At 49.1% G+C, this 132,977-nt stretch overlaps 4 protein-coding genes across 7 annotated transcripts in view; 1 reads left to right on the top strand and 3 right to left on the bottom strand.

The window, feature by feature from the left end:
- Positions 1-28,604: 28,604 nt before the first annotated feature.
- On the bottom strand, positions 28,605-38,235 carry LOC122929097 (transforming protein RhoA-like). Its single transcript, XM_044282556.1, has 5 exons — positions 38,146-38,235; positions 34,671-34,828; positions 34,322-34,442; positions 33,213-33,343; positions 28,605-29,736 (listed from the first exon to the last, which is right to left on the bottom strand). The coding sequence occupies exons 2-5, from the start codon at positions 34,824-34,826 to the stop codon at positions 29,563-29,565; spliced, it is 582 nt and encodes a 193-aa protein (XP_044138491.1). The 5' UTR covers positions 34,827-34,828; positions 38,146-38,235; the 3' UTR covers positions 28,605-29,562.
- Positions 38,236-40,404: 2,169 nt separating this feature from the next.
- On the bottom strand, positions 40,405-78,916 carry LOC122929084 (ubiquitin-like modifier-activating enzyme 1). The gene is given in 27 exon segments (XM_044282538.1): positions 40,405-41,300; positions 42,369-42,469; positions 42,670-42,771; positions 42,854-43,045; positions 43,405-43,497; positions 44,709-44,743; positions 44,746-44,796; positions 45,926-46,115; positions 46,198-46,272; positions 46,362-46,557; positions 50,417-50,481; positions 51,777-51,973; positions 52,897-53,062; positions 53,796-53,951; positions 54,084-54,164; positions 54,568-54,678; positions 54,756-54,932; positions 55,020-55,166; positions 55,252-55,349; positions 55,446-55,578; positions 55,851-55,941; positions 56,451-56,557; positions 57,659-57,793; positions 57,877-58,045; positions 58,974-59,032; positions 59,119-59,232; positions 78,809-78,916. Coding segments are annotated over 27 exon segments (3,267 nt in total). The 5' UTR covers positions 78,899-78,916; the 3' UTR covers positions 40,405-41,164.
- A 5,324-nt stretch (positions 78,917-84,240) lies between these two features.
- On the bottom strand, positions 84,241-102,761 carry LOC122929088 (coiled-coil domain-containing protein 120-like). Of its 4 annotated transcripts, none has more exons than XM_044282544.1 (11): positions 102,640-102,761; positions 97,763-97,811; positions 94,919-94,991; positions 93,680-93,813; positions 92,195-92,311; positions 90,811-91,051; positions 90,677-90,727; positions 90,432-90,594; positions 89,236-89,337; positions 88,065-88,943; positions 84,241-85,159 (listed from the first exon to the last, which is right to left on the bottom strand). In XM_044282544.1, exons 3-11 carry the CDS (start codon positions 94,953-94,955, stop codon positions 85,051-85,053), a joined length of 1,833 nt encoding a protein of 610 aa, XP_044138479.1. In that variant the 5' UTR covers positions 94,956-94,991; positions 97,763-97,811; positions 102,640-102,761; the 3' UTR covers positions 84,241-85,050. The 4 variants fall into 4 exon arrangements, with proteins under 4 accessions (XP_044138479.1, XP_044138480.1, XP_044138481.1 ...); XM_044282545.1 differs by lacking the exon at positions 102,640-102,761 and adding an exon at positions 102,523-102,542; XM_044282546.1 differs by lacking the exon at positions 102,640-102,761 and adding an exon at positions 99,824-99,842.
- A 16,915-nt stretch (positions 102,762-119,676) lies between these two features.
- Positions 119,677-132,977, top strand: part of LOC122929091 (transcription factor E3-like) — a 14,482-nt gene continuing 1,181 nt past the window's right edge. Inside the window, exons 1-10 of the mRNA XM_044282549.1 lie at positions 119,677-120,059; positions 124,213-124,326; positions 125,172-125,394; positions 125,797-126,051; positions 126,399-126,491; positions 126,618-126,735; positions 126,842-126,898; positions 128,891-128,966; positions 130,100-130,247; positions 130,325-132,977. The exon at positions 130,325-132,977 is cut by the window's right edge and continues 1,181 nt beyond it. Of these exons, the coding sequence (XP_044138484.1) occupies positions 119,956-120,059; positions 124,213-124,326; positions 125,172-125,394; positions 125,797-126,051; positions 126,399-126,491; positions 126,618-126,735; positions 126,842-126,898; positions 128,891-128,966; positions 130,100-130,247; positions 130,325-130,693 (1,557 nt within the window). The 5' untranslated portion in view covers positions 119,677-119,955 and the 3' untranslated portion in view covers positions 130,694-132,977. The remainder of the gene's footprint in view (positions 120,060-124,212; positions 124,327-125,171; positions 125,395-125,796; positions 126,052-126,398; positions 126,492-126,617; positions 126,736-126,841; positions 126,899-128,890; positions 128,967-130,099; positions 130,248-130,324) is intronic.

Here is a 132,977-nt window from a genome sequence, read left to right as displayed (position 1 = left end):
CATGTTCATATGTGCCCGCATTGCTGAGAAAAATGATGTTTTAATATATGCAAATGAGCAGCGCCCTCTACACTTTGATTGACAGGGCCAGACGTGATGATGTTTTCAATGCCTGGCCCAAAGTGCAGAGGATGCGGCGTGGTGATGCAGAGAGAACAGGGCCTCTTGGTCCCCCAGACACCATCGAGGTGTCACCACGTGCTGCCGCACTTTGGAAGGGATGGTGAGGCGTGGTGCACCCCAATGGGAAATAAATCCAGAGAATCAGGGTCTGCAGTTGCCAGGGTGCTTCTTTACTGGAGGAACTCAAGTGCAAAACAGTACAGGAAGTGCACTGGGCTGGCTTCTCCAGTCTCCTCCCGGGCAGAAGAAGGGTTTGATGCTTAGGAAAGGCTTGAGCTAGCTGTCCCTCTCTCTCTCAGAAGGCTGGTAGGCTGGTACCCTGGACAAAGGCTAGAGGCCTACTGTCTGTGGCTTAATAGTCCAGCTGGCTCCTTGGTGCTCTTATAAACACTGATCCCTAACTGTAAGACACTAAGGGCTCTGACCGCTCGCCTTATATACAGTTTCTAACTGAGCTAGAACCTTCTAGTGGGAGGGGTGGAGTGGAGAAATTCAGCCAAAACAAATACAATGTTACAACTCCCTGTCTGTCGTAGACTTGCATTAGAGCTTCAATGATATTCAATGGCAAAGACACAACAGTTTTTCCAGACAAAAACAGTTTTTTTTAGACATGATAACATTGCTAAAATCAGACATTCAAAAGATCAGTCTGTCTGGTTTTGGTGGTAATCAAGGTTATTTCCCTCTAAAACATGCTCTTTTTTAACCCTCATGGTAATTGTGGAAAATTACCAGCTTCTCATTATTACCTAGAAAGTCCCAAACATCTCTCAGTATCCATTAACCCTTTCCACGGTACCAAGCAAATACAATGAAAAAGAACAGGATATGTGTCACAACAAACATAAAATGCAGTTAACACAGTATTAAACAGTGCACGTTAACCCTTTAATGTAAAATGAAGTGAGGAGTTGATGACTCAGCATTGGGGAAATACGGGCAAATGTCCACAAATATCTAGACTTCAATGTACCCCTGCTCCAGGGCACTACATATAACAATCCTCCCCCAACATCGAAATATAAAAGTTCTGCTAATGCAGAATTGGTCCAAAAGACTGCCACTCATCTGATGGTCCAGAACTTCTGCCATGTAGCAGCCATTACACTGGCGGTAGAAGGGATGTCAGTTCTGGTAGGGCAATGCATGGGCTCGAAATCTACATCACAATCCTTACCTAACACATGGGGATTTTGATATCAATATGCTGTGAAATCCACCTGGTACTTCTATTAAAGGGGTTACCCAATTCTTGGGGTCTGTCTCTTGACACATTGCTGATCAGCTGTTTGTAGGGGCAGCGGGTATCCCTTTTATTGTTTACCGGGCACAGTGCCCTAGTCTTGGCAGTGGATGTGCCTGGTATTTATTTATTTTATGCACTTATATAGCGCTACTATATTCCGCATTAACTTCAATGTGTGAATTCCGTGGCCGTTCCGCAAAACAAATAGAACATATCCTATTATTGTCCGCGTTATGGACAAGGATAGGACTGTTCTATTAGGGGCCAGCAAAATGTGGAATGCAGACTGCCGTTATCTGTGTTTTGCAGATCCGCAATTTTCGGACCGCAAAATATCCGATGGTAGTGTGCATGAGCCCTTATGGCCTCTTTCACGAGGTCAGTATTTTTGCATCAGTATTTGTAAGCCAAAACCAGGAGTGGGTCCAAAACACAGAAAAGGCCCCAATATTTCTATGATACCTTTTCTCTGTAGGTTCCACTCCTGGTTTAGTCTTACAAATACTGACCAAATACTGACCGTGTGAAACAGGCCTTATTCTTTTTGTAAGTTTTCTATTCTTTGTGTTTACATACACGTGCCTGATTATCACCATTACCTCAATACAGGTACTTATATATGTTACTATTCCTATAGGCGTGTGTAGCCTCTCTTTAAAGAGTATTGAACCTGAAATGGTGCAGTTTATCAATACTCCTCCAGACTTTTGAAAGGCTCAAGGTGGGAACAAAATATGCAGTGCGTGTAACACACCGGGGCAATTACTTTTAACACTAAGCCATGTCTCTTAGGCTACATGCACACGACCGTATGTGTTTTGCGGTCCGCAAATTGCGGATCCGCAAAAGAAACGGATGATGTTACGTATGGCATCTGTTTTTTTGCGGATCCGTTTTTTTTGCGGATCCATTGTAATAATGCCTATCCTTGTCCGCAAACTAGAAAAAAATAGGACATGCACTATTTTTTTAGCGGAGCAACGGAACGGACATACTGATGCGGACAGCACACTGTGTGCTGTCCTTGTTTTTTGCGGACCCATTGAAATGAATGGGTCCGCATCCTATCCGCAAAAAAAACGGATCGGACACTGAAACAAAATACGGTCGTGTGCATGTAGCCTTACTCCGCACAATCTATGCCCAATCCTCTTTGCGCCCCCACACATCATTAGAATATCCTCTTATGTGCCAGCACTGTGAGAACGCTCATTTTGTGCTTCTGACACAGTATAATATACCCTTAGTACCTCCCACACAAGATCAAGGTCCCGTAAGTGTCCCCTATACAGAATGAGACCCCAAAAGTGCCCTCCACACAGTAAGAGGCCATTATAAGTTCCCTATACAGAGTGATGCCCCTAACTTTGAAATAAACCCATCCCATGTTCCCACAAGGAGCGGTGCAGAGCAGGACTGCTCTTCTCCGGTCTACGTCATGTGTGGCCCAGCACAGCAGGTTCGGTGACGTCACTGTATCGGCCCGCCTGCGCTGAACCACTGGCAGCAGCTAAATGGTGGAGCAGGAGGAAGCTGATGGTTCCTTTTTCACCGCTGCGTCCTGAGGATCCACATACAGATGAAGTCGGAATATGCGGCAGCTCTCAGGGACCGGCGGACAGAGAGCGAAATTAGGGACAGTCCTGCTGGATCTGGAATGGTTGGGAGGCATGGTTATACTGTTTATAGGACACTGTGCTGACACTAATGATGGGGGTCACTCTAAGGGCTCATGCACACGGCCATTGCTTGGGCAACATCCATGTGGATTTCTTGCACTCTGTAGTGCTTCCGTGGGGTTCCGTGCCTCCGTTCCGCACCGCACCTTTTGGATTGAAGACCCATTCAAGTGAATAGGTCCGCATCCGTGATGCGGTGAACACACAGCCAGAGCCTGCATATTGCATGCCTCAGTACGGGCACCGCTGGTAACAGCCATGTGCATGAGCCCTAACAGAGCTCTTAATGGAGGCACTATGGCTGTTATTAGGGTGTGGCTTTTACTCCTGGTTGGGGTCTCCTTGTACCATGTGCATAGACCTGAGCTATATAAATAAAAAGGAACCAAAGAACTTAGAAAAACCAGTAAGATTTTATTAACAGAGTTCATTAATAATATAGAAATGCTGGAGATGTTAGTGGTCCTCTGCATCATAGATATCTGGCAGGATGGTGGTCCTCTGCATCATGGATATCTGGCAGGATGGTGGTCCTCTGCATCATGGATATCTGGCAGGATGGTGGTCCTCTGCATCTGGATATCTGGCAGGATGGTGGTCCTCTGCATCATGGATATCTGGCAGGATGGTGGTCCTCTGCATCATGGATATCTGGCAGGATGGTGGTCCTCTGCATCATGGATATCTGGCAGGATGGTGGTCCTCTGCATCATGGATATCTGGCAGGATGGTGGTCCTCTGCATCATGGATATCTGGCAGGATGGTGGTCCTCTGCATCATGGATATCTGGCAGGATGGTGGTCCTCTGCATCAGGGATATCTGGCAGGATGGTGGTCCTCTGCATCATTGATATCTGGCAGGATGGTGGTCCTCTGAATCATGGATATCTGGCAGGATGGTGGTCCTCTGCATCATGGGTATCTGGCAGGATGGTGGTCCTCTGCATCATGGATATCTAGCAGGATGGTAATCCTCTGCATCATGGATATATGGCAGGATGGTGGTCCTCTGCTTCATGGATATCTAGCAGGATGGTGGTCCTCTGCATCATAGATATCTAGCAGGATGGTGGTCCTCTGCATCATAGATATCTAGCAGGATGGTGGTCCTCTGCATCATAGATATCTAGCAGGATGGTGGTCCTCGGCATCATGGATATCTGGCAGGATGGTGGTCCTCTGCATCATAGATATCTAGCAGGATGGTGGTCCTTTGCATCATAGATATCTAGCAGGATGGTGGTCCTCTGCATCATAGATATCAGGCAGGATGGTGGTCCTCTGCATCATGGATATCTGGCAGGATGGTGGTCCTCTGCATCATAGATATCTAGCAGGATGGTGGTCCTCGGCATCATGGATATCTGGCAGGATGGTGGTCCTCTGCATCATAGATATCTAGCAGGATGGTGGTCCTCTGCATCATGGATATCTAGCAGGATGGCGGTCCTCTGCATCATGGATATCTAGCAGGATGGTGGTCCTCTGCATCATAGATATCTAGCAGGATGGTGGTCCTCTGCATCATAGATATCTGGCAGGATGGCGGTCCTCTGCATCATAGATATCTAGCAGGATGGTGGTCCTCTGCATCATAGATATCTAGCAAGATGGTGGTCCTCTGCATCATAGATATCTAGCAGGATGGTGGTCCTCTGCATCATAGATATCTAGCAGGATGGTGGTCCTCTGCATCATGGATATCAGGCAGGATGGTGATCCTCTGCATCATGGATATCTGGCAGGATGGTGGTCCTCTGCATCATGGATATCTAGCAGGATGGTGGTCCTCTGCATCATGGATATCTAGCAGGATGGCGGTCCTCTGCATCATAGATATCTAGCATGATGGCGGTCCTCTGCATCATGGATATCTAGCAGGATGGTGGTCCTCTGCATCATAGATATCTAGCAGGATGGCGGTCCTCTGCATCATAGATATCTAGCAGGATGGCGGTCCTCTGCACCATGGATATCTAGCAGGATGGCGGTCCTCTGCATCCTAGATATATGGCAGGATGGTGGTCCTCTGCATCATGGATATCTAGCAGGATGGTAATCCTCTGCATCATAGATATCTAGCAGGATGGCGGTCCTCTGCATCATGGATATCTAGCAGGATGGTGGTCCTCTGCATCCTAGATATATGGCAGGATGGTGGTCCTCTGCATTATGGATATCAGGCAGGATGGTGGTCCTCTGCATCATGGATATCTGGCAGGATGGTGGTCCTCTGCATCATGGATATCAGGCTGGATGGTGATCCTCTGCATCATGGATATCTGGCAGGATGGTGGTCCTCTGCATCATGGATATCTAGCAGGATGGTGGTCCTCTGCATCATGGATATCTAGCAGGATGGCGGTCCTCTGCATCATAGATATCTAGCATGATGGCGGTCCTCTGCATCATGGATATCTAGCAGGATGGTGGTCCTCTGCATCATAGATATCTAGCAGGATGGTGGTCCTCTGCATCATAGATATCTAGCAGGATGGTGGTCCTCTGCATCATAGATATCTAGCATGATGGCGGTCCTCTGCACCATGGATATCTAGCAGGATGGCGGTCCTCTGCATCATGGATATCTAGCAGGATGGTGGTCCTCTGCATCATGGATATCTAGCAGGATGGCGGTCCTCTGCATTATGGATATCTGGCAGGATGGTGGTCCTCTGCATCATAGATATCAGGCAGGATGGTGGTCCTCTGCATCATGGATATCTGGCAGGATGGTGGTCCTCTGCATCATGGATATCAGGCTGGATGGTGATCCTCTGCATCATGGATATCTGGCAGGATGGTGGTCCTCTGCATCATGGATATCTAGCAGGATGGTGGTCCTCTGCATCATGGATATCTAGCAGGATGGCGGTCCTCTGCATCATAGATATCTAGCATGATGGCGGTCCTCTGCATCATGGATATCTAGCAGGATGGTGGTCCTCTGCATCATAGATATCTAGCAGGATGGTGGTCCTCTGCATCATAGATATCTAGCAGGATGGTGGTCCTCTGCATCATAGATATCTAGCATGATGGCGGTCCTCTGCACCATGGATATCTAGCAGGATGGCGGTCCTCTGCATCATGGATATCTAGCAGGATGGTGGTCCTCTGCATCATGGATATCTAGCAGGATGGCGGTCCTCTGCATCATAGATATCTAGCATGATGGCGGTCCTCTGCATCATGGATATCTAGCAGGATGGTGGTCCTCTGCATCATAGATATCTAGCAGGATGGTGGTCCTCTGCATCATAGATATCTAGCAGGATGGCGGTCCTCTGCATCATAGATATCTAGCAGGATGGCGGTCCTCTGCATCATAGATATCTAGCAGGATGGTGGTCCTCTGCATCATAGATATCTAGCATGATGGCGGTCCTCTGCACCATGGATATCTAGCAGGATGGCGGTCCTCTGCATCATGGATATCTAGCAGGATGGTGGTCCTCTGCATCATGGATATCTAGCAGGATGGCGGTCCTCTGCATCATAGATATCTAGCATGATGGCGGTCCTCTGCATCATGGATATCTAGCAGGATGGTGGTCCTCTGCATCATAGATATCTGGCAGGATGGTGGTCCTCTGCATCATAGATATCTGGCAGGATGGTGGTCCTCTGCATCATGGATATCAGGCAGGATGGTGGTCCTCTGCATCATAGATATCTAGCAGGATGGCGGTCCTCTGCGTCATAGATATCTAGTAGGATGGCGGTCCTCTGCGTCATGGATATCTGGCAGGATGGCGGTCCTCTGCATTATAGATATCTAGCAGGATGGTGGTCCTCTGCATCATAGATATCTAGCAGGATGGTGGTCCTCTGCATCATAGATATCTAGCAGGATGGCGGTCCTCTGCATCATAGATATCTAGCATGATGGCGGTCCTCTGCACCATGGATATCTAGCAGGATGGCGGTCCTCTGCATCATGGATATCTAGCAGGATGGTAATCCTCTGCATCATAGATATCTAGCATGATGGCGGTCCTCTGCATCATGGATATCTAGCAGGATGGTGGTCCTCTGCATCATAGATATCTGGCAGGATGGTGGTCCTCTGCATCATGGATATCAGGCAGGATGGCGGTCCTCTGCATCATAGATATCTAGCAGGATGGCGGTCCTCTGCATCATAGATATCTAGCAGGATGGTGGTCCTCTGCATCATAGATATCTAGCAGGATGGCGGTCCTCTGCGTCATAGATATCTAGCAGGATGGCGGTCCTCTGCGTCATGGATATCTAGCAGGATGGTGGTTCTCTGCATCATGGATATCTGGCAGTATGGTAGTCCTCTGCATCATGGATATCTAGCAGGATGGTGGTCCTCTGCATCATAGATATCTAGCAGGATGGCGGTCCTCTGCATCATAGATATCTGGCAGGATGGCGGTCCTCTGCATCATGGATATCTAGCAGGATGGTGGTCCTCTGCATTATGGATATCTGGCAGGATGGTGGTCCTCTGCATCATGGATATCAGGCAGGATGGTGATCCTCTGCATCATGGATATCTGGCAGGATGGCGGTCCTATGCATCATGGATATCTAGCAGGATGGTGGTCCTCTGCATCATGGATATCTAGCAGGATGGCGGTCCTCTGCATCATAGATATCTAGCATGATGGCGGTCCTCTGCATCATGGATATCTAGCAGGATGGTGGTCCTCTGCATCATGGATATATGGCAGGATGGTGGTCCTCTGCATCATAGATATCTAGCATGATGGCGGTCCTCTGCATCATGGATATCTAGCAGGATGGTGGTCCTCTGCATAGATATCAGGCAGGATGGTGGTCCTCTGCATCATAGATATCTGGCGGGATGGTGGTCCTCTGCACCATGGATATCTAGCAGGATGGCGGTCCTCTGCATCATGGATATCTAGCAGGATGGTAATCCTCTGCATCATAGATATCTAGCAGGATGGCGGTCCTCTGCATTATGGATATCTGGCAGGATGGTGGTCCTCTGCATCATAGATATCTGGCAGGATGGTGGTCATCTGCATCATAGATATCTAGCAGGATGGTGATCCTCTGCATCATAGATATCTAGCAGGATGGTGGTCCTCTGCATCATGGATATCTGGCAGGATGGTGGTCCTCTGCATCATGGATATCTGGCAGGGTGGTGGTCCTCTGCATCATGGATATCTGGCAGGATGGTGGTCTTCTGCATCATGGATATCAGGCAGGATGGTGGTCCTCTGCATCATAGATATCTAGCAGGATGGTGGTCCTCTGCATCATGGATATCTGGCAGGATGGTGGTCCTCTGCATCATGGATATCTGGCAGGGTGGTGGTCCTCTGCATCATGGATATCTGGCAGGATGGTGGTCCTCTGCATCATAGATATCTAGCAGGATGGCGGTCCTTTGCATCATAGATATCTAGCAGGATGGTGGTCCTCTGCATCATAGATATCTGGCAGGATGGTGATCCTCTGCATTATAGATATCTAGCAGGATGGCGGTCTTCTGCATCATGGATATCTAGCAAGATGGTGGTCCTCTGCATCATGGATATCTGGCAGGATGGTGGTCCTCTGCATCATGGATATCTAGCAGGATGGTGGTCCTCTGCATCATGGATATCTAGCAGGATGGTGGTCCTCTGCATCATGGATATCAGGCAGGATGGTGGTCCTCTGCATCATAGATATCTGGCAGTATGGTGGTCCTCTGCATGATAGATATCTGGCAGGATGGTGGTCCTGTGCATCATGGATATCTGGCAGGATGGTGGTCCTCTGCATCATGGATATCAGGCAGGATGGTGGTCCTCTGCATCATGGATATCTAGCAGGATGGCGGTCCTCTGCATCATGGATATCTAGCAGGATGGCGGTCCTCTGCATCATGGATATCTAGCAGGATGGTGGTCCTCTGCGTCATAGATATCTAGCAGGATGGCGGTCCTCTGCATCATGGATATCTAGCAGGATGGTGGTTCTCTGCATCATGGATATCTGGCAGTATGGTAATCTGTCAGGATGGTGGTCCTCTGCATCATGGATATCTGGCAGGATGGTGGTCCTCTGCATCATGGATATCTGGCAGGATGGTGGTCCTCTGCATCATGGATATCTGGCAGGATGGCGGTCCTCTGCATCATGGAAATCTAGAAGGACGGTGGTCCTCTGCATCATAGATATCTAGCAGGATGGCGGTCCTCTGCATCATGGATATCTAGCAGGATGGTGATCCTCTGCATCATAGATATCTAGCAGGATGGTGGTCCTCTTCATCATAGATATCTAGCAGGATGGTGGTCCTCTGCATCATAGATATCTAGCAGGATGGTGGTCCTCTGCATCATAGATATCTAGCAGGATGGTGGTCCTCTGCATCATAGATATCTAGCAGGATGGCGGTCCTCTGCATCATAGATATCTAGCATGATGGCGGTCCTCTGCATCATAGATATCTGGCAGGATGGTGGTCCTCTGCATTATAGATATCTGGCATGATGGTGGTCCTCTGCATCATAGATATCTAGCAGGATGGTGGTCCTCTGCATCATAGATATCTAGCAGGATGGCGGTCCTCTGCATCATAGATATCTAGCATGATGGCGGTCCTCTGCATCATAGATATCTGGCAGGATGGTGGTCCTCTGCATTATAGATATCTAGCAGGATGGCGGTCCTTTGCATCATGGATATCTAGCAGGATGGTGGTCCTCTGCATTATAGATATCTAGCAGGATGGCGGTCCTCTGCATTATAGATATCTAGCAGGATGGTGGTCCTCTGCATCATAGATATCAGGCAGGATGGTGGTCCACTGCATCATAGATATCAGGCAGGATGGTGGTCCTCTGCATCATGGATATCTGGCCGGATGGTGGTCCTCTGCATCATGGATATCTAGCAGGATGGTGATCCTCTGCATCATAGATATCTAGCAGGATGGTGGTCCTCTGCATCATAGATATCTAGCAGGATGGCGGTCCTCTGCATCATAGATATCTAGCATGATGGCGGTCCTTTGCATCATGGATATCTAGCAGGATGGCGGTCCTCTGCATCATAGATATCTAGCATGATGGCGGTCCTTTGCATCATGGATATCTAGCAGGATGGCGGTCCTCTGCATTATAGATATCTAGCAGGATGGCGGTCCTCTGCATCATGGATATCTAGCAAGATGGTGGTCCTCTGCATCATGGATATCAGGCAGGATGGTGGTCCACTGCATCAAAGATATCAGGCAGGATGGTGGTCCTCTGCATCATGGATATCTGGCCGGATGGTGGTCCTCTGCATCATGAATATCTGGCAGGATGGTGGTCCTCTGCATCATAGATATCTGTCAGGATGGTGGTCCTCTGCATCATGGATGTGTTCAGTAAAAAAGCTGCCCTTAAAAAACGGATTAGCCAACTAAGCGACAGTCTGAATTCGGCGTACACATTGTTTAAAAGTACCCCTTCTCAATCCCTACTGCGAAAATGGCAAGCAACCAAACGGGAATATGAAAATACTCTTAGAAGTTGGGAACGTATAGCTCCATCTGAATGGGAGGCGCATCTTTTTAGACACGGCAATAAAGCTGGCAAGTTGCTAGCTGCCTTGGCAAAAGGCCATAGATCAGTGACCAATATTACCACCCTTAAAGGTGACTCAGGGACTCTTTGCTCGGACCCCAAGGGAATCAACAACATATTAAAAGACTTTTATGCAACATTATATAAGAGCCCAGAACAACAAAGCTGTAAATTGGGAGACTGGCTGGACGGGGCTCAGCTCCTCGCGCTTTCAGATCTAGACAGGGAAGCACTTAATGCACCGGTTTCAGTGGAGGAAATCACAAATACTATCAAGAATTTGTCCTTAAGAAAAGCCCCAGGTCCTGACGGGTACACGGGGGAATTCTTCCGTGTCCTATCGCAAGATATTGCCCCGACACTACATGCAGGGGTCTGCTATCCCTCTACAAACAAATACAGCTCACATAAAGGTTCTACCGAAACCAGGAAAGGACCCACTTTTAGCGGCTTCCTACCGACCGATATCGTTAATTAATGTGGACTTAAAAATAATCTCAAAAATTTTAGCTGATAGATTGGCACGCATCATGCCTTCTTTATTTTCTCCGTCCCAAGTGGGCTTCGTGCAAGGGAGAGCGGCAGTGACTAACTTACGAAAAGTCTTAACGGTGCTGGATGAAGTGAAAATGCGCCCCCTAGCCCACCCTCCCGCGGCCATAGTCTCAATAGATGCTGAAAAAGCATTTGACGATGTAAACTGGGGGTGGCTAGGGGTCGTGCTAGATCATATGGGCTTTAGTGGACCTTTCCGTAAATACATCGCGGCTTTATATGCAGACCCACAAGCTAGGATATGCGCACCAGGTTTCCTCTCACCTTCTTTTAGTCTATATAAAGGGACTAGACAAGGCTGTCTACCTTTTCAACCTTGCAATAGAACCACTATCGCGTAAACTCAGCGCTAGTCGGAATATAGAAGGTATCAGAATAGGCAAAATCTCCATTAAACATGCGCTTTTTGCTGACGATCTGCTAGTTTTTCTAGAAAAACCTGAGAGAGATTTAACCAGAATATTTAAATTATTGGAGGACTTTGGGACAGTGTCCGGATATAAAGTAAACGTCACTAAATCTGAACAACCCTCACAGAAAGAACCTTCACAACCTTGGTGTCCCTATTCAGATAGCCCCATTCCCATTTCGTCCTCCGGCAGCACAGAATGGGTTAACCTTGTCGTCATCTTTTCCAGGACCGCCCACCTAGAACATATCAATTGACAATTAATCAATCAATTCACTCTCCTATAAGGTCTCCTCCTCCCCAATGCCTCCTTGTGTTTTTTTTTTGTCCTCATCTGAGGATGAAGCCCACCGATATTGTGCGGCCGTTATGCCTTGTTGTGACAAGGTGCAAGGCCTCAGAATGGGGATAGCCATGTGTGTCCTGGCTCCATGTCTGACCCGCTAAGCGCCTTTAGATCGGGGATTAAAACTAGCAGTTGCTGAACCTTCCTCAGTCCAGCGAGGGCCCATTCAAGCGCGACTACCTGGTGGATGCAGCCAAGCAGCTGCACGTGGCGCAGGAGAGAGATGCCAACGAGGAGTATGAAGCGGCCGTCAGCCATTAAAGAAGCCGCAGTACCTGCTTGGGAAGCGCCGGTGCCGATACTTCCGGTTTGGTGGAACGCATGTGGAACGCAGGCGCAGTGCGTCTGACGTCATCTAAAGCGGCCTCTGCCCCGATCTGGCGCCAAATTTGAATGTAAAAGAGCGGTGTTGCTGAGCTTCGGTGCCTGTTGTGCCTGGCAGCCGAGCTCCAGCGTTTTAAAGGTATAGGCCTGTCCTATTGTCAGGCAAACCTTTTGATAATATGGGAACCTGGATGTTTCTGAAGTCTGCAGCATATTCTGTTTTTAATGCTCTGTTTTCTTCATTCAGATGTCCAGCGCGTCCGGCAGAGGAGAAAAAAGTTCCCGCAAAAGCAGGCACAGGATGTGTCAGTCATGCGAGCAGCCACTCCCAGATGACTTCCCTCAGGATCTCTGCATAAGGTGCCATCGGGATACCCAGGAACCCTCGCCGCCAAGGAAAAAACGGAGGTCTAGCTCACCCCTCTGCATTTCCTGTCTCCAATCCCTACCGGATAATCACGCCACTAATATATGTGAGCAATGTTCTCACCCTGATGGTTCTTCGGATGACGAAACAAGCAAGATGGTCTCCCTCTTTAAAGCCTTCCTGAAAAAATCCAAGGCAAAGAAAAAGAGTACTAAAAGAAGACCGCGCTCCCCATCCTCATCTGAGAAATCGTCGCGCTCTGAAGGAGAAGTCTCATCCTTTTCGGATTCTCCCGTTATTGAAGATAATTTTTTATTTGACAAAGCAGATACAAATCAGCTTATTAAAGAGGTCAAGAATATTATGGAAGCCAATAAGGAAAAATGCAGTAAACATAATGAAGAGGATCTTTTTTATTTTCCTAAAAAGAAGGCGTCAGTGTTCCCTGGACACCCAGTCCTGGATGCCGTGATGTCTAAAGAATGGGAACGTCCGGTAGGAAGGATCAACCTAGGATCCAGGTTCAGAAGTGTATACAAAACAGATCCAGCAGAGTCATCCTCCTGGGCAACCCCGGCTAAAGTAGACCCGGCTGTAGCTAGATTAGCAAAAAGATCTTTTTTTCCCTCTGATGACTCAGCCCTGTTGAAGGATCCGATGGAGAAAAAGGCTGATGGTCTCCTCAAGAGACAACATACATACCTCGCCTCTCTTAATAAGGCTGCAATGGCGACTGTTCCTGTTGCTCGAGCACTTAGAGTGTGGCTCAGCCATCTGGGCAGGGACATTGAAGATGGAGTATCAAGAGAGGAACTCCTCAAGCAATTGCCTACACTCAAATCATCAGCGGAATTTCTCTGTGACTTCCCGGTTGATACGATACGATTGTGTGCCAAGAACATGGCATTGGCCAACTCGATCCGTAGATCTCTCTGGCTGAAGATCTGGTCTGGTGACGCCTCTTCGAAAAACAACCTATGCGCTCTTCCTTTTGAACCGGGGAAGTTGTTTGGATCACAGTTAGATAAACTGCTGGAAGGCTAACAAAGAAGATAAAGCTTTGAACTTTCCGCAACCCAGACGCAGGGACAAAACCAGATTTTTTCGCCCCTATAAGGGACAAGATTCAGGAAGATCAAACTTCAGAGGACGTTCTGGACGGGGGAGATCTGATCGGAAAGCCTGGACCTCCTCGGAGAAGTCTAAGAGGAAGGGAGAGGACAACAGACCCCCAAAATCCGAGTTTTGACGCCAGAAGACAGAGAGTAGGAGGTCGGTTATCTCTCTTCTACGAAAGCTGGTGTCACATCACGTCAGACATCTGGGTCCTAGGGATTATAAGAAGAGGTTATCGACTAGAACTCGATTACTTGCCAAGAAACAGATTCGTACTCAGCAAGGGGGAAGATCCACAAGTCTTCCTACTGCTAAAAGAGTTCCTAGACAAAGGGGTTCTGGAGGAAGTCCCAAATTCTCAGAAAAATTCAGGAGTATATTCCAGGATCTTCTGTATTCCAAAAAGAGATGGCAAAAGTCGGTTGATTATAGACCTCCGCTACCTGAATCGTTATATGAAGAAGATCCGCTTCAAAATGGAAACAATAAGATCCATCACAGCGGTTCTCAGGAGGAAGGTGTTTATGGCATCGTTAGACCTAAAGGACGCATACCTCCATGTCCCAATAAGTCAAGAGTCGAGAAAATTCTTAAGACTGGCCATCAGGAGAAATGGGGTGACACTCCACTACCAGTTCAAGGCCCTGCCATTTGGGCTATGTTCAGCCCCAAGAGTCTTTACGAAGATAGCTGTGGTACTTGCAGTAGCACTTCGCCTCCAAGGGGTCCAGATCTTCCCCTACCTGGACGACTGGCTAATTGCAGCCGAGTCGGAAGCCCTGCTACGTTTCCATTTAAAGAAAGCTATAGAACTCCTACAATCAGTGGGATTCCTAGTGAACTGGGAGAAGTCGGATATCATTCCAGCCACCTCCAAGACCTTTTTGGGCTTCACAATAGACACAAAGGCCATGAAGCTCTATCTCCCCCCTGGGAAGATAAGGACACTGAAGAGAGAAATAAAAATATTGATTTCTCTTCATTTCCCATCGGTCCGCAGAGTAATGAGGACACTCGGACATCTCACATCAGTCTCAGATGCTGTTCCCTGGGCGAATATTCACAGCAGAGATCTGCAACAAGATATGCTACAGGCTTGGCGTCGGAACGGGTTCAAGTTGGACGCAAGAATGAGGATAAGACCCTCTACTATCCAGAGTCTCAGATGGTGGTTGCGCACGAGTCATCTGACTATGGGAAAAAGATTTCAGTTCCTCACCCCAGTGATTATCACCACGGATGCTTCCGGTCAAGGATGGGGGGCTCACCTCCAGGACAAATGGGTGCAGGGCCTCTGGTCTTCCAAGGAGAAGATGGAGTCCTCAAACTACAAAGAGATGAAAGCAGTCCTGTTAGCCCTCTACCGGTTCGAAACCTACATATCAGGGAAGCCCGTGCTGATTCGGTCGGACAACCTGTCAACCGTATTTTATCTAAACAAACAAGGTGGGACAAGAAGCTCTCATCTTCTGAAGCTATGCAAGGAAATATTCAAGTGGGCGGAGTTACATCTGCTGGAATTAAAAGCGATGCATATCAGAGCTTGCTACAATACTCGAGCGGACCATCTGAGCAGGAAGACGATCAATCAAGCCGACTGGGAGCTCAACCCAATCATCTTTCACCAGATCATAGCCAGATGGGGGACACCGACCTGGGATCTGATGGCATCAGCAAGAAACAAGAAGCTGGACAGGTTCTGTTCTCTAAACAGTCACGACAACCCCACTGTAGTAGACGCATTTTCTATGAGCTGGAAACATCTGTCGGTCTACATCTTTCCGCCAGTCCCCCTTATCCCGAGAGTCCTGAGGAAAATAGTAGAGGAGAAACCTCAAGCTATAATAATCGCTCCTTTTTGGCCGAGGAGGTCGTGGTTCCCACTCCTATTCCAGCTGTCCAAAGGCCACTTCTGGAAACTTCCTCCGCGTCCGGATCTTCTGATTCAGAATGGATTGCATCACCAGAGTCTGGGCCATCTACACCTTACTGCTTGGAGGCTGAAAGAAGTAGATTAGAGGGGAAAGGCCTCTCACAGTCAGTTGTTAATACGCTGCTTTCTTCCAGAAAAGATTCTACGAATAGAAAATACGCTAAAATCTGGAGAAGATTTATGTCCTGGATGTCGGAGACTGGCCATAAAAACATTAGCGTTTCCTCCATCCTTCAGTTTCTCCAAGATGGATTCCAGAAAGGGCTAAAGCCCAATACCCTAAGGTCACATATGACCGCTATTAATTCCATGACTGAGAATAAATACCTCCATCATCCGTTGGTTCTCAGATTTTTTAAGGCGGTCAGAAGACTTAACCCTACGCATAGGAATCCGTTTCCGGTCTGGGATCTCTCCTTGGTTCTGAAGAGGCTGACCCTCTCTCCATTCGAACCATTGGAAGAAGCTGACCTCAAGTGGCTCTCGTACAAAGCACTTTTTCTTACGGCCATCACGTCTGCAAAAAGACTGGGGGAACTCCAAGCTTTATCCTCCAAGTTTCCATACTTACGTTTCCTTCCAGATGGAATATTGCTTCGCACCATGCCATTCTTCGTGCCCAAGGTTCCGTCTTCAGTAAACAGAAATAGAGAAGCGTTCCTTCCAGTATTCTGTCCCGAGCCTCTCAATGAAGAACAGAATCTTTGCCATACCTTGGATGTGAAAAGAGCTTTAGAAATTTATCTCCAAAGAACAGGAGAATTCAGAGGCAGTGAAAACCTGTTCGTCCTTTTCTCTGGTCCAAGGAAAGGACTCTCACCTTCCAAAGATACCCTGGCGAGATGGATAAAGTCCACTATTCTGGAAGCGTATTCACTTGAGGCCATACCTCCTCCATTTCCTGTCAGAGCTCACTCGACCAGAGCCACAGCCACTTCCTGGGCGGAGATGGCACAAGTTCCGATAGAAGAAATCTGCAATGCAGCATCTTGGTCTTCATCGCTCACCTTCGTGAAACACTACCGTCTGGACATCAACGCTAGAAGCTCAGCCTTTGGCACTGGAGTATTGTCGGCAGCTCTTTCTGAAACTCCCCCCCTTTGAGATCTATAAAAATCCCATTCTGTGCTGCCGGAGGACGAAATGGGAAAGGGAAAATTCTTACCGGGATTTTACTTTCCTTGAGTCCGAAGGCAGCACAAGTATACCCTCCCTAATAAATTCTCTTTTTTGGCATCCACTATTTGTCGGAGTCTATTATTTTTTAAAACACAAGGAGGCATTGGGGAGGAGGAGACCTTATAGGAGAGTGAATTGATTGATTAATTGTCAATTGATATGTTCTAGGTGGGCGGTCCTGGAAAAGATGACGACAAGGTTAACCCATTCTGTGCTGCCTTCGGACTCAAGGAAAGTAAAATCCCGGTAAGAATTTTCCCTATATCCATCAAATACTTGGGAATCCATATTGGTAAGCAGCCAGGGTCGCTTTATTGCCTGAATTATCCACCACTTTTTTTTTTTAATTCTCTCAGATATGGAGAGGTGGATAAACCTCCCCCTTTCCCTGGGAGGTAGATGCCAACTTCTGAAAATGATCGCCATCCCAAAACTCCTTTACCCCATGCAGACAATACCACTTCTCCTCCAACATTCTGACATCGAGATGCTGGAAAGAGCTTTTAATACATTCCTATGGGCAGGGAAAAGACCTAGAATTACAGCTACCCAAATTAAAGGGAGGCATGGCGTTCCCTAGTCTAAGACTGTACAATCTGGCGAGTCTCATGAGGCATTGTATTGACTGGATTTTTTAATACCAATTTCTATACCAATGGGTCGTTGGAATCCCAGCTTCTACATCCTTGGAGCGTAAAGACCCTACTACACACTAAATACTCGGCCCAGACCACCTTGATAAGATCGAGTCTACTAAGAAAGGACACTATTGCCACATGGAAAGAAATCCGCAAAATTTTTAAATTGCCCTTTTCCCTCAAGGAGTTTATTTTCACTTGTTATGAGCTAGAAGACTAGGTTTGGATGTCACAATTTGAATTGAATGATCATTATATCAGTATGCAAGTAACACCAGTTGCTATGCAGCTACACGCATGTCTAACTCTGTCTACCATACCCCAGATGTAATGTATCACACGTGTTAACACCTGTCAAATTATCCTACTATTGTGACGTGCTATCGGAATGAAAATGATAAAAGCTAATAAAGATTATATTTAAAGAGGCGCAAACTCTCTGGCGGCCGGAGCAGGACTGGCTGAGAGCGAGCACAGGTTCCTCACTTTAGATTTTTTTCTTACCCTGTCTGGGTTCTCCGGCGTCAAGTTGCTCGCTTGATCTTTTCCTCTTTGGCGGTGATGGACTGGACGGCGGTTTTCCATCTGGTGCTTCTTTTTCGGTCCCGATCCTGGGTCTCTTATGTGGAACTCGTTCTGAATCTTTCTCCTCCTCATTTTCGGCCGCAGCCTCCTCTTTCTTCCTCCCTCTACGTCTTTTCCTGGAGCTCATTGTCAACGAGTCCAAAAGACGTTAAAAAATAAAGTAAATTTACATCCAAACTCGCAAATAACACAGAAGTGTCGCGCCAGTTTGAAGTGTCTGGAAAGACTGAGCTTCAGGAGTCTCGGAACTGTAAAAAGGAACTCTATGATGTCATTGGTGATTGTGATGTCATAGTCTACAGGAGGTTGCCAAGTCCTGGTTTGTGATGTCATCTGATTTGCATATTCAGTTTTGCATATTCAGTGGATGAAGGAGGGCACTTGATTGTGATGTCATGGGATTTGCATATTCAGTGGACAGAGGTCAGCAGTGGATTGTGATGTCATGAACTCCATCTTGAAGGGAAGGGGAATGTACAAAGTCTGTGCGGATGAGGCAAACCAAGGCCCATCACTAACATATCTGATCCTATTACACTGGTTTCCAATGGGGGAAACATATAGTAACCACATGCCGGCTCACAAGACCCCGACCCCCTGAACTGAACAAAGATCACCAGTAGGTTCTATGACCATCTAGGTTCAGTTCAGTAGAGCGGTGCGACCATAATGCGGATGTCTGAATCCAGTCTCACGTTACCCCTGCAGTCATATCACTACAGAGATCAGGCATTGTATGTAATCACGTATATGGGGAAGTTACATGACACTGTACCAGGCGGCCAGGATGTGGTCATCATGAGGTCTGCGGAAGATGTGAAGGTTTATGCAGAAATCCATGGCCGAAATATAAAAACCAGCAATTTCTACTAAATGTGTACGGTCATAAAGCTGGCTTTTGGGACTTGCTCTCGCTTGCCACCTTCACGAACATTGCCAGGATATCTGCCTGTCTAGGATTCCCTGAGCACATCACATGGCGGCGCTGAATGGTTGCTTTGGGCAACTGCTCCACTTTACCTTATGTTCCTATACATACAAATGATTTGTGTGTCATGCATTTTCTTCCATGTAAAGGGTGGTCTGTAAGAGGTGCCAACCCCGAGGGGTCTCATCCTGCAAAACAGATGGCTGATTATAGGAGTTCACTGGCTCCACAGTACGCAGACATGGAAATGATCCAATCATGGACCTTATGGACATCCCAGAGGTACAGAACTCAGGGTGATTGGTTAGAACCCATGCACTTGGCAGACTCCAAACAGTAAGAGGCCCTCATAAGTTCCCTATACAGAGTGATGCCCCTAACTTTGAAACAAGCCCATCCCATGTTCCCACAAGGAGCGGTGCAGAGCAGGACTGCTCTTCTCCGGTCTGCGTCGTCTGTGGCTCAGCACAGCAGGTTCGGTGACGTCACTGTATCGGGCCCGCCTGCGCTGAACCACTAGCAGCAGCTAAATGGTGGAGCAGGAGGAAGCTAATGGTTCCTTTTTCACCGCTGTGTCCTGAGGATTCACATACAGATGAAGTCGGAATATGCGACAGCTCTCAGGGACCGGGGGACAGAGAGCGAAATTAGGGACAGTCCTCCTGGATCTGGGAGGCATGGTTATACTGTTTATAGGGACACTGTGCTGACACTAATGATGGGGGTCACTCTAAGGGCTCATGCACACGGCCATTGCTTGGGCAACATCCATGTGGATTTCTTGCACTCTGTAGTGCTTCCGTGGGGTTCCGTGCCTCCGTTCCGCACCGCACCTTTTGGATTGAAGACCCATTCAAGTGAATAGGTCCACATCTGTGATGTGGTGAACACACAGCCAGTGCCTGCATATTGCATGCCTCAGTACGGGCACCGCTGGTAACAGCCATGTGCATGAGCCCTAACAGTGCTCTAAATGGAGGCACTATGGCTGTTATTAGGGTGTGGCTGTTACTCCTGGTTGGGGTCTCCTTGTACCATGTGCATAGACCTGAGCTATATAAATAAAAAGGAACCAAAGAATTTAGAAAACCAGAAAGATTTTATTAACCGAGTTCATTAATAATATAGAAATGCTGGAGATGTTAGTGGTCCTCTGCATCATGGATATCTGGCAGGATGGTGGTCCTCTGCATCATAGATATCTGGCAGGATGGTGGTCCTCTGCATCATGGATATCTGGCAGGATGGTGGTCCTCTGCATCATGGATATCTGGCAGGATGATGGTCCTCTGCATCATGGATATCTGGCAGGATGGTGATCATCTGCATCATGGATATCTGGCAGGATGGTGGTCCTCTGCATCATGGATATTAGGCAGGATGGTGGTCCTCTGCATCATGGAAATCAGGCAGGATGGTGGTCCTCTTGACTCCTCTGCATCATGGATATCTGGCAGGATGGTGATCCTCTGCATCATGGATATCTGGCAGGATGGTGATCCTCTGCATCATGGAAATCAGGCAGGATGGTGGTCCTCTGCATCATGGATATCTGGCAGGATGGTGGTCCTCTGCATCATGGATATCTGGCAGGATGGTGGTCCTCTGCATCATGGATATCTAGCAGGATGGCGGTCCTCTGCATCATAGATATCTAGCCGGATGGCGGTCCTCTGCATCATGGATATCTGGCAGGATGGTGATCCTCTGCATCATGGAAATCAGGCAGGATGGTGGTCCTCTGCATCATGGATATCTGGCAGGATGGTGGTCCTCTGCATCATGGATATCTGGCAGGATGGTGATCCTCTGCATTATGGAAATCAGGCAGGATGGTGGTCCTCTGCATCATGGATATCTGGCAGGATGGTGGTCCTCTGCATCATGGAAATCAGGCAGGATGGTGGTCCTCTGCATCATGGATATCTGGCAGGATGGTGGTCCTCTGCATCATGGATATCTAGCAGGATGGTGGTCCTCTGCATCATAGATATCTAGCAGGATGTCGGTCCTCTGCATCATAGATATCTAGCAAGATGGCGGTCCTCTGCATCATGGATATCTAGCAGTATGGCGGTCCTCTGCATCATAGATATCTGGCAGGATGGTGGTCCTCTGCATCTTAGATATCTAGCAGGATGGCGGTCCTCTGCATCATGGATATCTGGCAGGATGTTGGTCCTCTGCATCATGGGTATCTGGCAGGATGGTGGTCCTCTGCATCATGGATATCTGGCAGGATGGTGGTCCTCTGCATCATAGATATCTGGCAGGATGGTGGTCCTCTGCATCATAGATATCTGGCAGGATGGTGGTCCTCTGCATCATAGATATCTGGCAGGATGGTGGTCCTCTGCATCAGATATCTGGCAGGATGGTGGTCCTCTGCATCATAGATATCAGCAGGATGGTGGTCCTCTGCATCATAGATATCTAGCAGGATGGTGGTCCTCTGCATCATGATATCAGGTCCTCTGCATCATGGATATCTGGCAGGATGGTGGTCCTCTGCATCATAGATATCTCAGGATGGTGGTCCTCTGCATCATGATATCTGGCAGGATGGTGGTCCTCTGCATCATAGATATCAGCAGGATGGTGGTCCTCTGCATCATGGATATCTAGCAGGATGGTGGTCCTCTGCATCATAGATATCTAGCAGGATGGTGGTCCTCTGCATCATGATATCTAGCAGGATGGTGGTCCTCTGCATCATAGATATTAGCAGGATGGTGGTCCTCTGCATCATAGATATCTAGCAGGATGGTGGTCCTCTGCATCATGAATATCTAGGCAGGATGGTGGTCCTCTGCATCATAGATATCTAGCAGGATGGTGGTCCTCTGCATCATAGATATCTAGCAGGATGGTGGTCCTCTGCATCATAGATATCTAGCAGGATGGTGGTCCTCTGCATCATAGATATCTAGCAGGATGGTGGTCTCTGCATCATAGATATCTAGCAGGATGGTGGTCCTCTGCATCATAGATATCTGGCAGGATGGTGGTCCTCTGCATCATAGATATCTAGCAGGATGGTGGTCCTCTGCATCATAGATATCTAGCAGGATGGTGGTCCTCTGCATCATAGATATCTAGGCAGGATGGTGGTCCTCTGCATCATAGATATCTAGCAGGATGGGGTCCTCTGCATCATAGATATCTGGCAGGATGGCGGTCCTCTGCATCATAGATATCTAGCAGGATGGCGGTCCTCTGCATCATGGATATCTAGCAGGATGGTGGTCCTCTGCATCATGGATATCTAGGCAGGATGGGGTGTTCCTCTGCATCATGGATATCTGGCAGGATGGTGGTCCTCTGCATCATAGATATCTGGCAGGATGGTGGTCCTCTGCATCATAGATATCTGGCAGGATGGTGGTCCTCTGCATCATAGATATCTGGCAGGATGGTGGTCCTCTGCATCATGGATATCTGGCAGGATGGTGATCCTCTGCATCATGGATATCTGGCAGGATGGTGGTCCTCTGCATCATCGATATCTGGCAGGATGGTGGTCCTCTGCATCATGGATATCTGGCAGGATGGTGGTCCTCTGCATCATGGATATCTAGCAGGATGGTGGTCATCTGCATCATAGATATCTAGCAGAATGTTGGTCCTCTGCATCATAGATATCTAGCAGGATGGCGGTCCTCTGCATCATGGATATCTAGCAGGATGGTGGTCCTCTGCATCATAGATATCTAGCAGGATGGTGGTCCTCTGCGTCATAGATATCTAGCAGGATGGCGGTCCTCTGCATCATGGATATCTAGCAGGATGGTGGTCCTCTGCATCATGGATATCTGGCAGGATGGTGGTCCTCTGCATCATAGATATCTGGCAGAATGGTGGTCCACTGCATTATAGATATCTGTCAGGATGATGGTCCTCTGCATCATGGATATCTAGCAGGATGGTGGTCCTCTGCATCATGGATATCTAGCAGGATGGTGGTCCTCTGCATTATAGATATCTGGCAGGATGGTGGTCCACTGCATCATAGTTATCTGTCAGGATGGTGGTCCTCTGCATCATGGATATCTAGCAGGATGGTGGTCCTCTGCATCATAGATATCTAGCAGGATGGTGGTTCTCTGCATCATAGATATCTGGCAGGATGGTGGTCCTCTGCATCATGGATATCTGGCAGGATGGTGGTTCTCTGCATCATGGATATCTAGCAGGATGGTGGTCCTCTGCATCATGGATATCTGGCAGGATGGTGGTCCTCTGCATCATGGATATCTGGCAGGATGGTGGTCCTCTGAATGATGGTGTTTCTCGGGTATGATTAGGTAATTGAATCAGATCTGTGATCCTGTGCTGTATCCGGTGGTAACACATCTGAATGGACGGTGGTATTTGTGTAATCTTCAGCCCATTCAGGAACCACAAAACAGATGTTCTTAAAGAGATTTTGGTTTATTTCTTCGATGTCGTTTTTGTAGACTTTACTATAAGGCAAAGAAATCAAACAAAAGATAGTCCACATCAGAGAAAGCTTTACTACACAGTCCCCACAGATCCTCTACACAACTGCTCGGTCCTCTTCCCCCAAAACCCGCTTCTCCACCATTACAGAAGAAAAACTCTCCACTCTACTCTCCAAATCTCATCTGACCAACTGTGCACTTGACCCAATCCCATCCCACCTCATCCCTAACCTCAACGCAGTGTTTATGCCAGCCCTAACTCATCTCTTCAACCTATCACTAAACTCTGGTGTTTTCCCCTCTGCTTTTAAACATGCTACCATTACACCCATCCTCAAAAAGCCTTCACTTGACCCATCTTCCTCGTCCAGTTATCGCCCATTATCACTTCTTCCGTATGCCTCAAAGCTACTTGAACAAAATGTCCATTCAGAACTGTACTCCCACCTCTCCTCCTGCTCCCTCTTTAACCGCCTACAATCTGACAGCCAAAACCAAGAAACAATACTCTGTCCTCCTTCTCCTTGACCTGTCCTCTGCCTTCGACACTGTTGACCACTCCCTTCTGCTGCAAACTCTCTCATCTCTTGGCATCACTGACCTGGCCCTCTCCTGGATCACATCATACCTCATAGACCGGATGTTTAACGTCTCCCACTCTCACACCACCTCCTCGTCTCATTCCCTCTCTGTTGGTGTCCCGCAAAGCTCTGTCCTAGGACCCCTGCTCTTCTCTATCTACATCAAATCGACATCGACATCAAAATACCTGGACAGAGTGAGTCACCCCGGTCCTCTGCATCATGGATAAAAGTGTCACACATGTGGTATCGCCGTACTCAGGAGAAGTAGGGCAATGTGTTTTGGGGTGTATTTTTATATATACCCATGCTGGGTGAGAGAAATATCTCTGTAAAAGACAACTTTTCCCATTTTGTTTATACAAAGTTGTCATTTTACAGAGATATTTCTCTCACCCAGCATGGGTATATGTAAAATGACACCCCAAAACACACTTCCCTACTTCTTCTGAGTACGGCGATACCACATGTGTGACACTTTTTTGCAGCCTAGGTGCGTAAAGGGGCCCAAATTCCAATGAGTATCTTTAGGATTTCACTGGGCATTTTTCACATTAAATTCGGAAACTTGGACGGGTTCCCACCGGAAAGACTGGGCATAAAAGCTTCCCGGGTTGGCGGCTATAAATTGTGTGGCATACCGGTTTGTTTCTGCCACGACTAAGTCCAAGAGCTCCGCAGTCAAGAACAGCTCAAAAAAAAACAGGGCCAAACCGATCTGAGCTGTCTCAACCCGAACTCCAGACTGGGCGGTGAAAGGGAGAACTACAGGTGCGGCTGAAGTTGGGGACTGCCAATCAGGGTTTGCCAGCACCTCAGGGGCTCTACGGGCACGTCTTTGCGGTGGCTGCGACGGGGTAACTACTGCACGTACCACCGTACCAGCTTCAACTGCCCTTCTGGTGCTCGCCACTTCACCATGTTGTACGGCAGTGCTGGTACTAGGTCCAGGAAGGGCTGCGCTGCTGGAGTATGCCTCACCACGTAATCCGACAGCGCCAGCCCCACTCTGCTGCCCTTGAAGCGGATCCTGTTCAACCTGTGGTCTAGCGACACGGGGCCGGGTACGCCTGGTGCTATCAGGGACCTCAGCCTCCTCGTCCGAACTTTGTGTCTGCCACTGCTTTCTACAGGTTCGTATTCTGACCCGCTGGATTCATCAGATGAGGGTTCCCATTCCTCATCCGACTGGGTCAGAAGCCTGTAGGCCTCTTCAGAAGAATACCTCTTACTTGCCATTTGGGCAACTAAATTTAGGGGGTACTAAGAACTATCACGTGCACTAGTTCCCCCGTCGCAGCCACCGCACAGACAGGCCCGTAGAGCCCCTAGAGTCCCTGATGTGCTGGCAAACCCTGACTGTTCTTCACTGCGGAGCTCTTTGACTTAGTCGTGGCAGAAACAAACCGGTATGCCACTCAATATATTCCCTGAGACTACCAAAGAAAAAAAGCAAGCCTGTCTGACAAATGGGAGGCTAGCGAAGTACCGGAAGCCGATGCGATTGATCAAAAATATCAAAACTGATTTTTTTTATCGCCGCAGCGCTTGTAAAGTGATTGTGCAGTGTCACTGCGGCGGGGCGGGCGTGGGTGAACGCACGTGTGGGCGACCGATCAGGCCTGATCGGGCAAACACTGCGTTTTGGGTGGAGGGCGAGCTAAGGCGACACTAATACTATTATAGATCTGACTGTGATCAGTTTTGATCACTTACAGATACTATAAAAGTACAAAAGCTGATTAGCGATACGCTAATCAGCGAATAACGGACTGCGGTGCGGTGGGCTGGGCGCTAACCGATCGCTAAACTACCTAACCAAGGGGCCTAAACTATACCTAAAACCTAACGGTCAATACCAGTGAAAAAAAAATGTGACAGTTTACACTGATCACTTTTTTCCCTTTCACTAGTGATTGACAGGGACAAGAAGGGGTGATCAAGGGGTTAATAGGGGTGATCTGGGGCTAAATGTGTAGTGTTTGGTGTACTCACTGTGATCTGTGCTCCTCTGCTGGGACCAACCGACGAAAAGGACCAGCAGAGGAGCAGGGAAGCCATTTAACACATTACATTTATAAATATAAGGTGTTAAATGGCTTGTGATTCGACCAACGGTGATCATTGGCTGGCAGGCTGGTGACAAACTTCTGCTGCGACTTTTCCCGGCCCGCACTGCGCATGTGCGGGCCAGCTATGCGCGTAATCTCGCGTCTCCCGAGATGACGCGTATATGCGTCTACGAGGAATAAATCGACCGTCCGGGAGGCGGTTAATGACTTGGATTTTGACTGGATCTTAATTGCCACCTGCTCTCTACGGACGACATCCGTCGCCGAGATGACTTTGCCGAACCCACCCTCTCCGAGTATGTGATGGTAGCAAAACTAATCCGCACTTAAAGAGGCGCAAACTCTCTGGCGGCCGGAGCAGGACTGGCTGAGAGCGAGCACAGGTTCCTCACTTTAGATTTCTTTCTTACCCGGTCTGGGTTCTCCGGCGTCAAGTTGCTCGCTTGATCTTTTCCTCTTTGGCGGTGATGGACTGGACGGCGTTTTTCCATCTGGTGCTTCTTTTTCGGTCCCGATCCTGGGTCTCTTATGTGGAACTCGTTCTGAATCTTTCTTCTCCTCATTTTCGGCCGCGGCCTCCTCTTTCTTCCTCCCTCTACGTCTTTTCCTGGAGCTCATTGTCAACGAGTCCAAAAGACGTTAAAAAATAAAGTAAATTTACATCCAAACTCGCAAATAACACAGAAGTGTCGCGCCAGTTTGAAGTGTCTGGAAAGACTGAGCTTCAGGAGTCTCGGAACTGTAAAAAGGAACTCTATGATGTCATTGGTGATTGTGATGTCATAGTCTACAGGAGGTTGCCAAGTCCTGGTTTGTGATGTCATCTGATTTGCATATTCAGTGGATGAAGGAGGGCACTTGATTATGATGTCATGGGATTTGCATATTCAGTGGACAGAGGTCAGCAGTGGATTGTGATGTCATGAACTCCATCTTGAAGGGAAGGGGAATGTACAAAGTCTGTGCGGATGAGGCAAACCAAGGCCCATCACTAACATATCTGATCCTATTACACTGGTTTCCAATGGGGGCAACATATAGTAACCACATGCCGGCTCACAAGACCCGACCCCCTGAACTGAACAAAGATCACCAGTAGGTTCTATGACCATCTAGGTTCAGTTCAGTAGAGCGGTGCGACCACTAATGCGGATGTCTGAATCCAGTCTCACGTTACCCCTGCAGTCATATCACTACAGAGATCAGGCATTGTATGTAATCACGTATATGGGGAAGTTACATGACACTGTACCAGGCGGCCAGGATGTGGTCACCATGAGGTCTGCGGAAGATGTGAAGGTTTATGCAGAAATCCATGGCCGAAATATAAAAACCAGCAATTTCTACTAAATGTGTACGGTCATAAAGCTGGCTTTTGGGACTTGCTCTTACTTGCCACCTTCACGGACATTGCCAGGATATCTGCCTGTCTAGGATTCCCTGAGCACATCACATGGCGGCGCTGAATGGTTGCTTTGGGCAACTGCTCCACTTTACCTTATGTTCCTATACATACAAATGATTTGTGTGTCATGCATTTTCTTCCATGTAAAGGGTGGTCTGTAAGAGGTGCCAACCCCGAGGGGTCTCATCCTGCAAAACAGATGGCTGATTATAGGAGTTCACTGGGTCCACGGTACGCAGACATGGAAATGATCCAATCATGGACCTTATGGACATCCCAGAGGTACAGAACTCAGGGTGATTGGTTAGAACCCATGCACTTGGCAGACTTCACCTGTCTTAAAGAGAAAGTGCACTTTTAATAGGGCGATAGTCATCAATCACAAGACCAGGAGGTCTGCGTCTATAATATATGGTTAGGGGCTTGCAGCAAAGCTCTCAGGCACATGCTCAGTACAGCACGCAGACCCCTAGTAGGAGTAAGGGAGGGTCCCCCTACCAATACATACCAGAAGACAGAAAACAACACATATACCCATTAAAAGGGGTTGTCCAGATTTAGAAAATAAAACATTGCTGCTTTCTTCCAGAAACATCAACCTACCTGTCCACAGGTTGTGCCTGGTGCTGCAGCTCAGTCCTATTCACGTCAATGGAGCTGAGTTGCAATACCAGACCCAACCTAAGTCCAGGGATGGCAGTGTTTCGACAAGAAAGTAGCTCCCCCCCCTCCCGCAAATTCTGGACTACCTCTCTGATCTATCTCCTCTGCATGTGTCACCTTGTTTAATACATGTGAAGGTATTCAGGAACACAACTTTGTGTGGTGCCTCGCACCTCTTCTTCCTGGACCATACCCTTTAAAGGGGTTGTCTGGGCTACACCAGGATAGGTCCCCAGTATCAGACCGATGGCTGCCCGAAACAGATGATAAGGTGGCAGGACCCCGTGTACTCTGATCCATACACGGTGTAGTGGCCGTGCTGGGGTGCAGTATGCCGGCGCGTGCTACCCGAGGATAGCGCATCAATACTTGTAGCCCAGACAAACCCCTTAGCCCTTCTTTCGTTTGCCTGCCCGCCATAATCAGTAAATCCCAGAGGCGAGGTACTAAACATGACTACACAGCTTTATTGTGAAATTCTGCTTGCTGAGAAAGGGTGGATTCAGTAAATCTTTATGAAAACGTATCAACATTAAAAGAGGAATAAAATTAGACATCTTTAAAACGCACAAAAACAAAAAAAAAATAATAAGCGATGGCTAGGCCCAAACAACGGGGAGAGGCGATATGGCACAGAGACGCTGCGAGCTCCGCACTTCTGCAAAACCACTTCCTTTTTCTGTTTCTTAACCCAATCCTGACATCGGAAGCACAGGGGCTTGGCCGGCTGAACGGTGCCCTCTGTGAGGCAGTGAGGAGCTTCCCAGAGCTCTTGAGGTGTTGTGGAACTACAGATCCCAGCAGGGCTTGCAGTAGCACAAAAGCTGAAGAGCAAGTTGCCCGTCTCTGCTTTCGATGAGTAGGCCCGGCTCGCTCACGTACAAACATCTGAAACATATATATATTTGTATATATATAGAAAGGGAAGATCAGTTTTTTTTTTGTGAAGCAGAATAAAAATCCCCCAAAATTCTGCTACCGCGGACCCAGAAAACCAGCGGAGGGGGTCAAGGAAAAACATGGCACTGGCACGTCGCCCCAGAACTTGCAAAAGATGTCCCCAACTCCTTAAAAAAAAAAAAAAGTCCTAAAAAGTATGGCACCTGAGCTCGACAACGTGGTCCCCGTAGGTGGAACCTGCAGAGCATGGCACCGACCACGTCTCATGGTGCGGGAAGGGGCGGCAGATGTTGGCGTCGCCTCCCCTCGCTGACCTCTTGGAGGGTCCTTTGCAGTAAGGCAAGTGTGGCTGACATAGAAGGAGTGGTACACCGCTTCATCACCGGCCCCCTCGTCAGCCCAAGGTACAGACCAGGGCTGGATGGGCAGAGAGCGGAGAGAGGGCGTGAGGAAGGGGGGCGATGGGGGGGAGGTGGTCTTTCTTTTGCAGTTTGGCCGCACTTTACAGGAGATTGCACGTGGTCTTCTTGCGACCTCTCTTGGCTTGTAAGGCAGCTCTTGTCGCCATCTCAAACACTTCTCGCACACCGTCCTTTGTTTTAGCAGAGCATTCCAGGTAGCCAAAGGCACTGATCCTATTCGCCATATCCCTGCCTTCTTCTGGCTTCACCGGCTCCTGTACAGAGAAACAAGGTCAGCAACGTGCATAGTCCTACAGGATCCACCCTTCTCCCAGCACCGACCATTCCCCGGCAGCCCCCCCGAGGCTAGCATCGGAGCTAAAGCCCGCCCAGCAGTGCCGGTGACATCACCGGGCTTCCTGGCAGCCCCGTGGAGAGCCCGGTATGTCACTGTATTGCCCAAAAATGCCTTTGCCCTCCGATGCTCAAGTCAGGGGGGCTGCCGGGGTGAAAATGGAGGCATGTTCAGCTCTGAACCCGGACAACCCCTTTAAAGAGAACCAGTCACGCTGCCTGAACCATGGGCAGCATGAAATCCCGACAGCCTCCCTGGTTACAAGCAGCCATGTAGTACTGCGGCGTTTCGGGGAAAAGAGCTGGGAACAGGGAGACGAGTCAGGGGGGTGGCTCCCCACCCAGTATGACTGACAGGTCTCACCCTAACATACGAAAAGACAGACCTGAAAATCTAACCGAGCTAGGCCCTGAAGTCGCCGCGTTAGTAATAGGGAGTCGGTGGTTCAGACAGCTTGAAGCTCCTGACCGCTTCCGTTTAAAGGGGAACTCAGCAGACCTTCAAATTCCCTACAGAATAAACTCTGCAACAGACGTCCCCATCAGAAGTGACCATGCTGGACCCTTCTGCTGCAGGGCTCCTTATGTCCTACATGACAACCGAATACTCTGGACTCCAGTGCTACGTCTCTTAAAGGGCACCGTTTCCACTACTGACCACAGCGACGTCAATCTTGGCCCCAGATCTCCCATAGCAAACTGGAAATGATGCAGATATTTCTACAGGCATCCAACCATGTAGTCAGTACTTTGTCTGCATAGGAGGGGACCCCAAACCGCTCACAGCAGGCGTGCTCAACCTGCGGCCCTCCAGCTGTTGTAGTTTTACCAAAGCTGGAGGGCCGCAGGTTGAGCATCCCTGGCTTACAGCAGGGTGAGTAATGTGCTGGTCGTATGCACAGACACTGCATTAGTGCCCTAGTGTAGCCCCCTTAAAGGGGTTGTCTAGGCTAGGAGCAGGCAACCCCTATGACCCTAATATGTGTGGTCCATTTACAAAAAAATACACTCACCCGTCTGCAGTCCCACGCTGGTGCGCCAAGGAAGTGGCTTGGTTCAGTGACCGCTGCAGTCAATCACAGGCCTCAGCAGTCACTGCTACGTTACAGAGGTTCAAGCAGATGTGACCCCTGAACCAAGCCACTTCCTGTACCTGCGGGGACCAGATGCAGTGGCAATGGGGTTGGGGAGGGGGGGATTTTGTATGGGCCACACGTTAGAACAATAGGGGTTATTGGCTCCTAGGCTGGACAACCCCTTTAACCAAGCGCCCGACCTCCATAGGCTGCACTAGGTGAGAGGCAGACACTTCTTAGATCTCTGTGCTGTTCCTCTGTCATTCCTCCTGGAAATGTATAACTGTATAAATTGACAACTGGGTGTACAGTCATGTGAAAAAATTAGGACACCCTTTGAAAGCATGTGGTTTTTTGTAACATTTTTAATAAAAGGTTATTTCATCTCCGTTTCAACAATACAGAGAGATTAAAGTAATCCGACTAAACAAAGAAAACTGAAGAAAAGTCTTTTCAAGATCTTCTGTAAATGTCATTCTACAAAAATGCCTATTCTAACTGAGGAAAAAGATAGGACACCCTTGCCCCTAATAGCGAGTGTTACCTCCTTTGGCTGAAATAACTGCAGTGAGACGGTTCTTGTAGCCATCTACCAGTCTTCGACATCGGTCTGAGGAAATTTTACCCCACTCCTCAATGCAGAACTTTTTCAGCTGTGAGATGTTTGAGGGGTTTCTTGCACGTACAGCCCTTTTCAAGTCACCCCACAGCATCTCAATGGGATTCAAATCTGGACTTTGACTTGGCCATTCCAGGACTCTCCATTTCTTCTTTTTCAGCCAATCTTTGGTTGATTTACTAGTATGTTTTGGGTCATTGTCATGTTGCATGGTCCAGTTCCGCTTCAGCTTTAATTTTCTAACTGATGGTCTCACATGTTCTTCAAGCACCTTCTGATACACAGTAGAATTCATCGTGGATTCTATGATGGTGAGCTGACCAGGTCCTGCTGCAGCAAAGCAGCCCCAAACCATGACACTTCCACCTTCATGCTTCACAGTTGGTATGAGGTTCTTTTCTTGGAATGCTGTGTTTGGTTTACGCCAAACATGTCCTCTGCTGTTGTGTCCAAATAATTCAATTTTGGACTCATCTGTCCAAAGAACATTATTCCAGAAGTCCTGGTCTTTGTCAACTTTATCTCTGGCAAATGTCAGTCTGGCCTCGATGTTTCTCTTGGAAAGCAAAGGTTTCCTCCTTGCACACCTCCCATGCAAGTTAAACTTGTACAGTCTCTTTCTGATTGTAGAGGCATGTACTTCTACATCAACAGTAGCCAGAGCCTGCTGTAGTTCTCGAGATGACACTTTAGGGTTTTTGGAGACCTCTTTTAGCATCTTGCGGTCTGCTCTTGGGGTGAACTTGCTGGGGCGACCAGCCCTGGGCATGTTGGCAGTTGTTTTGAAAGCCCTCCACTTGTAGACTATCTTCCGGACAGTGGAATGGCTGATTTCAAAATCTTTTGAGATCTTTTTAAATCCCTTCCCAGACTCATAGGCTGCTACAATCTTTTTTCTGAAGTCCTCTGACAGCTCTTTTGCTCTCACCATGGTGCTCACTCTCACTTCAACAGTCAGGAGCACACCAAACTAAATGTCTGAGGTTTAAATAGGGCAAGCCTCATTCAACATGCAGAGTAACGATCTACTAATTATGTGCACCTGGTGTGATATACCTGTGTGAGATCTGAGCCAATTTAAGAGGGAATACATGTGAGGGTGTCCTATCTTTTTCCTCAGTTAGAATAGGCATTTTTGTAGAATGACATTTACAGAAGATCTTGAAAAGACTTTTCTTCAGTTTTCTTTGTTTAGTTGGATTACTTTAATCTCTCTGTATTGTTGAAACGGAGATGAAATAACCTTTTATTAAAAATGTTACAAAAAACCACATGCTTTCAAAGGGTGTCCTAATTTTTTCACATGACTGTATGTCCATATACGGTCTGACAAGGTATAGGGTAATCACCCAGTTGGCAATTTGAGCAAAGATCTCCCGGAGGAATAACAGAGGAACGGCACAAGGCAGAAAAAAAAAAAGATGCTCCAGAAATGTCCTTACATGGGGGATGCAAGTAGTCACTAAAACAGACATGTTAAGAGAGGGGACGGGTCCTCTTTAAAGGGCTTCTCCAGGTTTCCAGTGTCTAGAAGAGACTGAAAAGCCCTCCCCCTGCAGATGCCCCCGGTGACTACCTCCCATTTATTTATCAGAGCACAGACATCCCCTTTAATGTACTGAAAGGCTTTCCTTTAGACCCGACTACACATCCCGCTCTTCCTCCCACTACGACCCCTCCGTGCCGCCGTCGCCGCTCCCACCTGCTTCATCTTGGCCAGCTCACGCCGGGTGTGCTCGTCATTCCTCAGATCCTTCTTGTTTCCTACCAATATTATGGGCACGTTGGGGCAGAAATGCTTCACCTCCGGAGTCCACTTCTCAGGGATGTTCTCTGGAAACAAAGTATCGTTATTTCTTTAGTACAGAAACTCAAGGTCCCAAATGACCTCTGTCTATAGGTGCGAAGGGGGCACAACCAGACGTCGTACAAGATTCAGCATACGGGACACTGGCTGACCTGTTACATGTGCGCTCGGCAGCTGAAGGCATCCGTGTTGGTCCTGTGTTCATATGTGCCCGCAGTGCTGAGAAAGATTATGTTTTAATATATGCAAATGAGCCTCTAGGAGCAACGGGGGCGTTACCATTACACCTAGAGGCTCTGCTCTCTCTGCAACTGCCATGCCCTCTGCAGTTTAGAAGTCAGGGCCAGGCAGTGAAAATGTGATCACCATCAGCCCTGTCAATAAAACTGCAGTTGCAGAGAGAGCGGAGCCTCTAGGTGTAACGGCAACGCCCCCATTGCTCCTAGAGGCTAATTTGCATTTTAAAAAATGCGGGCACATAGGAACATGGGGCCAACACAGATGTCTTCAGCTGCCAAGTGCACATGTTACAGGTCAGCCAGTGTCACAGACCACAGCAGTAAAGCAGCACTCCGGCCCCTTCAATCTCAGAATCGGAAGAGGTCCGTCCCCACCGATGGCCTATCCTATTTATTTCCTATGATGGGACCACCCCTTTAATGTATGGCAAATTTACAGTCTGCAAAATACAGATACTGTGCGTGTTGCATCTGCACTTTTTGCGGATCCATTGATTTTAAAGGGTCCGTATTTTGCAGCCCGGCATAGGACATGTTCTATCTTTTTGCGGAAAAGACATGGATGCGGAAAGCACAGAGGTGATCCGTGTGCTTTCCGCCTCTGTACGTCCGTTCCGCAAAAAATAAAAAAAACACAGAACATCTGCAAAAAATGCAGACCACGGATCCATTGAAATCAATTGGTCCGCAAAAAAAAATATTTAAAATGGAGGCGGCACACGGACCGCAGAATGGATATGGTCGTGTGCATGAGGCCTTACTCACCCAAACTGTCAGGGCTGTCAATGGAGAAACACATGAGGATGACATCAGTATCCGGATAGGACAGGGGTCTGAGACGATCGTAGTCCTCCTGGCCGGCGGTATCCCACAGAGCCAGCTCCACCTGCAAAAAACCATCATATGACCACAGTTCTTAAAGACATATTGATAGCATATTGGTGGGGTCTCTACTCCCCACGCATGCGAACTTCTAAAAGGTGCTATGTCCTGCAGGAGCGGATCCTGGTACTGAACTCGCAGAGAATAGGTGGGTCACCTATAAGCGGGCGGAGGTTCCTTTGCATCGCACCCCAGACCCCTCCTGTGATGAAGCCCCCTCTCTTATTCTCACCTGTTTGGAGTCGACCTCGATGTCAGCCACATAATTCTCAAAGACGGTGGGCACGTAGACCTCAGGGAACTGGTCCTTGCTGAATACGATGAGCAGACAGGTCTTACCGCAGGCGCCATCACCCACAATGACAAGCTTTTTACGTATGGCAGCCATATCTGAGGAGAGAAGGGTAGGGCATGTTACAAACAGCATAGACATCCTCCATGTGTCCATACTAATGCTGATCCAAATATACTCCAGAGCTGCACTCGCTATTCTGCTGCTGAAGTCACTGTGTACATACAGTACAGACCAAAAGTTTGGACACACCTTCTCATTCAAAGAGTTTTCTTTATTTTCACGACTATGAAAATTGTAGATTCACACTGAAGGCATCAAAACTATGAATTAGCACATGTGGAATTATATACATAACCAAAAAGTGTAAAACAACTGAAAATATGTCATATTCTAGGTTCTTCAAAGTAGCCACCTTTTGCTTTGATTGCTGCTTTGCACACTCTTGGCATTCTCTTGATGAGCTTCAAGGGGGAGTCACCTGAAATGGTCTTCACTTCACAGGTGTGCCCTGTCAGGTTTAATAAGTGGGATTTCTTGCCTTATAAATGGGGTTGGGACCATCAGTTGCGTTGTGGAGAAGTCAGGTGGATACACAGCTGATAGTCCTACTGAATAGACTGTTAGAATTTGTATTATGGCAAGAAAAAAGCAGCTAAGTAAAGAAAAACGAGTGGCCATCATTACTTTAAGAAATGAAGGTCAGTCAGTCCGAAAAATTGGGAAAACTTTGAAAGTGTCCCCAAGTGCAGTCACAAAAACCATCAAGCGCTACAAAGAAACTGGCTCACATGCGGACCGCCCCAGGAAAGGAAGACCAAGAGTCACCTCTGCTGCGGAGGATAAGTTCATCCGAGTCACCAGCCTCAGAAATCGCAGGTTAACAGCAGCTCAGATTAGAGACCAGGTCAATGCCACACAGAGTTCTAGCAGCAGACACATCTCTAGAACAACTGTTAAGAGGAGACTGTGTGAATCAGGCCTTCATGGTAGAATATCTGCTAGGAAACCACTGCTAAGGACAGGCAACAAGCAGAAGAGACTTGTTTGGGCTAAAGAACACAAGGAATGGACATTAGACCAGTGGAAATCTGTGCTTTGGTCTGATGAGTCCAAATTTGAGATCTTTGGTTCCAACCACCGTGTCTTTGTGCGACGCAGAAAAGGTGAACGGATGGACTCTACATGCCTGGTTCCCACCGTGAAGCATGGAGGAGGAGGTGTGATGGTGTGGGGGGGCTTTGCTGGTGACACTGTTGGGGATTTATTCAAAATTGAAGGCATACTGAACCAGCATGGCTACCACAGCATCTTGCAGCGGCATGCTATTCCATCCGGTTTGCGTTTAGTTGGACCATCATTTATTTTTCAACAGGACAATGACCCCAAACACACCTCCAGGCTGTGTAAGGGCTATTTGACCATGAAGGAGAGTGATGGGGTGCTGCGCCAGATGACCTGGCCTCCACAGTCACCGGACCTGAACCCAATCGAGATGGTTTGGGGTGAGCTGGACCGCAGAGTGAAGGCAAAAGGGCCAACAAGTGCTAAGCATCTCTGGGAACTCCTTCAAGACTGTTGGAAGACCATTTCAGGTGACTACCTCTTGAAGCTCATCAAGAGAATGCCAAGAGTGTGCAAAGCAGTAATCAAAGCAAAAGGTGGCTACTTTGAAGAACCTAGAATATGACATATTTTCAGTTGTTTCACACTTTTTTGTTATGTATATAATTCCACATGTGTTAATTCATAGTTTTGATGCCTTCAGTGTGAATCTACAATTTTCATAGTCATGAAAATAAAGAAAACTCTTTAAATGAGAAGCTGTGTCCAAACTTTTGGTCTGTACTGTACATACATAACTTATCCTGTACTGATCCTGAGTTACATCCTGTATTATACTCCAGAGCTGCACTCACTATTCTGCTGGTGCAGTCACTGTGTACATACATTACATTACTTATCCTGTACTGATCCTGAGCTAATTCCTGTATTATACTCCAGAGCTGTACTCACTATTCTGCTGGTGCAGTCACTGTGTACATACATTACTTATCCTGTACTGATCCTGAGTTACATCCTGTATTATACTCCAGAGCTGCACTCACTATTCTGCTGGTGCAGTCACTGTGTACATACATTACTTATCCTGTACTGATCCTGAGTTACATCCTGTATTATACTCCAGAGCTGCACTCACTATTCTGCTGGTGTAGTCACTGTGTACATTACTTATCCTGTACTGATCCTGAGTTACATCCTGTATTATACTCCAGAGCTGCACTCGCTATTCTGCTGGTGCAGTCACTGTGTACATACATTACTTATCCTGTACTGATCCTGAGTTACATCCTGCATTATACTCCAGAGCTGCACTCACTATTCTGCTGGTGCAGTCACTGTGTACATGCATTACTTATCCTGTACTGATCCTGTATTACACTACAGAGCTGCACTCACTATTCTGCTGGTGCAGTCACTGTGTACATACATTACTTATCTGTACTGATCCTGTATTACACTACAGAGCTGCACTCACTATTCTGCTGGTGCAGTCACTGTGTACATACATTACTTATCCTGTACTGATCCTGAGTTACATCCTGTATTATACTCCAGAGCTGCACTCGCTATTCTGCTGGTGCAGTCACTGTGTACATACATTACTTATCCTGTACTGACCCTGAGTTACATCCTGTATTATACCCCAGAGCTGCACTCACTATTCTGCTGGTGCAGTCACTGTGTACACACATTACATTACTTATCCTGTACTGATCCTGAGTTACATCCTGTATTATACTCCAGAGCTGCACTCGCTTTAATTCTCTCAATGTGCACAATTCCCACAAAAGTCAATGACACAGCCTCCATTCAGATGACATCATGCATAGGCATGGCCATATACAATGGAGGACAGCACCAGCACAGCAGACAAGTGTTCAGCCTGAGTTTGGGGATTGACTTGGTTTCTTAACTCCACCTGCTGGGGTGGAGCTGGGAGTTAAAGGGCAGGTCAATGGTGGACAACCCCTTTAAGCCCAGGGTGATAGCAGCCTTCCAGCTCATAGGTGTCCTGGGCCTGACATCAGAATTGTGTATTTCCTACTCCCTAGCCCCGCCCACACGTCATGACGTCATTCACACCTCACGACGTCAGCATTCCATTACTTCCTACTAAACAGTGCTCCCTTTCACAATCAGCCCCTGAAGCCGATACATGACTTCCCCCACACCCTCCCGTGACGTAATGCACCTTTCTGCCGACGTCATCTGACACACACACATATACAGGCGGGAAACACCCTAAAACCCGAATCCGCTTCGAAACAAAGAGCCTAATACTCCTCGGCGACTGCTCGGTGCCAAACTAGGGCCCCGGTTCAAACCCCGTCCCCGTTAAGAGCCCACTTACCTTCCGCTCTGTCCCGCTGCTTCCACCCGTCCGATCAGCTGTGACGTGTCAAGCATCCGTTCTCTCTGCCAATCAGAACGAGCACCGCCCAAGACTGACAGCTCGGGGAGCCAATAGAGAACAGGCGCGGAGGAACGCCCGAGTGACAGGAAGAGGATGTGATTGACGCCTAAAACCATCCAATCAGAAGCCTGACAGGCCCGCCAGTGCATGGTGACGTACAAGAAGTGCGCGGGTCACATGACCTAAGGGATAAAGTCGCCATTTTTATTTAGGCCAAAAGGAAAAGCTGGCTGTAGATATCCCTTACACTACCGTCACATCACTGCGGTTCTGGAACTGTAGCCCGGCCATATTCACGGCGCATGCGTGAGCCGCTACTTACATTGCGTTTTATGTAATATGCTCCCAACCATATGAACGGTTAACCTTTCACCTACTTTCTGGGCGGCATTCACACATCCTCATCACTGCCGTTCACTTTTCCCCATGTATGCGATATTAACCTCAGACGACTTCTAATCATTGCTGCAAAAGAAATCTGTTCTGTCTGTGGTGCCTCAACATGTCAAAGTGTAGCAACCAGCAGAACAGTGAGTGCAGCTCTGGAGTACAATACAGGATAAGTAATGTATGTACACAGTGACTGCAGCAGCAGAATAGTGAGTGCAGCTCTGGAGTATAATGCAGGATGTAACAGGATCAGTACAGGATAAGTAATGTATGTACACAGTGACTGCACCAGCAGAATAGTGAGTGCAGCTCTGGAGTATAATACAGGATGTAACTCAGGATCAGTACAGGATAAGTAATGTATGTACACAGTGACTGCACCAGCAGAATAGTGAGTGCAGCTCTGGAGTATAATACAGGATGTAACTGAGGATCAGTACAGGATAAGTAATTTATGTACACAGTGACTGCACCAGCAGAATAGTGAGTGCAGCTCTGGAGTATAATGCAGGGTGTAACTCAGGATCAGTACAGGATAAGTAATGTATGTACACAGTGACTGCACCAGCAGAATAGTGAGTGCAGCTCTGGAGTATAATACAGGATGTAACTGAGGATCAGTACAGGATAAGTAATGTATGTACACAGTGACTGCACCAGCAGAATAGTGAGTGCAGCTCTGGAGTACAATACAGGATAAGACTACTTTCACACTCGTTTGGTGCGGATCCTTCATGGATCTGCACAGACTGATCCGTTCAGATAATACAACCGTCTGCATCCGTTCAGAACGGATCAGTTTGTATTATCTGTAACATAGCCAAGACGGATCAGTCATGAACACCACTGAAAGTCAATGGAGGACGGATCAGTTTTCTATTGTGCCAGAGAAAACAGATCCGTCCCCACTGACTTATATTGTGTGCCAGGACGGATCCGTTTGGCTCCACTTTTTCAGGCGGACTGCAAAAACGCTGCAAGAGCGGACTGAAGACTGAACGGAGGCAAACTGATACATTCTGAGTGGATCCTTTTCCATTCAGAACGCATTAGAGCAAAACTGATGCATTTTGGACTCTTGTGAGAGCCCTGAACCGATATCTCAAACGGAAACATAATGTATGTACACAGTGACTGCACCAGCAGAATAGTGAATGCAGCTCTGGAGTATAATACAGGATGTAACGCCGGATCAGTACAGGATAAGTAATGTATGTACACAGTGACTGCTACCAGCAGAATAGCGAGTGCAGCTCTGGAGTATAATACAGGATGTAACTCAGGATCAGTACATGATAAGTAATGTATGTGCACAGTGACTGCATCCAGCAGAATAGTGAGTGCAGCTCTGGAGTATAATACAGGATGTAACTCAGGATCAGTACAGGATAAGTATGTATGTACACAGTGACTGCCAGCAGCAGAATAGTGAGTGCAGCTCTGGAGTATAATACAGGATGTACCTCAGGATCAGTACAGGATAAGTAATGTAATGTATGTACACAGTGACTGCACCAGCAGAATAGTGAGTGCAGCTCTGGAGTATAATACAGGATGTAACTCAGGATCAGTACATGATAAGTAATGTATGTGCACAGTGACTCCACCAGCAGAATAGTGAGTGCAGCTCTGGAGTATAATACAGGATGTAACTCAGGATCAGTACAGGATAAGTAATGTATGCACACAGTGACCCCAGCAGCAGAATAGTGAGTGCAGCTCTGGAGTATGATCTAGGACTGGTAGACGATGTAAGGCATTTATATATGGTGCTGATATATAAAGAAGAGATCGATGTGTCAGAAATTAATTCCTTTCTTTTTTTTATTATTTTTTTCAGATTTCAAACACAGTATAAAGAGACATTTCTACAAGAACAGCAGTACTGTATTTCTCATTACACTAAAGCTCTATCTCACTGCTCTTCAGCCCTCAGGTCACCGGCGTGGTCTGGATGTTGTGGGCAAGGCAAAAAGAAAAGAAAAATTTATGGTATGCTCCCCATGCAGCTGGTCTTACACGTGAGGGCACAGACGTCTCCAGCTTAATTCCCAACAACCAATAACCCTCCTTCCAGCAGATGGCGCCACATGCGGCAGGTGCACTAAACGACTAGCGGTACAAATACATGGAGCAGGAAATGTCATCGGCGGCTGGAGCCTCTCGGAAAGAATGGCTGAGGAGACTGGACAGGTTTGGGAGGGGGAGTTTGGGAGTAAGCACCTCTAAAGGGGTGTTGGAGTGCAGGCGAGAGGACAGGGTGCTGGTTAGTTGGATCTAAGTGTTAAAAATGGTCATGTACAGAAAATGATCACAAACATCACATGATACCAGACAGGTGATAGGATTACATTAAGATGAGTCGTGCACCCCCCCTTAGTCATGTTCCCTTCACCACACTGAAGGGTTAATAGCAGTAGAAGAGTCAAACTCCCAAAACTTTTTTTTTTTCCTTTTTTAATTCCTTAAAATTCACCCCCCGCCCCCCCAAAATCCTGTGCCCATTTCCGATCTGCTCCAGCTATCCCTTCCCCAACGTGCACTGCAGCTGGAGATCTGGTGGCCCTCAACGGATAGTGTAGCGGACATAGGGGACCTCCACATCCCCTCCGTCGTCGTCATTGCAGCAGAGCTCGAACACTAGAGCTTTCACGTGTCTCCCGATCTTCTTCCTGGAAACCTTTGTGACAATTTCGGTCATCCTGCAAGAGAAGAGATACCACAGAGTCACATACAAGTCAGGAAAGCCCTCACCCAGCAATCGGCCGATTCTCGGGACCCCGCCCCCAGCATTCGGCCGATTCTCGGGACCCCGCCCCCAGCATTCGGCCGATTCTCGGGACCCCGCCCCCAGCATTCGGCCGATTCTCGGGACCCCGCCCCCAGCATTCGGCCGATTCTCGGGACCCCGCCCCCAGCATTCGGCCGATTCTCGGGACCCCGCCCCCAGCATTCGGCCGATTCTCGGGACCCCGCCCCCAGCATTCGGCCGATTCTCGGGATCGACTTGTTGAAGCTACCAGCCACCCCTAGAAGCTGCTTTCAACATGAACTTGAGTTATACGGATGCACCAAGTCTAATAGGGAGGAATTCGAAGACGACCTTGTCGCCTCCGTTTAAGCAGGACCAGGCACATGTCTGTTTTATCAACTACTTGCATCCTCTATGTAACAATTCCGGAGCATTTATTCCTCTAGTCTGTGTTGTGCCATGCCTGCTAGAAGTAATGAATGAATTGCTAGCAGTAAGGTCCAAATAGGTGTTACCTGTTGGGGAAGGGGGGAGTCCCTGCACAGTCTGACAGACTGTGCAGGGACACATCCCCAACTGGTAACTCCCATCTAGACCAAAGTACTAGAAATGCACTCCTAACTTCTAGCAGAAAATGTATTCAAAGACCTGTGCCTCCTCTATATGGCGGCTTATGAAACCTCTTAAACCCCCCCCCCCCCAATCTCTGATTTACGTCAGAAAAGCTTTGCAAAGTAGATCATGGTTTGTCCGGTCCAAGGTCCCCGAGCGGTCAGCTGTACGGGAAGTTGTGTTCCCTTCCCCTGAAGCGCCACCACAGGGGAAATTAAACATTACATGGTGCCCAGTGTCACGCACTGACGCTGCGGCGTCCTCCAGAGAGACGGACGCTGTTCGTAGTTGCTCTAAGCTCTGGCCAACAGAGGAGAGCGTGTTGTATAAACTCCGACTGCTCTAGCTCAGGCCCCCCCCCACCAGCTAAAATCATGAAGAAGAAGAAATGGTGGAGGATACTAACGGGAGTTCGAGACGTTCCTTCAGCTTGGCGGCTTGCATGAAGAAGGAGTAGAGCATGGATACTCCCTGCGACAACATTGTGATCTCCAGTTTATGTTCATCCTGCAAACAATAAAACATACCAGGTTTATACATCACCAGCTAGTTAATCAGTGACAGCTAGTCACCCAAGCAGATGACATGGGCAAACTCATGTCTCCCTCACCGCGGGTAACAAAATCGGGAGGCCAAACAAATGACCGCAGCGCTAGGGGACCGTCTGTGGCACCTCGAAATGTCACTTCTACTCCAGGGAGGCTTACCTTAAAATAGTCCAAAAACTGTTTCAGCGTCATCTCCTCACCGTTGTCCTGGATGCCCTTGACTTCAAACCGGTCCCAGAGAGTCCATTCATGATCGTAGTACTGGAAAAAGATCACACCGGTGCTTAGTGAAGCTCAACGAGAAAGGAAAACGCAGAGTTAATGACGTCGGGCGGCAACTCACCTTGTGCTTCGGTGCTGCGATGGGCTCGGAGAAGCCAAAGAAGGGCAGGGCCAAGTTCATGAAGCCGTTCTTGAAGGACTCGATCTTCTTGTGTCCTTGAACAATCTTGTAGAGCTCCAAACACACGAGGCCGACCACTGCCGCTGTGGTGGTGGCGATTGCGGGAATGATCTTGCCTGCTATCAGCTTGCTCTGCAAAAGGCAGGAGAGGGCTGCAATCAAGGGCAGAACGTAACCCAACCCCGCAGCTCATGCTTTGCCGTTGCAGCTTCATCTTCAAACTGTCCTACTACTAGTCTACAAGCTATAGGGGCCCCAACAGTGTTACTAGACCAGATGCACCAGAAATCACCTTCATGTCGAATGTGACCACGCAGAGCACCTCTGATGGTGGATGTTTGGCGCACGCACTTGGAAAGCTCTTGGCATATCCTTCAAACTGTATCCGGTTTACCTCCAGTCGATGCCATGCGAGTGCGCTCCTCACTGATATTAGGAAAGGACACTAGACCCATGACAGAAGTGAAGCGCCTTCACACGAGAGCACCTACCTTGTGACGGTCCGCAGGTGGGATGTCATAATTTTCGGCTCGCAAGTTAGAAGCTGCCACAATGAAGTCCATATGAAAGTTTGTGTCATCATCCTATAAGACAGACATTAATTATGAAGGAGCCGGTACTAAGAGGGCGGAATGTGACAGCACCATAAGGCTTCACGCTCACGATGCATCCGTTTTTGCTGTCTGCAAATTGCAGTTCCACAAAACACGAATATAGTCCATGTGCACCCTGCATTTATCCTCCTGCGTGTTCTGCCCCATGTTAGAAATGCCAATGTGCGCTTTTTTTTTGCGGGGCTGTGAAACAGGCATACACTGCACAAAAACGTAGACCGGATGCAGACCAAAAATATGGTCGTCTACATGAGGCCTAATCCTAATTATTTGTGGTGTAGGGGGATCGGCCCTTGCCCTTTACCTTGTCCAGAGATGTCATTTAAAGCAGTTTTCCTCATCTCAGACAATGAGGGCATATGGCTAGGATAAGCCCCCATTGTCTGAGAGGTGCGAGTCCCAGAGGTGAAGGAGGGTTTCGTAAATGCAGTCGGCAAAGTGAAGGAGGGTGCACCGCGTATGCGCAACTGCCCTACATTCATTTCTATGGTGGCTGCTCCCAAAATAGCCGAGCACTGGCTTGGCTATTTCCGTTGGGCCCATAGAAGTGAATGGAAGCTGTGGTCGTGCATTTGGGGATTCTGAAAAATAGCCAAGCAGCACGCTTAGCTATTTTCGGCAGGCCAATAGGAATGCGTGGTGGTGGCCGGACACGGCACTGCCTGCCACCACTTTGCCGGCTGCGTTACAAGAAGTGGGACCCCCACCGATCAGCAATATGCCCCCAATGTGTGAGATGGGAATACCCCTTTAAAAAGGTAGAAAACAGCTTCAAAAGTTCTGTCTCCCTATGGAGGACCTCGGGAATCCATGCCTTCCAGACAGGCCATCAATTAGGTGGCTTGATTATACATGCAGGAGGGGGCCAGCGATTTGTAAAATCTCAGCGCCATGCTTGGGGTAAACTGTCAGATCGGCGGCATGCTCACTTGGCAGCAAGATCCCTACACCACACAGGTTTTGTGCTGGATTCATCCACAGGGGAAATACTCAGATGCATCTGGACAAACCCGAATGTCTTTTCCGCCTGTGGCTGCGAGAGCGCTCAGCACTTGCTAAGTGAGCGGGGTCCCAGTAGCGGGATAGCCCATCATCAGCTGATTGTTACGAGACCCTTCTAATAAAACAGGATTGTCCAAACTGAACAGCCCCTTTAAAGCCAACGTCTGGGATTACTTTACCTTTTCAAAATCGATGGGATACATTTTGAAACCAGAAGACACTCTGGCGTAGGGAGACTCTGCTTCAGCTCCTCTAGGCGGCTGTCGTCTACGAAACAAATCACCCAGTTAGGTCACCAGTTGCGTTGTTCATCTCTCTAAGGTTTCTCATAATGAAGCCATTAACCTCTTGATGGCATCTCTTTATAGACTGCACCTGCTCCGGTGCTGCACTCCCGGAGCCTGAACGGCTTCCCTGTGCCGAGATCAGGGAAGCCATTGGCTTGTGTTAATAGCAGGGGTCTATGAAGAGTTCTATGCTGTTACAGCTGTAGTTCTTATGGAGGCCTGCAGGTGGCAGGGCCATACACTACAATGCTAATTCACTGCAGTGCAAGGGAGAAGCGATCTGAAAATTGCATATTTAAGCCCCCCAGGGGGCTTAAAAAATATATATAATAATTCTAATAACCCACCTTTCCCCATATATATATATAAAAAAAAAATAATAAAAAAAATTGCAGCAATGCCCCAAAACGCATTAAAGGGGTTCTGCACTCATTTAACTGATGATCTATCCTCTGGATAGATCATCAGCTTCTGATCGGCGGGGGTCCGACACCCAGGACCCCCGCCGATCAGCTGTTTGAGAAGGCAGCAGCGCCGTGGCCTTCTCACTGTTTACCGCCGGCCCACTGCCGTCACGACTAGTATCAACTAGAGTGGGCGCGGCTAAGCTCCATTCAAGGGAACAGAGTTTAGCCGCGCCTACGCTAGTTGATACTAGTCGTGACGTCAGTGGGCCGGCGGTAAACAGTGAGAAGGCCGCGGCGCTGCTGGAGCGCCGCTGCCTTCTCAAACAGCTGATCGGCGGGGGTCCCGGGTGTCGGACCCCCGCCGATCATCAGTTAAATGAAAGTGCAGAACCCCTTTAACTATCACACTATAATCGTATTGAAATGAAAAACTATATAAAATGTGGTTATTGTAATTGTAAAAGCAAAACCCATAAAACTGTCACATTTGTTTCTTTCCTATTCCCCTCCATTTGGAATTATTTTCCAGCTTCCCACCATCCTGCATGCGATATTAAACGGTGCCACTAGAAAAGTACAAGTTGTCCCTCAAAAAAACAAGCCCTCAAGTGGCTATGAGAACGAACACGGAATATCGGCATGTCCTCAAAAGGGTTAATACACCCCCCCCCCCCCCCCTTGCATAAAAATAAAACCTCATACCCAGGGAGGCGTGTGCATTCTGCATCTCTTGGTCAGATACGTGGATTTTTACTCCGGATTTGGGGGTGAACTCTATCACTTTGATAGATTTGAGGAGGTCCAAGACGGCAGCTCTGTCTGTGGATCCAGCAATACCATAGGATTGTGCAAAGAGGTTAGCAGCTGCGAGGACATAATCCAAGTGCAAGGGCTGTGAAGGTAACACGGAGAGCATAAGTCACCCTTATACACCCCACCGCAGAAACATCCAGACGGAAGACGGAAGCACTTACCACGTTCCCATCGTAGGTCAGGGGGTGAGGACATCTTTTGGGGCCAGACCAGAAGGGTGTACCAGTAGAGGTCAGCTAAAAAACAAAAACAAAACCCAGGTGTCGCTACCGATTTTCCAGCGTCCAGTATTTTGATAAGGAGCGCATGGTCAACGTCTGCTCACCTGTTCCGGAGGGAAGTTGTGCAGCAGCTGTCGGATGTTGTTGGAGTACTGGGTATGCCAGTGATTACAGGCCCAGGTCAAGCATTCTGTCCAGCTCTTGGGCCGGTCGGTTATTAGGCTTTTGTGCACAGCTTCAATCACCTCTAAGGGCTGAGAGCCGGGCAGCTTCAAAGTCCTCTCCATGAATTTTGGGTCCCTGAGGACCAATACGAACAGTCATTAAAAACAAGCAGTAAAATCAAAATGAGAAAAAAAAACCTAGTGCAGGGTCTGAAGGGGTGGAGCGCGACAACGATGCAATAAGCATTTGGGGTACCATTTCTCACTGTGGAGTTGGGGTATGGTGCCCACCAGACCCCCATCAATGGCCTCTCACCTACCAAACCCTGCTCCGTACTGACAAGGGGCAAAAAGCCTGCAGTTGGTTATCTTTTCCTTTTTGAGACGGCTCACGATTTTGCTAATTTCCTAAGACTACTTTCACACTCTCGTTTGGTGCGGATCCGTCATGGATCTGCACAGACGGATCCGTTCAGACAATACAACCGTCTGCATCCGTTCAGAACGGATCCGTTTGTATTATCTTTAACATAGCCAAGTCGGATCAGTCTTGAACACCATTGAAAGTCAGTGGAGGACGGATCCGTTTTCTATTGTGCCAGATTGTGTCATAGAAAATGGATCCGTCCCCATTGACTTAGTTGTGTTCAAAATAATAGCAGTGTGTTTAATAAAGCTCCAAATCCTTCTAATAGCTTCTATTTCCATCCACACAGATGCATTGGGAACACTACACATTCTGTTCCAAATCAAAACATGAAGAAAAATGTATCAAATTTGTGTTGTTCCTCTAAAAAAAAAAAAAAAAATTAAGAAAAGTGAATATTAGGGTACTTTCACACTAGCGTTTTTCTTTTCCGGCATACAGTTCCGTCACAGGGGCTCTATACCGGAAAAGAACTGATCAGGCATATCCCCATGCATTCTGAATAGAGAGTAATCCGTTCAGGATGCATCAAGATGTCTTCAGTTCAGTCATTTTGACTGATCAGGCAAAAGAAAACCGTAGCATGCTACGGTTTTATCTCCGGCGAAAAAAAACTGAAGACTTGCCTGAATGCCGGATCCGGCATTTTTTTCCCATAGGAATGTATTAGTGCCGGATCCGGCATTCAAAATACCGGATTGCCGGATCCGTCCTTCCGGTCTGCGCATGCGCAGACCTTTAAAAGTGAGGGAAAAAAAAAAAAAAACGGATCCGTTTTGCCTGATGACACCGTAAAAACGGATCCGGTATTGCAATGCATTGCAATGCATTTTTCTGACTGATCAGGCATTTTTCAGACTGATCAGGATCCTGATCAGTCTGAAAAATGCCTGATCAGTCAGAAAAAATGACATCCGTTTGCATACAGTTTGCCTGATCAGGCAGTCAGTTCAGGCAACGGAACTGCCTGCCGGAATCAAACAACGCAAGTGTGAAAGTACCCTTAGACTGTTCAAAATAATAGCAGTGCTGGTCTTCTTTACAAACAGACATTCATTATATAAACGGAGAAATGTCTGAGGATTTCCTTTCCTCTGAATCCCGTCACTAATACTCAGTTGTATACCCGCCGTCTCTGAGACCTGCTGGACGTCTGTGCCGCTCGGAGTCACCACCTTCTGCCCCTGTGACCAGGTTCTCCAGCCCCGGAGGATCGGACTACTTTCCACAGTTCTTCTCCATTTCTTGGTTTTGCCTCAGAAACGTCATTTTTGATGTCGCCCCAGAAGTTTTCTATTGGATTAAGATCCGGGGATCGGGCCGGCCGCTCCATGACGTCAGTCTTGTTGGTCTGGAACCGAGATGTTGCCCGTTTACTGGTGTGTTGGGGTCGTTGTCTTGTTGGAACACCCATGTCAAGGGCATTTCCTCTTCAGCATAAGGCAGCAGGACCTCTTCCAGTATTCTGATGGATTCAGACTGATCCATGATCCCTGGTCTGCGATAAATAGGCCCAACACCGTAGTCTGAGACACATCCCCATATCATGATGCTGGTCCACCATGCTTTACTGTCTTCACCGTGTACTGGGGCTGAATTCAGTGTTTGGGGGTCGTCTGACAAACTGTCTCCGGCCACTAGACCCAAAAAGAACAATCTCACTTCCATCAGTCCACACAATGTCTCTTCAGGCCGTCAATGTGCTCTTTGGCAGATTGTAAGCTCTTCAGCACATGTCTTGTTTCCAGCAGTGGGACTTTGCGGGGGCTTCCTGCAGATCGCTCGGCCTCACATCGGCGTCTGCTCAGTGTAACAGGACTCACAGGGAACTTTACACCTTCTTTCATCTTCCTGGAGCCGATTGCTGGCCGAGTCCTTGCCATTTTGGCTATTCTTCTATCCATTCGAATGACAGTTTTTCCCTTTCTTCCACGTCTTTCAGGATTTGGTCGCCATTTTAGCTGAGCAGCCGATCATTTTCGGCACTTTATATGTTTTCCCCTCTCCAATCAACTTTTTAAAGGGTTTCTCCCACCAGAAATACAGTTATGTAGCTGACTGACATTAGCGATGCGCTCATGTCAGCACTACATAACTGTATGTTTCTGACATTCTTCCCTGCAGCTGTTTTTGTAAAATAAGCACTTTTATTATATGCTAATGAGCCTCTAGGTGCTATGTGGGCGTAAAATCAGCACCTAGAGGCTCCGTCCACTCACGCTTTATCCCGCCCAGGTCCCCTGTTCTGCCCGCCCCTCTTGATTGATGTCACTGTTCCCTGCATCGCAGACGAAATCCCGCGCCGTTTACTATTGTATTTGGCGCATGCGCAGTAAATGAATGATGCGCTCCTGGTGCCGGATTCCTCACTGCGCCTACTACGTCACAGTGAGAAAGTCAGCATCAGGAGAGTGGCCTTTACTCACTGCGCCTGCGCCGAATACAGAAGTGAACGGCACAGGCGCGGGATTTAGTCTGCGATGCAGGGAACAGTGACATCAATCAAGAGGAGCGGGGCGGGCAGAACAGGCGACCTGGGCGGGATAAAGCGTGAGTGGACGGAGCCTCTAGGTGCTGATTTTACGCCCACATAGCACCTAGAGGCTCATTAGCATATTATAAAAGTGCTTATTTTACAAAAAACAGCTGCAGGGCAGAAACATACTGTAATGTAGTGCCGACATTAGCGCATCGCTAATGTCAGTCAGCTACATGACTTTTTCTGGTGGGAGAAACCCTTTAATCAAGGTACGCTGTTCTTCTGAACAATGTCTGGAACGACCCATTTTCCTCAGAATTTCAGAGAGAAATGCACTGTAACCAGCATGTACAGCATTTGCTGCCTTCCTTCCTGAAATAAGGGCAATAATTGCAACCCGTTCTTCAAAGAATAAATGACCTCACTCATTGAAGTCCACCATGCTATTATTTTGAACAAGTGATTAATTTACACAGAATCAGCAGCATGCATGTCATGCCTTTCTATTACTCTACTACAACTGCTAGTAAATTATTTGCCATGTAGACAAAGCATTTCTACCAAAAACAGAGATTGATCAGGTTAGTGATGTCTGACTGCTATTATTTTCAACACAACTGTACATTATGTGTCAGAATGGATCCGTTTGGCTCAGTTTCGCCGGACGGACACCAAAACGCTGCAAGCGGAACGGAGCCAAACTGATGCATTCTGAGCGGATCCTTTTCCATTCAGAATGCATTAGGGCAAAACTGATCCGTTTTGGACCGCTTGTGAGAGCCCTGAACGGATCTCATAAACAGAAAGCCAAAATGCGAGTGTGAAAGTAGCCCAAGTCATGTTGCAGGGTCTTGGCCATTGGTTGGCTACTCCCACTAGGTGGCACTAGAGTTTTTTTCCTAGGCGAGAGCCAATATGAAAAGCAGTAGGCACAACACTACAGATTAGTCATGCCTTTAGAACAAAAAAAAACAAAAACACATCAAACGACAGGCAGAGAATAAATCTGGCTTCAGCAGGAAAATGGCAGTCACTCACCGCACCCTTACCAAGGAGAGAAGAAAAAAAAAGAAGAAGATTGCAACTCACGTTAAATACTGATTGACATTTTCTGCTGGTTGCTTGAAGAGTCCCTCAAATTCATCCCGAGCCCACTGAAAACCAAACACAGAAGACATGGTCAATTCCAAGTACTAATCCACCTCCATTCACCTCACACAATCGCACCATGTGGTCGCACCCTTACAATAATTTCTCTAATGGGAGATTTCTCTAATGGCGGGCATTGAGCATTTTGAGTGGATCCAGCAGGAAGGAGAAGTATCTTAAAGGGGATGTCCTACTGGTCAAACAGGTCATCAATATCAGACTGGAGGGGGGTCTGACACCTGGGATCCCCGCCGATCAGCTGTTTGACGAGTAGATGGCGCGCTCTATGTATGGAGCGCTGCTTTCTCTTGTTACTCCATGCGTTGTCTCCTGTGGAGCGGCAGCGCAGTGCAATTACAAATACTCGCCCCATTCAAGTGAAAGGAGCGAGTGCTCGTCATTACACTGCACTTCCGAGACATCACCTAGTGTAATGACCAGGAAGAAGCATTCCTCATCAAACAGATCTGCAGGGGGTCCTGGGAGTCAGATATTGATGATCTATCCTGAGGACAGGTCATCAATATAAAATCACTGCACATACCCTTTAAGTCCTTTTTATTTTAAAGTCCTTTTGAATCTACCTCTGGCTAAAATGCATGAAAATTCACTGTCTTTTTACCAAAAAAGCTGTGTATGAACCCAGCCCTACTAAGAATTAGGCAGACACATCTATACACTTTATTTCACCTCTGCCGTCACATTTCCTAAGGGGGTCCAAATGTGGCCTGTGATGAAGCAGTCACATAGCTACTGCTCGTGTGTACTTAGAGGAGTTGTCCTCCGATTCAAAGACAAAGGTTTGATAATTGGGGTCCTACCTACCAGGAAAACAGGGACCCCAGAGGTCCCGAAGTAGAATGGAGACAGGTGTAGATTCGTGACCATCTTTTCATTCAACTTCTGTCTGGATGCACAGGCCGCCTAATCAGGTAGACTGAGGAGGGGCAGGACGAGTCCTAATAGCTGCAAGTCTCTGAGGCAGTTTTTTGGGACAGACTGGGGTCCACTTCCCAGCAGCCCTGCCGATCAGCTGCGGCTTCTTTGTGATGTCACGTTTAACCCTTCTCATGTCCTTTATGCAGCCCAGTCCCATTCAAGTGAAGGGAACTGACCAGCAATACCAAGTACAACCACCATATACTGCATGGCGCTGTGCTTGGTACATGATGCAGAGGCCGTAGGCTGATCGTCCTGGGTGCTGGGAATCGTACCCCAACAATGATGTATTTTCCCAAAGAGCAGACCAGGGCCATTACATATAAAACAGTTTCCCGCAGCCACGCCTCTATCGAATTACCTGTAAGGTATGTTCAATGGCATTGGGGAAGTTTTTCAGGGTACATATAGGTATGGACTTTTCTGGGGGGTCCTGGCTTGAGCTGTAGGACTCTGTGAGGAAAGGTATCACAACTTGGACATTCCCTTTGGTTCCTAAAGTTCCAGATTCCAGAAGTGGCTTACGGTAGTACACACAACGGCGGTCCATGTACATCCCTACAGACACAAAATACAGAGAAGTTAGTCATGCCGTCGGTTTGAGGACTGAACTAAATGGTTTAACGCAACTTCTAGTCGCTCCAGCCCCAGAAATACTAGCCCCTATTCAGAGGTAATTCTTTACTAGGATACAGGCATTGCCAAAATAACCAATTAATTTTGCGCCAGAGCAGGCGGGTCTAACCGTGCACTGCCCCCGCCTCTTGTATGTAAAGTGACATTTAGTCATTAGTGGTCTAAACCAATATTCATGACAGATCTTTAAAAGGGGGTTTTCTGAGACTTATATACTGATGATCTATACTCTGGATAGGTCATCAGTATCTGATCGGTGGGGGCCCGACACCTAGAAGCCCGCAGTGGCGCTCCTGTGAGTGCCGTTCATCGGTCACATGTATTAGGAGCCGCTCAGCCTCATAGAAGTGAATGGGGCTGAGCTACGATACCAAGCGTGGCCACTACACAATGTAGGACACTGTGCTTGGTGAGCACGGACAAGGCAGCAGCGTCGGTGCCTTCTCAAACGGCTGATCGGCAGAGATCCCGGGTGTCGGACCCCCACCAATCAGGTACTGATGACCTACCCAGAGGACAGGTTATAAGTTATACAATCCTGGAAAACGTATCGATCCAGAGAGGCAACAAAACTGCCGTATACTAGTAACTGTGTTGGCCCTGCAACTGTAAGGGTCATTCAAATAAAGGCAGAGATACAAGTCTGTCACAAAGAAAGATCCCTTTAAGTGACATCACCTCTCATGCACTACTGCCTACCATAGAAAGGCATCCTAATCTCAAGGTTGTCTATTCAAAACACATGCGTCCTAATTCAATACTGCAGCCTCTCTGCCTACCAGTTGCATCCACGACTCATCTAGAAAATAGGTGCGCTGCCTCTGTATTCCCTGCTGTCTACTTACTGGCATCCACGTTGTCAAGTGCATTGGTCACACCATCAAGCGCTTCAAAGAAATCGTCATCGTAAACCTTCTCGGTGTCTGTGCCCACACGATTCTGGTGTCCTATGACATTCAAGTTTGGGTTCATCTGTTTCACTGCTGCAGCTGCAGTTTCGGATTTCATTTTCTGCAACATGACAGGAAATAACAAGAAGTCAGCCGACTGGAAACCAAATGAGATTCTATGCACTCCACTAGCCCCCTCCCGTACACACGAATGCTCGCCTCAGCCAAGGGTGCATGTGTCTGCAGTGGGAAAAAGGGGGAGAAGCAGCAGGCAGACTCCTCTGGTGGTAGCCCGTCCCTATGAGGACAAGGGATTCGGCAAATTGAAACCCAACAAGCCCGACACTTCTGCCCCCTCAGACATCTGCCAAAATGGACAGGTTTTTTGTTTTTTTTAAAGGAGGTTTTGCCCCTTTTGAGAGATATTGGTGGGATATCGTTAGGATATGCCACCAAAGTGTGCAGGATCTACACCCATCACCAGAACAGGACCCCCAAAGTGAGTGGAGAGCAGCCGTGTATGTGCATCGCCCTAACATTAATTTCTATGACATGGCCACAAATAGCCGAGAGCTGGTTTGGCCATCTCCAGCAGTCCTATAGAAGTGAATGGAGTGGTGCCCCCCTCCATTCAGTTCCATGTGACTTCTGAAAATAGCTGAGCACGCTCCCGTTGAAATTTATGGAGAGCATGCCGCTCATGAATGGTACATGCTCCTTCAATTAGGCGGCACGTTCTTGAGATAGGCGCGGGTCCCAGAGGTAGGACCTGCATCTGACATTGGTGGCATATCCTAGCGACATAGGAATACCCCCTTTAACCCTCTGACAAGCATCAGTAATGCAGCACTCACCGTAACATCCCAGGATCTGAAGAGGAACTGTCTGTTCAGATTGGATTTTTCTATGGTGTCCATGTCTGTCACAATGACCTCACCGCCTTGTCCAGCCCCCAGGCCTATCATGGCAAAGTTTTTCAGCAGCTCACAGCCAATGGCGCCAGCACCAACCTGCATAGGAAGAACCAACACCAATATCACTTCCATTTATGTCCCGCAGCAATAAAATAATACACTAATCAGCCCAGTGGGCCATCTGTGTCCTCCGTAACTGAGGGGAGAAAAAGAAGGCATGGCACCTACCAAAAAGTACTTCTGTTTGCCAATTTTCTCCTGAAAGTCGGATCCAAAAACGGCAATCTGCCCATCATACCGAGATTTTTTCTGTCGGGGGGAGTGAAATCAGAATGTGTATTAGTAGGCTGAAGGCATAAGGCGCCTTTCACACAAGCGGGTCCCAACGCATTGGACTCACAGCGCGTGCCACGGAGAGCACCCGTCCTGAACTCCGGAGCACTATAATTATATAGATTTATGATGCTAAGCAACCCTTACAGTTCTGGAAGGTATTGGATAACACTGACAGCATTATGTCAGTGTTATACAATACATTCCAGAACTCTAAGTGTTACATACCATCATAAATCAATAAAATGCTATGGGACCCCTGCAGTGCCGGAAGGGCAGGACGGGTGATGTTGCATACTCACAGCTGTGAGTCTGGAGCGCGACACTCGTCTTGAAGGGGCTTAATAAAATAAAAATAAAAAATGAGGAGAGCACTTACCGGACTGCAGATCTCCTCGTTCAGTAGCGAATCTTCATTTTCTTCAGGCAAGCATTCTAGGGCATCAAAGTACAACCACTGCATGACTGGCATGAACTTCCCTGACAAAGCCTGCAGAGAGAAAGACCATCAGTACAACCAACCAGAGCATAACGACACGCAGGCAGCCTGCTGGATGTGTGCAGTACCTTCATGGCTTCCTGTGCCACCAAACCTCCAATGAAGGCATTCACAGGGGCAAGATTTCCGGTGGCCTGGAAAGACAGCTTCTTCAGAAGGCTTTCCTTCAGCTCCTCCTGCTTTGCAGATCCGGATGATTTCTCGTTGATCTCTTTGGTTAGGGTCAGAAACTCTTTAGCATCAGTCTGTCACCAATACAAAGATCATTATAAAATAAAATAAAAATGGGGTCATTACAAAACTCCCCAACCTTGAATGTAAAAGACCCTGACCTCACTGCGTGGCTTTGGAAGGCGACCATTCTTCTTCTGGAAGGCGTGCAGACCCTGGAAGCCCAGGTGCAACTGGGATGGATGATCAAACTTGGCGAAGTCTGTAATAAGAAATTCGGGTTCCTGGAGGGACTCCTTTAAGGGTTTCTAGACAAAAGACGACAATAAAACACGTAGGATATATTTACTGAAGCAGGAAGAGAATATGTCCGACTACAGGTCTGACACTTACAAAGCTGATTTTTTTCGGCATCTTTACTTGGCTGACAATGCCCCCACGGACGTAGTCTGTGAACTTGGTTGTGTCGCAGATGCTGAAGGTGTATGGTCCTGCAGGGAAAGAACAGGGATGATGCAACTCGCAGACACACAAGCATTTAGGGACACGTTACTGCGATACAGGAGACGTATGAAGGACGATCATACCTAGCACTTTGATTTCCACAGGATTATGGTTGTTGAGCTCCGTCATGCCTTGTAATTCAGTGAAGGTTACATGATCGCCGGTTTCAAAGCCGTGCCGAGCCTCATCCAGACAGGTGACCACGCCGGGGTTATCCTAAGAAAACACACCCCATCGTATCAAACTTTAATGATCACTAAACACACAAACGTGGCTCTAATGGCCGCCTCCTCTCCGTGTGTAAAGCAATTCTCTAAAGTACGCCTCCGTAAAGCAATACAGTCATATGCACCGGGATCTGTTCATGGCACATATGCCATGTGAATTCAGGCTGTTATTCTGTGCAGCACTGAGGACGGGTCTTTCGGTAGATTTGGGGGAATACAAATTCTAATTTACAACAACCAGAACCCCCAAGGTTTTCATACCTTTGTAATCATAGAAATCATGGCACTTAAGGGCTGCTCTCCATTGGGGTCCAGGACGACCATATCATCACCAAAGTCACAGAACAGCTGCCTGCAATGGGGAAAACCCAGAAATATTCAGTACAGAAAATGACAGTAAACTCTGCAGAGTCCTGCTACAGTAAAACTCCTTTAGAGCAGGCCGCAGACATGCTATCCTCTGGATAGGTCATCAGTATCTGGGGTCCGAGAACCAGGCCGCCACCGATCAGATGTTTGAGAAGGCACTCTGGCGCTCACAGCCTTCTCAGCTCACCAAGCACAGCACTGTCCATAGTATAGAGGCCGTGCTTGGTATCGCAGTTCAGCCCCGTTCACTTCTATGAGGCTGAGCTGCGCCTAGGCCATGTGACTAATGAACGTGATGTGCCTAGGGTGTAGGACCCCCCACCGATCAGATAGTGATGGCCTATCTAGAGGGTAGGTTAGTTTAAAAATTCCCCCCCCCCCCCCCCCAAAAAAAAACTTTAAAAGGGTATTTCCCAGCCAAAGGCTGGAATGCGTTTGGCTAGAATACAGAAAATACATTCACTGGCTGCAGCATAAGCAATAAGCGCTCACCCGAACAAACCCCTGGTGTCGGCCACAATGAACTTAATGCTGTGTCCATGGCAGTAGTCGCCTACTCGTAGCTGCTCGTCTAGTGTGGAATCAGTGAGAATCACAAGCTGAAGGAAAGACAGAAAAATAATGAGGCAAAGCACAAAATGGGAAAAGCAGGTTACAGAGGAAATCCTGACTGGACGTTCCGGAGCAACGTCTTAGCAGGATCCTGCCTGTCAGATCCACAGGGAAGTTACCATAAGCTCCAGCAGGTCCGAGTGGTTGGCACATGCCCCATGCCTGGGCACTGACAAGCTGTTTAGTGGGTGCAAATAAACCCCCAAAATCAGCATTGTTACTTCATGTGAAAGAAGCCCAAAATGTTAAGGCTATGGACACCCTCAGGGGTCCTTTTTGGGCTAAAAACATATTTTTAAAACCGGTCTTTATTAAAAATGTTCAGCCGTTTGTGAGATACAAGGGTTAACAAAAATAAATAAATCTGTCTATTTCCAGACTGTTGCTCCTGGGTTCCATCAGCTGACAGCTCATGTGCAGCTCTTATCTCTGATCCTCTGAAAATATCCTCAAATACTTATTTAAGCCATATTCTTATCTGAATGTTTGAGGTCAGGAGTTCAGAGACAATTACTAAACATGAGCCGTCAGCTAACGGAACTCGGGACTGATTTTTTTTTTTTAACCCTTGTATCTAAAAAAACGGCTAAACATTTTTAATGAAGACCAACTGAAATTATTTTTTAGCCCAAAATGAGTACAACGCAATCATGAAAAACTGCCCCAAATACGTCCATAGCCTTTAAAGGGTTATCCAGAGGGGCAAAGTATTTTTTTTATTTTAAAGGGCTCAAAATGGTTAAAAAAAAGTTTGCAAGACTGTATGTTCTCGCTCGATGCTCCCATTCCAGTGCTTACTGGGTCATGACAATCAGGAAATGGCAGTAAAGGCCGCTCAGGCACTTACTGGTGGAGGTGGACCAGTGACTGGATGAACCGGCCTTTCCTGCCTCAACATCAAGCCGGGAAGGAGACACCAGCGGCGAACTGGTAAGCGGCAGGAGATTGGCGAGGGTATCAATTATCTTAAATCACTCAGAGCACTCTGCCATGCTGGACAAGCCCTTTAAAAAGGTCCCCGTCCCATTCCCTTTTAACACCAGATATAAAACCCTTGAAGACCCACGTCGGCCCCTGGGCTACTCTACCTGGAAGTTGGAGAGGAATTCTTCAGTCAGGGGGCTGGTAGAGGCATGTATAGGCACATAGGTGTTCAGCTCGGCCAGTCTGGGGTGGGCTACTTCGGCTCGATTTTTGCCAACGTCTTCCTCACGGAGGTAAAACTGTAACATGAGAACACGATCAGTGATTGTGCGCGAGGAGGCCAATGTCCAGGAGCCGGGGGCGTCCACAGCAGTCTGCTGACCTGAGAAGAGAGGTCTCCCCACTTTGTGTCTGCCTGGTCATGGATGGTGACGGATTTGACTCCTCCCAGGATAACGTTCTTTGCAATCTCCACGCCGAGACCACCCATCCCTGAGATGAGAACATTGGCGTTCTGCATCCGCTTCATTGCCTCGTGGCCCAAGACATAGCTGAAAGATGCAAAAGATGTCAAATGGGGGGCCACACACGAAAAGAACAATCCTACATTTTTGCACTTACAGTTCTTACACCATAAGAACTCATCACTTATCTATAGGATAGACAGGGGCGGACTTTACCACCATGCGAACCAAAGAAAGAAAAACGTTTGGGGGGGGCCCCAGAGGTGAAGAGGTTGGCTGATAAAACAGACTTAAAGGGGTTGTGTCATTTGGGACTTTGACGGCATATTGCTAGGACATTCCATCAAGGTCAGATAGGTGCGGGTCCCATCTCTGAGACCCTCTCCTATCTCCAGAGGGGCCCCAAAAAGTGAAGGAAAGCACACTGGGGAGTTCTGAAAATAGCTGAGCAAACACTGTTTTCGGCAGTCCCACAGAAACTAATGGAGGGCGGCCGTACATGAGCGGTTGTTCACTTCGGGGTCCGGTTCTGGAGACAGCGATATGTCACCACCAATGTCTTAGATGAAACAACCCCTTTAAGGGCTGGTCGTACCGCCTGCCCATCTGATTCAGCGGCACAGGAGCCCAAGGGGGCCTTGATAGCTGTAGAGCAGTAGAAGAAGTGCCAAGGCTGCATTGCGGAGCAGAAGGTGAGGATCAGCGGTGCAAGGGGGGCTCCAAAAATGCCAAGTCGGCCCTTGAAAATAAGTGATAAGTATCTGACTGCTGGGACTCCCACCTCCATTGATCACTGTAATGGGGTCCAGGAGTGATCGCCATGAATGGTGGGTAAAAAGTTCTAATGATGGGACAACCCCTTTAGGTTAACCCTGTTTGACGTCCCTCCTCATACACTTGTGCCCCCCAGAACTACGAGCCTATACTATACCCCTGAGAAGATCGGCCTCCATGCACACAGCTCTACAACCACCCTACATGGTGACCGACCAGGCCCTGGTCGGCTCATACTCACAGCTGACGAGAGTAGAGCCCCTCATCGATCTCGGCTTCATTCCCGTTCCGAGCCATGCCCTGAAAGAAACGCATAAGGTTAGTACCGGGGGGGGGGGGGGGGAAGACTCGCTCCTGACCTTTAACCCCATCCTCCGGATGCTTACGTTGGCTGGCGCCGTCTGCTCTGTGCTCACAGAATTGGAGGAGGCGCAGTTTGAACCCGTCTTTGTATCAGATATGGCCACGCGACGCTTCTTAGACACCGGCGAGCTGGACATCTGTACGGAAAGCAGAGGAATCTGATTACAGGACAGCCGGGCGGACAGCAAACAATAACCCCCCCCCTCCTCCACGCAACAGCTGTGACCCCCCCCCCAAAAGATCAGTCATACGATAGTAACAGCGAAGGGGAAAGCGTCTTCCTCTTATTCAGAAGAAGCTCAGACATCACAAGTACCCTCATCATCAACTGACCATCGGGGGGAAAACATAGCTAGCCGCACATCTCCCCCGCGGCTAGATACGGGTGAGAAGCCGGGCATCTCTCTGCCACAGCCGATAGAAGGGGCTCATTCACCCCCTACCCCATAGTGTACGGACGCGGTCACACCAGTGCTAACGACCATGCAGACCTGAGGATGACGGGAGTATTCACAGGTAAATGCCTGATCTTTACCTGTCCGCAGTAAATCTCTAAGTCACTGCGCCCCCCTGGGGTCTGTTCAGACTTCGTTTGGTAGAAGGTAAAAATCTAGCATCTGTGATGTCACACGAGACACTTCGGGGGAGATTGGGGCCTTGAAAAAGGCTCAAGTGTAGAGCCGAAACGTTGCACCACCTGGGTGAATAAAGGTTTGCTTATTTTTATCCATTGGAGTGCCGCCTGTTTTTATGGATTTATACATTGGGGTAAGAAGCCTATTCCCCCTGGGACGGGCACCCTAACTTCGTCTTTGTTTTAAAGGATGAGGCAGCACTCCAAATGAAATGAAAAAAGTGGATCCTTTATTCCCCTCTGTGCAACGTCTCAATGCGGTCTTTTTTTCATTTCATTTGGAGTGCTGCTCATCCTTTGGATACTATACTCATCTATAGCCGTTTGAGCCTGCGGCTGAGAGGACTTGCACCCGTATCTCTGGTCTTGTGCTGCTGGGGCCCCCCCTTTTTTTATGCGCATGGACTGCCGGAGGACGTGCCTATTCATAAATTCAGCGCATCCTCAGACAGCGCAGGAGACTGCAAGACCGGCGCAGAAAGCAGTGGTCTTGATAAATCTAGATTCACACGACCGTTAAAAGGGGTTCTCCAGGACTACAAAGAAATGGCTGCTTTCTTCCAAAAACAGCACCGCACCTGTCCACAGGTTGTGACTGGCATTGCAGCTCAGTTACCAATCCTAAATGACCCAGGGCTAATTGTGTGGGGCTGTTCACACTATTCATCTACAATTAGCCTCCAACTTGTCACATTTGCCTCTACCTGTATCTAAAACTTCACTTATGTCGCTCCTAAAATCAATAGGGAGTAACTTAGGCTAGTTTCACACTAGCGTTCGTCGGTCCGCTTGTGAGCTCCGTTTGAAGGAGCTCACGAGCGGACCCGAACGCCTCCGTCCAGCCCTGATGCAGTCTGAATGGAGCGGATCCGCTCAGACTGCATCAGTCTGGCGGCGTTCAGCCTCCGCTCCGCTCGCCTCCGCACGGACAGGCGGACAGCTGAACGCTGCTTGCAGAGGCGAGCGGATCCGTTCAGACTTACAATGTAAGTCAATGGGAACGGATCCGCTTGAAGAGGTCACCATATGGCTCAATCTTCAAGCGGATCCGTCCCCCATTGACTTTACATTGAAAGTCTGAACGGATCCGCTCAGGCATCTTGCGCACTTAGAAAATTTTCTAAGTTATTAATGCAGGCGGATCCGTACTGAACGGAGCCTCCGTCTGCATTAATATGATCGGATCCGTTCAGAACGGATCCGATCAAGCGCTAGTGTGAAAGTAGCCTCAAAAGGGACCATTCATGTGCTTTGTTTCTTTTTAGTTCCCATACCGCAGAAACAATGTTGCAACTTGTTAAAGGGGGTTTTCAAGATATTAATACTGATGCCCGCTGCTCACAGGAGTGCTGGTGCGCGGATTGGCAGGGGTCGGACCCCCACTTGACCTATCTTGAGGATAGGCCATCAGCGTAAAATTTTTGGAAAACCCTTTTAAGTAATTACAATAATACATTTCAGAAATAAGTCCCCTAGCTCTCCGAGTCCGACGTAACACGTAGATAAAAAGTGCGGTGGAAGACGAAGTCCTTGAGCAGGAACAGAAGCCGAGACTAAAGCCTGTATTACACCTTCCGATTTTTTGGCGCTTGAACACTCGATAACGATCATCTGGCAGTGTAATGCTGACGCCGATTACTCAATGATCGATCACTGGGCAATCCAAATCAGATCACGGTGTCTAATAACGATCTGCCGGCGAGCGAGGGCATACTGAGGAGGAGATCGCTGCAGGCGATTGCCGGGAGGGAACGCTTCGCTCTCAACAATAATCTGTCTAATACACCCTTAAGTCTGGATACAAGCGCAGGGCTGCAGGTGGCGAGGCGCGAATTCTACCTGGGGGAACAAGCGAAGGGAGACTCAGTCCCCAGACGAGCGCGCCATCACCGGGAGCAGCCCTGACGGGTGGTGATCAGGGCGGCTAGATTCACCACTGACGGCAGGTAGAAGTAAGCCGGGTAAGCGAGACTGAGGAAAGGAACTCTACTGAGCGCGGCCACAAAACGAAGGCAATAAGACGCAGAAATGGCTGCCCCGACCCCTGAAGACGCCAGGTTATTGAGCGGCATTGGTTTTAGTGTAGCTAGAGGAGGGAAATAACCAGGAGAGAGAGATCTGTAGAGGAGCTGGAGGCAGGTAACAAGTGGCCGCAGGCTAGATCGGGATGTTAGGGCCGGCGCTTGCGCAATAAACGATTGGATGCTGAATGCTGTGCGCGGCGATTCGGGTGCACGGCGCAGGATTTCACACTTGAGAGGAGGTAATCAGAAGAACCTAGGGCGGGCCAGAGTGGCGAAAGGGGAGGGGTTTCAGATGTACAGCGGCGAGGGGACTGGGCACCCGCCGCTTGAACGCCGCCCCTGGGCACCTACCTAATTTGCATATAGAATAAAAGTGTTTTTTTTTAAAGAAAATAAGCGACGGACAGCTAAACAGTAAGTAGCACTCACATATGGGGACGTTAATGCTGATAATGGTGTTCGTGTTCTATAACGGTCAGTATAGGGGAAAGACTCCCTTTAAGGCTACTTTCGCACTCGCGTTATGTGCGGTTCAGTCACGGACGGATCCGTTCAGACAATACAACTGTCTGCATCTATTCAGAACGGATCCGGTTGCATTATCTTTAACATAGCCAAGACGGATCCGTCATGAACACCACTGAAAGTCAATGGAGGACGGATCAGTTTTCTATTGTGCCAGTGAAAACGGATCCGTCCCCATTGACTTACATTGTGTGCCAGGGCGGATCCGTTTGGCTCAGTTTCAATCAGGCGGACAGCAAAACGCTGCAGGCGGTATGGAGACTGATCGGAGGCAAACTGATGCATTCTGAGCGGATCCTTTTCCATTCAGAACGCATTAGGGCAAAACTGATCCGTTTTGGACGCTGGTGAGAGCCCTGAACGGATCTCAGAAACTGAAAGCCAAAACGCCAGCGTGAAAGTAGCCTAAGACAGAGACGTCGATACATTGAAATGGCGATATCTAGTCAGAGACTACATGTAGGTGAACGGGGCCGAGACACACAACCTGCCTATAGGAGAGGTCCTGTAAGGTGCCAGGCGGCTCTATCAGACTGGGTGTGACCAGCTGCGGCCAACACAATCCAGCGCAGGGGTGAATTCACACGGTGCAGATTCACAGCAGACTTTTGTGTCTACTTTAGTCGTTTTATTACTTTTTTGTGTCATTTGTATGTGACGAGCCGCTGTCCTCGCCCTACGAGGGGTGCAGATCCCTGGTAATAGGAGAGCGGCGACAAAGTGGAAATCCCCGACCATGACAGCTGTCCGGGCACACGGGGGTTAATCTATTCCAGGAAGAGGAAACTCTCGGCTTAGGGCGGCGTCAGGTTCAGTGTGAACGCTCCCCGGCCTGGAATCCATCAGAGAAAGTAAATCAATTATACCAGCGGCTCCTCCATCAGGCGTCACAATGAGATATATAATTATATACACCAGCCTCCTGTACAGATCTAGGAGGGATCTCAGAGACACGAGGTGTAGCCAACATCGCAGATGTCACCAGTCCGAGACCCGGGCCGCCGCAGATGTCACCAGTCCGAGACCCGGGCCGCCGCAGATGTCACCAGTCCGAGACCCGGGCCACTGCAGGCGCCACCAGTCCGAGACCTGGGCCACTGCAGGCGCCACCAGTCCGAGACCCGGGCCACCGCAGATGTCACCAGTCCGAGACCCGGGCCACCATAGTTGCATTAGCCAGAGCCCAGGCTGTCATCACCACGGCAGCCAGAGGCCGGGCACCACAGACATACCAGTCTGAGACCCGGGCCACCGCAGCTGCATCAGCCAGAGCCCAGGCAGTCGCCGCCATACCACCTAATTCAAAACAGCCCTTCTGAAAATAAAAGCAACGACTTTCCACTTTCCTCTCGCCCCAGTTTTGACGAGGCCCCCCCCCCCTCGTATCTCGTTCTATCGGTCATAACGCGTCACACACAGAACACTGCACATTTGGGGGGTGCCCCTGGCCCCTCCACAAGCCGGCGGTCCAGTCAGCAACGCCCCGAGACATTTTCATACCTGGGGCTGAGTTCAGACATTAAACTCACAGGGGCCACAAGTTGTCAAAGCTCAAGCCAGGTGGCTGAAATGACACGAATCAACATGGCGGCAATCCAACGGTTAGCTTAAGAGGTGGTTGACAGCAACTGCCGCCAACCACTACGTAACCATGGCGATTCACGGAGGGGGGGGGGGCAACAGAAATCTAGAGTGACTATAATGGAAACATGGTACAAATAATGTAAAAAAATAAATAAAAAAATATACAAAAAATAAACCTATGCCCTATAGACTAAATATGATAAGTGAGGGGCACAGGGGGCACAGCTGGCAAGGCTGGGCACACTGGCTCTATACAGTCATTCTGGATGACTCAGTGACAGGACACTTCGGGGTGACGAGGCTAAAGTAGTCACCCGAGGAAGTGAAAGGGACTCTATCAGAATCACGGGGCATATGCTCATTGGTAATGGCTAAATACTATATTCGGGAAGGACCTTCTGACGTCATAACATCACGTGGCTCTCCTAGATCACGTGGATCGGAAATAGGAGAGCCGCGCTCTTTTTTACACGCATCATGGAGCTCGCTCGGGTCAGCAGTGCGATGTAGAAGTCCGCGGAGCCTACTGATGGAGTAACTGATTTTGTATTGAAACTGTTGGTGATGTGCAGTGAGGGATTGTACACCGGGGGGTATATCTTGTATGGAGGGGGGTATATCTTGTATGGGGGGACAGCTGCGTTGATGCTGGGGAGGGGTATATCTGTATGGGGGGGCAGCTGCGTTGATGCTGGGGAGGGGTATATCTGTATGGGGGGGGCAGCTGCGTTGATGCTGAGGGGGGGTATAGCTGTATGGGGGGGGCAGCTGCGTTGATGCTGAGGGGGGGTATAGCTGTATGGGGGGGCAGCTGCGTTGATGCTGAGGGGGGTATAGCTGTATGGGGGGGCAGCTGCGTTGATGCTGGGGGGGGGTATATCTGTATGGGGGGGCAGCTGCGTTGATGCTGGGGGGGGGTATATCTGTATGGGGGGGCAGCTGCGTTGATGCTGAGGGGGGTATAGCTGTATGGGGGGGGCAGCTGCGTTGATGCTGGGGGGGGGTATATCTGTATGGGGGGGGGTATATCTGTATGGGGGGGCAGCTGCGTTGATGCTGGGGGGGTATATCTGTATGGGGGGGCAGCTGCGTTGATGCTGAGGGGGGGGTATATCTGTATGGGGGGACAACTGCGTTGATGCTGAGGGGGGTATATCTGTATGGGGGGACAACTGCGTTGATGCTGAGGGGGGGGGGTATATCTGTATGGGGGGACAACTGCGTTGATGCTGGGGGGGGGGGGTATATCTGTATGGGGGGGCAGCTGCGTTGATGCTGAGGGGGGGGTATATCTGTATGGGGGGGCAGCTGCGTTGATGCTGAGGGGGGGGTATATCTGTATGGGGGGACAGCTGCGTTGATGCTTAGGGGGGGGTATAGCTGTATGGGGGGGCAGCTGCGTTGATGCTGAGGGGGGGGGTATATCTGTATGGGGGGGCAGCTCCGTTGATGCTGAGGGGGGGTATATCTGTATGGGGGGGCAGCTGCGTTGATGCTGAGGGGGGGGGTATATCTGTATGGGGGGGCAGCTGCGTTGATGCTGAGGGGGGGGTATATCTGTATGGGGGGCAGCTGCGTTGATGCTGAGGGGGGGGTATATCTGTATGGGGGGGGCAGCTGCGTTGATGCTGAGGGGGGGGGTATATCTGTATGGGGGGGCAGCTGCGTTGATGCTGAGGGGGGGGGTATCTTGTATGGCGGGACAGCTGCGTTGATGCTGAGGGGGGGTATAGCTGTATGGGGGGACAGCTGCGTTGATGCTGAGGGGGGGTATAGCTGTATGGGGGGGCAGCTGCGTTGATGCTGAGGGGGGTATAGCTGTATGGGGGGGCAGCTGCGTTGATGCTGAGGGGGGTATATCTTGTATGGGGGGGCAGCTGCGTTGATGCTGAGGGGGGTATATCTTGTATGGGGGGGCAGCTGCGTTGATGCTGAGGGGGGGTATATCTTGTATGGGGGGGCAGCTGCGTTGAGGGGGGGTATATCTTGTATGGGGGGGCAGCTGCGTTGAGGGGGGGTATATCTTGTATGGGGGGGCAGCTGCGTTGAGGGGGGTATATCTGTATGGGGGGCAGCTGCGTTGAGGGGGTATATCTGTATGGGGGGCAGCTGCGTTGAGGGGGGTATATCTGTATGGGGGGCAGCTGCGTTGAGGGGGGTATATCTGTATGGGGGGGCAGCTGCGTTGATGCTGAGGGGGGTATATCTTGTATGGGGGGGCAGCTGCGTTGATGCTGAGGGGGGGTATATCTTGTATGGGGGGCAGCTGCGTTGATGCTGAGGGGGGTATATCTTGTATGGGGGGGCAGCTGCGTTGATGCTGAGGGGGGGTATATCTTGTATGGGGGGGCAGCTGCGTTGATGCTGAGGGGGGGTATATCTTGTATGGGGGGGCAGCTGCGTTGATGCTGAGGGGGGGTATATCTTGTATGGGGGGGCAGCTGCGTTGATGCTGAGGGGGGGTATATCTTGTATGGGGGGGCAGCTGCGTTGATGCTGAGGGGGGGTATATCTTGTATGGGGGGGCAGCTGCGTTGATGCTGAGGGGGGTATATCTTGTATGGGGGGGCAGCTGCGTGGATGCTGAGGGAGGGGGTATCTTGTATGGGGGGGCAGCTGCGTTGATGCTGAGGGGGGGTATATCTTGTATGGGGGGGCAGCTGCGTTGATGCTGAGGGGGGTATATCTTGTATGGGGGGGCAGCTGCGTTGATGCTGAGGGGGGGTATATCTTGTATGGGGGGGCAGCTGCGTTGATGCTGAGGGGGTATATCTTGTATGGGGGGGTAGCTGCGTTGATGCTGGGGGGGCAGCTGCGTTGAGGGGGGTATATCTTGTATGGGGGGGCAGCTGCGTGGATGCTGAGGGAGGGGGTATCTTGTATGGGGGGGCAGCTGCGTGGATGCTGAGGGAGGGGGTATATCTTGTATGGGGGGGTAGCTGCGTTGATGCTGGGGGGGCAGTTGCGTTGAGGGGGGTATATCTTGTATGGGGGGGCAGCTGCGTGGATGCTGAGGGAGGGGGTATCTTGTATGGGGGGGCAGCTGCGTGGATGCTGAGGGAGGGGGTATCTTGTATGGGGGGGCAGCTGCGTGGATGCTGAGGGAGGGGGTATCTTGTATGGGGGGGGCAGCTGCGTGGATGCTGAGGGAGGGGGTATCTTGTATGGGGGGGCAGCTGCGTTGATGCTGAGGGGGGGTATATCTGTATGGGGGGGCAGCTGCGTGGATGCTGAGGGAGGGGGTATCTTGTATGGGGGGGCAGCTGCGTTGATGCTGAGGGGGGGTATATCTGTATGGGGGGGCAGCTGCGTTGATGCTGAGGGGGGGTATATCTGTATGGGGGGCAGCTGCGTGGATGCTGAGGGAGGGGGTATCTGGTTGTATGTGAAGGGGGACAGCAGTGTGTGGGATTGTATGTTGTTGGTAGTGTGTGTAAAGTCTGTATTACAGAGGCAGATTTTCCAGGCGCTAAGGAAGGACTCGGCTGCTGAGGAGGACGCCGCTCTTACATGCAGCCATCGTTATACCATCGCTTGTCTCCATGCTGTACAGTTATTTGCCAGCGGCAGACTGTAATTAGCACAATCTGCCTTTTGCTTGCTCATAGGGTAATTACCGGCGGTATTAGGCCTCATGCACACGACCGTTTTTTTTTTGTGGTCTGCAAAAACGGGTTCCGTTGGTCCGTGATTCGTGTCCATTTTTTCTTCCGTGGGTCTTCCTTGATTTTTGGAGGATCCACGGACATGAAGGAAAAAGTCGTTTTTTGTGTCCGCCTGGCCGTGCGGACCCAAACGGATCTGTCCTGACTTGCGATGCAAGTCAATGGGGACAGATCCGTTTGACGTTGACACAATATGGTGCATTTGCAAACGGATCCGCCCCCCATTGACTTTCACTGTAAAGACAAGGTATATTTTAACTTGAAGCGTCCCCGTCACCATGGGAACGCCTCTATGTTAGAATATAACATCGGATTTGAGTTAGATCTTGATAACTCAGATCCGACAGTATATTCTAACACAGAGGTGTTCCCATGGTGATGGGGATGCTTCAAGTTAGAATATACTAAGGACTGTGTACATGACTGCCCCCTGCTGCCTGGCAGCACCCGACCTCTTACAGGGGGCTGTGATCAGCACAATTAACCCCTCAGGTGCCACACCTGAGGGGTTAATTGTGCATATCATAGCCCCATGTAAGAGATCAGATGCTGCCAGGCAGTAGGGGGCAGACCCCCCCCTACCTACCACACGCTTCTATTACCACACGCAGCTCACACTGCCCCACACGCTTCTATTACCACACGCACCTCACACTGCCCCACACGCAGCTCACACTGCCCCACACGCTTCTAATACCACACGCAGCTCACACTGCCCCACACGCTTCTAATACCACACGCAGCTCACACTGCCCCACACGCTTCTATTACCACACGCAGCTCACACTGCCCCACACGCTTCTATTACCACACGCAGCTCACACTGCCCCACACGCTTCTATTACCACACGCAGCTCACACTGCCCCACACGCTTCTATTACCACACGCAGCTCACACTGCCCCACACGCTTCTATTACCACACGCAGCTCACACTGCCCCACACGCTTCTATTACCACACGCAGCTCACACTGCCCCACACGCTTCTATTACCACACGCAGCTCACACTGCCCCACACGCTTCTATTACCACACGCAGCTCACACTGCCCCACACGCTTCTATTACCACACGCAGCTCACACTGCCCCACACGCTTCTATTACCACACGCAGCTCACACTGCCCCACACGCTTCTATTACCACACGCAGCTCACACTGCCCCACACGCTTCTATTACCACACGCAGCTCACACTGCCCCACACGCTTCTATTACCACACGCAGCTCACACTGCCCCACACGCTTCTATTACCACACGCACCTCACACTGCCCCACACGCTTCTAATACCACACGCAGCTCACACTGCCCCACACGCTTCTATTACCACACGCACCTCACACTGCCCCACACGCTTCTAATACCACACGCACCTCACACTGCCCCACACGCACCTCACACTGCCCCACACGCAGCTCACACTGCCCCACTTGCTTCTATTACCACACGCAGCTCACACTGCCCCACACGCTTCTATTACCACACGCAGCTCACACTGCCCCACACGCTTCTATTACCACATGCAGCTCACACTGCCCCACACGCTTCTATTACCACACGCAGCTCACACTGCCCCACACGCTTCTATTACCACACGCAGCTCACACTGCCCCACACGCTTCTATTACCACACGCACCTCACACTGCCCCACACGCTTCTAATACCACACACACCTCACACTGCCCCACACGCAGCTCACACTGCCCCACTTGCTTCTAATACCACACGCAGCTCACACTGCCCCACACGCTTCTAATACCACACGCACCTCACACTGCCCCACACGCTTCTATTACCACACGCACCTCACACTGCCCCACACGCTTCTAATACCACACACACCTCACACTGCCCCACACGCACCTCACACTGCCCCACACGCAGCTCACACTGCCCCACACGCTTCTAATACCACACACCTCACACTGCCCCACACGCTTCTAATACCACACGCAGCTCACACTGCCCCACACGCTTCTAATACCACACGCAGCTCACACTGCCCCCTACGCTTCTAATACCACACGCACCTCACACACGCTGATGTGTGTGTGAGATGCATGTAGCGAATGCAGGCTATTAAAGCCAAGTGGTAAAGTACAGGGAGCATCCGCCATATTGGACCGGACTTTCTCACTTCGCTATCATTACCTCATGTTATTTAGACCAGTAACGGTTTCCTGCACGCTCACCTCTTAGGCCCCTGTACACACCACCGCTATTTATTTCTGTTCCGCTGAAAAATGAATCTAGCCAGCAATGGAGGCAATGTGGAGAATCATAGCACATTAGAAGGTGGCTTGTATTAACTTTATCTACATCAGGGATGCTCAATCTGCGGCCCTTTAGCTGTTGTAAAACTACAACTCCCACCATGCCCTTCTGTAGGCTGAAAGCTGTAGGATGTAGGCCTCAGGTTGAGCAGGCCTGATCTACATGATGAATGCTATGTGCAGAAGTGAGAGGACCCCTTTAACTGGGTTAGAGGTGGGCTAGGTCAGGATTTGGGGAGTACAGTTTAGGCATGTTTATAATGGTGTACTACTGGTTAGGATTCTGTGGGTGCACTGGGGTAACATGGTTTAGCACTGGCACGGTGTGCTGGAGGGACACAGAGGATGGTGGCATGCTTGAGATTTTTTATTTATTTATTTTTTTGTCCCTTACTAAAGGTATATGTAAAGCTTGTGGGGTGCTTGTAACAGTGTGGGGGTACATGGGGGACCAGTGGGCTGCTGGTAACAGTGTGGGTGTAGTCTGGGGGTACATGGGGGACCAGTGGGGTGCTGGTAACAGTGTGGGTGTAGTCTGGGGGTACATGGGGGACCAGTGGGGTGCTGGTAACAGTGTGGGTGTAGTCTGGGGGTACATGGGGGACCAGTGGGGTGCTGGTAACAGTGTGGGTGTAGTCTGGGGGTACATGGGGGGACCAGTGGGGTGCTGGTAACAGTGTGGGTGTAGTCTGGGGGTACATGGGGGACCAGTGGGGTGCTGGTAACAGTGTGGGTGTAGTCTGGGGGTACATGGGGGACCAGTGGGGTGCTGGTAACAGTGTGGATGTAGTCTGGGGGTACTTGGGGGGCCAGTGGGGTGCTGGTAACAGTGTGGGTGTAGTCTGGGGGTACTTGGGGGGGCCAGTGGGGTGCTGGTAACAGTGTGGGTGTAGTCTGGGGCTACATGGGGGACCAGTGGGGTGCTGGTAACAGTGTGGATGTAGTCTGGGGGTACTTGGGGGACCAGTGGGGTGCTGGTAACAGTGTGGGTGTAGTCTGGGGGTACATGGGGGACCAGAAGTGTTAGAATATTGCAACTCCTCTGTAGAAGATTACAAATCGCTGACATGGGCGAGATTACATTGGTTATTCCGGTCCCCAGTGCATGGAACGGGCGACATGTGTCTCAATATGGGAGCATCTCACCAGATTTAAAAAAAAAAGGCCTGTTTTAAAGAGTGTGACGTGCCCTACAATGCTGTTTAGTTTACCATTTTTAATCCTGCATATTTTTTTTATAGGGATAACCATAATTTGTGGTTAAATAATGTTTTTAGATGAATAAAATATGTAAACATTTCAAATAATTGTCTTATTTTTTCTTTTTTTTATGACTCGATACTTTGGTAAACTGTTTGCATGTGTCTCCGATGGCACACACTGGGGGAATTGATCATGAGGAGAGTATTTGAAGTCCGTTTTGCTTGAGTCTGGGTTGGAGAACTTTATTCCGTATTCATCACACGTCACAGGCGGTCTGATAAACGTGGCTCGTTCTTACACCCAACACTTCTTCTAGAGAAGCTCCTCCCGTTTTCCTATTTTTCCCTCCTGGATTGAGAGTGCGACTTTAAAAAAGTGTCAATGATAAATCTGGAGTAATAATCATTAACATAGCTAACCACACCCACTTTTCCATCCATATTGCAAAACTGGCATGAGTTGTGTAAAAATGCTAAATTTGGCGCAATTAATAGCAAAAAAAAGTTACAAAAGCCATATTTTGCACTTTTTGATGCCAGAATTCTGGAGTGAAGTTCTGATAAATCAGGGCCTATGTATGATGTAGCAGACACACACATTACACAGCCTTGGTGACCTTTGCTACTAGGGAGCACCATCTACTGCTAGAATGGGGACTCCCTGCATTGTACAATGCTTCAATCATGTGTCACAGAAAGGACAATTCTGATGCTCACCTACCCTAACAATGGTCCTAACTGTTTGCACGATCTCTCCTAGTCCACAGTCACTCCTTAATTCCCCTATACGGGGAAGGTACAGTGGGGTCAAAATAACGGACTAGTGACAGATCAGCCAAAACAAAGTGGAAACCAAATGAGCCAGGACAGACAAAAACACATGGAAACAGCAGACACAAATCAATAACCAAATTCCACCAAAATCAATACTGGGAGAGACACAGGAGACGTTTACACTGTCGCTCCTGCACAGTATGCCAGGCAGGGTCGCTAAATCCTATCCCTGAAAAGGACCTCAGCAGTATGAATCCTCCATAATAAAGGGAAAAGGTCCTTTTGGGCTATGGGAAATAGTCACTTCAGTGTGAGTCGGCTAAGGGTCCATTCACATGTTCGTAAGTGGTTTACGGATCCGCAGGACACAGCAATGTGTGTTCCGCAATCTGCGGACTGTACATCGCCCATACTATAATAGAAAATGACTAATCTTGTCTGCAATTGCAGACAAGAATAGGACATGTTCTATTTTCCCTTTCATCCTTCATGACGGCATACCATGAGAGATGACCCGCCTCCAACCAGGTAGGGACAGGAAGAATAAATGACCCTCCTCCGGCTCCTCACTGTCTTCCTGTCCCTCCAGGTGGTAGACGGGTTAATCCTCACGGCACTTGCTGTGGGTCCACTTTTGTGCCGGAAGGTAGAGGTGGCGATTTTACTGTCATTATGCCTAGGCACATGAGGGATGCAGGCAGCACCTGTTCCCTAGTTGGGCTTTGGGGTGCTGGAAGTCTGTACGTAAGGGATCCTGCACCTTACCTCCTCTGCGCGCCGGGGTGGAGGTCCATGTGCCAACCAGACACTTAGTTCCTCCTGTCTTTTCAGCGCTCCTCATGGCATCCCGAATCTTCGGTGCATGACTATGACGTCACAGGAAGTCGCATGCGTTCCAGCGGTACTTCTGGTTCTGTGACTAACGTAGATCAAGGCGGAAGTCGCCCTCTGATCTGAGGTCTGCAGGTGAGGAGAAATAAAAAGGGGGGCAAACATGGCAGAGGTCTGACAGTTTGTTGGAATTGGGATCAGGCCAGATGGAGTCCGCCATGAGTCCTGCTGCTGTGGGTTATTTTCACTTGGGGGATGCTGTATACTTATGCTAACCTCTTGTGTTTCTGTCAAGCCTCTCCTATATGCGTGCAGAGTGATAAGGATGGTGTGCAGAAAACAAAATCCACCCCTAAAATTAGGAAATGTGTAGTGTGTTTGGTAAAATTACCAGAAACATGTACTGCAAATATGGCCAAAGATTTGGTTCCATATATCAGGGAAGAGTTAAGGGACTGTAATTAGAGAGGAGATTCGCTCAGCTTTATCCAAACAGCCCGGGTCCGTCTACCTCTAAACGTAGGGAACAAAAAATGTGGTATTCTAGCTCCTCAGATTCAGACCAAGGAAGTTTGGACTCTGTTGATTCCTCTGGATCTGATACAGATTTTAATTGAGAGAATTGATTAAAGCCATTAGGGTGACCATTGACCTCTCAGACGAGAAAGTCCATAGGTCCGTCCAGGACAAAATGTTTAGTGGACTTGAACATAAGAAAAAACGAGTCTTCCCAGTCCTTAAAAATATGCATGATATGATAAAAAGGGAATGGAAGACGCCAGATAGGAAATTATTTATTCCCAAACAATACGGCGTAGATTTCCCTTTAGTGAGGAAGATGAAGCCTTGTTAAAGGGTTTCCATCATCACAAAATTTGTTATGTAGCTGGCTGACATCAGCGATATGCTAATGTCGGCAGTACATAACTGTGTAACTTTTATCTGCCTACATTCTGCCGTTTGCCCCAAAAAAACTAACTTTAAAAATATGCAAATGAGCCTCTAGGTGCTATTGGGGCGTTGCTGCAGCACCTAGAGGCTCCGTCTCCTCACCGTTCGGCGCGCCCATTTTGCTTTGATGGATCCCATCCCTGAAAAGGACCTCGGCAGTATGATTCCTCCATAATAGAGGGGAAAAGGTCCTTTTGGGGTACGGGAAATAGTCACTTCAATGCGAGTCGGCTAAGGCTGCGTTCACACGGGCGAGATTTCCGCGCGGGTGCAATGCAGTAGGTGAACGCATTGCACCTGCACTGAATCCTGACCCATTCATTTCAATGGGGCTGTGCACATGAGCGTTTTTTTTCATGCATCACTTCTGCAATGCTTTAAAATCGCAGCTTGTTCTATATTCTGCGTTTTTCACGCAGCCCTGGCCCCATAGAAGTGAATGGGGCTGCGTTAATAACGCATTGCATCTGCAAGCAAGTGCGGATGCAATGCGTTTTTCACTGATGGTTGCTAGGAGATGTTGTTTGTAAACCTTCAGTTTTTTATCACGCGCGTGAAAAACGCATCAAAACGCATTGCACCCGCGCGGAAAAAACTGAACAACTAAACGCAATTGCAGCCAAAACTGACTGAACTTGCTTGCAAAATGGTGCGAGTTTAACTGAACGCACCCTGAACGCATCCGGACCTAATCTGTCACGCTCGTGTGAACTCAGCCTAAATCCTATCCTTGAAAAGGACCTCAGCAGTATGATTCCTCCCTAGTACAACATAGATGGAAAAGGTCCTTTTGGGGTACGGGAAATAGTCACTTCAATGCGAGTCGGCTAAATCCTATCCTTGAAAAGGACCTCAGCAGTATGATTCCTCCCTAGTACAACATAGATGGAAAAGGTCCTTTTGAGAATATAGGACATTTCTAATTTGTTTTTTAAACAAATAATGTTAAAGGGGTTATCTGATATCGAAAATATCTCGGGCCCCTTGTATGGATTATACGTGCTCAGGGCACCCGCGTCGCTCCCGATCCCTGCATGGCCGCCTCTGCATCTCCCCGTCACTCGAATCAAAATATCTGGCAACGGGGAGAGCAGGCAATAGCAGGCCACGACTGGAACGAGCCCCCTTGGGTCTGGTCACCGTTGCGGCCTGCTATTGGCTGCTCCCCCGTCACTGGATCTTTTGATCCGAACGACATGGAGATGTAGCAGTGGCCATACAGAAATCCGCAGCGACGCGGGTGCCACTGAGCAGGTAAGTATAATCCATACAAGGAAAGTACAGAGATCACATGACCAGATGTTTCTGCAAAGCGTTTTACCATGAATATCACAGGAACGACATTTCTGAAGATACAAGTGCTCAGAAGTCACATGAGAGTTTTTTTTTATTGTAAAGATTTTTCAGAAATAGAAATAAACATAAAAGAGGCTTATTCTACAATAGTCACCTATATAATTTTTTTGTATACTATAACACTGTATCCATGTAGATGTGTTACTGGTCATAGTTAATGACCAAGTCCTAATAGACAAGGGGATTTAGCCAAGTCATTGAGAAACAACTAAATCCTAACAGAGTTCAATAACCAGATCAACGAAGCAGAAGAAGAGGTCCCTACAAATGGTGGGAAACAGACAGCTCCTCTACAGTCGGCTATCTCCTATCACTGGGGAGGACCAGGTCCTTATGGAGTATAGTATTTAGCCAACTCACTGTGAACTGGCTATATACTATTTCAGTTCAGGACCTGACCACTAGGGGGCAAAAAGGTCCTTACCGGTGATAGGAAATAGCCAGCTCACACTGAGTCGGCTATTTACTATCACTGGTGAGGACCAGGTCCTTACAGAGTAGTATATAGCTGGTTCACAGAGAGTTGGCTAAATACTATACTCCTTAAGGGCCTAGTCCTTAACTGTGATAGGAAATAGCCAACAGAGATCGCATGGGCAGATGTTTCTGGAAAGCGCTTTACCATGAATATCATAAGACCGGACATTTCTACCAATTCAAGTACTCCAAAGTCACATTGGTTATTTTAAAGATTTTTCAAATATAAAAATAAACATAAAAGAGGCTCATTCTACTATAGTCACCTATATAACTTCATTGTATACTATAACACTGTATCCATGTAGAAGATGTGTTACTGGACATAGTTAATGGCCAGGTCATAATAGACAAGGGGATTTCACCAAGTCATAAAAAAAATCAACTAAATCCTAACACAGTTCAATAACCAGATCAGGGACCAGGTCCTTACGAAGTATAGTATTTAGCCAACTCACTGTGAACTGGCTAAATACTATTTCAGTTCAGGACCTGACCACTAGGGGGAAAACCTGGTCCTTACCAGTGATAGTAAATAGCCGACTCAGTGGGAGCTGGCTATTTCCTATCACTGATGAGGACCAGGTCCTTATGGAGTATAGTATTTAGCCATCTCACTATGAACTGGCTAAATACTATTTCAGTTCAGGACCTGACCACTAGGGGGCAAAAAGGTCCTTCCCGGTGATAGGAAATAGCCAGCTCACACTGAGTCGGCTATTTACTATCACTGGTAAGGACCAGGTCCTTACGGAGTATAGTATTTAGTCACAACCTATGCTCATTACGTCCTGGGACGAGTCACTCACCAATCCCACCGGGGGGCGCCCCGCTCTTCTCCCCTAATTCCTCGCACAACCGGCTCCGGCCTAACACAAAAACAAGATGGCGGCTGCCCGGGACACGGCAGAAAAGAGCGCAGCGCGCCCGGCCTCTTTAATATACAGCATGGGCGGGGACCAACCTCCTCCAATCAATACCGGGCATGGGGCGACACCACGCCCACAGACCGTGCGTCGGCTCTGACAGCTTCCAAACCACGTGTCTGCGTGTCACAGACTAGGGGGCGGGAGCTGGGTGGAACGCGCCTCACCTTGTCACGTGAGCACCGCCGGCCAATAACCACAGAGAAAGGGAGATAAAATGGCGTGGCGTTCCATAGTGGAACGCACTAAGCCATCCTTCACAAATATGGACGTCTTTTTTTTTGGGGGTGCGAAGCACGTGACATAACGGTCACCGACATGCGTTAGCCTCCATAGAAAAAGAAAGGGTAGATATACATACTAGGCAGGGCTAAAAGTACAGAGCAGGAGTTGCTGGGACTTGTTGCCCCCCCCCCCTCCCAAGTCCATAACATGGCCTTCACAACATTACATACAAGCATTACCACAGAGCCATCCTGTCTGCAGGTGGTTGCGCCCCCGCCCCCCAAAACTAGGATAAGAAAACCTGCACCCCCTTTAAGAGACACCAACTAGAAAATCCCTTGAAGTTCCAGGCCAAAAGCCTGAGGCTGCACTACTGAAAGGTTCTAATGGCAACATGTAGTGTTCATACCATCAACTAATCAACTATATAGATGCCCCCACAAACACTGTGCCGGTCAGTGACCCAACAGGTCTCAGGAGAACCCTGCACTTGATGCACCTCAGGAGGGCAGCCCCGGGCTTCTTGGACGCACCTCAGGAGGGCAGCCCCGGGCTTCTTGGACGCACCTCAGGAGGGCAGCCCCGGGCTTCTTGGACGCACCTCAGGAGGGCAGCCCCGGGCTTCTTGGACGCACCTCAGGAGGGCAGCCCCGGGCTTCTTGGACGCACCTCAGGAGGGCAGCCCCGGGCTTCTTGGACGCACCTCAGGAGGGCAGCCCCGGGCTTCTTGGACGCACCTCAGGAGGGCAGCCCCGGGCTTCTTGGACGCACCTCAGGAGGGCAGCCCCGGGCTTCTTGGACGCACCTCAGGAGGGCAGCCCCGGGCTTTTTGGACGCACCTCAGGAGGGCAGCCCCGGGCTTTTTGGACGCACCTCAGGAGGGCAGCCCCGGGCTTTTTGGACGCACCTCAGGAGGGCAGCCCCGGGCTTTTTGGACGCACCTCAGGAGGGCAGCCCCGGGCTTTTTGGACGCACCTCAGGAGGGCAGCCCCGGGCTTCTTGGACGCACCTCAGGAGGGCAGCCCCGGGCTTCTTGGACGCACCTCAGGAGGGCAGCCCCGGGCTTCTTGGACGCACCTCAGTAGGGCAGCCTCGGGCTTTTTTGCCCATACAGGAAGCTAAAAAGAAAATGCAAAACCAAGATGGCCGCCCAAGCCGTTCCTACGGGCGCAACTCACTAACCTGCCCCCGTTTTCTGTCAGCCATTTTTTCGGGGTGAGCACTGGCTTTGCCGACGACGGCATCCCGGAGCCCCAGTCGTGGGCGTGCCCTCATGACAAAATTTACAGAACGATTTATGCCTGACTGATGGGACCCCATCGATACTAAAAACCTAGGGGTGCCAACGAGAAAGCAGTGTCACCCCCGAAACCCAACTCTGGAGACAGACTGTAGACAGAAGCGGGCGCTACACCACCAGGTAGAGGGTACCGGACACCCCCCCTCCCCCCCCCCCCAGTGATCGGGTCACCCTTAAATGGGATTTGCCTAAGAAGATCAACCCTTATCACCGTTCCCCATGACCGCCACAATATCAGTCAGTCTCACTCATCCTGCATCCAAAGCCAGTGCCCTTTTCACAGCCAGTGAGGGGCCCCTTGGATAGGTGGCGATTAGTCTCGATCTTGAGACAACCCCTTTAATGGAGGCGAACACACACAACACGTGATACAACTGCCTAAATAACACACACACCGGTACATATATATATATATATATATACACACACACACACACACACATTTTTCCTAGAAGCGCGCCCTCTGGTGGCACGAGTCCAGTAACACATCTACCACAGCACTGAAGCTCAATTCACTGGTGACTGGGCAATTACTAGTTAAGCAATTATCCCCAAAAATACTGGGTGATTACTAGTTAAGCCATTGCCCCTGAGATCTCACCACATATACCAGAGGTCCAGTGGCTTACTAGAAGCAGATACCTGGCTCTATCATGTTCTATAGAAGCAGCCTGCAACCTGTGGCTCTCCAGCTGTTGGGAAACTACAGATCCCAGCATGCCATGGCCTGCTGGGACTTGTAGTTCGGACAGCCACGGGCACAGAGGGTCCCATATGAAGCATCAGTAGAGGCAGCGCTATCACCGGTTCCACGTGTTTGGGCACAGAGCCTTTGTATGCCCCCCCCTCCCCCATGATGAGCAATCCCCCCTCCAAACACGTGCGGCCAGAAGCCCCTCACCCTCCCGATATCGCAGCCCCAGAGCCGGCTGAGGCTGCACCCGGTATCCCCCCCCGGCACATTACCTGGGATCGGTTATCACACAATGAATTGTCACAGTCCCTCGCCGGCCGCTCCTCCATGTCTCCCGCTATGACGTCGCAGGAACGGCGCATGTTACTGACGTCAGTGAAGCTCGGGACTCTACTGGCATGACGTCACTGCAGGCGCGACTGGGAGAGACCTCTTTGGTGTATGGAAAAGGAGGGGGGGGGGTGGAATGAACCATGTCATGTGGAGGAGGGGGGGTGCACTGTGTAGAAAATGACGTATAAACTGACACAAGTAAAAGCTGTTTTCTTCTAGACAGTGTTCATGACTCTGCCGCTTGGTGCACGGGCTGATTCAAAGCAGTTGCTTAGAGGGGTTGTTGTCTCAGTGACTTCAGCAAATGGCATTTATCATGTACAAGACCCTTCCTAATGTATTGTGATTGTCCATGTTGCCTCCTTTGCTGGCTGGATTCATTTTTTCCATCTTACGGTTGCGGCCACCGCTGCAGTGCAGATACGAGGTAGCCGGGAATGTTGCTGCTGCGCACGCTCTGTCCTGCTATCCCGACTACCAGAGATGCCCAGGACGGACTTTTCTACAGTGTGCAAGCCCGACCCCCACCGCTGGATTACAGGGTGATCGTAACCATGGAAACGAGCAGTGTAAAATGTGATGGAAAAATGAATCCAGCCAGCAAAGGAGGAAATATGGACAATCACAATGCATTAGGCGACTTTCACATCTGTGTTTTCCTTTCCGGGTTTTGAGATCCAGCAGAGGATCTGAAAACCGGAGGAAAATGCTCCAGTTTCATCCCCATTCATTGTCAACGGGGACAAAACTGAACGGAATTCACCAGAATGCATTCCATTTTGTTGCGTTCCCATGCCGGACACAAAACCGCTCTAAGCAGCGTTTTTTTGTGTGCGGCGTCAAAAACCATGTAAGTCAAGGGTGCCGGACCTTTTTTTTTTGGACACGAGAAAACCAGATTCGGCACCCATTTGTGATAGAATACAACTGGATCCGTTCTGAACGGGTGATTTTTCCTCTGCCGGATCTCAAAACCGGATGTTATGTGAAAGTAGCCATAGGAAGTGCCTTGTGTTAAAGGAGTACGCCCATCTTGTAAATAGGGGGCATATCGCTAGGATATGCCCACAATATCTGATAGGCGCGGGTCCCACTTCTGGGACCCGTACCTATCCTTAGAACGGAGCCGGCAAAGTGCCGGTGGGGGCATGGCTCATGTGCGGCCGCCTTCCATTCATTTCTGTGGAGCAATGGGCGCAGTTGTGAGGTGCGCTTCGCATTCGTTTAAAAGAGACTTCCGAAAATAGCCAAGTGTGCCGCTTGACTATTTTTGGCGCTCTCATAGAAATAAATGTAGGGGGGCCACTACTATTACTCAGGAGCACTAATGGGCACATTAATATTACTTGGGGTCTCTAATGGGGGCATTATAAATTCTGTGGAGCACTAATAGGGGCATTACTAATACTTGGGGTACTAATGGAGGCATTACTAATACTTGGGGCACTAATGGGGGCATTATAAATTCTGGGGGGCACTAATGGAGGCATTAATACTTGGGGCACTAATGGAGGCATTACTAATACTTGGGGCACTAATGGGGGCATTATACATTCTGGGGGCACTAATGGAGGCATTACTAATACTTGGGGCACTAATGGGGGCATTATGAATTCTGGGGGGCATTAATACTTGGGGCACTAATGGAGACATTACTAATACTTGGGGCACTAATGGGGGCATTACTAATACTTGGGGCACTAGTGGAGGCATTAATATTACTGGGGGGCACTAATGGGGACATTATGACACCCCTTTGGGGTGTGGCTTAACTTGGCCGGTATTTTTTGTTGGGAAAGGTGGCAACCCTAGCAACCGCGCATGAGTCCCTTTTGCCGGCTCCATTCGGAGGAAAGGTCCGGGTTCCAGAGGTGGGACCCGCACCTATCACACATTAAGGGCATATCCGGGCGATATGCCCCCAATGTCCATGATGGGACAACCCGCCTGTGTACATGATAAATGCCATTTGCAGAAGTGCGACAGCCCCCCTAAACGCCTCCTCTTTCCGATGTAAAAACACAGCATTTTCGTGTAGCCGCCACTAGGGGGAGCTCAGTCCAAACAGATGACTACAGCTTCTTTTTCAGTTAACTGTAACTGTATTTCTTCCCATGTAGAGATGAGTGAATCAGGGCTCATTCACACGACCGTGGTTTTGTTCCGCATCAGAGACGCATTTTTTTAGGTTTGGGTGCGGACCAATTCACTTCAACGGGGCCGCAAAAGATGCGGATAGCACTCTGTGTGCTGTCCGCATCCGTTGCTCCGTTCCGTGGACAAAAATAGGCATTTCTATAAAGGTCCGTCCGTTCCGCAAATTGCGGAAGGAACACGGACGGCATCCGTGTTTTTGCGGATCCGCAAAACACGGCACGGTCGTGTGAACAAGCCCGTAATCAATCTGTCTCATCATGCAAGCTGAGGACACGCCCCCTGCCTCTTGATTGACAGGACTGGTCTTGATAGTCTTGCACCTGCGCTGCTGATGCGAGTGCACCCAGAAGTGTAGCCAGGCACAAGCAGTCGCTGCCCCAGGAGCGGAAGCAAGTGCAATATTATCAGGAGTTGTCAATGGACCCGCACGGGGAGCGTCCTCATCTTTGGCGCAGAACCCTGCTTGATGAGACAAATCAATTGGCTCATGTCTATTCCTATGCACTGAGCTCCCCCTAGTGGTGGCTGCAGACAGACAGCTTTTTAATAGAAGGGACGCAGTGTACTGATGCCAGTGGTTTTGTATAAAATGCATCGGGAAATGCGCTGTTCAGAATGAGCGCCACATTTATGAAGCACCCGTTCCACGTTTTATGGCCTATTGTCGTTAGGAGAGCCCGAGTCTGACCTTTTTTTTTTATTTTATTAAAATTCTTTTTTAAAAAAATCTTCAGAAATCTGGAGCTTTGCCTTCTACATTGCCTGGGAGTGATTGATGCTCTCATACTGGGAAACTGGGTGGGGGCAGGCGGGGCCCATACTGTCTTGTTATGGGGCCCAATAAGATCTGCGTACGCCCATTGATTTCGATAGGAAATACCTGCCACAGTCCGTGCGCTTTAATGACGCAGATGACGCGTATTCCACACTAAAGATGACGGAGGTGGAAAATACGCATCATAGGATCCGCAAGGAGGATTCTAAATCCACCGGTGGAATATTCGCCAGCGCGGAGTCACGTTTTTATCTATGGGCAGACAGAGCGTTTTGTTTTTGCCGAAGTTTCTGCCACAGAAAACACACTGAAGCGGAGAGCAGGGGTCACCATTACGCTTTAAGGCCTCATTCACACCGCCGTGTCCGTGGCGCTGCCCCTGATCCATGAGTTTCAGTCCATGTTTCCAAAATGGTGCCAGAGTAAAGTGCAGACTCAGACGCCATCAGCGGTAGGAAATAAATCGGATGTGGACGTGTGCACGTCATTCCCCCTGCCATGTTCAGTGGTCACCCCATCTGTCCCACTCATGGAAAGTGGGGTGACTATAGAAGGTATAATGGTGGCCATAGGGGTTGTCCAAAGACACACACTTACCCCACGTACATAGGATAAGATTTCAGCTCTGAAGCCTTCAGAATAAAGAGTGCAGCTCTGGAGTATGATACAGGATGTAACTCAGGATCAGTATAGGATAAGTAATGTATGTACACAGTGACTGCACCAGCAGAATAGTGAGTGCAGCTCTGGAGTATAATACAGGATGTAACTCAGGATCAGTACAGGATAAGTAATGTATGTACACAGTGACTGCACCAGCAGAATAGTGAGTTCAGCTCTGGAGTATAATACAGGATGTAACTCAGGATCAGTACAGGTAAAGTAATGTATGTACACAGTGACTGCACCAGCAGAATAGTGAGTGCAGCTCTGGAGTATAATACAGGATGTAACTCGGGATCAGTAATGTAATGTATGTACACAGTGACTGCACCAGCAGAATAGTGAGCGCAGCTCTGGAGTATAATACAGGATGTAACTCGGGATCAGTAATGTAATGTATGTACACAGTGACTGCACCAACAGAATAGTGAGTGCAGCTCTGGAGTATAATACAGGATGTAACTCGGGATCAGTACAGGATAAGTAATGTATGTACACAGTGACTGCACCAGCAGTACTGGCATAGCTATAGGGGTCGCAACACTTACAGTTGTGACCGGGCCCCAAGCCAGGGGAGCCCAGAGGGCCCCCTTTGCCAGGGGTACTGTACTTTTCCCTTTATAAGATGCACTGCATCTTATAAAGGGTATATTAGTGAGCGCTTCCATTATGGAAGCACTCACTAGTATGCAGGGAGTGAAGCGCTGTACTTACCCCTCCTCCTGCTTGCTCTTCTCAGGTCCCGCGCTGCTCCTGTCTGCCTGCAGCGTCAGGACATACAGAGCGCACTGTGACATGACGCTGCAATCAGGTGACTGTGCAGCGCGGGCCCCAAGAAAAGAAGAGAACAGGGGAGAACGCCGGACCAGGAGAGGGAAGTTAATTTATTCATTTTAGTGTGATCTGAGGTCTGATATAGGGGGTGTGGAAGTCTAATGGGGGTCTGAGGGTCTGGTCTAATATGGGGGTCTGGTCTGATATGGGGGTCTGGAGGTCCAGGATTAATAAACTAGGGGCTATTGCTATTTATGCAGTTGTCCACAATCTTCACAGCGGCTGCGAGCAGTGTCCGTACCGCCACATACCATGCCTCTTCACCACGGCCATACTAGTCACTGCTGTGGGATCTAAAATCTAGCACGTATTTCATGGCTGGATGATGAGAGTATTGAATGCTGGACATCCCCTTTAAGACTGCTCCTGTGACCTGACATTTCTATAGGTGAAGATGACAAATTACATATATATTTTTTCCATTTCATCATTTATTGTTAAATCGTCCCAACCAATAACAAATTAAGGTCCCGCCCCCACGGACCCGACAAAATGTCCGCTTTGTACATATTGCACAGTGTTATCCAGTCACAACTCAGTGTAAGGGTCCATTCACACGTCCTGTTTTTTTTCATCCTGAAAAACGGTCCGTTTTTTGCGGATCCGTTGTTCCTGAAAATGTTTCCGTATGTCATCCGTTTTTTGCGGATCCGCAAAAAACGGGAACATGTATACATTTCAATAATCAAATAAAGTTGTTTGGATTTCTTTGAAAAAAAAAAAAAAAAAAAAAAAAAAATTTGTTATGTGTTTCCAGGAACGGAATCCGCAAAAAACGGATGACATACGGAATGACATCCGAATGTCATCCGTTTTTTGCGGATCCATTGACTTTGTATTGTACCAGGATCCGATTTTTCAGGACAAGAATAGGACATGTTTTATATTTAAACGGACATGCGGAACGGAACAACGGAAACGGACAGCACACATTGTGCTGTCCGATTTTTTCCAGGACCCATTGAAAATGAATGGGTCCAGATCTGGTCCTGATCTGTTCCTGAAAAAACGGAACAGATCAGGAAAGAAAAAACGGACGTGTGAATGGACCCTTAGTAACAGTTAAAAGCAACCACAAGATATGACAACGTCCGGCGATTTATATTTTTTTCTTGCGATGATCCAAACTGATCGGAGGCAGCGAGTCCAGCTCGGCCCCCCGTCCACCCCGGGGCGAGACCTCCGCCCGCCCCGTCATCTCTCTCCAGTGTCTCTTCTTCTAAGATTCAGCGTGAAGACAGCAATAGCCAGATATACAGTAGGGAGGGTCTGGGAGCGCTGTGGTAGCAAGTAGTCACCCGCTGAGCTCTGCTACATCCTCTTGAAGGTCATGGCTCCTAGCGAGATAAGCGGCGGCTTCATTAAAGTGTCCGTAGGGAAATCTTTCTTCACTGCGGGAGAGGGACGCCGGCGACTGTACAGAACACGTAATAGCCGAGCGAGACATAGAACCGTCCTATAGATAATACAACCCCCGCCAGGGAGGCACGTCATACTTGGCGAAAAAATACGGAACAGTCCCCCTGCAGCAAAACGAATCTCTCTCTCTGCGCAAATTCGAGGGGGTACTTATTGCACAAGAGGCAAGGACGGACATCGGAGCCTCTGGATCCGCCGCGGATCCTTCCGCGTCCTGCTCCACTCACGCTGGTTCATTGCTGCAGAACCGTCGGTGGAGGATTTTGGGGGTTCTCTCCCTTGGAAGATCGGTCTTCGTGCGGGTGCATCCCTTGCAGGATCGGGGTTCCAGTGTCAGACTAAAGTCCCGGGCGGCGTGCCCTCCGTCGACCGCTGTCCTTGCGTCCGGTTCAGCGCGGTCGACTGGTTGTACAATTCTTCGTCAACGTACTCTGTAAAGTGTCTGGTGAAGCAGCCAGTGATAGATGGGGTGGGGGAGGGGTGTCGTGTGTGTGGCGTGGCATCATTGGGGGTGCATTGCGTTGGAATGAGGAGCGTTTTGGCGGAAAAGCAAGAAGATAGAAGAAGGGGGGGGGGTTAAAGTTTGTGTGTGCCGTGGGAATATGCGATGGGTGGAGGTGCGATATGGCGGAGGGGGGAGCAAGATGGAGGACAGGAAAGAAAAGGGGGGGGGGGGGGGAAGCAGAAACAAGGCATTAGAAAATTACAAAGCGGCTCAAATCTACTGAGAATGCAAAGTGTAGCCCCACGCTGGCCGTCTCCTACCGCTAGTGATGACCAATATGGCCGCCAGTACTGCTGCCACAGGCTTAGCGACCAACCGGAGCATAGTCTTGGATAGTAAATCGCATACCAGGACATAGAGCGGTAGGATAAGGTATATAGGAGCCTTGGAAAGCTGGGTGACTACAGCATGGGAGCAGAGACGGACCTGGGCGCAAACGGTATACAGTAGGTTATAATGGCGGCCATCTTGGTTGTCGCCCAGCTTTCCCACAGACAGAGCGCTCACTTGGCGGTTCATGGTTATGAAGCACAGGGGATAATAAGGTCTGTATCCTGGGCAGGTCCCTGGACGGCCGGAGGACGCGGCGGGGCCACACTTTGCAAGGTACAAAAACACAAAGCAATTCTAGCACAAAAAGAGAGGTTTCAGATATAATGTCAGGGTGAGGAGCGTCCCCCCTGTGCCGTCAGTACAGGGGGGGGGGCAGGGTCCAATAGCAACCAGTGTGCCGCTATCATTTTCCAGTCTGCCTTAAAGTGGCGACAGATGCAGTCACAGCGCCATAGGGCACGATGACCGGGTCCTAGCACTAAAGTCTCAATAAACAACAATAATAATAAAAAGTCCCAATTGATCCACATGTCCATCTTCACACACCATTGTACACAGTGACTGCACCAGCAGAATAGTGAGTGCAGCTCTGGAGTATAATACAGGATGTAACTCAGGATCAGTACAGGATAAGTAATGTATGTACACAGTGACTGCACCAGCAGAATAGTGAGTGCAGCTCTGGAGTAGGATACAGAATGTAACTCAAGATCAGTACAGGATAAGTAATGTATGTACACAGTGACTGCACCAGCAGAATAGTGAGTGCAGCTCTGGAGTATAATACAGGATGTAACTCAGGATCAGTACAGGATAAGTAATGTATGTACACAGTGACTCCACCAGCAGAATAGTGAGTGCAGCTCTGGAGTATAATACAGGATGTAACTCAGGATCAGTACAGGATAAGTAATGTATGTACACAGTGACTGCACCAGCAGAATAGTGAGTGCAGCTCTGGAGTATAATACAGGATGTAACTCAGGATCAGTACTGGATAAGTAATGTATGTACACAGTGACTGCACCAGCAGAATAGTGAGTGCAGCTCTGGAGTATAATACAGGATGTAACTCAGGATCAGTACAGGATAAGTAATGTAATGTATGTACACAGTGACTGCACCAGCAGAATAGTGAGTGCAGCTCTGGAGTATAATACAGGATGTAACTCAGGATCAGTACAGGATAAGTAATGTATGTACACAGTGACTGCACCAGCAGAATAGTGAGTGCAGCTCTGGAGTATAATACAGGATGTAACTCAGGATCAGTACAGGATAAGTAATGTATGTACACAGTGACTCCACCAGCAGAATAGTGAGTGCAGCTCTGGAGTATAATACAGGATGTAACTCAGGATCAGTACAGGATAAGTAATGTATGTACACAGTGACTGCACCAGCAGAATAGTGAGTGCAGCTCTGGAGTATAATACAGGATGTAACTCAGGATCAGTACTGGATAAGTAATGTATGTACACAGTGACTGCACCAGCAGAATAGTGAGTGCAGCTCTGGAGTATAATACAGGATGTAACTCAGGATCAGTACAGGATAAGTAATGTAATGTATGTACACAGTGACTGCACCAGCAGAATAGTGAGTGCAGCTCTGGAGTATAATACAGGATGTAACTCAGGATCAGTACAGGATAAGTAATGTATGTACACAGTGACTGCACCAGCAGAATAGTGAGTGCAGCTCTGGAGTATAATACAGGATGTAACTCAGGATCAGTACAGGATAAGTAATGTAATGTATGTACACAGTGACTGCACCAGCAGAATAGTGAGTGCAGCTCTGGAGTATAATACAGGATGTAACTCAGGATCAATAAGTAAAATAAATATACAATGGCGTTCAAAGATGGAGATACAATGTAGATGTTGTGATTGGATGCTATGGGCAACACTGCTTAATCCTCAATATCCTCCAGTATTACAGCTTAAAGGGTTTGTCCCACGAAAAATATTCTGCAGTTTCAAACCAGCACCTGGATCTCAGTACTTTTGTAATTGCATGCAATTAAAAATTTTGTATAGCCAGTGAGCTATGCAATAAAATCTATCTGTATAGCGCCACCTGCTGTTTTTTTTTTAGTTTTTATTTCTTTGTCCTGCTCACTCAGAAGGCTGCACATGCTCAGTTCCATCCTTCAACTGCCTCCTGAGCTGTGAGAAGGAGAGAGAGAGCTGCAGCAGAAAGGACACGTCCCTGAGCTGTCAGCTTGATACTAGTACCTCCAAAGAGAATAGAGAGCTGACGCCCTACCAGACAGAAATATTAGCTTACTGCAGACGCGAGGCCGGAAGCTGTAATACTGGAGAGCCCCTTTAATATAAAGACCTCTGCATAACATTATATGTGAAACGCGTTTGGCCTGGACAGAAAAAAGTGAAGGTTATAATATCACAGAAGCTGTAGTGTAATAAAACTAACGCCAGAGCGGAGCGGAACGGACCAGAGAGGATCTGAACTCGGCGGTGGCTTCTAGTAGAGAATTTCATACCTGCCATGCATTGGGGCCCCAGTGAAACTGATGGAGTGTGGAAGGGGGGATCCAGCCTGATAGTGTCCATCGTTGTACCCGGGGCGATAGTATCTCTGATATTGCATGTGAGGAGGGATAGGGCCCCTTTGCACGCCAGCAGGGGCTGCTGAATTGCGAAGATACCAGTCCCGTAGTCCCTCCAGAGCCAAAGCTTTATGCACATGCCTCTCCATCGTCTCGGGTGGCGGAGCCCGTGGTTGGCTCCGAGAACGTGGGCCCGGATGGGAAACCTGAGGAGTAGGGCGTGGTTGGAAGCAGTCGGTGTGCCAAGGTTGCTGGAAATGGGAAGTATCAGTCAAATGGGGGCCACACGACTTGTTGCGGGAAACATTCCTGCGCTGCTGCGTTTCAGCGCGGCTCCGTAATGCTGGACTTCCTGGATACCCATCATAATAGCCATCCCGTCGCGAGTAATGGCTGCTGCTGCCGTCAGGATCTGCCCACCACGGAACCTCAGGTTCCACCCACCAGTGACCATCAGGTTCCACCCACCCTCGCTGCTGCTGCTGCTGCCGTTCCATGTAATAATCCAGCAGGATGTCTTCGTAAGGAAGCCGAGGATTGGAGTTAGGTGTCCGGGGGTCTGGAGATCTCGCCCCTCGTTGCTGGTGGTGAGAGGGCACTGTGCCAGGCTGTGGGCGCTCGCTGAGGGCTTCAGAACTTTTGAAGGAAGGTTTTCCCTGGGTCTCTGTAGGAGGGGGTCTCTCGATTAAAGCTTCTGAGCTGTTGCTGCGCCGACTCCGTGCCGAATGGACGTTGGGGCGATCGCTGGGGAAGCCCACCTGAGAGTCCTGACTACCAGTCCATTGTCTCTGAGATAATCCGGAGCCGTCTGACCTGGAAGGTGAAGGATCGGCAATTAGTATGACAGCAAGAGGTGGGCAATGTGAGACTTAACCTGGCCATAGTTGCCAGCGGAGCCCTTCCCCGTACACATGCATGCACGGTTTGGGCAATAAGACACTGCCAGACTTGTCTGACAGCAGCTTATCTTATTTGAGAACAAAGGATCGGGCATGTTGAAATTCACCATTGGCGCCACGGTGAGTCAGTCCTGACAAAAATCGGCAGTTTCGGCCAATAGCAGGATGCCACGGCCGTGTGTATTCCGCCTAATTCTTAAACCTACCTTATAGCAGAACTGCTGCAGGCGTTCCGACTCAGTATGGGGGTAGCGGGGACACTCCGGCCCTCTAGACTGGACAGACTCCGAGGAAACGACCGACTGGGACTGTGGGTGGGAAAAATAAAAAGCCATCAATGAAACAAAACCACTGCTGTATATAAAGCAGGATTTGCGATCACTGACTGGGCAGGATTATACAGTATATGAGCTCATTCACATAACTGCGCCGTGTTTTGCGGTTGACAAAACGCGGATGCTGCCGTGTGCGTTCCACAATTTGCAGATCGGAACGGGCCGCCCGTTATAGAAATGCCTTTTCTATCTTCTTTGTGGGGCCACGAAATGGAGCAACAAATTTGTCCGCATCTTTCGCGGCCCCATTGAAATAAATGCAAAATTACGGACCCATTCATATGGTCGTGTGCATCAGCCCTAAATGGAAGTGAGTGTAGCCTACAGCCAAGCATCTGCACCGTCCACCTCCATTCTACTCCTCTGGTCCTGCCATCATTTAAAGGAGTTATCCAGCAAATGGCAACAAAGACCTATCCTCAGAAAAGGTCATTATTATCACATCAGCGGGGGTCCGAGTTCTGGCACCCCCGCTGGGAGCCAACGCTTAGGGCTCCCAGCAGCTTAGCAAGCACAGCACCCTCCATTGTATAGTGGCCGTGTGTGGTACTGCACCCATTCACTTCAATGGGGCTGAGCTGCTCCTAGGCCACGTGACCGATGTACGTTAACAGAACATGGCCTAGGAAGAGGTGATCTTCTAACAGCTGATCAGCAGGGATCCCAGGTGTCGGACCACCGCCAATATGATATCGATGACCTTTCCTGAGGAGGTCATCAATATTATTTCCTGGATAACCCCTTTAACGTGGATTTTCAATGTCTGATTGTGGAGGGCCCGACCCCTGGTATCTCCAACCGTGAACCCTTTTACTGCCGTAACCAACACAGCACTGCGCTCATCCAATAGCTAAAATAGGGTTGAGCTGCAGTACCAAAAACAACCACATGGACATGTGTAGCGACGTGACTGGTTTGTTTTGCCAATTGACAGGCGTGAGATAACGGCTGACTGACGGCCTATCTTGACCATATGCTGGATCCTCTGATTAAAGCCTCGGAGCAGCCCCCCTGGCCTTCTCACCCGATTGCACCTCAGGCCGACCGTCCTAGCCCAACGCTCTCACCTTGCTGCACTGGCCATGGAGTTACGCCGGTTGTGGACCTCACAGTACAGCTCTACAGGCGACGCCTTCCATCCAACCCTTCTCTCTGGACTACTGGAGACAGCCCGGGAATGTTCAGACAGTCGCGGGGGAGACGGACGCATTCCGGACGACAGAACGTCATCTGCAGGAGAAGAGCGCAGGAGTTACTTACACCTTCTCCACAACGTCCCGTAACGTCCTCAACAAGTCAGTAATGGTCTCACCGTGGCTGGCGCTCTCCGACAACGAGCTGCATTCTGATTGGTACGCCTCATCTGCAACAGAAAGAGAACAAACCATCATAGGACGTGACCTTAGTAGTGTGAGACCACCAGAGATAAGTGCGGCGCCCACTTACCCAGGAGACTGTGTGGCACTCTGTGCGTGGGTCTCAAGCCCAGCTTCCTGCGCAGGTTGTTACTCTGCTCCTCTAATTCCTGCAGTCTACGCAGTGCATCCAGATACACAAGCCGCCGCTTCCTGCGCTGCTCCAATGTCAGCTCCGCACTCTGCTCAGCTGCCAAACTCAGCTTCCGGGCCGCCTCTGCCATCTGCAGCTGCAGAGAGAAGTCCCTCTCCAACCGCTCCAGCTGTACCTCCTGCAAAAAAATATAAAAACAATATAATATAATAAATATATATATCCCCATTTGTACTGCGAGGATGCAGTGCAGACCAAGGCGGCTGTCAGAGCATACTAGGAGTTGTAGTTTCACAACAGGAACATGCTGGAGACCACACCCAGGGCTTGTTGTAACCTATATACTGTCACAGCTGCAATTCCACGATCAGCCAGTAGGTGGCAGTCATGAATCTCAATCCTTCATTATCTATTATAATTTACAAAAAAAAAAAAAATTGTAATATCGGCCAACTGGTCTATAATACTCCAGATCCGAGGAGGACGAACAACAACGTGATTAGGAGTGAGCCTCAAGGTCATCCACAGCGTTTTCTACCAAGGACGGGCTGCGGGACCCTAAACGAGCACCTGACGTGATTGGAAGCAAGCCATGTTCATTCAGATGCAGCAAGAGTTTCACTGTCAGTCTGAGATCTCTGCTCTTCCTGCTGCAAGCAACAGCTGGATTTGGCTCTCTGGTGGAGAGGAGAAAACACACACACACACACACACACACACACACACACACACACAATCCTAGGCATGAGGAATCACCGTAGCGGTATTAAGGGGGTTTTATAGGTGTCAAATATTGATAATTTATCCTCCTGATAAGTCATCAATATCAGAGCGGCAGGGGGTCCGACACCAGAGACCCCCGCTGCTCTGCTGTTTGAGGATGCACAGCGCCGTCCATCGTTTAGTGGCTGTGCTTGGTATTGCACCCCATGAGCATTCACTTGAACGGGACTGAGCTGCGCAAAGGCCACGTGTCCTATGACATCACTGGACTAGGAAGGGACCGCAGCTTTCAATGGTGCGTCGCAACCTCTTCAAACAGCTGATCGGAGGGAGTGGCGGCTGTCGGACCCCCACCAAGGGGTCCTGAGGACAGGCCGTCAATATCAGGACCTTGGAAAACCCCTTTAATGTACCAGTAGCTGGAGCACAGTTAGTTGCTTGGTTTTCAATGGTGCTATGGGCTTTGTATAGAGCAGCAGGGGCATCTAGTTAGAGGATCGTGGTCTCCTGTTCTGGTGGGGGGGGGGGGCCCATCGGTTAGACCCCCACTGATCAAGCCTCTCTCACCTGACGTCTTGTAGACCCTGCATCTACTCACCTCTGCTCTGGTTACAGTGGATGCGCTCACTCGAAATGCCCTCTGTCTCTTTGTCACGATTGGGGGTCTCTCGCCATACTCCAAGGGGTACTCCGGGGGGACCTGCCCCGTCAGTTCCTAAAGAGGAGAATAATAGGGAACAGGTCAGTACTGGATTAGGAGAGCCATAGGGGACTGTGCACACAGGCAGCCCTATGTCACGGCAGCGGGGGCAGGGATCATGGCTGGGTGCACACAGGGATAAGCCGCCATGCTGTGTCAGTGCGTCACTGCTACCTGACAACCGCTCTGCGGCTGCGATGTCAGCCTCACCTGCCGGCCATCTATGTGTATGGGGTCTCCCGGCTTTTCCCTGACAGAGTCGGAGGAAGGATTCTGCTGCTGGATTTTAACAATTTGTTCTCCTGGAAGATAAGCCACAGCCAGAGGTGTCTGACAGCAGTTTTCTCCCCTCTCCTTATTGGCAACACATGCATGCTCAGCCCAGCCCAGTATGCATGTGTATTGGGGAGTCAGGATAGAGAGCTGTTAACCTTAAGAAGACAATACCCTTTAGACAGCATTTGGCCCATGCCTATCCCTCCCGGCCTCTTTGTACACATGCATGCACAGGTCGGCCATGCATGCGTGTGTTCTGCAGGGGAGAGGGGAGAAAGTAGCAGTCAGACACCTCTGCCGATGGCTTATCTGCCCTGAGAACCAATGGATTGGGCATGTTGAAATCCAACAGCCTCATTCCCCCCACCCCTAACACTGGAGAAGACCCCCCATACACATTAGATGGTCAGCCGGTCCCACTGAGACCTTTAAAAGGGACAGTAAGCCTGTTATCTTATCTCCAGTGAATGTTCTCTATTGCTCCCTGTTATCAGCCATTTTCTGCCAGACAGGAAGTCCGGACAAATCCCTGCCCCCGGGACCCCCATATGTGCATGTAACAGCTGCAGGGCTCCGAAAGTGACGGCCGGCCGCTGCTGGGAGTGACAAATACCCCCAGGACGATCGTCACCTCCCTCCCCCCAGTAGGCAGCGTGTGAACTGGAAGTTTGGAGGCTTTTGTGACAGGTATCATCTTTTGCGTTTCCTGTGTGCACAGGAGCACGCCCCCCCCCCCCCCTCCACACCAGTAAGTGACCCATTACTTACAGAGGGGCCTGGTACTGACCGCCCCCCACACCAGTAAGTGACCCTTTACTTACAGAGGGGCCTGGTACTCACCGCCCCCCACACCAGTAAGTGACCCATTACTTACAGAGGGGCCCTGGTACTCACCGCCTCCTACACCTGTATGTGACCTATTACTTACAGAGGGGCCTGGTACTGACCGCCCCCCCACACCAGTAAGTGACCCATTACTTACAGAGGGGCTCTGGTACTCACCGCCTCCTACACCTGTATGTGACCTATTACTTACAGAGGGCCCCAGTACTCACCGCCCCCCACACCATTAAGTGACCCATTACTTAGAGGGGCCCCAGTACTCACCGCCTCCTGCAGGCACAGCCGCCGCAGCTCATTGACTTTCTGTCTCAGCGACTCCTGGAGGTCTCGCTGCTTCTCTGACAGGTCGGAGATCAGGTGGGCTCTCTGCTTAGAGGAGGCGTCCAGCAGGGCACCACCTGCGGAGATATATGGTCATATAGATCACACGAGGAGTCACAATCACCCTGGTTATAGACATCTCACAGGATCCCGCCATCACAGTGAATATAAGGAAAACTGGCAATGGTAGTGCCTGTGCCCCCACCATATAAGACATTAATAATACTGCCATATACTGTCTAAGTAACAGTACCATACAGTGCCCAGACACCACCATACAGGGCACTAATAATACTGCCATATACTGCCTAAGTAACAGTACCATACAGTGCCCAGACACCACCATACAGGACATTAATAATACTGCCAAATACTTCCTTAAGTAACTACCATATAGTGCCCAAATACTACCATAGAATGAACTAATAATATTACCATATAGCCTCAAGATAACAGAACTTTACAGTTCCCAAATAGAAGGCAATAATAATACTGCCATATAGCCCCCTAAACATAATGGGGACGGCTATAAATATTGCCGAGTGGGCGGCACTACTCCTAGACGGTGCACCCCTCCTAATACGAGGCACCTACTCACCCACCCTAATACGCCCTCCAAGCTAAATCGGCATGTAGTGAGCGGTGCTCACACTTGCGGTGACTTGTTCACGTCCTCACTCACAACCCCCAGATGCCGATAACAATCTGAGAGCAGCACAACAGCTGGCAGCATGGAATTCCTGCACTCCCCGTGTGTGGAGCAGCAGGGGTGCGGTATACAGGCGGGTATATAGCTCCATACAGAGGAAAAGCAGAAATCTGGGGTGTGACAACTTTGGGGGAGCCGTTAATCGGGTCCAGCTGCACCCACAGATGTAGTATATCCCTGGAGGGGGGGGGGGGGGGGGCATTATCTCAGCTTCGAGGCCTGGGGCTATGGATTGTATATAGAAAGGCAGTATGTGCACTGAGGGGCGGTTTTTCGAGATTCCCTCCATACTCGGCCTTAGCACACAGAGAGCCCGATCAGCTGCGTTTGGCGGCCATACTGGACTCAAACATGGCTGATACAGGACAGTGGATACCAGACGGGGGGGGGGGGGGGGGGTCGTCAACCACAGAGCAGATCAATGGCGGGTGTAAATGGACATATAGTTTATACCCCCATATAGTGCACTTTACCTGACGTGGCGATGCTGCAGGGACCTTTCACCTCCATATTTGTTCTGGAGCTCCTACCAGCGCTGAGGGAAGCCTGGAGAGATAAGAGAGCGGTCAGAGGAAGGGGAACTACAGCGCCGCATATAGTACACACATATACATAATCTATATACAACCGTACTATAGACCACCCTCAACCCCCGCACCGTGCTCTCCCCTGCAGAGCTGGCTTCTGCCATGTCAATAGAAATGAGGAATGAAAGGAGATTGATGGGGGAGGGGGGAGGAAAAGTTCCAGCACCAATAAACTTCTGAAAGGACCCCCCCCCCCCCCCCCAGACACCAAATGCCTGATGTCAAAGGAACGAAAACACCAACTCCAAGGACATCTGCTTCACAGATAAGAGCGGCGTCCGGACCATGCAAATCCAACCTTAAAATCCGATGTGCCATACAGTGTACTAGTAATACTGTCATATAGTGCCCAAGTAACAGTGCCATACAGTGCCCAAATACCACCATACAAAGCTCTAGTAATACTGCCATATAATGCCTCAGTAACAGTGCCATACAGTGTACAAATACCACCAGTAATACTGCCATATAATGCCTCAGTAACAGGGCCATACAGTGTACAAATACCACCATACAAAGCACTAGTAATACTGCCATATAATGCCTCAGTAACAGTGCCATACAGTGTACAAATACCACCAGTAATACTGCCATATAATGCCTCAGTAACAGGGCCATACAGTGTACAAATACCACCATACAAAGCACTAGTAATACTGCCATATAATGCCTCAGTAACAGGGCCATACAGTGTACAAATACCACCATACAGGGCACTAGTAATACTGCCATAGTGTGCAAAGGTAACAGGGCCATACAATGTACAAATACCACCATACAGGGCACTAGTAATACTGCCATAGAGTGCAAAGGTAACAGGGCCATACAATGTACAAATACCACCATACAAGTCACTAGTAATACTGCCATATAGAGCCTAGGTAACAGTGCCATACAATGTACAAATACCACCATACAAGGCACTAGGATACTGCCATAGTGTGCATAGGTAACAGGGCCATACATTGTACATATACCACCATACAAGGCATTAATAAAACTGCCATATAGTGACTAATAAGACTGCCTAGGTAGACCAGGAGTCTACAACTACAACTCCCAGCATGCACATTCTCCACTGAAGTGAAAAGAGCCTGCTGGGAGAGGAAGGCTGCCTTTGTTGCCCCTAGCAACCAATCACAGAGCAGCTTTCATTTCAGATCTGGCTGTGGTAAAATGAAAGCTGTGCTGTGATTGGTTGCTATGGGCAACAAAGGTAGATTTCCTTTCTCTGACTGAGGTCGATGGGCATCCTCTGTGCCAGGGGCCGTGCAGCTTCCTCTCCCCCGGTGTTACCATGCCAAAGGTCACAGCTGAATCACCGAGCGGTCGGCATCCCTGTCACTGCAAACAAACACGTAATCCTGTGTAACAAGCCGGGGATTGTGTACGTCGCCGGCGTCACCCGGGATCTGCGGGTCCTGAGCCTCTGATCTCATACAGGAGGTTTGACAACATGCCTGTCACTCATTAACACAATACAGACCATTGTCCGCGCCGCTACCTGCAGAATGCGCTCTCCTCAAATTGCACTACAAATAAATTTAAAGGGGTGGTCACAGGTAAGAAAAACATGGCTGCTTTCCGCTAAAAACATCGCCACCCCTGTGCACAGGTTGTGTCTGGTGTTGCCGCTCAGCTCCAACCTGCAATTGTGCACACAACCTGTAACCATGGGTGGCGCTGTTTCTGAAAGAAAACAGCCGTGTTGTATCTAATCCTGGACAACCCCTTTAATTTAAAGGGGTTGTTGAGCATTAGAAAAACATGGCTACTTTCTTACTAAATGAGTGCCACCCCTGTCCACAGGTTGTGTGCAGTATTGCAGGTCGGTCTGACTCCAATGGAGCTGAGCGGCGATAGACACAACCTGTGCACAGGGGTGGCGCTGTTTTGTGTAAAATAAAATAAAATAAAAAAGCAGTCCTAGACAACCCCTTTAAAAGATGGCGTATAAAATTAGGATACGGCATTGCTTTATAGTTGTAGGGGCCCGAACTCTGGGACCCCCAGCGATCCTGTGAATGGAGGGGGACACAGCTCTGGTGTACAGCTCCTGCGCCTTCAGAGCAGCGCTCACGGCCACTTGGCTGTGCAGGGCATTGCAAGCTCCACACTCCCTTTAAGGCCTCTTGCACACAAATGTGTGCGCCTCGTGGCCGTGCTGCGGGCCGCAATGCACAAACACCGACCGTGGGGCAGCCGCAGCGGATCGCGGACCCATTCACTTTAATGGGTCCGCGATCCGCCCGTTCCGCAAAAAGATAGGACATGTCCTATCTTTTTGCGGAATGGAAGTAAGGGATGAAACCCCACAGAAGCACTCCGTAGTGCTTCCGTTCCGCATCTCCGGACCCATTCAAGTGAATGGGTCCGCCACCGTGATGCTGAATGCACACGGAACGGCGCCCCGTATATTGCAGGTCTGCAATATGGCCACGTTCGCGTGAAAGAGGCCTGAGTGATGCCTGTACGGTAGGTGGTTGGGCGGCCGTTGTGCAGTGAAGGGGGATGCTGTGGTCTCTTAAAGGGGTTGTTCCATTACGGTCACATGTCATTTAGCCTTGTCCCTTTAAATCAGGCCCAGGCAGCCCTAATGGCTGGCACCCAGCTTTCCCAGAAACGGACCTCCGATTTTAGCGGCAGTGTGAATGGGCACCTGCCCAGCTGCCGAACCACCGTTTATCCCCCCCCCCCCCCCCCTTGGGCGGCCATATTCCCTTTTCTTACCGTTTGGGGCCCAGCAGACGGCCATTCACCTCGCAACGCCGCCCCAAATCTGAAATCAAGACAGAGAAGACCCATCAATAAGAGGTGGCACTTTAAAAAAATTTAAATAGATGGCCGTAACGCAGTAATACTGTGGGTGACCAAGCAGAGCCGAGTCAGTCAGCACTGCAGAGCCGAGCAGGTGACACAGCAGTGCAATATCAGAAGGTGTCTATAACTGGCATCAAATTAAGCGCAATGACAAACTCAGCTCTGCTACATCTTTATTTACTATTCTATTGGATATGACCACCCTTATGGCTCCCGTAAGGGTTGTCCTAGGGGCAAGGTGAACAGGTGGCGGCACAATCTCAACAGATGCCCTTGGTTGCAGTCGTCACTGCGCCAGTTCACATGTACGTGCGGTGCCCGGCGCCTTACGTAACATACAGTAAAGTTATCTGAAGGACGGGTTGTACGGAGTCGCCCGGTGATTCACCAGGGCAGGTCACCGCAGCGGAGGAGGGGGGCAAATAGTTTTCAGAGTATAAATAACAGGCTGTGGCCACTGCGATGATGTCATCAGAGCGGCAATTATACGCTTATAATAATCACACTCCCCGCCTGGTGATCGAGCGGACACACCTAGGGCAGCCGCACAGCGCCGGGCCCCTGACAACCCCGCTGACAGCCGTAGAGGGACTAGACTTTATTGACATTACTATAGCGGTAGATCTGCGGTTTTCCTGGTAGGATCAGATCCGGACTGACGGGTACGGTATTATTTAAAGACACAAGACTGACAGCTCACAGGCCAGCCCGCTCCCGGTTGTAGAACCATTTTCTAACTGACGACCCTGGAGCCCTTTAAATGTAAATTGCACCTGTGTCTCTATGGACAGACATCCCTGGGCGGGTGCCAGGAGCCCGGGCAATCTCTAGGCGGGCGCCAGGAGTCGGGCGCTGGGCCTGTAGATTTCACAGCGATACCAGTCTAGGCGATAGATACGTAACCCTCTGGCTCACAGTCGTGTCATTCTCCGCCGCTATCTGATGTCATCACTGCTACATCCCGGGTAGTACAGGTAATGATGACATCATCAGGTGTGACAGGGTCGCCCAGAAATGCACCACTTCCTGTGACCTGAAGCCATTGCACTGCACCATTCTAGTGCTGTGTGGTTCTGAAGCTGTATCACACATGACAGGCTTAGATACATCATATCAACAGACAGTATTACAGGATAGGCTTAGATACACCAACTTCTATGACAGTATCCATATGATAGGCTTAGATACATGGGATCAGCAGATAGTATCACATATGACAGGCTACGTTACACCAGCTCTGCAGTCATTTTATACCGTCACACACCATAGGCTTAGATACACTGGCTTTGAAGTCAGTATCACACATAACAGGCTTTAATACACACGCTCATCAGACAGTATCACTCATAAGCTTAGATACACCAACACATCAGACAGTATAACGCATCGACTTAGAAGCTCCAGGTCACCAAACACTACCACACATGATAGTCTTAGATACAGAGACAGTATCAAACGTAATAGGTTCAGATACACCCGCTCAGCAGGCAGTATCACGCATCACAGGCTTAGATACGTGAGCTCATCAGACAGTACCACAGATGACAGGATTAGATACACTAGCATCACACAAGGCAGGTTCACAATCACAGTATCACACATGACAAGCTTAGATACACCCGCTCAGCATGCAGTATCACACATAACAGGCTTAGATACGCAAGCTCAGCGTGCAATATCACACATAACAGGCTTAGATACGCGAGCTCAGCATGCAGTATCACACACGACCTATGTAGATACACCAGCTCAGACAGTACCACAGATGACAGGATTAGATACACTAGCATCACAATCGCCGTATCACACATGACAAGCTTAGATACACCAGCTGTGCAGCCGGTTCTCCTGGTTAATATCCGGCCCATAAGGAAGTGTCTATAAATCCGCCCGGCTATTGCTCAATACAAGTGAGGGCAGAAGGCAGCAGTGCACCCGGCAGGTGAGGGCACACTCCCAGCACTGACTCACCCGCAGACGCTCCAGCTCCCATGCTACATACATGACCGCTTCCTGTCCTCACTGAATCCTAATGTTCTGACCCCCAGGAGGGCGGGGACACAGGACAGCAATAACCCCTGTGTGGCCCAGTGCCGGCCCATGACGTGGAGAAAAGCAGCGTCAGTATTAACCAATCACAGCACAGCTATCATTCTGCACCCTGCTCATGAAACATGCAAGCAGCGCTGTGATTGGTCACTAAGGGCAACACAGACAGCTTCCTGCCCCAAGTGGCGCTGTGATTAGTTGCCATGGGCAACGGTCACTTCCTACATTGGCCACTGCCTTCTCCTTGTTTTTCGCCCAGTAGCGGCCGGCTACGTCTGACTGGGAAAGACCCACTAGACATTCTCAAAATGGCCGCCCCCACTTTCTATAGCTGACAATTCAATGGCTGGTATCTATAGCTTGCGCATGTCAATAGGGGCCTGTTCACAAAATTGAAGTGAATGGAAACCCTTAAAGGGCCACAGCCGGTGGCGTTATTCACACCTGGGTATGGAAATGTTACTAGGGAGTCCTCAGCAGGGGGCAGGGATTTCGGGACCTCCTGTCACTGCACCCTGCCCCCTCCTGTGGCCGATAACCAGCTTTTTCTAACATGGCCGCCATTTCAGCTCCCGCAGGGGTTGTCACCCGTCTTTCCTAGAGTCCAGAAGTGCAAATCCGCCCGGAAATGACAGAGGCAAATCGTTGTATCGCCAGGCAGATTTCCGACCCCGGGAAAGCTGGGTGACAACCTGGAAATCTCCATGATAGGTCCAGTCTTGCCGCCTCCTGAGAGTCTGGGAAGGAGCGGCAGCCAAGGATGTGGCAATCGTTTCGGTTCCTGACAGACGGAGCATTGTTCTCTCAGTCGGGGTGGGGGGGGGGGGGGGGAAATGCGTGTCTGAACCGCCATCTTTACACACAGGTAGGTCAGACTTTTCCAGGATAATTTTTTTTTTAAAGGGGAAGTCCACATTTACCACTTAAGACCATTACTGTATTCCTATTGGCCCCTTTAAAAGAAGGGGGGAGGAGCATGACAAAGACTGTCTCTTGTGTTATGCTCTGCCCCCACCATCCTAGCGACCTCATAGATGTGTTTTAAAGGTGTAGATACCCCATTAAGCGCCCATCGTCATGGCAGCCCCGTCATAACTTGCTCCTCACACGTTAGTCTTTCACGCGTGACCGCACCGCTCTGGCGTGTTACACCACATGCTGCAATCTGTGACATAATCCCTCAGCGTTAATCTCCGACCCCAAGACGCCGCCATTTCCCACGGTGGGCATCTGCGCGGTGCTGACCCGAACACCCCACGAGGGTAATGCAATGGTGGAAATACTCCTTAAAGGGATGCTCTGTCTTAAGGCCAGCGCAGGATCTGAAGGGGCGGGGCATGACAAGGATTCTCTCTTTGGTATAGTTTACAGGATTGCATCGTGCCCCGCCCCCTTAGGCCCATGCAAGACATGGGCAGAGTGCTCCTTTAATTAAAGGAACGGTACATCAGAAAGTGTATACAGCCACCCTGAAATGCACTTTCAGTACCTACTATTTTAGCTCCTGCAATGCTGCTTTTTAAAGGCCCGTCACCCTCGTCCGCACTTTTCTTAGGTTTATCGGTTTCTGGGAAAGCTGGGTGGCAGTTTATACAGCAAGCCTTGTCACCCAGCTTTCAGGAAAACAAGGGTGACAACCTCTGGTACCCGTCACAGCGACCATATCCGGGATTGGCTGACCATGGAATTCACAGGAGGGCCAAAATGATCGCCCCAAATAGGGTGTATGGCGGGGCCTGCACAACCCGTCCGCCTGCGCCCCCCCATGTTCTCTCGTCACCTGCACCTCACCCAAATTCCTGAAAATTATATTCAGCCCCGGAGGCGGTGACATCAATTATTTTTATTATTTCCTGTATGTTAAATACTGACAACCAATATGGCCGCCAGGACACAGGCTGCCCTTTCTGACAGTAAAAAGTATATATTGGCCCTTCAAGGCCCTGGAAAAGCTGGGTCGGCCGCCCGGCAAGGCGGTATTAAGTGTTGGGGGGCATGGCGGACTGCGGTATACGGGGGTGCTGTCTGACCCGCAGGGATCGTCACAAGTACATGACAGACGCCCCATATGCTGGGAGCGCTGGAAACAAGCGTAAACAGTCTGGCGGCAGGCAGATGGCGAGGTGGCAGCTTACCAATGGCGGAGGTGCCGTCTAGCCGTGCTGCGGGGCAGGCGGTGGGTGTACCGCACCCGGGTCACTGACAACCCCAATATCTGCGCAGTACACGTATATGGCGCCATGCACCCCAAAGGAACTGCCCAAACTGTGCGGCCGGTCATACCAGCACATACATGTATACAGACATAGTACACATGTATCCACAGTATATAGGGTCACAAAACATGGGAAGCAAGCATGTACATAGGATATCAGCGCACACATACGTGTTATAGCACAGTGTATAGAAAACATGACACATACAGAACATTACATATATACAACATACAGATAAACATACACAGCATTACATACATAGAACATAAACCACACACATAATACACAGCATTACACACATAGAACACACACCACTACATACACATCAGAAGCCCGATACACAGCACATACATGACACACCGGGCACATCACATACAAGACGCCAGACGGTTACATATAACATACATGACACATTGTAAACATCCGCCCGGTCCCACGTCACAGACACGGTGTCAGGCAGCCGGGGGGGCGCACAGGACCGGGCACACGGCGGTCACATGACCGGGCACAAGACGCACTCACCTCTCCGGCCGCAGGTACCAACCTGCACTCTCCGCTCACCCAGGAGCTTCCAGAGGAACACACCAACTGCACGTCCAACCCGGGGGAGCCCTGGCGTCAAGATCAAACCATTCACCACAGAGGTTGTCCTCGATCCTCCCTCCCCCAGCAGACCTGTCTGTCATTTGGTACAGTCCGACCTCAAGGTTCTGGATTCCAAAAATTCCAGGAATGAAGGATTAACCTCTTAGTCACCGCAGACGGTTCGCCTGTGTGCGCAGCCAGGTACTGGGCGTCTTTACTGCCACAGCCTGTGGGCACAGGTGCTTAACCCATTCAGTACCACAGCTTGTGGACACAGGTGCTTAACCCCTTCAGTGCCACAACCTATGGGCACAGGTGGTTAACCCCTTTAGTACCACAGGTCGTTAACTCCTTCAGTACCACGGCCTATGATCAGAGGTGGTTAGCCCATTCATTACCACCGCCTATGGGCACAGGTGCTTAACCCATTCAGTACCACAGCAAATGGGTACCGATGCTTAACTCATTCAGTACCACAGCAAATGGGTACCGATGCTTAACCCATTCAGTACCACAGCGTATGGGCACAGGTGCTTAACCCCTTTAGTACCACAGCCTATGAGCAGAGGTGGTTAACCCCTTCAATACCACAGGTGGTTAACCTATTCAGTACCACTGCCTATGGGCACAGGTGCTTAACCCATTCAGTATGAAGGCCTATGGGCACAGGTGGTTAACCCATTCAGTACCACAGCAAATGGGTACCAATGCTTAACCCATTCAGTATCACAGCGTATGGGCACAGGTGGTTAACCCATTCAGTATCACAGCGTATGGGCACAGGTGGTTCACCCATTCAGTACCATATTCAGCACTGCAGCTATACCATATATGGGCAGTACCAACAGCAGTGCACCCTGTGCTTCCTAGCTCCTGAATATAATGCCAGAACTGCAGTGTAGACTGACACACTGATGGCTTCCACAGTGCTGCCCTGTCTACATAGTCATGGAGTCCCACATTCGGGATTCTCTACAGACTCATAACTAGGCAAAATGTCCCATCAAGAGCCTGGAAAAGCTGGGTGGCATATGCAGGAGCGGATATGGCGGCCATATTGGTTGTCACTCAGCTTTCCCAGCATCAGATAAGGGAGGGAGAATTCACACGCAGCAGATTTGTCTCTGAAATCCGTGTCCTTGTCGCCAAATCAACCGAAGTCAGATGGAAGAAACTGAACTTGAGTCGCAGAATTTCAGCAACAAATCTGCCGGGTGTGAATATGTCCTAATGCGATAAATTACCCACGGCTCAATGGGTGGGCTATGTGCGGGGCGCTGGCAGTGCAGGGGTTAAGAGACACGGATTTATTTGGCTGAAGATCGAACCCAGAGGCTCATATCCTGTCCCTGTGACAGAACAGTCCGGCAGTGTCCTGAGGACAAGGGGACAGGAAGAGCCTGGGGGGGGCCTCAGTCAGGGAGGGGTTAACCCAGGTAATCTGTATTCTGCCCACGTCCAGACCACTGCCACAGGAAACCGCATCATAACTGACTGACATCCCCCTAATCTATCTATTATATCTATCTATCTATCTATCTATCTATCTCACTATCTATCTATCTCCTATCTATCTATCTATCATCTATCTATCTCATATCTATCTATCTCATATCTATCTATCTATTATATCTCTCTATCCATCCACCCCAGACAGTGATGTACGGCTTCCAGCGCCTATTCCTGACTGTTATTCGTAAATTATTAAGTTTTATTAACTCTTTCTGGAGGGATGGGAAAAAAACATCAATCCCGCCATTCACTTTTTACGTGATGCATTTTGCGTTGTTCCTTTTAAAGCACAGGTCACATGATACGGTTATTCTCTGGGTCAGCGCCTTTACAGCGATTCCAAACATGGAGGATTTTTTGAAAATGTTTTTGCCTCGCCGCCTGCCATGACCCGTCACTTTTCTTTGTTTACACTGCAGGCCGGCCTGGACCTTCATTAGGCCCTAGGCCGCCATGCCAAGACATCGAAACCCAGCAGTTTAATTTGTGGAGCGCTGATGGGAGGCAGCTCCCTCTGTAGCCACTTAGATGCAGCAGTTGCTATTGACCGTGACATCTAAGGCCTCTGTCACATGTGCAGGAAAATGTGCGATTTTTCCCTGCGAGTACAAAGCGTTTTAATGCGTTTTGCACGCGTGTGAGAAATATCGGCATGTTTGGTACCCAGACCCGAGTCCGGACTTCTTCACAGAAGTTCGGGTTTGAGATCGGTGTTGTGTAAATGTTATTATTTTCCATTATAACATGGTTATAAGGGAAAATAATAGCATTCTGAATACAGACTGCATAGTACAATAGGGCTGGAAGGGTTAAAAAATAATAATAATAAATTAAACTTACCTCATCCACTTGGCTCGTCTTCATTCTTCTTCTTTGAGGACCTGGGAGTAAAAGCACCTTTGGTTATGTCACTGCGCTCATCACATGGTCCATCACATGGCCCATCACCATGGTGATGGACCATGTGATGAGCGCAGTGACATCACTAAAGATCCTTTTCCTCCCAGGTCCTCAAAGAAGAAGAATGAAGACGAGCCAAGTGGATGAGGTAAGTTTAATTTATTATTTATTTTTTTAACCCCCTCCATCCCTAATTTATTAAGCATTCTGTAGTCAGAATGCTATTATTTTCCCTTATAACCATGTTATAAGGGAAAATAATAAAGATCGGGTCCCCATCCTGATAGTCTCCTAGCAACCGTGCGTGAAAATCGCACCGCATCTGCACTTGCTTGCGGATGCTTGCAATTTTCACGCAACGCACAATTGATGCGTGAAAGTGACCGCTCATGTGCACAGCCCCATTAAAGTGAATAGGGTCCAGATTCAGTGCGGGTGCAATGCGTTCACCTCACGCATTGCACCCGCGTGGAAAACTTGCTTGTGTGAAAGGGGCCTATAGGGGTTAAAGGGCCCAGATTGGCTCTTGTGCCTAGCGGCAGCCTTCTCCAGGAGGCTTTTCCAGTGGGTAAACAGCCTGCCGAATCCGTGCTGCCGCTAGTGCACGCGTGCCTCCGGAGGTCCCCTTCGGCTCCATTGACTTTAATGGGGTCGGCCGGAGTTCCGGCGGGAGCACAGCATACATGCCGAGAGGCGGCCGGAATAAAACTACGAATAAAACTACTACATGTTGTAGTTTTATTCCGGCCGCTTCTCGGCATGTTTTCTGTGCTCCCGCCGGAACTCCGGCCGACCCCATTATAGTCAACAGGGCCGGAGTCACCCGCCGGAGAAGGCTGCTGCTAGTGTGAAAGTGGCCTTAGACTGGGCCGCCATAAAATTCTTCTGAAATGCATCATTGAGTTTTATAAAAGTGTTATTCTATTTCATCTACATTTTCTAGAGGAATCAGAGATGACATTTTCCGGTGTGCAGTTCCGAATCCCCTTCTTTCCTGATGACCTTCATATAGATTCTGCCCGCTGTCACCACTAGGGGGAGCTCAAGTCAGAGGGATTTGGATTTAAAGGGAACCTGTCACCGGCACTTTGTGTATAGAGCTGAGGACATGGGTTGCTAGATGGCCGCTAGCACATCCGCAATACCCAGTCCCCATAGCTCTGTGTGCTTTTATTGTATAAAAAAAATGATTTGATACATATGCAAATTACCCTGAGATGAGTCCTGTACGTGAGATGAGTCAGAGACAGGATTCATATCAGGTTAAAAATTTGCATATGTATCAAATATTTTTTTCTTACACAATAAAAGCACACAGAGCTATAGGGACTGGGTATTGTGGATGTGCTAGTGGCCATCTAGCAGCCCATGTCCTCAGCTCTATACACAAAATCCCGGTGGCAGGTTCCCTTTAAACAGCTCTTAGTGGCCTCTATATGTCTATGCAGTTAGCGCCCTCTAGTGGCAGCAGAGATTATTGTATAATTGAACTTGTCTTCTCTTGCATTCTTATGGAGTCTCCTTCTCCCCCTAGGGGAGTTCATCTTGCCTTGGAGCCCTATATTTTTATATGAAAGTAACGCGACAATGACCGCTTTCTAAACAATCTCTGAAAATCGGATGTGTCCGCCAGCTGCCGCATATCAGACGCCAGGTACGGACTGGCCCACCGGGGAGGCGGGGGATTCCTCGGTAGGCCCCCAGTCTCCTGCGCCCGGAGATCAGGGCCGGGGCTTCCATTTAGGCAGGGGGGACAATTGCCCTCGGGCCCCTGAGTCCTTAGGGGCCCCCCGTGCCGGCCTGCAACTAACTATATTTTCGTGGGAGCAGCGGCGGACAGTCACACGGAGATGAGCGCTTCCATTGGCTGTGCAGCAGGGCAGGGGAGGGAGAGGTGTGTCCCTGCCCCTTCCTCTGATAGGCACTAGGCCGGCAGCCTATCAGAGGCCGGTGCAGGCGCCACGATGACGCCATCGTGCCGCCTGAGCCGTACAGCGCGGGAAACAGGCCGGAAGAAGCCTGCATCGCATCGCTGACATGGAGGTAAGTATAAGTGTTTTTATTGTTTTTTTGGTGAAATTGTGTGCAATACTGGTGGCTACTGGCACATGATGGGGGGGTTCTGGCTACTGGCACATGTTGATGAGGGAGCTCTGGCTACTGGCACATGATGGGGGGCTCTGGCTACTGGCACATGTTGATGAGGGAGCTCAGGCTACTGGCACATGTTGATGGGGAGGGTCAGGCTACTGGCACATGTTGATGAGGGGGCTCTGGCTACTGGCACATGATGAGGGGGGGCTCTGGCTACTGGCACATGATGGGGGGCTCTGGCTACTGGCACATGTTGATGAGGGAGCTCTGGCTACTGGCACATGTTGATGGGGAGGGTCAGGCTACTGGCACATGTTGATGGGGAGCTCTGGCTACTGGCACATGATGGGGGGGCCTCTGGCTACTGGCACAATATTGGGGGTGGCTCTGGCTACTGGCACATGATGGTGGGCTTAGACTACTGGCACATGATGGGGGGGCCTCTGGCTACTGACACATTGTTGATGGGGAGGGTCAGGCTACTGGCACATGATGGAGGGGCCTCTGGCTACTGGCACATGATGGGGGGGTCCTCTGGCTACTGACACATTGTTGATGGGGAGGGTCAGGCTCCTGGCACATGATGGAGGGGCCTCTGGCTACTGGCACATGATGGGGGGGTCCTCTGGCTACTGGCACATGATGGGGGGGGTCCTCTGGCTACTGGCACATGATATGGGGGGCTCTTGTTACTGGTACATGATTGTGGGCATCTATGAGGGCACATTTTACTGGAACATTATTGGGGGACATCTATGGGGGCACTTATTACTGGCACATTATTGGTGGGCACTATAGGGGCATCTACTGAGGCCACAAAGAACGGTTATTGTATATGAGGGCTCTGTATAGGGGCATTTTATACTGGGACTCATTATGGTGGGTACTATGGGGTCATCTACGGGGGCACTGAGAAGGGGTATTTTATACTTACAAATTATGGGGGACACTGAGGGAATCTACTGGGGCACTGTATATGGGGCATTTTATACTGGTACATTATGGGGGGCACTAGGAGGGAGGGGGGAGAGGAGCACTATGGGGGCATTTACTGGGGGCACTGTATAGGGGTATTTTATACTGGCACATTATGGGGGCACTATGGGGACATTAGCTCAACTGGGGGCATTACAAGGGGGTATTTTTTGCACTGTCACATTATAAGATTATAAGGAGAATTATTACTACTGGGGGGCATTATGGTGGGCTTTATTACTCCCCCATGGTATGACCCCCTAGTAGCAGCACCGGCCTCTCCCTGCTCTGCTATCCCTCTGCCCCTTCTCCAAATCCTTATTATGAAATCTTTCTCTTTAGGATAAAACAGAACATCAGCTCCGCCGAGCCCCCGGCCAAAGTGTGGAAGTGGCGTCCGAGATCCCCAAGGGCCAAGTAACTGTAAGTGTTCATGTGAAATATGTTTGTCAGGCCTCATGCAGACGACAGTGTTTTTTCACTGTCCGTGATTTGGCTTCAGTGGTCCGTGTCCGATTTGGCTTCAGTTGTGTTTCCTTGTGTCTTCCTTTTTTTTTTTGTCTCACGGGAAAAAAAAGGAAGGTTAATGAAAAGTGTAATTTTATTGCACCAAGGTCTTGTAGAAAAAAACGGACATGGACGCGGACACGGATGACATACCAGTTGTGCGTCAGGTTTTTTTGACGGACCCATTGACTTGAATGGGTCTGTCCTCCGTTTTCCACTGACAAGAATAAGACAGGTTATATTTTTTTTGACGGACTGGAATCACGGATCACGAACGCGGAGAAAAAACAGAGGACTAATCAGTTTTTTTTCACATCTCCATAGAAATGAATGGGACCTCCGTTAAACTGTGAAAAATGACGGAACGGACGCGGATGCACACAACGGTCGTGTGCATGAGGCCTCATACACATTTAGCATACACTGTGCCACACAAAATACAGTGTTTCTTCTGTAAAATTCATCAAGTGTCATGGGGGGGGGGCCTTATTGTTTTTCGCTCCAGGGCCCCATTTCACCTAGAACCGGCCCTGCCGGAGATAAGACGGAGGAGTAATTATTTCTCTTGTTTCTCAGGAGAAATAATTATTGTAGCCACTAGGTGGCAGTATGGCACAGTGATGCAGCCTCCTACTGGTGTAAATTGTACAGGAGGCCCTGCAGTATCTTCTAGACTTCCCGGGCTGCTGGCTGTGAAGGAGGAGAGAACATGTCTGGCCATCCTCCTGCCCTCCCTGCTGTCAGAAAACTGGCTGCTGGAGGGAAGGACTCCTCTGCGGTGCTGGGCTGATGTCTCAGGTGTGTGGTGACAGTAGTGAGCTGTAGGAGGCTGTAAGGGGGAAATAGGGGATTTGTTTATAGCAGACTCAGATCTATGAATGTGAGCTGCTCTCTGCAGAGTTCAGAGTGGCATTGGGGGGGACACTGCCCTAGGCCCCCCCAATGTGTTCAGTGTGTAGGTGCCCAGGGGCGGCGTTCAGTGTGTAGGTGCCCAGGGGCGGCGTTCAGTGTGTAGGTGCCCACGGGCGGCGTTCAGTGTGTAGGTGCCCAGGGGCGGTGTTCAGTGTGTAGGTGCCCAGGGGCGGTGTTCAGTGTGTAGGTGCCCTGGGGCGGCGTTCAGTGTGTAGGTGCCCTGGGGCGGCGTTCAGTGTGTAGGTGCCCAGGGGCGGTGTTCAGTGTGTAGGTGCCCTGGGGCGGCGTTCAGTGTGTAGGTGCCCTGGGGCGGCGTTCAGTGTGTAGGTGCCCAGGGGCGGCATATGTGACATATGCATCAGTGGCATGTGAGCCACGTAGAAGTGTCTTGTGTGCCACATGTGTCCAATGAGTGATTGGTGTGCGCTGCCTGTGTAAGTGCAGGATATCCGTATATGTGTAACTTCTGCCACATGTATGTTTGTGCATTGTGCTGTGACTGTCCGCCATCATACTTCACCTTTAATATTTCTGTTATCACGGTAAGGGCTCATGAACACGACTGTGGGATGTTTCGCAGTCTGCAAATTGCGGATCCGCAAAAGATGGATACCGGGTGTGTGCATTCCACATTATGCGGAACAGAACAGCGACCTGTAATAGAACCGTCCTATCCTTGTCTGTAATGCCGACTATAATAGGACATGTTCTATCATTTCTGCACAACGGCCATGCGGACATACAGACACGGAATGCACACGGAGACTTTTTTTATTTTTTTGTGGCCACATTTAAAGGGAGTCTGTCACCAGCATTTGACTTTTTTAACCCTTCCCACAGCTCCCTAGCATGCTTACAGTTAATAAAAACGTTACCTCTGGCATCAATCCTGGACTTATAAAACCATCAAAAACGATCTTTATAACATATGCAAATGAGGGCTCGCAAGTGCCCAGGGGCGGCGTTACCCTCGTAGGTGCCCTGCTAGCTCAGCCTTTTCATTGCGTCCCCCCGCCCCTTCCTACCCTCTGACCGCCTTTCTCATAGCTTGTTATTCCGCCGATATCCCGCGCATGCGCACGCACTGCGATGCCCATTCCTTGTACGGCATCACAGTAATTAATGCGCCGATGGACGGCCTCCTTTGTTGTGTTTTCGCGTCGTCAGCCGGCGCATGCGCAATAGTTACTGTGATGCCGTACAAGGAATGGGCATCGCAGTGCGCATGCGCGGGATATCGGCGGAATAACAAGCTATGAGAAAGGCGGTCAGAGGGTAGGAAGGGGCGGGGGGACGCAATAAAAAGGCTGAGCTAGCAGGGCAGCTACGAGGGTAACGCCGCCCCTGGGCACTTGCGAGCCCTCATTTGCATATGTTATAAAGATTGTTTTTGATGGTTTTATAAGTCCAGGATTGATGCCAGAGGTAATGTTTTGATTAACTGTAAGCATGCTAGGGAGCTGTGGGAAGGGTTAAAAAAGTGAAATGCTGGTGACAGACTCCCTTTAAGTCAGGGTTTCTCAACTCCGGTCCTCGGGACCCACCTACCAGTCATGTTTTCAGGATTTCCTTAGTATTGAGCAGGTGATATAATTAGTGTCAATGCATCAGGACTTACCACAGGTATTTATTCTGTGGGATAGTCTCAAATCCAGACTGGTAGGTGGGTCCCGAGGACCGGAGTTGAGAAACCCTGCTTTAAGTGAAGGGAACGGTACGGACATGGCAAAAAAAAAAAGTTTGTGTGCAGGAGCCCTAAGGTGGGCCCCCAGAATCAGTTACACTGGTGGGCCCTAAGTACCCCAGTCCGACACTGTCTGACGCCATTGAAGATGGCGAACTGATGCGTTTTCCCAGGTGAAGCTTCTGTTCCTGATTGATGGAGGGGAGTAGAGAAATTTATGGAGGATGTGCACCATCTGGTGGTGGAACACTAAAAGTGCAGCCTTTCATCTCATGGTAAATTCTGCATTTTTCTCATACTTTGTGCTTCAGTTTTTACACCATTTTCAAGATTTCTGCTGGCTGTCAGTGAACAGAGGTGTTAAACCCTTTCTTAGTCCCCAGAACAGACCCCTATTTAATTTCGGGTCCCAGACCAGACCCCTATATTAATATCAGACCTCCTCCTATATTAATATCAGACCCCAGACCAGACTCCTATATTAATATCTGACCCCTGACCAGACCCCTATATTCATATCAGACCCCAGACCAGACTCCTATATTAATATCTGACCCCTGACCAGACCCCTATATTCATATCAGACCCCAGACCAGACTCTTAAATTAATATCTGACCCCTGACCAGACCCCTATATTCATATCAGACCCCAGACCAGACTCCTAAAGCTGAGGGGTTGATACAATGTATCAGTGCTCAATTTTCAATATTCCATGTATGTGGGCTCCCAATGTCCAGAAGGGCAGGAGATGCCTATGGACAAGGCCATATGTATCATAATGCATGTATGACATAGAAGCGCCAGAAACTACTGCCCCAGGTGATGTCAACCACAGAAAGCAGGGGGCCCCATGTATTTCTTAAAGATAAGGGGTATCTAGGAAAGTGGACATCTAGAAACGGGATGAGTTGGTGCAGCTAATAATTGGCCCTTTGATCAGTCGGGGGTGAAAGCTTATGTGCCAGCAAAGGGTGTTTTTTATGTATGTATCTTCTAAAGGAAGTGGTATAAATATGTATGCAGTGAGCTCCCCCTTGTGGCAGCTGCATAAAGAGAGGCGTCATGGGGCACTGTGCGAGTCTTTTGGGGCTGCTTCTATGAGCCAGGCTGATAGCTGTTGTTACGGGTGCATAGCCGATACATATCAGAGGTGTTTATGCAAAAATGGTCTGCCTGTGGTTACCGGCTTCTCGTCATACAGATGCCTCCATATTTGGTTCCCTGCTATTTGAGCTGAAATATGTAAATCTGTCAGAGCTTTGCCTGCCCGAGCTAGTTCCTGTTTGAAGAATGTATAATATAATATCAGACCCCAGACCAGCGCCCTATTTAATTTCGGGTCCCAGACCAGAGCCCTATTTGATTTTGGGTCCCAGACCAGACCCCTTTATTAATATCAGACCTCCTCCTATATTAATATCAGACCCCAGACCAGCGCCCTATTTAATTTCGGGTCCCAGACCAGAGCCCTATATTAATATTAGACCTCCTCCTATATTAATATCAGACCCCAGACCAGATCCCTATATTAATATCAGACCCCAGACCAGACTCTTAAATAATATCAGACCCCTGACCAGACCCCTATATTAATATCATACCCCAGACCAGACTCCTAAATTAATACCAGACCCCTGACCAGACCCCTAAATTAATTTCAGACCCCAGTCCAGAGCAGTATATTAATATCAGACCCCTGACCAGACCCCTAAATTAATATCAGACCCCAGTCCAGAGCAGTATATTAATATCAGACCCCTGACCAGACCCCTAAATTAATATCAGACCCCAGTCCAGAGCAGTATATTAATATCAGACCCCAGACCAGACTCCTATATAACGTCAGACCTCAGACCAGTATATATTAAATATCAGACCCCTTAATTAATATCAGACCCCAGACCAAGCTCCTAAATTAATATCAGACCCCTGACCAGACCCCTAAATTAATTTCAGACCCCAGACCAGAGCAGTATATTAATATCAGACCCCCAGACCAGACTCCTATATAACGTCAGACCTCAGACCAGTATATATTAAATATCAGACCCCTGAATTAATAGACCCCAGTCCAGACCCATATATTAATATCAGACCCCAGACCAGACTCCTAAATTAATATCAGACCCCTGACCAGACCCCTAAATTAATTTCAGATCCCAGACCAGTATATTAATATCAGACTCCAGACCAGACCCCTGAATTAATATTAGACCCCAGACCAGACTCCTAAATTAATTTCAGACCCCTGACCAGAGCCCTATATTAATGTCAGACCTAAGACCAGACCCGTAACTTCATTTTAAACTCCAGACCAGCCCTGATAACCCCTTTATTAATATTAGACCCCAGACCAGACTCCTCACCCCCGGCTCTTGGTCAGCTCTGAGCACCCTGATGCTGAACGGAGTCAAGACCCAGCAGCACAGAGCTGAGGCTGAGGGGGGTCGGTATACAGTCCTCTGTCTATTGGATTCATCCGATAAATAATCATTCATAGTGGCTGCAGTTCTCTCACTCACACACTAGAGGGCATTACACTGTAGGTTTAGCGATTACATAGAAAATAATAACTAATATGTCGAATCCGACCAAGGACAACATCTGCGCGGAGTTTGTACGTTCTCCCCGTGTTTGCGCGGGTTCCCTCCGGGTTCTCCGTTTTTCTCCCACACTCCAAAGACATACTGACAGGGACCTTAGATTGTGAGCTCCTTTGGGGACAGCGTGATGCTGATGGCACTATAGCGCTGTGGAATATGTCAGCGCTATACAAGTGCATAAAATAAATAAGTAATACCACGCGCTGTAAGGAGTCGCATTCACACACGAGCGGCTTTATTCTTGTCCGACAGCAACAGGTGGCGGTTCCCATCTGCCATGAAACAAAGGCTTAACAGCGGCGCCCTCTAGTGGCACGGAGCAAAGCCTGAACCTGTGACGCTCAAAGGGTTATGCAGCTTTCTGATATGATTTACAAGACCATTTTCAAGTTCTCTGCTTTCTGTCACTGAATGGAAACATTCCTGTTGGCATCCAGATTCTGAAAACCCCATACGGACCTCACGCTTCTCACACCTGAGGGTTTGATGCTGCTGCATCCAGTGCAGACAGGTGAGCGCAGCAGCGGCTCCTGATTGCTACAATGTATCGGTGCAGTCCCCAGGTCCTCACAGAGGATGCCCGAGACTGGATACAATTGTAGCAAGTCTTATGGATTCTCTTCCCATTCACTGACAGCAAGCAGGGATCCTGTGGCCTAGGAGCAACTTTTGCTTGTGCATTTTTTTATGGTCAATCTATACTGTTGGGTTAAAGGGGTTGTCAACCCTAGACACGTCATAGAGTGGTGTGTGTGTGGGGGGGGGGGGGGGGGGTCTCTACTTGGAACCCCCAAAATGGAGAAATGGGGGACGGGGCTTGACATTAGGACATAGTTGACCCAGGGGTCCGGCAACCCCATAGACTGCTAGGGTCTCGATGTGTGGGCGGCTGTACCATAATCATTCACAAACATGTTACAGCACCCTGGAGAAATGCAGCACTCCCATCATCCTTATCACACCGCCGCCGGGTGTATGGGGTAACCTCCAGCAGTAAATATGGTTAAATATTTACTACAGAGCCGTAAGTATGTAGCTGAGGAAGCATCTAAGGATTATTTGCTAATGTCTTCACGCCCAAGGGAGCAATATCCATTCCATTCCTCTATTATTCCTGCTAGACGTTCTAAATGAATTGCCAACAGTTTGCAATAAAGGTCCAGCTGAGCGTTACCAGTTTGGGGGGGGGGGGTGTCCCTGCACAGTCTAACGCTATTTAATCAGTGATGCCAGTGTCAGACTGTGCAGAGACGCAACCCCAAATGGTAACACCCAGCTGGACCATCGCTGCAAACTACTACAGAGCCATCAATATGTAGCCAGAATTAGCAGAGAAAGCCCCTAAGGATTGTTTACTGATGTCTTCACACCCTGGAGATCAATATCAGTCATAAGGACCAGCACGGCGTTTCTTAGAGAAGACCCGACATCTCTCCTGCCATGTCGGTTTAGTAACTGCATGCATTCCCCATGTCATAGCAGCTATTCTTATAGCTCTGGTGTGACGTTCCTGTATTATTCCTGCTAGAAGTTATGAATGAATTGGCAGCAGTTTGCAATGAAGGACCAGCTGGGTGTTACCATTTGAGGGTGTGTCCCTGCACAATGTGACACTGGCAGCACTGATTGCATAGTGTCAGACTGTGCAGGGACACCCCCACAACTGGTAACATCCAGCTGGACCATCACGTCAATATGTAGCATGAATTAGTGAAGGAAGTATCTAAGAATTGTCTGCGATTGTCTTCACGCCCCGTGGATAAATATCAGTCATAAGGACCAGAACCTCTGACCCAAAATAAATGCACGGTGCCTCCCCAGGCAAAAGCAATTCTGGAGCATCTATTCTTGTGACTCTATGTTGTGTCGTTCCTCTGTGATTCCTGCTAGAAATTAGGAATGAATTGCCAACAGTTTGCAATGAAGGTCCAGCTGGGTGTTACCAGTTGGGAATGTGTCCCTGCACAGTCTGACACTATCCAATCGGTGCTGCCATTGTCAGACTGCGCAGGGATGCAACCCCAACTGGTAACACCCAGCTGGACCTCCATTGCAAACTACTAGCAATCGATTCATAACTTTTAGGAGGAATAATACAGGAATGACACAACCTAGAGAGTCATAAGAATAGATGCTCCAGACTTGTTATTACATGGGGAATACGAATAGTCACTAATACAGGCATGTCAGGAGAGGCCACATGTCCTCCTTAAAGGGGTTGTTCACAATAGGATAGGCCAGGGAACTGCTTTGGCGCCGGAACTACACAGATGTGATTACCGCAATATTCACTTTGGTGGGGGTGCAGGGTGTCGGACCGATCAGACATCGATGGCCGATAGGACAACCCCTTTAAGCCATGCACATTAGATAAATGTCAGTCCTGTGTATGGGGGTCTCCCGACAACAGATACGAACAGGCTGTGGGATTTCAGCATGCCCGATCCTCTCTATCAGCTGCTTAGTGTTGGAGGTACCTGTGTGCCGGCATGTGTCACAGATGGGGACCGCCTAATGTATATGGGGGCGCCCCGACTCTTCCCTGACGGCAGATGTAAGAAGTATCGGGGATATCAGTGTTTAACAGTATAAGAGCGGTGTCATCCAATGGCATGCTGGGAGTTGTAGTTACACAGCAGCCATAGCACTGCTGATTATAGGCCCTCCGATAAATCGTATCGTCAGTATATATGCTGATAATCTGAGCGTCTGTGATAAGAAAGCGAGGAAGTCAGTTGTAGAGATGGATCTGGACAGATTATCAATAAGATAATCGGGCTGGGAAGTGCCACTTGAAGGCCCAAAGCCTGAGGCTGCACTACTGAGACAGCTGCCTTATGTCACTTGTTGCCATGGAGACCTTGCCTCCATCAGAATCAGCATCTCTCTCCCTCCTACATGGCTGCTATAGTGACACATGAGGAGATTTGGTGACTCGCATCCACTCTCATCATGCCCAGTAGTAACCCTTGCATAATAGGGGTTGTAGTTCCTCAACAGCTATAGCGGTCAAGGTTGAAGATTTCTGCTGTAAATCCAGGGGTCTGCAACCTGTAGCACCTCAGATGTTACACATCTATCACTCTCATCATGCTGGCAAATTTCAAGGCATGGTGGGAGTTGTAGTTCCACAAGGGATGTAGAGGTATTAAGGTGGAAGACCTCTGTGGTGAATGTGCTATGAGAAGGTGGAGACCAGTAGTCTATAACCTGTGGATCCGCCGGTGTTACAGAACTACCACTCTCATCATGCCGGGAAATTTCAAGGTATTCTCAGAGCTGTAGTTCCACCATGGATGTAGCACAAAAAGATTGAAGATGGCTGCTGTAAGTCTGGGGTCTGCAGCTTGTAGCTCCCCAAATGTTGCAAATCTACTACTCTCGTTATGTTCAGCACCCTGCAACTTTCAATGCACGATGGGAGTTGTAGTTCCACAAAGGATGTAGAGGCAAAGTTTAAATACCGCTACGGTGAATGTGCTATAAGAAGCTGGAGACCAGTAGTCTACAATCTGTGACTCCCCCGATATTACAGACCTACTACTCTCATCATGCCCACAAGTTTCAAGGCACGGTGAGAGTCGTGACGTTTAACAATCGCTACGTTAAATGCGTTATGAGAAGCTGGAGACCAGTAGTCTGCAACCGGTGGATCCGCAGATATTACAGACCTACTACTCTCAGCATGCAGATTTCAAGACATGGTGGGAGTTGTAGTTTCACAACGGATTTTAGAGGTAAACTTTAAAGACCGCTGGGGTAAACGTCCAGTAGTCTACAACTCGTGGATAACCAGATGTTGCAGACCTACCACTCTCATCATTTAAAAACGGTGGGAGTTGTAGTTCCACAACAGCAATAGTGCAATAAATGGTCTAAAAAAAAAAAAAAAGTGTTCTGAATCCTACGGTGCTTCAGCAGTGGTGAAACGACAAATCCCACCATGATGATAGGAGTTGTAGTTTTCCCAAGACCTGGCAGTGCAATAGGGCTCGTTCAGGGCTTGAAGCCTGCGCCCGTGTTGTGGACCGCAAGTTGCGGTCCGCAATGCACGGGCACCGTCCGTGGGGCAGGCACTTGAATTGGTCTGCGATCCTTCCGTTCCGTAAAAAGATAGAGCAAGTTCTATCTTTTTGCGGTGCGAAAGCACAGAATAGAACCCCAGAAAGCACTCCGTAGTGCTTCCGTAGTGTTCCGTTCTGTTCTTCCGTTCCGCATCTCCGGATTTGCGGACCCATTGAAATGAATGAGTCCGCATCCGTGATGCGGAATAGCCACGGAACGGTGCCCGTGTATTGGGGATCCGCAAATGCGTCCGCAATACGGCAACGGGCTTCACGCGGTCGTGTGAATGAGCCCTCAGTCCTCTGTCACACAAACGTGTGCGCTCCGTGGCCGTATTGCGGAGCGCATTTGCGGATCCGCAATACACGGGCTCCGTTCCGTGTGCATTCCGCATCACGGATGCGGACCTATTCACTTCACTGGATCCGAAGATGCGGAATGGTGCGGAACGGAAGCACGAAACTCTACATAAGCACTACGGAGTCCTTTTGTGGGGTTTCGGCCCGTGCTTCCGTTCTGCAAAGAGATAGAACATGTCCTATCTTTTTGCAGAACAGCCGGATCGCGGACCCATTAAAGTGAAAGAGGCCTCACATGAACGTTTTTTGCGTTCCGTGTATGGGCTGTTTTTTGCATTCCGTATACGGAACCATTCATTTTAATGGTTCCGCAAAAAAAAAAAAAAACTGAATGTACTCCGTATGCATTCCGTTTCCGTATTTCCGTTCCGTTCAAAGATAGAACATGTCCTATTATTGTCCGCAAATCACGTTCCATGGCTCCATTCAAGTCAATAGGTCTGCAATAAAAACGGAACACATACGGAATGTACTCCGTATGTCTTCCGTATCCGTTACGTTTTTGCGGAACCATCTATTGAAAATGTTATGCCCAGCCCAATTTTTTCTATGTGTTTTCATTGTAGGACCGCGCTGCTATTTCATCAATGTTGGATTCTTCACTCTAGCACAGAACCGTCAGCATATTCGGACACAGAGAACCAAATCGCCCTCCACACACACTCCTGTTGGATATCGAGAGACCGCACCAGTAGTGAAGCGCTGATAGTTCCAGTCCGGTAAAAAGGTTTTATTATACTCACAAAGCCAATCACCGTCTCCTACTCCTGTCTGTGTGAACATTGCCCACTTCACATTTGGGACCAGCGACGCTGACAATACAGGCAACCTACCGAAGTGTTTCTTTTATTTATATCAATTTTTTCTATGTAATTACTGTATACTGTATATGCCATACGGAAAAACGGAACCGGAAACACTACTGAAACAAAAAACGGATCTGTTAAAAACTGCCCGCAAAACACTGAAAAAGCCATACCGGTCGTGTGAACGAGCCCATAGATTGAGAATCCGAGTCGTCCTGCGAGAATCTGATGCAGAACGTCGGAAAACTAAGTACGGCGGCTATTTTCCCCGTAAGCCTACGTCAGCCGGTGTTTACATGGCCTGCTTGCGGCAGCGCAGGGTTAACGGATGACGTCCCCCTCCTGCCGGCCATTCATTGGCTGCTCCATTGTCCCTATGTCAGCCCATGCTTGCTGCGGAATTTCCCTCGCCTATGAGTCACCCATTAACCCTTTGCACGCCGAAGGCCACCACCAGGCCATGGTAAGAGCTGCTCTGCAAGGAGACACCTGATCCAGGACAGCAAGGGTGCAAGTGGTGCGCTCAGCCCAGGGAGGAAGAGTAAAGAGGGAGGGGGCGGCTGAGGCTGCAGGGGAGGAGGGGGGCTTGTTTTGCTCTCTTCCAGTTATGGGAAGTACAGTATGAACTGAGGACCTAGTAGAGAAGAAGACGAAGCGGCGTTATTAGGTAATAGCCCCCGGAGCCCAAATTGACGCCACTTCATAAAGAGACGAAGCGAGCAGCGGCGTCTGATAATCTGCACGCTAGTCCGAGGAAGCGGAGGACACCCGCCTAAAGAGGGGGCCTAAACCGTCGGAGTGACAGGGACCCCCCGAAGTCTGGAACGCCCCAGCAATGTCTCATGATATAGCGTGTGAGACCCCCAAAGTGCACGACAGCCCGCAGCACACAGTCTATGTCCTGGTGGGATCCAGCGCTGACAGCATCCAGCTGCTCAGGTAACGCGCGCTTGGGTCCAACTTTTTGCACCCACCCCGCTACTTGCGTGGTCGGAGTAAGTACGTATGGGCAGCGGGTGATGAGGATGTTGGGGTGTACATAAAAGCAGGATTTTTGGGTGGGCACAGCTCTACCCCACAAACCTATACATTGGCATCGCGGTCCATCGAAAATGCCCAGGATGGGGGGGCGGGTGGTTGGCGCTGGATATATTTTTTGGAGGGGTTATGTAGAAATAAGGGGCGTCTTGCAAAGGTGGGAGGAAAGCGGCGGGATGGAGCAATCCTCTGCTTATGCTTAGTCATTCAGAGACAGGCAGCGGAGGAAGACACATGGATCTATTAATACACGGCGGGCTGTACAGTAAGGGTTAAAGGGGGGCCCCAATTGGAGTGTCTTTGTGTCAAGAAAGGGTTAATTCTCATACCTAACCCCCTGTGGGGGTGAGAATGGCTGACATAAGCAGGACTCTGCCCCGCCGCCTGCTCTGCCTTGAAGTTGTGCAATGAGTAGAAAGTCAGGCAAAGTCTGTGTTGTCACAGTGTGGTGGCCCCCGGCACGCTGGAGAAGGGGCCCCGCTGTCGCCCTCTAGCCTAAAAGCCATGGCGCACACTTCATCCCTATGCAGATAGCCTGTTGTCAGATTTTTGTTGGCAGATCCCATTGATTACTATGGGATTCAGGAATAATCTAATGTGTATGGGGACTATTAAACTGCCCCCCCCCCAGAGAGGCGGCGTCAGGCAGCCACTTATCCCTCTGCTCTATTAATATACATGCCAATTAATGAGTTGGGGTTGGCTTTCCTGGACCCCCCAGACCAGTGATGTGCAACCACCATGTCCTGACTTTTACAGACACCTACTAGGGGTTTTAGTTCCAAAACGACTAGAAAGCCACATGTTCCACACGACTACCCCAGGCTGGTACCAGTTTTATATGCAGATAACCCCCTGTTCAGACTTGTAGACTGTGGATGAGACATCGGTCCTTCTATAACCTGAGACTGAATGGTCGTGAGGCTGCTCTCAGTTGGCAGACCAACATTATAGTCTGGGGGCTGTTAAGTTGGTGCAACTAGTAGAAACTATATTGAGTGATGGTGAGTACCCAGCTATAGAACAGTGCCCTGCCATACAATAGTACTAGGCATAGGATAGTACCAGGCATAAGACATAACCCAACCATAGGACAGCGCCCTGTCATAGAATAGTACCCAGCCATAGGGTAGTACCAGGCATAGGACAGAACCCAACCATAGGACAGCGCCCTGTCGTAGAATAGTACCCAGCCATAGGACATTGCCCAGCCATAGGACACACCGCCATAGGACAGTACACCACCATAGGGCAGTGCCCAGTCACAGGATAGTATGAGGCATAGGATAGTACCCAGCCACAGGACAGTAGCCAGCCATAGGATAGTACACAGCTATAAGACAATACACAGCCATAGGACTGTGCCCAGTCATAGGATAGTACCAGGCATGGTACAGTACCAAGCTACAAGACAGTACGCAACCATAGGACCGTGTGCAGCCATAGGACAGTAAACACCCATAGGACAGTACTAAGCCATAGGACAGTGGCCAGCCATAGAATAGTACCAGATGTAGGACAGTACCCATTGATAAGACATTAGCCAGCCATAGGACAGTACAAGGCATAGGACAGTATGCAGACATAGGACAGTGCCTAGTATGGGATAGTATATAACCATAGGATGGCGTGCAGCCACAGGACAGCACCCAGATAGTGTAGGGTATTACCAGCCATAGGACAGTGCCCACACTGCCCAGCCATTCTGCAACATTCAGTGCAGCTATATGAGGTCAGTAGAGATAGATGGGAGATTAATTTGCATTACAGCGTGGAAAGTCCATGAGAGAAGATGATAAGATGGATCCTGCAATGTACAATATTATTGCCGGGCTGTAAAGTCTTATGGCGGTAAGGTTAATGCACGGGGCACATTCGTTTCTTAAAGCAACAGTTCCAGGAAATCTCCATTAAATCCTCCCTCATCCAAGGATGACCACATCAAAGAGCAAAAACTTAATTGGATCTGCTCAGTGAGAAGCCATTAGACTATGCCTTCAATAACCTTTTCTACATAAAAGTCCACTCCATTCACATCCAGAGCTGTAATCGAAAATACTTTCTTCAAGGATATTTGAGGACGCCAAACATGCAGAACATTTGGAAGCGATTTCTGAGCGTGACGAGTGAAATGCAAATTAAAAGTACATGTTTCATCTGGTATCGGTGGAAATGCAAACTGTAGATGCAGGCAAAATCCTAAGGTTCCTGGCGCCTGCGCAGCGACACTGACCCACTGGTACAGGCCTGCCATCAAATTGTTACTGGTAGGGGCCCAACTCCTAGGACCAGTCACCATTGCCAGGAACATGGAGACCCCAGTGCCTACGACTGGTAATATAGCTCCTAGAGTTACCACACACACTTTTATAGCGTCTCTCAGTCAATAATATGTTAGTGCATTGTCCCTTTAAGCCTGGACCAAGATGGCGGCACGCATCGCTTTCTATTATGCCACTTTGTTATGTCTGTTCCTGGAAAAGCTGAGTGACATAGATATAGGCTCCATGAAAGCTGCCCTAAAATCTGGTATTGCAATAGTTGGTGCTGCCCCCTGGAGGTGGTGAGGTAGTAGTCGCGTTGATTACCACCCAGGACTCCATTAAAGCCGCGTGGTAATCAAAATGGCTACACCCCTCCCCCAGGGGTAGAACCTGCCATTGCCATATCAGTTTAAGGGCAGCTTTCATGGCAGCAATATCTGCTGTCACCCAGCTTTTCCAGGAACAGACATGTGGCTGAATGGAGAGTGGTGCATGCCGCCATCTTGTCCCAGGCTTAAAGGGACAGTCCACTAATATAATATAAGCTGAAATCCCATAAAAGTGTGTATTGCCTTTCTAAGGGATAGCGTTTATTACTAGTCGTATTTGTTTGTTCTTGGTACTTGTGGGGGTCCTAGAAGTTGGGCCCCCACCTTTTCACAAAGTGATGTCCCCTCCCTTCAGTTACTATGATATGTGGGGTACAACAGAAGGGCAGGAAAGCTGGGTCATACGCCAGACGCAGGCACTTCCCAAATTATTGTTGTGTGAACCAATGAAATGTTCTAGAAAGAGCTGGATGTCATGAAATTCTGGATAATGGGTCTCATGTATACAACTAGTGCATATAGAAAGTGGTCACCCATAGCGACCAATCAGATTCCAGCTCTTATATTTTTAAGACGAGTTGAAAAATGAAAGAAGCAATTTGATTGGTTGCTATGGATAAGTGTTCCACTAAGAAAGGAAACCAAGGACCCATTGCAACCAATCAGATTCCAGCTCTGATGTTTCTAAGCCAAGCTGGAAAATGAAAGAAGCCTTTTGATTGGTTGCTATGGGCAACTGTTCTACTTGCTGGGGTACAAAGAGAAAGTGAACCATAGCCACCAATCAGCTTTCAGCTTTCATTTAAAAAAGAGTCATTGGGCAATGAGACCTGTGATCTGATTGGTTGCTATGGGTGACCTCTTTCTGTTTCTGTCTCAACATGCCCTTCCCTCAGGAGATAAGCGGCTCCCAGAGGGAATGGTTTACCCCCTTCTGCTCATTAAAAACACATTGCCAATAGCTCCTTAAAGTGTATCGGCAGTTATATTCCCAGAGATGTTAAAATGATTTTTTAATATATGCAAATAAGCCTCTGGGAGCAACGGGGGCGTTGCTGTTACACCTAGAGGCTCTGCTCTCTCTGCAACTTCCGCACCCTCTGCACTTTGATAGACAGATCCAGGTGTGTTTTCACTGCCTGGTCCTGTGAAAGTGCAAGGGGAGAGGCAGTTGCAGAGAGAGCAGAGCCTCTAGGTGTAATGGTAACGCCCATGTTGTTCCCAGATGCTTATTTGCATATATTAAAACTTAATTTTTCTCAGCAATGCGGACACATATGAACATGGGACCAACACAGATGTCTTCAGCTGCCAAGCGCACATGTAACAGGTCAGCCATTGTCATAGGTACAAACCTGCTGACAGATGCCCCTTTAAGAAGCCGGCCATGTCTCATTGCGAGAGGCCTGTATCTTAGGAGGACTAATGTGTTTCAGTTTTCTTTTTTTCTCATCACAACAGTCTGAGCCCCATATTGCCCGAATCCGGCATCGTCGCCGACATTGACATAGAGACCGCCATAGAGCCGAGCGAGGAACAATTTTACCAGCTGAAGAGCCAGCCGATCCCTTCGAGGTGAGACACAGGATGGGTTCATCCCAGACACACACAGAAAGAATGCATGACATAGGCATAAATGTGACATCCAGCCCCCGCAGTCAACAGGAAAAAGGAGATAAGCGTCAGACATCCAGCAGAAAAACAGCCGCACTGATAATACCGGGCGTGCTACAAGATAAGCCGCCGCACGCTCAGCATTTTCCAGTATAGCAGCGAAGCCAAAATATTCCTCACGAATAGAGAAAATTACAGGGGCCTTCCATGTTTGGATGAAACCCTCCAGACAAAATCTTATACACTTTCTTATGCCGAGGGGGCGGGGCATGACACAGGGATTCAAAGAACCCCATTGAGCGTCATGCTTTGCCCCCTCTGGCCCTGTATTAGGCATCACAAAGGGTGCATATTTTAGCAGGAGTATTCTTTTAAGGGCTAATGTCTTCAATGAGTCAACGATCTACAAGATGCTGTTAAAGATGCGGCGGCGCGGACCCGGACGCCCACAGGATCCTATGAATGCACCCTAAAGTGTATGGGAACCTGTAGTTTTTTGCAGGCCATGGATCTCGTGTCTCTGCCTTCTGCTCTCCCTATAGGGAATGTCACGCCGTTGTGTAATGCACTTTCAGGGAAGCCAAGTTTGCATAATTAACGTGATTGTGAAATTAGAGACAGCTCAACGTACATTTACATTTCTCAGAATGCAGACTATTGCCGGGTGATGATTTGGGAGTATGAAGTAGTCTGTAATCCACTTCTTGCCATAAGTTGCTGCCATCTCCTTCCCCTGTGCTTTATACTACAGCTCTGCTTGCACTGTAGGGACTCTGTTTTAACCCTTTTTTTTTCACCCCTAACAGTCAGACCCCATCGCAGTCCCCTCAGTCCTCTTTTCAGACCCCGAGCACAATGTCTTCGCGGATCCTGCTCCGGCAGCAGCTGATGAGGGCCCAGGCCCAGGAGCAGGAGAGACGAGAGCAAGAGCAGAATGCTGCCCAGATCGCCACGCCATCCACACCGGCCATCAGCGTTAGTAATGGTGGCCGACCCACCGCTGCACAGGTGCCCTTGGAGGTCTTAAAGGTAAGGGGGATGAATTACCCAAATTGTGTAGCACTGACATGTTCTATGTATAGCGGTATATATATATGGGCGCAGGTCAAAGTTTGGGCATGACTAGTGCCAGTCATGCCAGATCTTTGACCTTCACCCATTTATACCAATATATAGGCCTGAATGGGAGGATGAAGGTAGTAGTCTAGGGGGTAGGTTGTATTGTGTATTTACTGGCTGTATACTCCACTGTATCTTTACAATGGCCTCATTCCTGTCTAGAAGATGGAAGGTACTTTCCAAATTTCAATCTGCATTTGGCTTGTGCAGGTTTGGTGATGTCATCCTCCAGGAATGAGGTCATCGCCCACATCTGAACAGTTGTGTTTTACATGTACTGATCAGTCCCCATTTTGTGCCGTGTTTTTGCAGGTTCAGACCCATTTAGAAAATCCGACAAAGTATCACATCCAGCAGTCTCAGAGACAGCAGGTCAAGCAGTACCTGTCCTCTACCACCATGGGGGCCAAGATGCCCTTACACACCTCTGCCCCAACTACCACTACAATTAACCCTGCCTCTGCCAGAGCATCACCGCAGCCCGAACAGACCTTGCTCCCTACGGCCAGCAGCGCTCCTAACAGCCCCCTGGCAATGCTGAATATTGGCTCCAATTCTGAAAAGGAGGTAGGTACTTATGGAGGCGTCCATTCAGACATACTATACAGTTAGCCAGTGCTGCTAAAGGGGGGGCGATCCCTTTCCTTATCGTCAGTGGGAACTTTTTCAAGGACTTCAATAGACACCATTATGTTAGCAAATGGGAATAGGGAATTGTCCCAAGGGTGACATGCATCCCACAAGCATCGTCAGGATGGTAGTACTGGGGGGAGCAGGCCCAAGTAGAGGCCTCCAATTGGTAGGTGGTTGGGACACTACACTTCTCAGCATACCTTGTGCCCGCTAGTACGTGGTTGAAGATCCACTCACCATGTATTTTTTTAAATTTAACATGCATGTTTCTGTCTTTTTAGATTGATGATGTCATCGATGAGATCATAAGCCTGGAGTCCAGCCTCAATGACGAATTCATGGGATTCGTGGAAAGAGGGAATCTACCCAGCACAGTAAGCGATATGCCATATTTCTCTTGTTATGATATTTGGTAATATTTCGGGGCAGTGACCCGTAGGGATTACATAAGACAACATCAATACCATAACTTGTATGTAACGCGTGTGATATCTTTTCAGCTTCCTGTGTCCGGTAACCTCTTGGACATGTATTGTGCTCCTGGAATGACCGCTCCGGCCATCACTGTGAGTAACTCCTGCCCGGCCGACCTGCCCAACATTAAGAATGAATACTTAGGTAAGTGGAGACGCTCATCGCTTCGTCTTTTTGGACATACTTGGCCTTGGCGTTGTGGATTAGTTAAAAAAAAGCTCAACTCCATTTCATTCTCCCCCCCCCACAGAGCACGACACGAAACAAATGATGAAGGAGCGGCAGAAAAAGGACAATCACAATTTAAGTAAGTACGGTAGAGGAATGGAGGGATGTGAGACAAATGTATTCAGGTATTCCATTCTAGGCTGGTAATACATGTAGTATAGATCTGTCAGGTGGCAATGGCCGCTGCCAGTTCTACCAGCTGTGGTCCAAATGCCATAACAATGACACTGTATTACCTGCACTTCTATGCCTGTATAGAAAACCTCCAGCAGGAGAGACACTGTATTACCTGCACTTCTTTGCCTGGATAGAAAACCTCCAGCAGGAGACACACTGTATTACCTGCACTTCTATGCCTGGATAGAAAACCTCCAGCAGGAGACACACTGTATTACCTGCACTTCTATGCCTGGATAGAAAACCTCCAGCAGGAGAGACACTGTATTACTTGCACTTTTCTGCCTGGATAGAAAACCTCCAGCAGGAGAGACACTGTATTACCTGCACTTTTATGCCTGGATAGAAAACCTCCAGCAGGAGAGACACTGTATTACTTGCACTTTTATGCCTGGATAGAAAACCTCCAGCAGGAGAGACACTGTATTCCCTGCACTTCTATGCCTGGATAGAAAACCTCCAGCAGGAGAGACACTGTATTACCTGCACTTCTATGCCTGTACAGAAAACCTACAACAGGAGAGACTTTGTATTTCTTGCACTTCTATGCCTGGATAGAAAATCCCCAGCAGAAGAGAAATTTTTTATACAATGTGTCTTCTGCTGGGGGGTTTTCTATCCAGGCATAGAAGTGCATGAAATACAAAGTATCTCCTGCTGGAGGTTTTCTGTACAGGTATAGAAGTGCAGGTAATACAGTGTCTCTCCTGCTGGAGGTTTTCTGTACAAGTATAGAAGTCGCAGGAAATACAGTGTCTTTCCTGTCAGAGGGTTTTTAATACAACCTCTGACAGGAAAGACACTGTATTTCCTGCATTGTCATACCTGTATAGAAAACCTCCAGCAGAAGAGAGGTTGTATTTCCTGTACTTCTGTGCCTGGATAGAAAACCCCTAGCAGGAGTGATATTGTTGAATGCATTTGCAACTTTTCAAAGCTCCTTTGGCGGTCTGCGTGCCGGAATGAAATCTACAGCGGCTCGAAGTTGCCGGAGATTTCAGTCATTATTTAGGCCAGTCCAAACTCTGCTCTTGTAACAGCCCCTTTTAATAAAATTGACGGGGGTAACGTAAAATGGCAATTGTGAGTAGAAAAGCACAATATACACTGTAATTCCTGCACTTCTGCTCCTATGGAGAAAAAAAATAGCTGCCAGCGGGAGAGACATTGTATTTCCTGCACTTCTACTCCTTTACAGAAAACTTCCAGCAGGAGAGACATTGTATTTTCTGCACTTCTACTCCTTTACAGAAAACCTCCAGCAGGAGAGACATTGTATTTCCTGCACGTCTACTCCTTTACAGAAAACCTCCAGCAGGAGAGACACTGTATTTCCTGCACCTCAACTTCTAGCAAACTTATAATTAATGAGAGGGCAGAAGAACTTTTTCGGACATGTTCACTACGTACACAACACCTACCCTCTACATTTTTTCACATGATCTTTACATTTTACATCATCGTCTGTCTGCTGGCGTTTCCTCAACAGAAATGTCTGCAAACACAAAGGGCTGGTGAGGTTGAGAGGTTGGCAGCAAAATCGAAAAAAAAACAACAAAGTGCATTGTCAACCGGAACAACACCCTAACTGGCCTGACTGGTTCTGTCGGCATTCCTGTAACATTAGGGAATATCTTCCAGGCCTGGAGGTGCAGCTGATCTGCTCATACACGCTCAGCAATGGCAACCATTTCCTAGGCACAGGAGGACGGCAGCGCAGTGCTCGCTTTTACGGCCACCCCTCCTCCCTGTTATACAATTAAACATCGCCTGCCCATAGGTTGCAACCAGTTCTAATAATATGGCTTCCTATGAGCGACACCGTCGTTTCCAGTCTCACCAGTTTTTAGCTATGTCACCCAGTGCGTTCTGATTGCATTTCTTCCCTTTGCAGTTGAACGTCGTCGAAGATTCAACATCAATGATAGAATCAAAGAACTGGGGACCCTCATCCCAAAATCCAGTGACCCGTAAGTCTGTACAGCAGTGTAATATCATATATCTACCTCTCATGCCTCTACAGTCCACTTGTCTTTATAGAACTGGATATGTAGGACCTCATGATATTGATGGACTATGTAATATATGGAACCATGCCCTAAGGATACATACGTCCAGATCTGGGTTGACCACCGATAAATATTGGCAGGTCGGGCACTGCCCTTGTCTATCTGCCCATTCATCTCCACCAGTTCTGGTCTATAGCCTCTTCTCTTCTCACGCATATACTAGCATGCTCCTTTCCTACCATTCAGACTATGGGTACCGTGCCCTATTTGTAGCATACCCAGCAGGGTGGGCACCATCTGTTGCAATACCCAACCCATTAGGCCTACAGGACAACTTTGGTGGCACGAGATAAAGATCACCATGTCCCATTGCAACATCGCATCTGATGATTGTCAATGACGTCTGTGATGGCTAACCTCCGGCACTCCAGCTGTGGTAAAACTACAACTCCCAAGATGTACACTTGCTTGGCTGTTCTCAGAACTCCATAGAAATGAATGGAGCATGCTGGGAGTCGTAGTTTCACCACAGCTGGAGTGTCGGAGGTTAGCCATCACTGGCCTAGCCGTATATCACAGGAAGATTGCTTTGTTGCCAATTACACACGGGTCTATGAATTAGCCCCAAATGCTTTTTTACCCCACCGTCCTTTTTTCATTTGAGTGCAGCCAATATCTCATCTCTAGTGACATGTCTTAAAGGGGTTATCCCCCGATTAATGTAAAAAATATGAAAATCCAATATCACATAGAACATGGCAATCTCTTTCTAACCAAGCTAGAACCAGCCCTGTATTTTGCATGGATCCAGAGATCTCCCCATTCATTGCTCTGCTACATTTAGGTCAAGCTGTCAGCTTAGGGGGGCGTGTCCTTTCGCAGAGGGCGTGTGCTCTCTGCTGCAGCATGTGCTTCCGTCAGGACAGCAGGTGGCGCTATACAGATGGATTTCAATGGATAACTCAGCGACTATACTAAATGTTTAATTACGTGTAATTACAAAAGTATTCCGATCCAAGCGCTGGTTTGAAAACTGTAGAATATTTTATGTGGGACAACCCCCTTTAAGTCTCCCATCTCCTTACCCCTGACAGGGAGCTGCGCTGGAACAAAGGCACCATCTTGAAGGCCTCGGTAGAGTACATCCGGAAGCTGCAGAAAGACCAGCAGCGCGTGCGCGAGCTGGAGGGCAGGCAGCGTAAGCTGGAGCACCTGAACCAGGGCCTGCTGCTGCGTATACAGGTAACGTATATAGGAAGTAGATTCCGATGCCAGCTGTATGGCAGTGCCCCGCTGATCCATCCTGGAATATCTTGCAGGAGCTGGAAATGCAGGCTCAGATACATGGCATTAGAAGCTTTCCGCCATCCACTATGTCAGCAGATGTCGTTCCCAAGGTAGAACCAATCTCCGAAATGGTGCCCAGATTTGACGCCCAGACCACGCAGCCCCTGGACCCCTCCACCCTGGATCTGGGCACGCTCCACTTCTCAGACCAGCTGAATGACTTAGTTCACGAGGGCCTGAACTATCATCTGAGCCTGACTGGGGACTCGGCCTTTGCAGACATTCTCATGGATGACGTGATCTCTCCACTCGGGGGGGATCCTCTTCTCTCTTCTGTCTCTCCCGGAGCGTCTAAGACCAGCAGCCGCCACAGCAGCTTTAGCATGGAGGACGACTCTTGATCCGTGCGCAGAAGCTTTGACTTTAACAAATTGGACTCTCTTAGTATTTCTCACACCAGGAAATCCCAGACCTCCTCCTCCATTCCACCAGGCGTATTCTTCCTCAAAAAAATATATAAAAATCACTCCAGGAACCGAACTGAGCACCTGATATCACCCTGACGGGGGCGATACTGGGAAGAGGACCGGACACGGGCAAGCGGAGAGACTTGGTAGAGGAGAAGGTCATTCTTAAACCTTTCGGGAGCATGGTGGGTGATGGATCTAAATCATGGAGGCTGGTCATGTGATGGGCATGGAGAGATGGTCGTATGACGTCATAGAATACGTGGCACAGTACAATAGGTGGTGCCTGGCAGTGGGCAGAAGAATGACATACAGGGTGGTCTGATGATGAACGTTCAGCGTGGGTGCACAACATGGCATGAGATGGTGCTTGAGATGATAGAATGTCAAAGGGGATTATATAGCAGATGCCATCCTCAAACATGGACATGACGGCGCCTGGTAATAATCAGTGATACGACCCGCAATGCAGTGGAAACCCCTTGTTCCTTTGGGGTGCCCCATATATACAGTGCATAGAAACTACCCCCGTATAGAGCGTCGCTGCTTGCCTGGCAGTCTGGGTCCGTACCAAGTCGTCACCTTAGACAAAAGCACTAATATAGATAAAAAGTCGAATTTGGGTATAATTTGGCAGTATGGGTGTATTGTGGTTGCCGCCTAGATGGTCATTGTGCGGCTCCAGCCTTCAGACCATTGACCCTGACAACTCTGTGATCTTAGGCCGGCCATAGACATGAGATATTTGTTGTCACCTGGGCCACAGACAGTGAACATTGGCCTGATCTCACGTCTACGGTTAGATTGGTTCACACTCCATTACGCCGTTATAAAAGGGGGCGTCACACGGAGGACGAGCACATTATAGGGCGTGTGATGAGAGCAGCACTTATGTGTGTCGAGTGTTGGTGTGTGTGTGTGTCAGTGAGAGAGCGTGTGACAGGAGTGAGCGAGCGTCAGAGAAGTGAGCATGCTTCAGAGGAGTGAGCGTGCGACAGGAATGCGTGTGTGACAGAGGAGTGAGCGTGCGACAGGAATGCGTGTGTGACAGAGGAGTGAGCGTGCAACAGGAGTGAGCATTACAGGAGTGAGCGTGCAACAGGAGTGAGCGAGCTTCAGAGAAGTGTGCGAAAGGGGTGAGTGTGTGACAGAGGAGTGAGCATGCATTACAGGAGTAAGAGTGCTTCAGAGGAGTGAGTGTGTGACAGAGGAGTGAGCATGCAACAGGAGTGAGCTTGTGACAGAGGAGTGAGCGTGCATTACAGGAGTGAGCGTGCTTCAGAGGAGTGAGTGTGCGACAGGAGTGAGCATGTGACAGAGGAGTGAGCATGCATTACAGGAATGAGCATGCAACAGGAGTGAGCGTGCTTCAGAGAAGTAAGCGTGCCACAGAAGAGTGAGCGTGCCACAAAAGAGTGAGCGTGCATCACAGGAGTCAGTGTGCCTCATAGGAGTGAGCGTCCATCACAGAAGGAGTGAGCGTGCTTCAGAGGAGTGACCGTGCAAAAGGAGCGAGCGTGCATCAGAGGAGTGAGCGAGCATTACAGGATTGAGGAGTGAGCATATGTCACAGGAGTGAGCGTGTGACAGAGGACTGAGTGTGTGACAGGAGTGTGCGTGTGACAGAGGACTGAGTGTGTGACAGGAGTGTGCGTGTGACAGAGGAGTGAGTGTGTGACAGGAGTGTGCGTGTGACAGAGGAGTGAGCGTGTGACAGGAGTGTGCGTGTGACAGAGGACTGAGTGTGTGGCAGGAGTGTGCGTGTGACAGAGGAGTGAGTGTGTGACAGGAGTGAGTGTGTGTGTGACAGAGGAGTGTGCGTGTGACAGAGGAGTGAGCGTGTGACAGAGGAGTGAGTGTGTGACAGGAGTGTGCGTGTGACAGAGGAGTGAGCGTGTGACAGGAGTGTGCGTGTGACAGAGGACTGAGTGTGTGACAGGAGTGTGCGTGTGACAGAGGACTGAGTGTGTGACAGGAGTGTGCGTGTGACAGAGGAGTGTGCGTGTGACAGAGGAGTGAGCGTGTGACAGGAGTGTGCGTGTGACAGAGGAGTGAGCGTGTGACAGGAGTGTGCGTGTGACAGGAGTGTGCGTGTGACAGAGGAGTGTGCGTGTGACAGGAGTGTGCGTGTGACAGGAGTTTGCGTGTGACAGAGGACTGAGCGTGTGACAGAGGAGTGAGCGTGTGACAGAGGAGTGAGTGTGTGACAGGAGTGTGC

Source organism: Bufo gargarizans, chromosome 2 (genome assembly GCF_014858855.1).
Source record: "Bufo gargarizans isolate SCDJY-AF-19 chromosome 2, ASM1485885v1, whole genome shotgun sequence".
Taxonomy (NCBI): domain Eukaryota; kingdom Metazoa; phylum Chordata; class Amphibia; order Anura; family Bufonidae; genus Bufo; species Bufo gargarizans.
The sequence above is the reverse complement of the archived record's forward strand: the minus strand, read 5'-3'. Positions and strand labels throughout refer to the sequence as shown.

Excerpts from the sequence above, each read along its gene's own strand:
- LOC122929088 (XM_044282544.1), bottom strand. The coding sequence starts at position 94,955 with ATGGAGGTGAAAGGTCCCTGCAGCATCGCCACGTCAG. Across the intron at positions 90,595-90,676 it reads GTCGGAGAGCGCCAGCCACG|ATGACGTTCTGTCGTCCGGA; the intron begins GTGAGACCATTA and ends CTTCTCCTGCAG. Across the intron at positions 89,338-90,431 it reads TCCATGGCCAGTGCAGCAAG|TCCCAGTCGGTCGTTTCCTC; the intron begins GTGAGAGCGTTG and ends TCCCACCCACAG.
- LOC122929097 (XM_044282556.1), bottom strand. The coding sequence starts at position 34,826 with ATGGCTGCCATACGTAAAAAGCTTGTCATTGTGGGTGATGGCGCCTGC. Across the intron at positions 34,443-34,670 it reads TCGAGGTCGACTCCAAACAG|GTGGAGCTGGCTCTGTGGGA; the intron begins GTGAGAATAAGA and ends GGTTTTTTGCAG. Across the intron at positions 29,737-33,212 it reads AGCTGGCCAAGATGAAGCAG|GAGCCGGTGAAGCCAGAAGA; the intron begins GTGGGAGCGGCG and ends TTCTCTGTACAG.